A 144,179-nucleotide genomic window follows, 5' to 3' on the forward strand; every position below is an offset into this window, starting at 1 on the left:
TAACCCCAGGGAGCCCTGGGGCCAAAATGACCTGTGGGCCCCTCTAAACCTCCATAGCCCTCTCACTCTCTGTACATTGTGTACGTATTAGTAAGTCATTTGTGATTAGTTTGTGGTAACTTCATTAAGCTTTACAGAAAAATACTTTGCACATCTGCAACGTGAGACGGGTGCGTCAGAGGGGGACATCAGGTCAAAAGTTGCGAAGTAAAACTCCCGCACGCCGTCTAACTTGCAAAAATATTTCACGTTTAATAGAAGGCAACGTTTTTCAAAGCTGGTCAAGTACCGAAACGTTGCCTACTATTAAACTTGACATATTTTCGCAAGTTAGACAGTGTGCGGGAGTTTGTCTTTATTAAACATAACATTGTTTAGGCAAATGCACCATGCAAGCGCATGATGACCTGAAATAATATAGGCTTTAAAACTAGAGTATAACATATAATATATATAAAGGGTTTTGTAGTCCCTTTAATAGTCCCAAACATCGGAGTAGTCCTGGCTGAAGCAGTAGCTGATATTCATAAATGTCTTTGTAGTGATATGAAATCGGTCAAGTTAAGTTCCCTCCACTCTCTTCCTCTTCTACCCCCTCCCCATCTCTCTTGGATGGCGTTCTCCTCTCCTCAGAGCTGGGGCCCTTTGAACTTTTCAGCCCAGTTCAAGGGAACAAAAGCAAACAAATCACATTGTCCTTTCGGGAATTTTGGCTTGTTCGCTGCCTTTCATGACCTCTTCTTTAGGCATCTCTCTGCCTCTCCGCATTCAGGGTCCCCCAAGAAAGTCAAAGGTTCCTTACATCCCAGTTTGACAAGTCAGGAGGATACACGCTAATCCCCTTAATCTGGCCTTTCTCCCGCGCGCAGTCACAGGGAGAGAGGGACCACAGAGAGTAATCCTGTCGGAGAAACAATAGGATTAAGGGCCCAACCCCGTGAGTGACAATCAGGTATCCACTGACTGATCTGCAAAGCAGGAGCCCCGGCCACTCTGTCTTCAATGTGACTTTATTTTTGTGTGGCGGGCCTAAGAGGAATGGGGGTGAGGTAGGGGAGGGACGGGTGGGTTGTTACGGGAGGGAGGATATTTCTTTGAGGGGCTGCTGGAGGTCTGACAGGCCTGTGGTCCCCTGAGCACCAGGGACCCAGGAATGACTGACAGGTGAGGGGTGAGAGCGTGAAGGGTTTGGTATGGGAGGATGGGGAATTTGTATCTGGGGGTGTGAGCTGGGGGGTGGCACAGATACAGTTGATTTCTCTTCATATTTCTCTAGAGTGTGTGTATTCTTGTTGTGACAGAAGGTGCAGGGACACACACCCGTGCGTGGCTACTACGTATTGTAGATAGTAGTTTGTTCATATTTCACTATGGAAGTTGTTGCATAGATAAATATATTTTCCCTGTAAAGGAATGGATGTGACATACATGGCAATCGGACAGGCAGAGCAACCCTTTTACCTTTCACATAGTCATTTGATCGTCTGTGTCACTGTAGTTTTTAGCAACTCAAACAGGATGAAATTTTCAGCAGTGGATTAATGCTCATTGAGTGCTCTTTCACATCATGAATCCTGAAGATCACATGTGATCACATCAACGTGTGCTTTCAAAATACATAGTGATATAAAGTGAAAATGACATATTCAAACATGTATTTTCAGACATGTCACACAAAAGAGAAATATGATATAAGCACATTTTCAGTTATTTCATGGGTTTCAACATGAATGGTGAAGGGTGCTCCCTTGTAAGGGTTTTCTCACATCAACAGTATTAGATGAAGATTCAAGTGACTCAATTATCCAAATGGCAACAATGGGTAAAATAACCCATAACCCACAATGTAATCTCAAGGTAAAGAGCTTGTTCATTTCTATCCCTTTTAACAGCTAAGCCTCGACTGGGATTAACATGTGAACTTCACCGTATGTACACCAGATGGCCCCATTGGTACATATATGTCTTCAGCAGGACTCTCACAGTTAAGAGGACCTGAAGCTCCTGAGGGTCACAGAAAAGACCGACTGCTTATTGAACCAACACTTTAAACCCAAATATCTGTCCAGAAACCGCACAAACCTCAGAGAGCGAGGTGCTTCTGATATCCGATCCTCTGTCGCTGCAGCCAGGAGCCAGCCCAGGCCTCACAGCCGAAGGAAACAAGCCTCGCATCCAGTGAAAAGAGAAGCCGTCCGCTCCATTCAGGTCCAGTGAACTTGGCCAAAGAAAACAGCAGTCGATTCTTCACATCTCCTCATGTTACGGTGATGGTCTTGTTAAGTGCTGGGGGTAAATTACAGGTTAGCCATTGTGTGAAAGGGAATGAGTCACAGGATGGTGGATTTCCATGTGTGACAGGTGCCTGCAGTGGTTACTCCGTGTTTGTTTAGGCTAGCTGATACTGTGGAAATTCCCACTGAAGGCTCACCCTCAGAGGTGACCAAAGTAAGGGTTGAGAGGGACTCGGGGGTCCTTGACAGTGACCCTCCTGAATGCATTTAACATAGAAAGAATGTCTTCCACTCATTACTTAAAAATCTGGTTAAAGGAATAGCTCCACATTTTTCGCCTTTTTTCAAGAATTAGATAAAAAGAAATATCAATCTCATGTTCTTGTGCTAAGACCAGAGGATCAGTCAGGATTTGGTTAGCCAAGTTTACGCGTCATCTAATTTAATCTGTTCACAAACAGAAATGTAAAAATCACAGTTTGTGGTTTTGATAGTAGTTACATAATGGAACCATTCTTTGGCCATTTTAGGCCTTTATTTTCAACAGGACAGCTGAAGACATGAAACGGGATAGAGAGGGGGGAATGACATGCAGCAAAGGTCGGAGTCGAACCTGCGGCCGCTGCATCGAGGACTAAGCCTCTTTATATGGGGCGCGCTCTACCCTGATGGAACTATTTCTTGATGAACAACAGTTCATCCGTCCCGCAGCACTTCTGTGCAGCATCTCCAGCAACAGTGAGGGTTGTCAGATATAGTTAGTGAGCAAAAGACTTGAATGAGGAATGAGGAACCCCTATATATATATATATATATATGTATTTTTTTTTTATTATAATTTGCAAGATTATCCCTATACACATACATTATATATTAATTGACCCTGTGTTAACTTCCTTTACAGACAAAAATGAAAAGAGCCTGTCAATCAAAGCTCAGCTTTGAGAAGGTAAGATATGGAGAAGGGGAAGATGAGGAGACTGAGAGAAAAATAAAGAGCAGGTGATGGAGATGAGAGAGGAAGAGCGGGTACTGCCTTCTGTGCCCGGGGTAGGATTAAGGTTATGTCCCTGTGCTGACCAGATCCATATCAAACTGCCATTAACACAGAAATATATAGGTTATTTGGTAATTACAGTGGAATTTAACAACAACAAACACCTAGCAGAATTATAGTGTCATAATATAGTATCATTGTTTAAATATATTATATTACAACCCATTTTGCTCACTTATGTGTACTGTTTGAGACACATTTATAATTCAAATCCAAAATGATATGAGCAATAAGGAAGGTGTATAAAGCAATCCAACCAAGAGCCCAACAGTGGAACAGGCAGAGGATGATGGCTGAGTTTCGGGGAGCATCAAAACGACTGGGAAGGCGGATGAAGGCTTCGACAGAAATGGGCCCCCAGTCGTCATAGACTCCATGCCGCTGGATCCTGACCCAGATCTGTCAAGGACCGTGTGGTGGCTGTCCGTGTACCAGTCTCCCCATTTTAAACCAAGTCACACACCCTCTTTAAAAAAACAATCCACCATAACATTGACATAACATGACTAAGTTCTCTGGCTCTTGGAACGAGGCCTTCAGCAGCTGCATTTATGACTGAGCAGTCCTCTTTAGCATCCGCTCTGGGGCCAATCACAAGGCTGGTGGTTCAATCAGCACCAGTGTGTGAATGTGTGTGTGATTGGTGAATGGTACTGTACTATGTAAAAGTGTTTTGAATGGTCAGTTAGATTAGAAAAGGTGCCCTAAAGCCTCAAACCTCTCGACTGGATTACCGTGTCCAGAGGGATCAGAATTCTACAAGAAACACAGATAAATGACTTTGCCTGGAATGTGCGCACACCGATGGATAGTTCAACCAGTGACAGTGCGGAGAGGAGAATCCCAATCATACTAGAGAACTAAGGAGAGGCCGGATTGACCTAGCTGCCCTTTCTGAAACACACAAAGCATGCAACCTGTTCACGTAATATTTGGGATTTTACTAAAAGTCCTTTATATTACTAAAGGGGTGGAAATTGTCACCAAACGTTCACTACGACTAACACCACTAACACTGCTCACGTGTGTAGTAGCATTAGTCAAGCTATTGCAGGGTCTCATGCCAGCTAGCATGACATGCACGGACAATAAGACAAAGTCGCAAACCAGATAGACAGAAACAAAGTGGTGTGACAAGTGAGGAAAACGGAGAAGGCCGGAGAGAGGACCAGGGCAGACAGCAGGTGGTCAGAGTGAGAAAAGAAAAATATGAGCCGTACAAGATGAGCATAGGAAATATGAAGAAAAATAAACAGACACATTTTTTATTTGTCCTCCAAGGATCCAACCCTTTGTGTTTAATAATCAACCAGAGAGAAAATAGCAGGTTAAGTGTGTATTTATAAAAATAGCAAATATTGTTAGTTATTTCCTCAGGAAATGCCCATATCATCTTGCTAGCATAGAGAGAAGTGCCCGCAAAATGGCTAAGCCTACAACATCAACTGACTCAATCTGCAATTTCAAACCCTTAAGCTTCCCAGGCAACAATCTGCCATGTGGCTCAACTCATTTCCTCCCCTCAGGCTGCCCCTTATTGGGGCGAGTTGAGCCAAGAGACTTTTTTTTGGAAAGTAATTGTATTTAACCCTTGTGTTGTCTTCCCGTCGAACATCAAGCAACTTTTTGTTTTTTTCTGGGTCAAAATTTTAAATTGAAACTTTTTTTTTGACATTTCGGTCGTCTTTGTTTCACGTTTTCAAAATGTCAAAATCAGAAATATGTTATAAAAATTACCGCAAAATGAGATGGATTCCATACAATGCTCTTCGCACGTACAATTCATGATCACTTCCTTTATTGATTTTTGGATGTTTTATTCAAGTTTTAGCATTTCAAATAAATTGAAATGGTTTCAAAACTGTATTCTGACTAAACTTTGACTCTTTGAAGTCTCTGATTATCCATCAACATATGTTCCTCTAATATTAGTCTAAATATTTCATAATTTCTGCTTTGTTAAACTCAGAAAATGAGGTTTAATTTTTTACAAATGAGGATTATTGTTCCAAAATAAGTGTAAACCTAGTGGTAATAACTTGGTGTTAGTGGTGTTTGGTGGTTGGGTAACAAAAGCATCAAAAATATTTAAAAAAGCGACAAAAACATAGAAAAAAAAGCATCAAAAGTGTTGAAGAAAGGGATATAAATGTCAGAAAAAGCGTCAAAAAGGTATTCATTCAACAAGTGTACGGTCGACGGGAAGACAGCACAAGGGTTCAATTTATTTCTTTTTGTTGTCATTTAGGCCTTTAGTGACAGGACAGCTTAGAAATGAAAGGGGAGAGAGAGGGGAATGACATGGAAGAAAGTGCCACAGGTCGGAAATGAACCCGCAACTTCTGCGTCAAGGACTGAGCTGCTTTATATGGGCGCTCCCTCTACCACTAGGCACCCAGGCACCCAGTTTTTGTCACTTTTTCCGATGTCTTTATCGATTTTTTTCAGCGCCTTTTTACGTTTTTTAGCTTTTTCCGAAATTTTTTAGCTTTTTCCGACATTTTTGTCACTTTGTTCAACGTCCTTTTATCAATTAATTTGCTATTAAATTGAATAAAACAACCACATTCAATGAAAGTAGGGAACGGATCATTTATTTTACTTGTGAAGAGTGTTGTAGAGAACCATCCATGTTACTTTTCTTTGAAAATCTGGTTGAAAGAAACCCAAATTTCTGATCTAGAAAACAGGAGGGTTAAAAATATGTAATATGTCAATATTTTAATTGGAGACATTACTATTATGCCCTCACTTTAAAGACGCCTCGAGTAAAAACTCACCACACTCTCTCCTAACCGAACCATACTGTATACTGTACATATGTTGTTCATATACCCGATGGTCATGTAGACCAAAATGATTTTGATGTATTTGTGCTTGTAAAAGTTGTTTTTTTAAGTAGTGTGCTCGACAATATTCCAGTGACCACAAAAGAATCAACTTGGTGCCTGGAAAAGAGAGCAATCAAAAGAGAGGCAGAGCAGATGCAGCTGCTTTTAAAACAAAGACTTGTTTGAAGTGTCTGGATGAACAGTGTGGCATGTTTCACAGGGCCGACGCTCGACAGCAGCTTTGTGCTTAATGATGTAGCAGCACCTTCTGGAATGGATGATGTCACCCAAGACACAGGAATCAGGGATGAGAGGGCAAGGCAGGAGCCTTTTTTTTTTTTCTCATGGTCTAAGCTCCCAAACCCTGAGTGACACTACAGAGGAAGGACATGTACAAACAAGAAAACCCATCGCTCACTACCGGGCCCATGTATCCGCCGGACCCAAACACCTACAGAGAGAGCATATTCATTTTAAAAGTTGTGATTATAAGGAAGTCAAACAGTGATTATTTTTCAGCATACAAAAAACTACATCCCACTAGCCATGGGAACTGAACAAATTTCTAACTTTTTCGCTGTAATCTTTGCTGTCCAAACACTTTTACAGTGTTCGCTCCCCTCTGTCCTGCTGTTATCATAGACATGTCTGAGCTGGCCGCAAACCCTTGACTCCTTCATGGACTCGCCTCTTCTGGGAACATCTAGAACTTAAAGGAAAAAATAATGAGGGAATAATCACTTGTTTTGAAACAAATAAGTTGTATTTGAAAGTGTTTTCATCGATATTTGGGGAGACCATTGATAAGCCTTTTATGAAATAAAAAAGGTATTTATTAAAGGCAGCTAAGACGAACAGATTCAATACATAACAATGTTTTTTATAAACAAGGCAAGCTGCGTTAGTTATTTGCGCTATTAAAAATATTAAAGTGCTCATATTATTCTCATTTTCAGGTTCATAATTGTATTTAGAGGTTATATCAGAATAGGTTTACATGGTTTAATTCTCAAAAAACACCATATTTTTGTTGTACTGCACATTGCTGCTGCTCCTCTTTTCACCCTGTGTGTTGAGCTCTCTGTTTTAGCTACAGAGTGAGACATCTCACCTCTGTTCCATCTTTGTTGAGTCGCACATGCTCAGTAAGTACTGCTAGCTAGTCAGAACCAGAGTATGAGGGCGTGCCCTGACAGTACCTAGGTAAGGACTACTAGCCAGTCAGAAGCAGAGTATGAGGGCGTGCCCTGACAGTACCTAGGTAAGGACTACTAGCCAGTCAGAAGCAGAGTATGAGGGCGTGTCCTGACAGTACCTAGGTAAGGACTACTAGCCAGTCAGAAGCAGAGTATGAGGGCGTGCCCTAACAGTACCTAGGTAAGGACTACTAGCCAGTCAGAAGCAGAGTATGAGGGCGTGCCCTGACAGTAGTTAGGTAAGGACTACTAGCCAGTCAGAAGCAGAGTATGAGGGCGTGCCCTGACAGTACCTAGGTAAGGACTACTAGCCAGTCAGAAGCAGAGTATGAGGGCGTGCCCTGACAGTACCTAGGTAAGGACTACTAGCCAGTCAGAAGCAGAGTATGAGGGCGTGCCCTGACAGTACCTAGGTAAGGACTACTAGCCAGTCAGAAGCAGAGTATGAGGGCGTGCCATGCTAGCAGCTAGGCGAGCATTATAACGTGTGTTCCAAAGTGACCACGTTTGTCTCTGAAGTAAAGGCTGGACTACAATAGAGCTGTTTGGAGCAGTTTGTGAACAGTGTTTTCTGTTGGAGATGGTAAGTCCCTTTGGGGGGGGGACTTTGGGCTTTTTCACTTTGTAAACATATAACATGCACAAAAAAAGATATATGACACAAGACAGGAAAGAGGAAAAGCCAAAAAGCATAATATGAGCACTTTAAAGGGATTTTGAATGATGGTTTCTTGCTTCCTGAACAGTTCTGGTTACACTTCAGCTCTATATTGCTTAAACTAGAAAATATTCACATTTAAAGGTTCTGAACACCAACACAGGTGTTTCCAGTTATTCTGGCTGGTTGGACCTCTTCCCAGGACTGTCTGGGTGTGTATAGACTGAGTGAGTCTGCTGTTAGCTTTGTTGCACCCATTAGGGGCAAACGACAGCTTTATCATTCTTATTGGTAGAAACTATTTGTGACCTATATATTCCCATCTAAGATCTGGGCCACTTTCAACCTGAGCAGAGGTCTAATCAGCCAGAATAACTGAAATCACCTGTGTGGGTGTTCAGTGGCTGGAATCAGAGAATTTTTACCTTTTTTCTTTGTCATTATAAATAACTCAAACTGATCAATTGATTGACAACTAATTGATTAATCTTTGCAGCTCTAAACTAATGTTTATGTTTTCAACAATCCTCCACCCAGATAATCTGGTGTGTAGCTTGTTGTTGTGGAGACTGCCCCCCTCCCCGCCTGCTATGATTAATTCAAGTATCAGGAGTCTCTGGGGGTCACATCTCCTGCATGGGTGTGCAATGTCTGTACGCACCCTGACCACTCCTCTTATGTGGCCCTGGCATATTAGCTAATGGACGACATATGATCTAATATATGCCATTAATCGCTGGCTGGGACGGTCACTGCCCAGACCTACAGTGGACGCCCCGCGACATGTGTGACTGTTAGAGCAACATACAAGGACAACCTCACAGTTAAAGCAAAAATGCTTGTTTATTACAACTTCAATCTAATTGTCATAGTTTTGTCCATCATTTATCAGTTATGACACCATTTTACTTTCAGAGATCTGGGAACATATGTTAGTCTAGTCTGCCTGACTCATTGACTGAGGTTTGTGCAAGTTAGAACCTGTGGCCCCGACCGTGGCTCTAAGATATTAGTAGCCTAAAGCAGGATTTACACTTTCCTAGTCTGAAAAGGGTCTGGTTCGGTTTGTGTGACATAATTGTTGTCATCCGCCTATGTCCTCGAGGATCCAGGCCAGAAAAGGTGACCGTGCCGACTGTATGCATAGCAGCGCTCCTACTGCGCATGGTCCAGTTGTTCCACACTCCGGTCCAATTGGTGGCGTATGCACCGGTATATAACGTATGTAACTCTTTTTGCCAAGAAGAAGAAGGAGACGGAGAAAAGAAAAAGGAGAAGATATAAAATCTGTGATTAAAAAATACAGAACCAAGAGAGTAGTTAATGGAGGCAATTTGTTATTTTTGGCTTAAGAAAATGTCTCCCGTTACAAAAATAAATAAAAAAATGTTGGACATATTTTGATGGAGAAAAACATCACTACTGTGATTCATGTCCAGGCAATATCAAAATATCCTGAGGACTGGATTCATTTTCTAACTTTCTCTTACTGTTTTATTTTTGTGTATAAACGAAGTTATTATTATTAAATTTGCAGACGACACAATGGTCACCAGCCTCATTCGGCACAGTGATGAGTCTGCACACGGACCAGAGGTTGAGCAGCGTCATCATCAACATCGACACCACAGGGAGAGCAGAGGATTTACTTCCTGCACTGCTGATCCAGTTCTACTCTGCTCATCATCCTGTCTGTTCTCTGCACGTCCATCACTGTTTTTTTTGTTTTTTTTACCTAAAAATGTAATGGGAAATGTGATTAAAACGATTGTCTTATCTCATATGGACTACTGTTTAGAGATTTGGTCAGGTGCTGCCATATCAAATATAAAGAAATGCAAATTGCTCACAATAAGGCGGCACGCTGTTTACCACGGTGCTCATACAGATCTAGTGTTGATGCAATGCATGGCTGCCTATCCTGTTTAGGCAGTGTAAGGAATAGATTAAATGCCTCATTGCTCAACTTTACTAGAAATATTTCAGTGACTAAATTGCCAAGGGTGTTCTGATGAACATGATTATAGCACCAGGCATGCCAGGGAAGGCAGATTCACACTACCTAAGGTAAGAACAAACACAGGGGAAACTACTGTAGTATACAGAGCCATGAGTAACAGGAACACTATGCCTGGTTATGTCATTAAAAAATCAATTCCAAATATTACTTAAAGAACATTTCCTAGCTGAGCATTCTCTGCATTTGCTAATATTTGATGAATGCTGTCAATCTTATTACGGGTTTTATGTATGCTTTCTTTTGGTCTGACCATCGGTGATGTCATGTTCTTTCCTCTACATTCTGTGAAAAATGTAAACTCCATGAAGAATAGCTGTGGCTATGGCCCCAGCTAATGGAGATCCCAATAAATCAAATCAAATCAAATACCAGTCCATAGTGTCAATAACCCTGTAACACCAAACATCCACTGTTCCCTTTATAGATTATAACTATACAGTTTGTAATGCACCAATTATGTACATATCATCTGTTTATCTGGCCAATAAAGCTGATTCTGATTAACAACACTACTGCTATCACAGGATTCAGTCCTTTGATTATTCATGCCTTTCCACTGACTCCTTCATCTGACCACACACATACATCATGAACTCCAGCTGTGCTGTTCCTGTGTGTGAAATACCAGGTGCACTGTATGTGTGGTTTGATAATCCAGATGTGGGATGATGTAGTTTCGATCTCTGTCCATCAAATGGATCCTCACATTGTATGGAGTGGATTTTGGGGGTCAAACACTCCAATCCCCTCCGGTGTGATCTCAGGTGCAGGGGTCAAATGTATGTAAACCCAAACAGTGTGTTTCCACAGTGATGAGATGGGTTTGTCAAGAGGCTAATGTGCCTTAATCCCTTCAAAAGCTTTGGGTTGATCCACGCAGCCACTCCAAAGTGTTGGGGAGGAAAGGCTGAGCTGTGTTTTCCTCACTGGGACTTATTCACTGGCTCAACAGACAGTGTGTGCACATGATTTTTTTATGTGTTGAACATTTGTGCTCACAGTGCCTCAAGCTAACGGATTAGCCCTTTCCCGGCAGGCACCAGCATGCTTCTCAACAAATGAGTCCAGCTCACTTTCAGTGTTTTGGTTTATCTTCACAGGGTGTTAGTTTTTCTCTGGCCACAGTCATCATCGTGCCAGATGAAAATGCTACACAAAATTACATTGATGTTTGTATGACGCAAAGGGGGGTTTCTGAATGCTGACAAATTAATTGTGTTGGTTAAAGGTCCAGTGTGTAACGTGTTTAGTTGTTCATTATCAAAATCTGTGTTGCCCGTTCACAAACTTGTCCTTTTTCATGAATATTTACCTCCACCATCAATTCCAAGTATTCCTTTTGGCTTGAAATTTAGCATTTGCGTTTTCATGAACTGGGGTAGACGCTCCATATTCATGCTCCATCTTGAAATACGTTAGCCGGTAAGGGACATACAGGACATACTGCTCCGCCTTTTCGCTGTCACATGATAAACTCAGCTAATGCTGCTAATGGTTATCGTAGCTTCCCGGCCCCGGCACCACGTATTCAAAATCCAAATTTCAGGAACAGGAGTCTTCTTCTTCGCCCAGAAAAAGAAAAAGGAGATTGAAAAGAGACCGGCGTCATCAGAAAAAAGAGTGAAGGCTACCGTAGCTGTAAAACGTACTTTGAACTGCGTGGTGCGAGAGAGTTGATTGCGATATGTGATCTCAACGCTAGATGAGAGAAATTCCCACACGTTGGACCTTTAAATTTGGTAAGACCGCAGAAGGTTCTAATTCTAATACAGGGTCTGTGGATATGTATTCACCTTGAATATGGATAGTAAATGTCAAGAACGTGTTTCACTTTTTCACGAAAATAGATGAATTCAACCGTTAATGAGAGACTGAAGTTACACACTGTGTTTGCATCGGTGATGCTTGGTGCTCAAACACAGTCAGAGTTGATGGACAATGTTTCCCATATTTTTATTGTTAACCATGGGATGGGAGAAGTTGGTGAAGGTTTGTGCGAACTGTGGAAAACACACCATGTAAAATAACATCCAAAGACCTGAAGGCTGACCTGGAGCAATCTGGAGTGACTGTTTCAACCAGCACCATACGCTGCACATTAAACCAAAGGGCTTCATGGGTTAAGGCAAAGGAGAACCCCACTGCTGAAAGGAAGACATAAAAAGGCACGACTGATATTTGCTACCTAGGCAATCCAAAATCCTTCTGGGCAAATCTTAAATTCGCGGCAGACAAAGCTAACTTCCGTTTTGTATATGTGTTATTTGTGTAGAAGCTGGAGCGGGCTGTTCATTAATAAGGACGTCCTGTTTGATTCACCAGAATAAACTTACATCATCAGTCAGAGATCCTGGTGTCACGGTGTGGTGAATATAATAAACGCAGAAATCTACCTTCATTGCGTTTCTCTGTTCCTCAGTCTACCTAAAGAAAAACTGCATCTGGACTGCTCACATGTCCCACCTGGTGGTTGTTGGTGCGCAGTGCAGCTACTGCAGCTACTACTGGATAAAATATTTCACCCCCCTTAACTGCCACGGCACCACTGCGGTATCACGTGAAACGGGCCACCGTCGCTGCTGTTTACACTGCTCACCCACGACTGTTCTGCCAAGTCCAAATCTAATCACATCATCAAGTTTGCAGATGTCAAGACAGAGCTGGGCCTCTCAGCACTAGTGATGAACCATCATACAGAGAGGAAGTAGAGCAACGGGTCAACCTATCTCTCAATGTAGAAAACACAAAAGAGATGGTTGGCACTGTAGAGGGCGTCCTGACCAGCTGCATCACTATGGCGTATGAAAACAGCAAAACATAAAGAATGCAAGATCATGCAACGCTTAGCGAGGACAGCCGAGAAGATCATAGGGGTCCCTCTCCCCTCCATCCAGGACATTTTCCAGAAGCACTGTGCACGCAGAGCCTCTTCCCTTCCTGCCCCTGCTGCCCCTCACACAGACCATTTGTCCCTCTTCCATCAAGCAGATTTTGCAGCATCAGGACCAGCGCTGCAAGCCTCTGCAACAGTTTCTTTCCCCAAGCTGTCAGACTTTTAAACACTGCTGCCACACGGATACATCCCCACATTACATACACACACAACTCACCTGAACTACACCTCTCTGCACATTTCATTTCAAAACTCCCCTGCACTGCACAGGGTCACTAGTTAGCCATTATTTATATTCTCTACAGCATAAGATTATTGTTTTAACCCGAACCAAGAGACATGATCACATTACTTCTGTTTTAGCATCTGGCTCCCAGTGTGTTTTAGAATAGATTTAAGATTTTACTGATCACTTTTAAGGCTTTTCATGGCCTCGCACCCTCATATATCTTTGACCTCCTGGTACCATACATGCAAAATACGTACCTTGAGATCCTCGGGCAAAGGTCTTTTGTCTGTTCCAGAGGTCTGGCTGAAAACTAAAAGAGACACAGCGTTTGCGGTCAGGGCCCTGATGCTCTGGAACAATCTGCCTGAGGATATCAGGTCAGCTGAGTCAGTGGTCTCCTTAAGTCCCTTCTTAAATCATACTTTTATCGCAGAACCTTTCCTGGTGAGCTTGAACCTCCTTTGAACTGTCTTTTATTTCTGGTTAAAAAAAAAAATGTATGTACTATTTTTACTACCTACACTGTATAGTTTTTTCTGTTTTGTTAAGCACTTAGTAACATGGATTTTTAAAAGTGCTCTATAAATAAAGATTTTTAGTATATCATTTATCTATAATTTCCTATACTGACCCATGCACTCAGAGACATTAGATCTCATGTGGGAATCTGAGTATGACCATGTCAGGCTCCCGTATATGTCACAACTTACGTCAAACTGTAGCCCTAATAAAACAGAAACGTGACTCTGCTTTTACCCAGTAGCAATTTTGAAGTCCAACACTCTACTTTTTGCAAAAACTGCAAAATGTCTTAAACCTAACTCCTCCAACATTTTTGTTTCAATTTACACCAAACTTGAGGAACTTCATCTCCTGACTGTCCTCCACAAATGTACCATTCAGATTTTTGATCAAATTTAAAAAATGTTGCCCACCGTGCATTACATTTTACTGCATAAATAAATACTGTTTAGGAGTTCAAATCCCCTACGCACCACTCACCAACCTTCACTTGCTTGTTTCTTGGGCATACTCAACGGATGAGCAGGAATGTCTCTGTTTGGCACTTCTGCTGACAGAATCTTCGTTTATTTGCCATTTTTCTCCTCTTCTCTATCTACTTTCTTTTTCTTTTCCTGCTCAAAATGTTCGGTCCTGACCATTTCTGGGGAGCAGCTATAATTCATATTTATATTCACAAAAACTGTTACACTGCTCATTGTGCTGCTACATTGGGAGATAATCTAATTGTTTTACTCCTTATTTGCCTATTTTTGTGTCCATATTGCATTTTGTATATTTGTGTATATTTGTGTTAGCACCACTATGTGCTGTGTGAAACACTGTATGTGGAAATGACAACTAAAAAACTTCAATTCCAATTGTGTATCAAAACGGGCTTATTAAAATTATTAAAATTAGGCCCTATGTTCCCACATTTCTAGGACAATTTCAAAATTAGGTCTTGTGTTCCTACATTTCCTTTCAATTTAAGCCCTATCCTCCCACAACATTTTTTAGGGTTAGGGTTAATGGTTAAAATCTGATACAAATTTATGAAAAAGGAAATGTGGGAACATAGGGCCTAATTTTGGAAAAAATTCTTAGAAAGGTGGGAACTGTGGGAACATAGGGCTGTGGGACCATAAAAACTACTGTGCTTACCTTACTATCATGAAAATGTTTTAAAGTGCCACTTTCTAAAGTCTGATTAAATAACCCTGAAGATGTCATGCTGATGCCATTAGGGTTTGAAAGACTTGGGCATTTACCAATGAAAAATGCTATTCAGTTGCATTATGGGAAACATAGGATTCAGTGTTTTTGGAGCTAAAAGTTTGGACGTCTCTGCCTCTCCTGCTTTGCACATTCTTCTCTCTTATGAACCCCCGACTTTATGGACTATTATATTACTGTGACATATATAAATGCTGAGTTCTTCCAAAACCAAAAGCAGTGCAAAAAATTGACAAAGCGAGTCATGGTAAATCAGTTGCTGGATCAGAATAACAGTTCCTTTCAAAACGTTTTTTGTGTGAAAATAGACAGCTTTATTTAGATGTGTGTGTTTGAGAGAGTGTTTGTGTTGTGTGTCATCTGATGCAGATGTGGTTCTGTCTAAAGTCCAGTGAGTGCAGCGAGGTGGCCAGGGCTGCGTACAGGTGAGAGCTGTTGAACCTCAGGCAGTACACCGGGCTGCTCACTGGGTGTGAGCTCAACTGGAAGAACTGCACAAAAAATAAAACAGCATTAACTTTATTAACATCAGACATTCAATCCATGAAATGGTGTTTTAAACTGCCCTTTAAAGCATGTGAGGTACTATACTGAATTCACACATTTTATTTCATCCCCAGGATATAATGTACACACCTGCAGGCATTTAGTCTGCCGTTTGTCCCAGAGTCGTACGACACCGTAGTACGAGGAGCCGCTAGCTATCATGTGGTTTCCGTCTGTCTGGATGCAGTACAGAGCGCTGTCATGAGGCTCCTCCCACGCCATCACACACTTCCTGTTGGGAAGGATGGGAGACTTTACACACGTGTTGAGATAAAGCACCACATGTCAAAAAGGCAACTGTAGTTCTTAAAGACGTACTGGAGAGATGGTTCATTGAGGCTTTTTTGAAGACTGAAGATGTGTTGTCTGTCGTGTACATGTATCAGGTCTTTTCAGAAGCATAGGAATGTATTTCTATACTTTGTAATTTGTGTACAGTACAGACAATAGTTATTAAAACCCCTGCACGTTGGATTTCAAATGAAGCACTTTGATGTTAAAGTGTTGACTGTCAGCTTCATTTTGAAGCTGTTTGCATCCACATCAGATACATAGTGAAAGAATTGTAGCACTTATATAATCAAAAATAAAAATCTTGTCTTTTTGCCTATTTTATTAACAGTAACAGAAGATACAGACAGGAAGAGAGAGAGGGAAGGGGATGACATGCAACTATGGTACCCAACTGGAAAAAAACTAGGAAGGTTGTGATTCATCCATTCATTAAACATAACATAACATTTTGACTACTATGTCCACATATAAATATATATATAATGGGATGGGCGGATTGGAGGTTGTCAGTGTTGGAGCATAGATTGTAAAAAATAATGGACGAAGCTTCCAGGTCTGAAAAGTAAATCCATTATCTCAAACCTTCATTCTATCTCATTTCCAGCAGGGGGCGACTCCATGGTTGCAAAAAGAAGTCAGTTTCTATAGAAGTCTATGGGAAAATGAGCCTACTTCTCACTTGATTTATTACCTCAATAAACATTTTCATGAGTTTATGGTCTCAATCACTAGTTTCAAGTCTTCAATAGAGCATGATGTTCATTTAATAAATGATTATGCATGCATTGGGTGTGGCTTCATGCCGACCTGTCAACCATGATAGAGACTAAGCAATGCTAGCCATGGCACTGTGTACATTCAAATAGCTGTGAACTTGTTTTGGGGTGTTGTTCCTGTTTTTGTCTTAAACTTTGACCCTCTCACTGTGTGTTTTCACTTCATAAAAAGTTGTTTGGAACATGTTGGTCGCCTAAAAATGTCTTGTTCAGTGTTCGGTAGTACTTTGTCAACCAAAGCTAGCTAGCGCTAGTGTTAGCTGGTAACTTAGGGGGAAGTCTGCCCATCTTCTGGACTGCTGTACATGCCAATGAATGCCGCCAATATCAGGAGTTCCGGAAAAAACTGGATCATGGATCAACTATGGTCTGTCACACCACTACTGTATATTCAACGCCACTAACAATTTATTGATCAACAGAAAAATGCATTCAAAAATAAAAAAATTACACTTAATAAGGTATTGTATTCATAACACGAGGTATGGGCTGTGTCTGGATAGACTTGCCGTTCGGTCTGGATGAAGACCTTGGTCCGGACTTTGAGAAACCCTGCAATACCTTATGAGGGAAACGTTTTCCATTTTAAAATAAACAAAAAAATTCTATTGATTGGTACCGGTACCGAATTCCAGGTACCAGTATTGGTAAAAAAAATTGACCAGGAAAACTGAGTTTTCAACTTGTTATCGCCAATCGTTCTGGACCTCTGACCTCAAATCAAAATCAGATGCAGACTTTTAGTATTACTCATAGTAATAATAAGCCGTTCGGTCCGGATGCGGAGCTAGCTCTGGACTTTGAGAAGTCTGCCTTAATGCCTAAATATGTGAAGATTTATTCCAGTTAATAAGGTAGTCCCTACTAGTCAGAGATATTGGACTATGAATCATTAAGTTGAATTGTTTCTTGCAGTGATGAGTGAGGGGTATGTAGAAAAGCGATATATCATCTGCAGACACTAAAGACGTCTTTAGTTTGGAATCCTTTTATGTAGTTGTTCTGGTAAACGGCTGCTGCTTAGAGAGGTTTGTCCATTGGTGATAATAGTGCCTAAAGGAGAAGTGTACAGAATCTTGACCCAGTTAAAGGTCCAATGTGTGGGAATTTCTCCCATCTAGCGTTGAGATCATACAGTGGGGCAAAAAAGTATTTAGTCAGCCACCAATTGTGCAAGTTCTCCCACTTAAAAAGATGAGAGAGGCCTGTAATTTTCATCATAGGTACACTTCAACTATGAGAGACAAAATGAGAAAAAAAAAATCCAGAAAATCACATTGTAGGATTTTTAATGAATTTATTTGCAAATTATGGTGGAAAATAAGTATTTGGTCAATAACAAAAGTTCATCTCAATACTTTGTTATATACCCTATCTTCACAAGGTTTTCACACACTGTTGCTGGTATTTTGGCCCATTCCTCCACGCAGATCTCCTCTAGAGAAGTGATGTTTTGGGGCTGTCGCTGGGCAACACAGACTTTCAACTCCCTCCAAGGATTTTCTATGGGGTTGAGATTTGGAGACTGGCTAGGCCACTCCAGGACCTTGAAATGCTTCTTACGAAGCCACTCCTTCGTTGCCCGGGCGGCGTGTTTGGGATCATTGTCATGCTGAAAGACCCAGTCACGTTTCATCTTCAATGCCCTTGCTGATGGAAGGAGGTTTTCACTCAAAATCTCACGATACATGGCCCCATTCATTCTTTCCTTTACACGGATCAGTCGTCCTGGTCCCTTTGCAGAAAAACAGCCACAAAGCATGATGTTTCCAACCCCATGCTTCACAGTAGGTATGGTGTTCTTTGGATGCAACTCAGCATTCTTTCCCCTCCAAACACGACGAGTTGAGTTTTTACCAAAAAGTTCTATTTTGGTTTCATCTGACCATAGGACATTCTCCCAATCATCTTCTGGATCATCCAATTGCTCTCTAGCAAACTCCAGACGGGCCTGGACATGCACTGGCTTAAGCAGGGGGACACGTCTGGCACTGCAGGATTTGAGTCCCTGGCGGCGTAGTGTGTTACTGATAGTAGCCTTTGTTACTTTGGTCCCAGCTCTCTGCAGGTCATTCACTAGGTCCCCCCGTGTGGTTCTGGGATTTTTGCTCAACGTTCTTGTGATCATTTTGACCCCACGGGGTGAGATCTTGCGTGGAACCCCGGATCGAGGGAGATTATTAGTGGTCTTGTATGTCCATTTTCTTATAATTGTTCCCAGTTGATTTCTTCACACCAAGCTGCTTACCTATTGCAGATTCAGTCTTCCCAGCCTGGTGCAGGTCTACAATTTTGTTTCTGGTGTCCTTTGACAACTCTTTGGTCTTGGCCATAGTGGAGTTTGAAGTGTGACTGTTTGAGGTTGTGGACAGAAAACCTGCACAATTGGTGACTGACTAAATACTTTTTTGCCCCACTGTATGATCTCAACGCTAACTCTCTCGCGCCACGCAGTTCAAAGTACGTATTACAGCTACGGTAGCCTCAATAAGAAGTTGAAATTGGATTTTGAATACGTGTGGTCCTTCATGTTTCCTTCTTCAAACTTGCCGGGGCCGGGAAGCTACGATACCCATTAGGAGCATTAGCAGCACCTGTGAGTTTATCATGTGACAGCGAAAACATGAAAGGCGGAGCAGTATGTCCTGTATGTCCCTTACCGGCTAACGTATTTCAAGATGGCGCATGAATATGGAGCGTCTACCCCAATTCATGAAAATGCAAATGTAAAATTTCAAGCCAATAGGAATACCACTCTGGTGGTGGTAAATATTCATGAAAAAGGACAAGTTTGTGAACGGGCAACACAGATTTTGATAATGAACAACTAAACACGTTACACATTGGACCTTTAAAGGCATACTTTAAATACATACATGCAGTTTCCATTTTTGTCAAACAGCGACCCCTAGAGTCAGGCTTTCACTCGCCAACGAGTAAAAAAGCCTGACCGAGTGGGACTCTTGTCTGGTTCCTCACGCGGTCAGTTTCTCGTTTTCTTTTCCTTGACTTTTCCGACTGTGCTTTCTTTGTCGACTCTGCCATGATTCACGACTGAAATGTGTGCTAGTGTCTTCCATAGAGGCTGCTTCTTATATGTTGCTGATGTATGTGACGTAGTGCTGTAAGGCAAGTCATGATTCTCGCGTGATTTGGCGGGGCGCCACCTCTCAAACCTGCATTGCTGGTTTTGCAGCAATGCATATAGTGTGCCTTTAATACATGATTCCCCAAAGCCAAATCTTTCTAATTGTAAGTAATCTCCAGTTTACTCTGTTAAAGGCTTTTTCTGCATATGTGGTGGCTATAATAGATCATGCTTATTTGAATTATGAGTGCAATAAATTAAATAGTCTGCGTGTGTTGCTGCATGAATGTCTACCTTTGAACATTTAAGCCTGTATGATCTGGGTGAATTATTGATGGAGTAACATTTTCTATTCTATCAGCTAGTGCCTTACTAATGATTTTGACATCCACATTCAGGAGAGAAATGGGACGGTATCTTGATGGCAGTTTTGGGTCTTTGAAGGTTTAAGGAGGAGTGAAATCATGGTTGTGTTCATGTTTGCTGGAAATCTTTGAATTGCAGATGTCAGTTTGTTGAAGAGAAAAGCCAGAATGGACCAGCAGTGTTTATAGAACCCAGCAGGAAAGCCATCAGGTCCTGATGTTTTGTTATTGGGCATTCAATTTAGGGCAGTGCAAGTTCGTCCTGTGTAATTGGTGAATCAAGTATTTTGGTTTGTTCTTTACTAAGCTGTGGTAGCTCAATGCTGTAAAAAAGCCCTCTTCTCTTTAGCTAGCAAGTTTTCCATTCCATTTAATTATTAACTTATTTTTCTTTTGCTAAAACTCTTCCACCACTGTAACGGGTAAATAAGAACTGTCTGGGTCGTGCCCTGCCTTGTGCCTGGTAGCTGGGGCCGGTTCGGGGCACTTGGTTGGTTCTCTCGGGAGCGTGCAGCATTGGGGAAGGAAAGCTGGGGCACCCTTCCCAACAACAGCAAAACTGCATCTGACTGCGTAAATTCCAAATAAACAGCCCCCCCTCCTTATGGTCTGGGAGCAGTTTTTTGTTAGAGACAGAGCCCACAATTGGCCGGCTCCCTCCAATTTAGGTCTGGGGCTGCCCTAAAGTTGGACCAATTAGTCAAAAAAACTTTTTAAAAAAACAGACAAAATTCATACTAGTAGTGCTATGGTGCAGAGTCCAAATGGTTCTGCAATAAATATGGAATGATTAATGTAACAGGTTGCTTTATATAAATGACGTAGGTGGATATAATAGTATATAGTTACTGTGTAGATTACAAAGTATGTGCCTTAACCATAGACCTTTTTATAGATCGTCCCAAGGGACCAAAATGTATTGGCCAATGAAGATTTATACTATATAAATATTAAATGCAGATTTAATATTTTAAATCCTTTGTAGTCCGCGACTGTCTGAAGTCCTTGACCCCTCCACAGAAAAAATAGACATTTTCAGACGGTTATTTGAATTGTGTGGTTCATCTTTAGGCAGTTGTTGATTTCCAGAGGAATTTCCATCCATCCATCCATCCATCCATCTTCATCCGCTTATCCGAGGTCGGGTCGCGGGGGTAGCAGCTCCAGCAGGGGACCCCAAACTTCCCTTTCCCGGGCCACATTAACCAGCTCCGACTGGGGGATCCCGAGGCGTTCCCAGGCCAGGTTAGAGATATAATCCCTCCACCTAGTCCTGGGTCTCCCCCGAGGCCTCCTCCCAGCTGGACGTGCCTGGAACACCTCCCTAGGGAGGCGCCCAGGGGGCATCCTTACCAGATGCCCGAACCACCTCAACTGGCTCCTTTCGACGCAAAGGAGCAGCGGCTCTACTCCGAGCTCCTCACGGATAACTGAGCCTTTCACCCTATCTCTAAGGGAGACGCCAGCTACCCTCCTGAGGAAACCCATGTCGGCCGCTTGTACCCTGGATCTTGTTCATTCGGTCATGACCCAGCCTTCATGACCATAGGTGAGGGTAGGAACAAAAACTGACCGGTAGATTGAGAGCTTTGCCTTCTGGCTCAGCTCTCTTTTCGTCACAACGGTGCGATAAATTGAATGTAATACCGCACCTGCTGTGCCGATTCTCCGACCAATCTCCCGCTCCATTGTCCCCTCACTCGCGAACAAGACCCCAAGGTACTTGAACTCCTTCACTTGGGGTAAGGACTCATTCCCTACCTGGAGAAGGCACTCCATCGGTTTACTGCTGAGAACCATGGCCTCCGATTTAGAGGTGCTGATCCTCATCCCAGCCGCTTCACACTCGGCTGCGAACCGATCCAGTGAGTGCTGAAGGTCACAGGCCGATGATGCCATCAGGACCACATCATCTGCAAAAAGCAGCGATGAGAACCCCAGCCCACCGAACTGCAACCCCTCTCCACCCCGACTACGCCTCGATATCCTGTCCATAAATACTACAAACAGGATTGGTGACAAAGCGCAGCCCTGGCGGAGGCCAACTCTCACCTGAAACGAGTCCGACTTACTGCCGAGAACCCGGACACAGCTCTCGCTTTGGTCGTACAGAGATTGGATGGCCCTGAGAAGGGACCCCCTCACCCCGTACTCCCGCAGCACCTCCCACAGTATCTCCCGGGGCACCCGGTCATACGCCTTCTCCAGATCCACAAAACACACGTAGACTGGTTGGGCATACTCCCAGGCTCCCTCCAGGATCCTTGCGAGAGTAAAGATCTGGTCCGTTGTTCCACGACCAGGACGGAATCCGCATTGTTCCTCTTCAACCTGAGATTCGACTATCGACCGAACCCTCCTTTCCAGCACCTTGGAGTAGACTTTACCGGGGAGGCTGAGAAGTGTGATACCCCTGTAATTGGAACACACCCTCTGGTCCCCCTTTTTAAAAAGGGGAACCACCACCCCGGTCTGCCACTCCTTAGGCACCGTCCCAGACTTCCACGCAATGTTGAAGAGGCGTGTCAACCAAGACAACCCCTCCACACCCAGAGCTTTAAGTATTTCTGGACGGATCTCATCAATTCCTGGGGCTTTGCCACTGTGGAGTTGTTTAACTACCTCAGCAACCTCCACCAGGGAAATTGATGCCAATCCCCCCTCATCCTCCAGCTCTGCCTCTACCATAGAGGGCGTATTAGTCGGATTTAGGAGTTCCTCAAAGTGCTCCTTCCACCGCCCTATTACCTCCTCAGTTGAGGTCAACAGCGTCCCATCCTTACTGTACACGGCTTGGATGGTTCTCCGCTTCCCCCTCCTGAGGTGGCGAACGGTTTTCCAGAAGTACCTTGGTGCCGACCGAAAGTCCTTCTCCATGTCTTCTCCGAACTTCTCCCACACACGCTGCTTTGCCTCTTTCACGGCAGAGGCTGCAGCCCTTCGGGCCCTTCGGTACCTTGCAACTGCCTCTGGAGTCGTCTGGGATAACATATCCCAGAAAGACTCTTTCTTCAGTCGGACGGCTTCCCTGACCACCGGTGTCCACCACGATGTTCGTGGGTTACCGCCCCTTGAGGCACCTAAGACCCTAAGACCACAGCTCCTCACCGCAGCTTCAGCAATGGAAACTTTGAACATTGTCCACTCGGGTTCAATGCCCCCAGCCTCCACAGGGATGCACGAAAAGCTCCGCCGGAGGTGTGAGTTGAAAGTCTGTCGGACAGGGGCCTCCTCCAGACGTTCCCAATTTACCCGCACTACCCGTTTGGGCTTACCAGGTCTGTCCAGAGTCTTCCCCCACCCCCTGACCCAACTCACCACCAGATGGTGATCGGTTGACAGCTCTGCCCCTCTCTTCACCCGAGTGTCCAAAACATATGGGGTCAGATCAGATGAAACGATTATAAAATCGATCATTGACCTTTGGCCTAGGGTGCTCTGGTACCAAGTACACTTATGAGCATCCCTATGTTCGAACATGGTGTTCGTTATAGACAATCCATGACTAGCACAGAAGTCCAACAACAAACAACCACTCTGTTTTAGATCAGGGAGGCCGTTCCTCCCAATCACGCCTCTCCATGTGTCTCCATCATTACCCACGTGCGCGTTGAAGTCCCCCCAGCAGAACTATGGAGTCCCCGACTGGAGCCCCATGCAGGACTCCACTCAAGGTCTCCAAGAAGGTCGAATACTCTGAACTCTTGTTTGGTGCATATGCACAAACAACAGTCAGAGTTTTCCCCCCCCCCACAACCCGCAGGCGTAGGGAGGCGACCCTCTCGTCCACCGGGTTAAACTCCAACGTAGCGGCGCTCAGCCGGGGGCTTGTGAGTATCCCCACACCCGCCCGGCGCCTCACACCCTGGGCAACTCCGGAGAAGAAAAGAGTCCAACCCCTATCCAGGAGTATGGTTCCAGAACCGAGACTGTGCGTAGAGGTAAGCCCCACCAGATCTAACCGGTAGCGCTCCACCTCCCGCACAAGTTCCGGCTCCTTCCCCCACAGAGAGGTGACATTCCACGTCCCCAGAGCCAGCCTCTGCTGCCCGGGTCTGATCCGTCGAGGCCCCTGACCTTCACTGCCACCCATGTGGCAGCGCACCCGACCCCAGCGGCTCCTCCCACAGGTGGTGGGCCCATGGGATGGAATTGAATTTCCAATTAAACTGATTTTTACACACACACACATATGTATTTTTTGGAAACAAGTATACGTTGGTATATAGTTGGAATTAATTAATTGAAAGTGTTACAATTGAATACTGTCTCTATTTCCTCTATAATGAATACATTACATAGGTGTTTCAAGGAACTTCCCTATAATGGTTAAATAGCAGTTGGTACTAGTTAGTTAGTTTTAGCAGTAGCTTTTTTAAGGAATTATAGGGAAATATCGGATCCATGACATAAAGTGATGCCAGCTGACCTAACCTAAAGTGACATTATTCCATCAAAGGCCCTTAGTAGTTTGTCTGAATCTAGGTCGCTGGGGAGAAATTGTAAACTTGTACAAAATGTACAAATCAAAACTCTTCCAGCTGAGATCACCGAAAAGAAAAGAAAGTTTAAAACAATTAGAACTGCAACAGTACAGGTGGGATCACATCTCTGTATGGACGTTGTTTAGGATCAACGATATCTTTGTAGAGGTTCAAGGAGGTGAGAGTGTGTGTCTGTGTGTGTATGTGTGTGTGTGTGTGTGTGTGTGTGCATGATGCTGAGTGAGTGAGCAAGGTGGTAGTAGCTGTGGTTAAGAGAGGGGAAGTATTTTGGGGATAAGTATTTTCTGCCAATAGACATCGATCCTCCATTAGTGCAGCCTCATCAATAAGTGATGGAGAGACACTGGGGGCAGACAATGGGGCAGCAGAGACGTCTGGACAAAGACAAACACACACACACACACACACACACACACACACACACACACACGCACGCACGCACGCACGCACACGCACACACACACACGCACACACACACACACACACAACAAACATATGCACACTCTAATTCCAGCAAATGGGGAGGTCACTCATTGTCATTGCATTCTGAAGGTGAAACACACACACACACACACACACTCACTCTCTCACTCACACACACACACACACACACACACACACACACACACTTACTTCACATTTTGATTTAAATACTTATTATTATAGTATTAGAATAGGGCATTAACTCAAACTCTGTGATGATTATCTGATATATATATCACAATATGGCAACTATATGATCAATCACACATTAAATATTTACAATGATTTACACAGCAATGGACTGTTTTAATGTACTGGAATATATGAGTTAGAATTCTTTTTCAAAGCATGGCTGGAATCAATCATGTCTCTTCTTCATTGAGCAGTGTTCCACTAATATAAAGCTGATTTGTGAAAATGTAACTTAAATGCATTAATTACGTAACATTATATCTGATATTCATCACCAAATAGCCATCATGCTTTTTTTTTTTTATATACAAGTCAGGTTGGGCAATATGGTATATAAGGCGAAAAAATATTCATGTTTTAACTGTCAGATATATGTTTTCTTAACGCATCACTAATAGTTTATACCATGGACTGATTTTTGGCAATATTATGTTTCCATCAATGTAATGAGATACTGTTCAATTTGCAGGATTAACTAAAGACAGACATGTCTGGCTATCACAACATAGTAGAATACATTGATATCACAATATAAATTGTGAATTTTTGGTAAGGTTCTTCTGTAAGCCCCTGAGGGGTTTCTGACCCCTGAGGCACTGTGCTGGTGAAAGACATATGTTGTGATTTATGCTGTATTGTTTCCTATGAATGTGTGCAAACCAATAAAATCAAACCAAAACCATGATATAAAGACAATATAAATTGTGACAGAAGATTTTATCCAACTATTAGTGAATTGTTGCAGTGACGACAGCCGAGAGTTCACAATCAGACTGATCATTCATTAGATCTATTAAGCACCATGGGGACATTAAGAATCTGCATTTGTTTTTTTTTTTTGTCTGTCACAATGCATTTCTCTTTGGTGGTGGGCCCCAACTTCCAGACAACCTGAACCTCCTGGATGACCCTGGGAGCCTTTTGAGGCCAGTTAGGTTTGGGCGTATGAATTATTGATATCTAAAAAGGGACCCCCCTCTGCCAACCTTCACCCCAACCCAACCTCTTTCAAAGTCCCCAGAGAGATCTGCCAATCAGATCTAATTTGTCTTACTTGACTGATCACCCCGAAATACCTCTAACCCCCTGCTGTCCAAAATAAATGCTGCCCTCCCCAATCATAAAGGGAACCTGCCGGCATGTACTGAAGTGAGGGGCTGCTGCATTAATGAACCCCACAGAGGGCTGCAGGTTAGCTCCCTGTGCTCACACTGCTGGAAATAAAACAGTATAGGCTTGACATTATTTTTACACCATGCCTGTTATTTCAGAAGCTTTTCTTTCATCCTGACGAGAGGACAATACTGAGGGACCTAAGAAGGTTTTCTCATTTAAAGATAGAAGATATTTGCATGTAAGCAAGTGACCAAACTATGTCTGCAGGACTATGCTGTAATTACTGTATGTAATACTGTAATATTAGCCAGCTCACTCAAGATTTAACTCCACTGAAGACCCAAGATAGTGTGATGATGGACTTCAGATTAGAGTTAATTTTCATTTGGTATTGTGGGTTTCATTTATTATTATCATTCATACTTGTATTAGGGCTAGACTTTTAGGATATCCTTCCATTTGGTCAATTACTCAGAATAAGTGCAAGTTTTGGAGTTTAGGTAAACTGGTTTTAAAAATACTGCTTTCACCCTTGTATCTTTTGTAATTCAACTGTCATTCAGCTGACCCGTATTTCAGGGTTTACTCATCAACTTACATTTCAACCGCTTTCACGGCTTCTGCATTGAGTGACAGTTCACCTGCTTTCAGCTCCCACTCATCAACTATTATTTCAACTATTTTCACGTTTTAAATACAAACTGACTATTCAACTGCCTACTGGGCTTAAAGTAAAAACTTACATTTCATTTCAGTAATTACGCTTCATCTGACACTTCAGCTGCTTTAAGTGCTTCAACGTAAATTGCAATCCCAAACAACTAGGGGTGTCACGATTCTTCAAATCCATGATTTGAATACATTTTCGATTTTAAGGTCACGATTTGATTCATTTCCCCCCGCAGTGACAGCAATAACACAATAAGAGCCACTAGATGGCAGAAGAGTACTTTACAACAACAGTTTGAGATTTTTATTTTATTTTTAGAGTTAATGAGGTGCACCTGAATGCACCATGAGGTCACGTTGGAGCCCACACACTTTACTGTTGGTTGTTTGTTGTCATAACTCACTGGGAAGGCAAAATGTTGCATGTAATTTCCTTATTATGAAGCAATTTGTGCTGCATTTCTTGTATGAAAGGTGCTATACAAATAAAGTTATTATTATTATTATTATTATTATTAATAATAATGTTCGTAGCTGTAGGATGTAAACTACACCATGTGGTTAGTGCTAAGCACTCAAATTCCCAAAAGAAGACGGTGTCCTCAATGCTAGTTTTGGTATCAAGCATGTTGTAAAGATCTGTCACTATTTAACAAACAGATCGTACATGGTCTCAACAGAACATCCCAAATGAGCACTGACTGTTGCACTAACTGGGGGCATACCGTGGGCTGAGTCGGAGGTCCCACAGTCGAATGAAGGTATCATAGCTGCAGGTGAAGAGCTGGAACGGAGACTCAAACACCATGTCCAACACACCAGCCCCGCGACGAAACTCTGAGCCCAGACTGCACACACACTCAGACCTGGGGGAGGAGAGAGGGGTGGAGGGAGATGAAAAGAGAGGAGAAATCAACATTAGAAATTTGGGTTTTCACATGCGGAATATGATAATACCCATGGGACACGTCCGAAAACTACATATGCCTTCATGTGAATATGTAAATTCAAGAATGAAAGAAGAAATGTAAACGGGCAGGGAACAAAACGGATAAATATATATATAAAAAATGTTGGCTTTATTTAAAATGTATTTCATTGTTTCATTCTTTTGTTCCTTCCCAAGACTATTTTGCAGAGCCACTGTCTCTGCATCGCGACCTTAGCGCCGCCCAAAAGGCGATTGTGATTGGTTTAAAGAAATGCAAACAACCCAGAGCGTTTTTTTTCTCCTATCCCAGAATGTATCTGTGGTAGAGCCATACCTTACTTCACAGCGCTGTGGAGATAGGTCTGGCAATACGAGACTAACCTGGAATCAACACTGAAAGAGTGTTGCCTGTGTGTCACTGAGACTGGATTACTAATACTTTGAGTGTGGGACAGGAGAAACACACAAGCTGTGTGTATGTACAAGTGATAAATAAAGTTTGTGTGTCTGGGTTGATAGGGTGTGTCCTATGTGTGTGTGTGTGTGTGTGTGTGTGTGTGTGTGAGTCAAGCTCCTTGCAGCACCATGCTCTTGTGATCACAGCTCTGTCCCGCCTGCTCCTATAGCCTCTTGATTATTGAAGAATAACTTGCACTCAGCAGGGCGGATTATTGCAGAATAACTGTCTCTTTGTTGCCATTTAATACCCTCCATGACCGTGACTGTGTGCGACTCTCGCACGTTTGATACCTGCTCCGTAGCAACCATTTAAAGGAGGCCGCTGGCCCTGGCGACCGAGTAGCCCTGTGCTTCGACTCGTGCCCCCCTCCCTCGCCCTGAAGCTCAATCCACAGGCTCGGGCTGGTAATCCCCCAGCCTTACCCCAGGGGGCCTTCTTATTGGACCAGGGCTTTCCCCACAGGGCACCTTATTGGGTGAGAGCTTTCTCATTGCCAGGGTCTCATGACTAAGCCCGGGCCAATGGGGAGTCTGTTATGAGGCTGAGTTTGTGTCTGTGTGGGTAGTGACCCCTCATTTTCCCCTTACCACTAAAACCAAGGAGCTTAGCACATGTCACACAAAAAGAAACTCATTCAAGCCAAAGGGATACGAGGCTGTTCATTCATAACTAAATAATGATGTCTCCATCACAGCACGAGCACTCTAACTAAAAAGAGATCATCAATTCATAACCCTACCCTTTGAAATCCTTTAAACAAAAAATGATTACAAACTTACGCTGTTCTGAAGAGAAAAAAAAAACAGTCAAAAACTGCTACAAACACCCAAAATGTGAAAGAAAAATAAAAGCTAGGTTTCCATAAAATGGACCTGACATCTGTGCAGGGATCTTAAAGCCAGTAATAGCACCATGCAATGAGTCGGTGCACGGTGCAAAAACAGCAGGGATTCTCAAATTGGTAGGTCACTGGCTTTTATGGGCTGCGTGTGATTACAGGATGGAGGCATAAGCATATAATCTGTCAAAATGACTGTATCTGTTAGTGAGCAGCGGTGCAATGTTCTGATCTGACTATCCTTTCTATTGCTTGTTTGCAAACCATAATGTTGAATACCTGGGCCTAGCCTCGAGTCTGGGCTCTAAAACAACTGACTGGCTAAGTCATAACCAGACCCAAACAGTAGATTTTCTTTTGACATCACTAGAATATTACATATCTTGTAATATGCCAACCAATATCTCTTTATGTTATTATCAGTAGATTAACACTTGTATAGTTTTTCTTTGTCTTACATTGTTTAAGTTAAGTCACATTGATATTGGACCAATACTAACCAGACTACTTATATATATTATTGTATTTAATCTACTTCACAATTTTTTATTCAATTAACTAATACTGTTATTCACTTTATTTTTTAATTTCATTCATTGTCTTTCATAATTGTGCTTCGGCAACACATGTCAAATGTCATGCCAATAAAGCATATGGAACTGAACTGAATGGAGTTAAAATGTCCCTTACCATGCATACCCAAATCTACACATTCAATTCAATTTAAACAACTTTATTTATCAATTCAACTTGGCAGTAAACCAGTCCTATACAAAACAAACACCATCGCGATCATTCAATCAACCAACATGTCTGTAGCAGTAGGCCAACAAATGGGAAACCCAGGCAAGAGCAGCAAAGCACACAGGGGTTGCCGACATTAAGCTAAATTAAATAAATATACAATCAAAATCCTTTGATACTTACTTATCTTAAGTAAAGTAATAGATACATAAATCAAAGCATTACGACTCCCCAGAATTACAAGCTCTGAATGTTACAGGTCGCTGCCATCAGCAGCATTCAAGAGCCTAACGGCAGAAGGAATGAAGGAATTCAAATATCTATTGGTTTGACATTGGGGGGCAAGGTAGCGCTGCCCCCAAGAAAGAACATGGCCAGAATGACATTGCTTGTAGGCTAGTGTCTTGTGGAGCAGCTGCAGACGTTTGGTGGTTTAGTGGCAGGTACAGGGACTCTGGAGAGGAACCGGTTGCAGTAGTCCAGGGTGAGGACAAGGAAGGAGGGAGTGTCTACCCCCAAACTATTCATAAACATCCCTCACAGTTAAAAGACATACTGTAGCTGTGTGCACACAGTTTTCCTGCGCAATGAGGGAGTATTATTGACATTTCAGGTGCGCTCAATTTCAGTTTGGCCTCCAGAAAAAAAGTGGTTCAGACAATCTGGATAGGCTGTTGGTTTGTTGTACTGACTCCTGTGCTTCTTGACCCGTCAGACTTTGTTGTAGCAATGTTACCGTGTTCCCTGATCTTAATGACTTTAGGGAGTAGAAATCACGGGACTTCTAAATCACCATAAATACAAAACATTACAATGATAGATCACATGCCTAATTGATCGACAAAGTCAGATCCTCCCCTGATGAAGGCAGGATAGATCAAATTAAAGCATGGTGTACTGGAAAGAAATTGCAACTTTACAACGTCATCATAACAGCAACACCAGATGTCCCAAACTACAAAGAATAGGACCCAGGTTGTAAGCTCTGAGAATGATCCTTTAAGCCTCATGTAAAATGAGAGGAATCATTTTGCTTTTTGAGAACGAAGCAGTTTGAGCTGCAGTGTGGCATCTACTTTGCGAGATGGGTAGTCTGGTGGCCCCTGGGGGGCACCGACTTAGTGATTGTTATGAAGGGGCTACTGGCTGTGTGACATACAGGGTCTAAGTCCTGATTTAAGCCTGTCTGGTCTCACTGCAGGAGTCAGGTTGGCTTTAGGGGCCACACACACACACACACACACACACACACACACACACACACACACACACACACACACACACACACACACACACACACACACAAGTTGTGAAAGGAATCATTAATGAATTGACAATGTTGAAAAAAGAAGAAGCTAAGGAGGGCATTATCCTTTAGTGTGGGGACAGCTAAAGAAAAGCAGTGTGGGTGTGTGTGTGTGTGTGTGTGTGTGTGTGTGTGTGTGTGTGTGTGTTTGGCTGAGCTCTAAACAGGAGCCTGGGGACGCACTGGAAAACAGGCCCTCTTGTCAAAAGCCGTCAGACAGGTAGAGAAAAGAAGCCCTGCTGAGGTTTTTACTTGGCAAAACAAACAGAGGGGAGCCACGCAACCTGCTGCCCGTCCACTCAATTTACCCTGCACCTCTGAGCTGGCTGCAGCAGGAATGTGAGCTTTCCTGGCAGAGACAGTGGAGAGGAGGGGCACATCAACAATGGACACCTTCAAAATGCCACATACATGCGTGCACTGCAAAGACAAAACGGCTGCAATTTGTATAACAGAGCGTCCACCCCGACGCAGAAATTTCACTCCGCTCTTTTCAGCGCTAGGAATGTGAGGAATCCCAGCCTGGCCATTTGATTGTAAAAAAAGGAGGGCTCCCTTTCTGAGGGAACAGAGGGGAATCTTGGGAGTTGGGAGTGATGTTCAGGGTCTTTTTCTCTTTGATGCTTTTCCCCCCTCTGTGTTTAGCCATGAGCGAAGACAGTGTGAAAAGTTGGGGTGCTGCTCCAATGGCGCTACTTCTGTGGGATCCCCCTCTATATGGCTGATCATAAGACCTCTTTGTGCCGCCGAGATGAACAAAAAAAAAAAAAAAGACACTGAATTAATTGCAATGGATGAGAACAAGAGAAAGCGTTTAATTCAATTAAAATCAAGCCACTAGAGCTCAATAGGAGCCTGGGCTTTTCAACCTGCAGTTACTGCCAACCATGTGTAGAATAGTCACAGAAGGCAGCAACTACAACTGGACAATGTGAGACTAATTGCATTTATCTGACCACCACTGTGATTGTGATCTAAATTATGATTTAATACCCAAGGTCAATTTACTGAATTACTGTGGCTAAGCTAAAGGAGGTTGTAGGCTGTGGTGAACAGCTGGTGTTTGAGGAGTTTTTTTTAAAGATGTCCAGGGAGGTAGTATTTCAGATATCTGCAGGGAGGGGGTTCCAGGGGGGTGGGGCTGCATCACTAAAGGCTCTGTCTCTGAAGGTACAGAGTCTGGTGTGGGGAACGGAGAGCAGGCCAGCGTCTGAGGACTGCAGGTTTCGGGGTGGGGGTGTATGGATGGAGGAGGTCGGAGAGGTACTGTGGGGCCAGGGCACGGAGGGATTTGTAGGTGAGAAGGAGGATTTGATATGTGATGAGGGACTTAATTGCAGTCCTTCCAGAAAAATGCGGAGTTTTTTTGTGATTGTTGCGGGCAAAAATCCTTGATTATGTGGCACGTTTTCTTAAAAAATGGGATATTTATGCAATTTTATGCGACGAAATTGCGTGAACTTGCAAAAACTGCGGTTCCATCGTGGCTTCATCGCGGGGTTTGCAGCTTTTTCGATGACGTTCACGTCGCGTAATTACATCACTTCATAACGTTCCCATGGCAACAGGGGGAAATTATGAAATCATGCAAGCCCCGCATATTTTGCGCGGAAATCGAAAATTTATGCGGCGAAAGTGCGTCGTATTTGAAAAAATGCGGGCCCCCCCCCGCATAAATATGTGGACTTTGGCTGATTATTCATTGAATTATGCAATCGCATAAGAGGGACTGTAATTGGGAGCCAGTGAAGGTGGGCGAGGGTTGGGGTGATGTGCTGCCAGGTCTTGGTGTGGGTGAGGGCCCTGGCGGCAGAGTTTTGGACATACTGGAGCCTGTGTAGGGTTTTGCTGGAGACCCCAGACAGGACTCCATTGCAGTAGTCCAAACGGGAGGTTATGAAAGCATGAATGAGGGTTTCTACCACGGAGTCAGAGAGTGATGGCCGGAGTCAGGAGATGTTTTTGAGATGAAAAAAGGCTGATTTGGTGATGGATTTGATGCGAGTCTGAAAAGAGAGGGTGGGGTCCAGGATTACACCAAGGAGGTGGACCTCAGAGGATGGGCAGAAGGCGCACCCGTCAACATCCAGAATGAGCTCTCCAACCTTCTGGAGCAGCGCCTTGGGGGCCACAACCAAGAGCTCTGTTTTATTGCTGTTGGTTGTCTACGTGGTGTTTATACCAAGCATCATCAAACTTATTTCTACATGAAAAGAATACAAGTTGCATGTTGTTGAGGACCTCCACGGTGCTTTTTTCTCTCCAAATCAGCTGATTTAAAGAAAAGACAATCTACTGGTGAAGCCTACTAGAGTTCTTCTAACAGCTTGTAAAGACAGTAAAGTTAATAGTGTCTCTTCTGATTTAAACTCAACGTAAAAGCTATTTTTGTTCAGCATAGCACTGATCCCTGACTGCAACCTGTAAAACAGCATGGCAAAAATAACTTTTTTTCTTTGATCTGATTCGATTCAAAGGGAGAATTATGAGAAAACAGTGAAGACCTGACAGTCAGACAGCACCACCACTATTTTCCACAGAGACAGGAAGTGAGTGCTGGAATCCTTCCTGGAAGCTTGCGGTCTCTTTTCTGTGAAGTGGCTGTGGCAGCAGCTGTTTTGCTGGCCGTTGTTTGGTGCTGCAGGTGGAACAGTGTTTGGTTTATGATGTTTTGGCTCAGGTGGATGTTTAATCAAAGGGACACGCAGTTGTGCACAGGGTAAAGGCTGATGCTGGTGGGTGTGTAGGGGCTGACTCATGGGAGGAGACGGTATCTGCGGTGTCTGAAGGGATCTGCGGTGTCTGAAGGGATCACTGGAATTGACGGTGAGCCAGTGTGTCTACAAGTTATTATTCCTCACAACTGAAACATTAACAAAAGTAAAGGACATTAGCATCTCTCTTCAGATATATATCACATTTTTAACAATAAAATTATATTTCAAAAACATTTAGAAAAAATATTATTTTCATCAATCATTTATCCGTTCTACCGTCATCCTTGTGTTGTCCTCCCGTCGACCATGATCTTTCTCCTTCCGGGTCAGAAATTGGAAATTAACTTTTTTTTTCATGCTTTTGTCGCTTTTTTTTAAACGTCTATGTCCCTTTTTTTTAATTCATGGTCAATAAACCTAATTTATGTGACATTATACCTCATGTTTTAGTTTAAAGAAAGAAATTATGAATTATTTTGACTAAAACTAAAGTTAAATCAGAGGATGTTAAGTAAATAACAGACTGGTTTAGGTCAAAGTTTAGTCAGGATACTGTTTTAAAACTATTTAAACATGCTATGAAATTAAACACCCAAAATTCAATGGAAGTCATCATTCATTTTACACGTGGAGAACGCGGAGAACACCCATAGACCCAAGTTATTTTAGGGGGAAATATGGTTGTAAGAAACCCATATTTCTGATATAAAAAACCTCTGAAGACAACACAAGGGTTATATCAGCTCACAGTAGGGCTGGGTACCGCATTCAATAGTTTTTAGGCACCGACCGAATTGCCTCTAAAGTGAAAAAAAATGGAAAAAATGCCTCGTCATTCAATACCCAATGTCAATCTCTAAGGAGTAAATCTCATCAGCGTCAGTGAGCCAATAAGCATGCAGGATGCTTCTACCGAGATCGAATAATGTCTGTGATTGGCTGTCTAACGTTACACGTCGTAGTGACATGCAACAGAGTTACGCACAGAGATGGGGCTCAAGCAGTAGAAGCTGAAAAAATAAGTAAAAAGATTTGTGCCGTAATGTGTAATTTCTTTTTGTTGAAATGGATTTAAAAAAATTGGTATCGTAAAAAAAACGCGGGTAAACGCAGATCTAAGGGTATGGGCGGCATTCAACTGCGTATATGAGAACTTTTGTGAAGGTAAATACAAGCTGGAAAATTGTCTTATTAACTTACATTGTAGCTTGTTTCGCCGCTGCCAACTGCAGCGTTCTTGCCGTTTCCTATGCAGCTTTTGGCAATTTCTTGGCTGTTTTCTCGATTTTTGCTCGCAGGTTTCTCTATAAAGCTCCCCCAACAGCTTCGGAATAGATATTTGGCAACGCTGTCATAAAAACTCGTTGGCGACTCTCCCCCTCCCATCTTCTCCCTCTGGTCATGTGCATTTGTTTTCAAAGAAGCCGGCGAACGCACGGAGCCACGTCCGCTGAGGTTTTTCTCAAAATATTACCCTTCTCTCCCCGGATCCGTAACATTATTCTTTTTTCCTACAATGGCCTTAGAACGCTGTGGGAGCAGAAGCAACTTGCGTTTGCCAATATCAAGCTGACAAGAAACTCTGTGGCAGATAAAGTTTCTGATCAAAGATACTTACAAGTGCAACAGCAAAAACGCCAGGCCAGCATCGGATTTGCAGGCTTCTGTTTGTTTCAGATCTCGCCATTCTGAAAACGTTAGGTCCGATGTTTGAGTCCTCTCTCGGTCAGTCTGCTGTTTCCTCTTTCTCTGTTCCTCCGACAATGCTTTCCTAGCTTTCTGCTTCTTTCTTGCCGGCTCAGCCATGACGATAGTGTGAAAAAGTCCATTGCTACGGGCGGCCCGCCGGCCCAAAGTTAGGGGGGAGCGGGACGGCGACCATTCAACCCTAAAAGTCCTAACCATTCCAATGACTCCGAAGCTGTTCAGTTAAGGTAAATTAAGCTAAAAAAAGGTGTTGTTCCCATCAGTCACTTAGACACAAAAACATAGGAAAATAGGGTCCAGGTTGAAAAAAAAAAACGGTAGTTACCCTTTAATAGCTTGGGATGTTTTTTTTAAAAGATTTCACTGTTTTCTGAACATTTTGTAAAAATCTGTTTTTCACGAAAGACATCACTTGGGCTTTGGAGGACACATGCATTATGCAGGTCTGTTACACCTTTTAACCATGTCAATTTCCCTCACCACCTGCAACCTGCAGCATAACCAACCCACCCATCCCTTCCTTCACTCTCCCTGTGTCTTCTGTCTTCTCCTCTCCTCAGATTTCCAGACCATTTGGGAGCAGGAAGCAGCTTTTTGTGTTGTGTTGTGTCGGCCTGTTTTAATTGGCCCAGGTAAAGCTGGGAATTACAGCAGCCTTGGAGGGGATGTATCAGGTTTAAGCCTCGCTTTTCAGAGGGCCCCTTATTTTGAACTGCGCCTTGTTCAAGAATAGTATGTCCCCATGCTGCTTTGAAACCTGTGCTTCAGGGGGCCACACTGTTGCTGCGTCTATGCTCCAATGCAGTTATGTTGTACATGGGAAATTCACTGGCTCTGCAAAATGTTTTTCCATCAGTCTGTTGATTTGACTACACAACTCAAAAGTTTCCTACTTCATGACAAAAGCACTACTCTGGAAATCCAGAGTTCTCGCAAGAGCAAGAGCTGAATTTACTCAGCGAGTCACTCTGGCATTCCAGACTGATCTCATGAAGTGGCGTATATATGACACGCCAATTCATATTCCATGATTTGCGTGTTATGAAGAGGCTATTTCGCGTGTTTATCAACGCCGTTTGGCCTCCACTGACTTACATCACCTTGCGATTGCGTGTGAATTGCCGGAAATCCGTGCGAAGAGGTTGGTTGGCGTGGCAGGTGGGTAAAACACAGGACTTTCACCAAGGAGAGCCGGGATCGCATCCCATGTGTGGCGTTTCCTTTATGTCCCTCGTATGATGTGTCCTGTGACGTTTGTTATTTTCCTAAACCCAACCCTAAAACCGTTTTTTCTTTTCAACCTAAACCTAACCCCGTTCATCTTTTCCTAATCCAAACCGTTTTTTCTTTTCAACCCAACCCCCACACAAAGACGTTGCAGACTGCAGTCAGCTGTATACAACGTAAACATACACGCGGACAGCTGAAAATGTGTACAGATAACACGCCTCTTGGCTTTAGGAAAGTGGCGTGTATGTTTACGCAAAGTCATGATGTCATGTTGGGCATTCAGTAACGATGCTCATTAACTACGCCCTTGTAGCCGAGCTGCACCAATCACATCGGTGTATCTGATATAGGCGGGCCAGAGGCGAGCTAAACAGATGACGACAGCGCTGCGACGTCAAAGTTATTAGTTTAATCTACCAGTTAGCTCCACATTGCAAGATGGCTAAGAAATAAACACCAGTTGTTAGAAACGGATTTGGCCGCTACAATGAACGAATTAGACTTGGCTTTATATCTAAAAGAGGAACAGAAAATGGCGCTACCAGTTAGCTCCTCTGGTAGCTAAGAGTGTTTAATCTGCTAGTTTGCTCGACTCTGGGATACGGCAAGAGTACAATCTACCAGTTAGCTCCACTGGTAGCTAAGAGTTTAATCTACCAGTTAGCTCCTCTGGTAGCTAAGAGTTTAATCTACCAGTTAGCTCCACTGGTAGCTAAGAGTTTAATCTAACAGTTAGCTCCGCTGGTAGCTAAGAGTTTAATCTAACAGTTAGCTCCTCTGGTAGCTAAGAGTATAATCTACCAGTTAGCTCCGCTGGTAGCTAAGAGTTTAATCTACCAGTTAGCTCCTCTGGTAGCTAAGAGTATAATCTACCAGTTAGCTCCGCTGGTAGCTAAGAGTTTAATCTACCAGTTAGCTCCACTGGTAGCTAAGAGTTTAATCTAACAGCTCCTCTGGTAGCTAAGAGTTTAATCTACCAGTTAGCTCCTCTGGTAGCTAAGAGTTTAATCTACCAGTTAGCTCCTCTGGTAGCTAATAGTTTAATCTACCAGTTAGCTCCTCTGGTAGCTAAGAGTTTAATCTACCAGTTAGCTCCTCTGGTAGCTAAGAGTTTAATCTACCAGTTAGCTCCTCTGGTAGCTAAGAGTTTAATCTACCAGTTAGCTCCTCTGGTAGCTAAGAGTTTAATCTACCAGTTAGCTCCTCTGGTAGCTTCGAGTTTAATCTACCAGTTAGCTCCTCTGGTAGCTAAGAGTTTAATCTACCAGTTAGCTCCTCTGGTAGCTAAGAGTTTAATCTACCAGTTAGCTCCTCTGGTAGCTAAGAGTTTAATCTACCAGTTAGCTCCTCTGGTGGCTTACGAGTTTAATCTACCAGTTAGCTCCTCTGGTAGCTAAGAGTTTAATCTACCAGTTAGCTCCTCTGGTAGCTAAGAGTTTAATCTACCAGTTAGCTCCTCTGGTAGCTAAGAGTTTAATCTACCAGTTAGCTCCTCTGGTGGCTAAGAGTTTAATCTACCAGTTAGCTCCTCTGGTAGCTAAGAGTTTAATCTACCAGTTAGCTCCTCTGGTAGCTAAGAGTTTAATCTACCAGTTAGCTCCTGCTGGTAGCTAAGCGTATGGGGCTCTGGATACGTCACCCCGTGTATTGTTGTGATTAGTCGTAGTGTTATTCAATTGCGTGCAGTGAGATGTTCAAATGCATGCTTGGTGCCGCCCCTCGAGTTGGGCCATTTTCATTACTCATTGCCAGACCCTTAATCTTTTGGATTTGGGTCTGGATTTCCAGGCTAAAAAAGCACAGCAACGCTCCAACAATAATGACATTCATCAGAAACTTCACCTTATATTGAATCTTTAGTAGCTCATGAACCTACAGCCAGACATTTCACTGTGACATCAGAGCTCATCTGTCTGTGTCTCTGTGCTGCTCAGGCTTCTGCTACCAATTTGTTACTGATACAGTGATGGATGACATTTACAGACAAACTGTGGCTAACTTACTCCATATGTATATGTCCATTATAATGACCCATACAAAAATAGGTCAACTCATGAGTGTAGCAGACTCAGGACACACCACTCTCTTTGGATCCTTTTCTTTACTGATTGAGGCTGTAATAATACAACATGTGACAGGGACTGCGTCAGTTCACACCCTCTTCTCAGACTAACACCATTACATGAGTGCGCATGTTACTATCATATACATATATTTCGTGTGGAGTGTCACATGCTTAGAGTTTAAACTGGTCTCACAGCACGCATCCCCACATCACATCGCAATATTCTTGGACAATTATGTACAATAATTCCTGCAATAGTTACCAGCTACATGGACAAAAGTGTTATTTATTAATTCACTGCTGCTACATTCATACTGTAGGCCTACACTGCACTACAATTACATTTGTACAATACATTGAAACAATCTTTTTAACCTAATCTGACTTGTAACCTAATCTCATTTAACTCTACTTAACGTTACTTATTTACTGTATACACTTATTGACTCACTCTTATCTTACTCTTATTTTACCTTGAATGTGACTGTGAGCAACTGCAACTAAACAATTTATTCTGATTCTGTTTTTAATGCATACATTGTGAACTGACAGGATTACATTTCACATGGCAAATAAATTCATTGTTTGATTGATTGATTGATGAATTGATTGGAACTAATGTCAAAGATGATAAATGTTTAGACTGACACTTTGGTTTCTTTTTTTTTTTTTTCAAACAAACAGATATCCTTATTTATTTATATTTTTAATGTTTGCCAATTAAATTTGTTTGATAAAAAAGACATATCTGACCAATGATCAAACTAAGCAAACACCTTTACGCCTGAAATGGAGATATATTACCAGTTGACTGGTAGCACTAACCAGCAAAGAGCAAACATTTTGCAATCTTTGAAACAGTTTAAGAGTCCTGGTTATGCTTTTTGGGGTTTGCCAAAAAGTCTTTCATCTGCCAGGTTTTTAACATGACAAAACAAAAAAAAATTTTATCATCACTGAATCTTGGACTAATCCTGATGATTGTGCCACGCTCACTGAGTCATGCTCCTCACAATATGTTTTTTTCTCCATCATTTTAAAATGAACTGCCCATTTGATCTGTTTTAATCTACTGATCCCCTAAACTTACGTCTGGTTTTATTTAGGAATTTTCAGACCTGTTATCGAGTCACCATGTTACAATATGACATAGTGTTTATCCTTGTTGATTTTATTATCCATAATTTTTTCCGATCGACAGATTTAGCAAGTAAGTCCACAAACTTCACATGCAGGCTATTTTTAAGATAGCACGGTGTCACCGACTCACCGGCACTGAAGACACACCTTCAAGCGGGTAGCTCTGTTGTAATGGAAATGCAAATCCCTTCTTGCTGAACTGATGCGCCAAGCCAAGCCGAACCAAGCCAAGCCAAGCCAGCACATGTGGATGGAAAAACCCTATTATACACCAGCAAGTGCTGAACCAGAGCCTCTAGGATAGTGAAGGATTCTCACCTTGCCAGCGACAGACTACTCCAACTCAGACAATCTCCTGATCCAACACAGGTGGATGATGAACTCTCTGTCCAAAGCTTCTGTTTGTAAAAATGTGCAATTTATCTATTCTATAGCAGTTGTGCTAAAATTAAATATGAAAATATGCACATTCACCTTTTAATACTTTGATTACTTACAATGTATTATGATTTATACGTTTGGTCTTTTAAATGTTATCCTTTATGTAGATTTGTTTATTATTGTTGTCCATCTTGGTGCACACAATTAGTTTTTTTGGGGGCATTTCAGCCTTTAAAAGGTAACTACCGTTTTTTTTTTTTTAACCTGGACCCTATTTTCCTATATTTTTGTGCCTAAGTGACTGAACAACAATCTTTGACATTGGTCCAGTATTAAGCGAGATCGCTGCAGTCGGCAGTTAGCGAAACAAGCTACAATGTAAGTTAATAGGGCAATCATTGTCCAGCTTGTATTTACCTTCACAAAAGTGGTCATTTTGCCGCTGACAGACTCAAATTAATATTCTAAGTGTCTGACAACATTATGGAAAGGATTTCTACAGAGATAGACCTTTAAAACCTCTTTGAGACCTTTCTGTTTAACCAGAAACAGCTCTGAAGTCACTAGCGCTAAACCCACCAGACCCCATTAAAAAAAACAATACTTCTAGCGTGTATAGAGCCAACATATTTTCACAAGTAAGTCAGTAAACTGTGTTTATTTCAACCAAAACTAGAGTTGTGATGGTTGGAAAAGTGGAAAGATGACCCAAAACAGCTTTTCATAGTTTTATTTTGTTTCTGTCGACTTTGAATGAAGTGTGTTTTACGATGCTAAAACTACTGTTTATTTACATGGAGTCTGGTGGGTTAAGCAACGCAATTTCACAGATGTTTTTATGTTTAAAAAAAGGATCTTACTCTTTAACAGAAAGGTCGACCTCCTTAGAAATCCTTTCCATAATGTTGTCAGACACTTAGAATATTAATCTGAGCCTGTCAGCGGCAAAACGAGCACTTTTGTGAAGGTAAATACAAGCTGGACAATCCTCACACTATTTCTTACCTGCTGGCAATAGACTTGAGTCGGATTAAAGGTGGAGTCAGCGATTCTGGAGAAGGATTGTTGTACACAAATAGACCCCTCCCTTCAGTGCTCCTTCAAAACATTAGCATGCGCCAGATTTATCTCTCTCTCTGACCCTCTCGCTCCTACTGCCTTTCTCTTTATACATCCATGGCCTTTCCCCTGTCCTGTGTACGAGCACCAACAGAATAGTGTTATGTTACTTGTTCTGAGCCACTCTGTTTGCTTCCCAATTACTGACCCAGGGCTGTGTATGAACACACAGAATGGAGAGCTAGCGGACCGTGAGGAGATATTCGCTGAATTTGACCAAAAGTGTACCGATTTGAATCGCAGACTCCACCTTTAAATGTATAATTCTGCATAGAAGCTCCTGCAATATTGAATTCATTCCCTTTCGGATCATCGTCTGCCACCTCCTGTCATTTGGATTAAAAGGCCAATACTCAGGCAGCATCGCTGTTCACACGTTCACTGTATCATTCATGTATCACTCAGCAGGAGACTTGCAGAAATATGTGGGATGATAAAACATCCGATGTCTTACAATGTGCAGCAATGCTGTAGCATGTCAGAGCAGCTTCTTGACTTACCGCTCAACATCCCAGATGCGAAGAGGGGAGAAGTTCTCGCAGCATGCGGTGCCTGTTACAAAGGTTCTGTACAGAGAGAGAGAGCGAGAGAGAGAGAGAGAGAGAGAGAGAGAGAGAGAGAGACAGAGAGAGAGACAGAGAGAGAGACAGAGAGAGAGAAGAGGAGACAGACAGAGAGAATCAATAGTCTCACAGAAACTACGCAAACCAGCTGAGCTCAAACTCTGGAACAAGTGTTAATGACAATAACTTTTGTTTTGATTAACAGGTGTATCATTTGGTACAAAGCTTAAAAAAAAAAAAAAAAAGGGGAAATGCCCATTAGAAGTTTGTAAAGTCCAAGGCAACATTTTCAAATGCCTCGTTTGGACACAAAACACTCAATACATTCAATATGAAATCATTTTAAAAAATAAAATGGATTGCCACATAGATCTAAAATGAATGACACCGACAAACAAAAATTCCAAACATTCCTTGACCCTTGAACAGTTTCAGACTTAATATATTGGCCTATGTATTTATTCATGCTTATTGCCCACTAAGTGTTCAATGCATGGACTTTCATTTGCCAACAGTTAACATTATACAAAAAGGGACAAGGTGATTTTTATATCGTCATGTAGGAGGACACCAACATCTGTCGCCGTTGTCATTTTCATCCCATGAAAGTATGTGTACTTCATTGGTTAAGGATGCGTCTGCTGAGGAGACAGCACACACACCGCCATGTAGGGCTTGTCTACCACTCTGGATTTAACAAAGAACGATTCCCCTTGCTGTCACATAGCAGCACACACACACACACACACACACACACACACACACACACACACACACACACACACTTGTCCCTGCCTCCATCCACCAAACATTGTTTCCCAGCAGAAGAAAAGAGAATAAAACTACAACAGTCGTGATCCTTTGATTGGAGTGGCAGGTCCGAATTAGCAGCCTAGGTATGCACAGTGAATACCACGCATGTGGAGAGGTGGGGGAGCTGTGAAAGGAGAGGGGAGGAGTGCTGTGGGAGTGGGCTGATGGGGTGTGTTTGGGTGTTAGAAGCTATGTAGAGGGTGGGGCGGTGACCAGGGGTGCTGGTGGTAGGGGGGCTTCTGTTGGGCCGGGCCGAGTCTCAGGGCTTAGTGCCCTCCTACAGGGTTGACGGACAGGGGGGAGGGCCCACCTTCCACACACAGAGAAATAGTTACTGACGTGCTGTTGGCTGGATGAGAATACCGTAGACGTAGGAGACAGAAGCATAGAGAAATAATAAACATCATGAAGTGGATGAAGAAGGGAAATCACTACGAAATGTTATATCGGTTGAACTCTTGCAGGAGGTTGGGCAGCTCTGACTGCAGGCTTTAAACAGTCACACATCTGAAGCCAGTGAACATATGAGTTGTAACTTCCAGCAGGAACAATGCTTCCAGGCCGATATTCAGCCCCATGTTCTGGTTAGCCAAAAGTACCATGTCAGATGGTTCAGCAACACTGAAGCTACAAAGACATTTTACATATTGTAAAGACATGAAATTACAAACATGCTTCTCTTCTTATTCTTTACCAATGCAATTCACATTATATAAGAAACACACTGACACATTAGGGCTGCTACCCGGTTTATGATGAACTAGAAGGGCACTCTAAAAGTGCAGACCGCAGCCAAGGCATGGCCTACCTCACAATGTTGGCAAAGTGAAAAATAATGTGTGTATCCGCCTTGGATCGGAATTGGATTCTCCTTTGGCCCATGCTAAACCCTTCCACCTAGTTTCATTAAAATCGGGCTGGTAGTTGTTTCGTAATCCAAACACACCAACAAACCACACCAAAAACATAACCTCCTTGGCTAATGTATAAAGTTATTACCAATAAGTAGCTCCTAGAAACCAAAAAAAGGTTACGTTTTTCTAAAGAGCTGAATAAAACCCCAAACTATTCAACTGAATAGTTTGAATACTTGATAAATGACTTATGAAATAAATGTCATTGCACTAAACCATTAACTGACATCATTTCAGCGCTAATAAACAGAAAGTTGAATGGCAAAAGTAAGACCTCCCCCAGGTAGACACTAGGAATGCACCGAATCCAGATTTTTAGGGTTCAGCCAAATACCAAATCCACTGGTTGAGATTCTGCTGAATCCTCCTCCCATCCTCAGTCCATTAACACAGTAAACACATTAATGAAGTAAACAACGTCCACAGCCTCTAAAATAGTTACATGTGTAACCGAGGGTTTCTTATATCGTCTAGACTGAGGTTTGGCTTTAAAATAAAGACACAGGCTTCCAATGCTGGAACCAAGACGCCACTGCATGTCTCACTTTATTCCACCCCGACACAGTCAACCGTCAGAAAATACAACACTTTATTCACTTCCGTTTTTCCCGTCGCAATAAAAGCTCTATGTTTACTGTAACTTCCTCTTAACCTTCAACTGAGAGGTTACACAATAAAATACCTTACACGTGTAAGTATGTGGAATTCACGCGCTCTTTCCACATCGTAGGAAAGCACATCGCTATCGCCAGATGAGTGAACCAATTTTTCGCTAACCAATGTATGATGAAGGCATGTTGGGTGGGTGAAATTAGAAAGCTATCGTTAGCTAACGAGCAGCAGCAGTCGCTCCACTTTCTCACAGCCTACTGCATTGAACGGTCCACCTACATTACGTCAACCAGCGTAGTGTGCGAAGTGCAAGCGTAGGGTTCGGTGGAAAAAAATTCTAAGGTTCGGCAGAAACCGAACCCGAATCCTGGATTCGGTGCATCCCTGGTAGACGCCGAGACATATTTTAATCCAAATATATTTTAGGTATAGGGCATCCAAATTTAAGCATCAGTTTCATTATTTTATTGGCCTATCCCACCCTGCACAGGCAGCTGCTGCCGTGGTCCTGCTCGACGCCCTGCACTGCCACAACTATTATTATTTCTAGTCATAGTTCGATCATCTTTATTGTTACTATAAGTGCCACGGAGCATCATTCCAGCTGCTATAATTGTTATGAATCATATCATCATCAGTGTCCCTGTGTCCCAACCGCCAGCGGCAGATGGCCGCCCACCTAGAGCCAGGGTCTGTCTGAGAGTTCTGCCTAAAAAGGAAGTTTTTCCTCGCCACTGTTGCACTAAATGATTGCTGGTGGGAAATAGTTGGGTCTATGTAAATCGTAGAGTGTGGCCTAGACCTCTATCTGTAAAGTGTCCAGAGATAACTCCTGTTGTGATTTGAAACTATAAATAAAATTGAATTGAACATGACAACACTAAAGTATGCCTCCGTATCTCCTGCATAGGGACCATGAACTGTTAAGGATTAACATGTTGTTATTCTTGAGGATATTGCTAACAAGTCATTTGCAGCCTGTAGATAAGCCAGATGGCCTTATCTAGATATATACGGGTTAAAGAAAATCCCAGAAATTGTTTCAGGGACTGACTGTATGTATATTCAAAGCAGAAACCACAATTATGTTGACCCCAAGGTTGACTCCCTGCCTGCAAACCACAGTGAGAGGAAGGAAGCTATTAGCGCCAGCTGTGGTAGAGCATAGATCAGGAACACGGTCAGAACGTGACCCGAGTCTGTACCTTCATTTAAACAAGACAACCAGTGCTCCTGTCCTGTTGTCACATTTGTCTTATTCTAGTGCAATGTCTGTTCAAAGCATGCCTGTTGGGAAAGGGCTGATTCCTTTGGCCTGTGGAATTGCTGCTTGCAGCTTTCTCCAGAACTGCACTGCAAACAACTTTACACTCGACACTGTGCTTCCCTGTGTCCTGAGAAATACACCTGCCTAGGGCTGGCCGATATGGAGAATATCAGACAGCACGATATTCCTGACCAAATACAGCGATACCGATATTGCAACGATATTGTAGGGTTGACAATTGGTGCTTCCACAAAATGTTTTTTACAGTAAGATTTTAGATAATCATTAATAATGTGGTAACAGTTGTAAAAAAAGTGAAATTGTATACTGACTATGTTGACATACGGTACATGCACAAAAATAGTGTGGTGTTTAAACAAATCTGCTAATCTTCAAATGTTTCACGACAGATTTTCTGAGAAAATTGAGTTAGTACGTGCTTGTTATTATCAATTTAGACAATGTAATTGTATATCATGATATCTCGATATAGGATTTCATCACGATATGATTCCATCGAAAGACGATAAACGATCATATTGAATTATTGCCCAGCCCTACACCTGCCATGTCATAGTTGCCACGTCCTCTAGCGCTTCTAGAATATAGGCGTCATTTGCTAACAGCTAGCTATTTGGGACCAGGCTATTTCCAGGAACAAAAAACATCCATTTGAAAAAGTTCCATCGCTGGGGCCTCATCACACAAACTTCTTATCTCAGTTTACGATGACATTTAGCATTTTTGGTATTACAGAAACATGTTTCCTAACTGCATTTTGGGAAAAAGAATAGCTATTACGGAACCGTCCTTGAGGAGTCGTATTTACCGACATATACACACACACACACACACGGCTCCGCCAGTTATTCCTTAAAGGAGTTCGCTACTTGTATAACACATTTTAGTTAGTAAGGCAGGAAGTAATTAAGTAAAGTTTATTTCTAGAGTACAAAAAACAATAAAGTGCTGTATAAAATAACACTGAAATGTAAACATAAAAAGTAGAAAGAAACACACACAAAAAGAGCATTCCTATAACAACAAGACAACATGACGCATCTCCAGTCTCTCTTCCTTCATCTGTTCTTGGATGTACTGTAGTGGGTGACAAAGAGCGAGCCGTACCCACATACAGTGCATAATATAGCAATTTACATAGCATTTCTAATATCTGGTCTATTTACTGTCAGTGGCCAGTAGAGAGCTGAGAGGAAACAAGGAAAAAAAGAGAGAAGGGAAACGAAAGGCAACACAGGTCCCTGGCCAGACCCAAACCAGGGATGCTGCAGTTATTGGTCATCGCCTTAAACCCCCCCATGCCAACGAGGCGCCCAAACACAATAACCAATTATACTGGGTGTTATTTTCAAGAAGAACCACCATGCAAGAAGCACTTCCTTAAAGCGTAACTCCCGCCAAAATGTAACCTAGGGTCTTTTTGTGAATGTACCCGAGTCAAACTTTTGTTTAAAAGCATATTTAGAACGGAATCGCCACTTTTAAGATGTACCGTATTTTAGTTTTTCGGTCAAATGACCTTTTGAATGGGAGTAATAAGGGGCAGTTTTATGCTAGCCTCAAAATATCTATTTTTAAACCACTAAGAAGGCTCGACACAACATGAGACTTTGCTCCAAGTATCACCAGGGGCTCTACACCTTAACCAAAGCATTGACAACATTGGTTGTGTACCCAGAGTTCACTAAAAAGAAAGGTTTTAACAACTCACTGTAGCTGTTGTTCTTCCGGTCGCCGTCTATCGAGCCAGTCAGAAATAGTCGAGGGAGGAGAGTAAAGATGGAAAGCTCCAAAAGCTTAGTTCCATATAAATGCACGGATAATTCGTTGTTTTGTCGTTGGTGAAACACAATATTGACCTTGTAGTTGAAAAAGGAGCCTCATATAAGAATGACATTTCCTCCTATGGAGTCCGTTTATTCGCATTCGGAGATCGACTATTTTTGACTGGGAAAATGGCGGCTAGCGTAAACAACAACTGCTAACGTGAGTTGCTCAAAACCTTTTTTAGTAAACTCTGGGTACACAACCAATGTTGTCAATGCTTTGGTTAAGGTGTAGAGCCCCTGGTGATACTTGGAGCAAAGTCTCATGATGTATCGAGCCTTCTTAGTGGTTTAAAAATAGATATTTTGAGGCTAGCATAAAAGTGCCCCTAGCTCTCCCATTCAAAAGGCCATTTGACCGAAAAACTAAAATATGGTAAATCCTAAAAGTGGCGATTCCGTCCTAAATATGCTTATAATCGAAAGTTTGACTCGGGTACATTCACAAAAAGACCCTAGGTTGCATTTTGGCGAGAGTTACGCTTTAATTCTGTCTCACCAATCTGAAAGAAAACCTACACTGGTCTGGAGATGTCGACTGGGCCGTGTGCCACTCAGTACCCTGGAGCAAAAGTTGTATGCCATATTTTTTATTGAGCGTCCCTTCTGTAGATATTATTATACCACAATACCCCACCAATGCCCTTAATAAAACATTAATATTCAAATGGAATTCATCTGTAAAAAGGCTACGCAGCAGTCCATGCAGAAGCAAACAGAGCTGTGACTGAGGGATGCTGTTGGCATCAACACACACATGTACTGTCAAAGGAAGCTGCTGAGGAGTGGGATGTGTTGGGGGGGTTAAACGGTTGGAAGGATGGGGCTGGGGGGGGGGGGGCACGTCTAAGTGCGGCATACAGGCAGCTGTCAGTTCCATTAAGCAGTGCAGCCCATTGGCAGGCCCTCGGTAATTAGTGTTGGGTAAACTCATTTATGGCCCAAATGGGTCGGGTGGGGCCGGGACCAGTATGCTCGGTGGGTGACCTCTGACCCCGCTGACACAGGATACAATAGGGTTACGGTCACACTCACTGTCTGGACCCTATTACTCTCCATTACTCACATTACTCACCCCTCACTGGGCCGGGGCGCTGGCAGAGGCAGGACAGAGGACACCAGCCATACAATGAAAGAATGACTCCCCCCTCGTCTCCCACAGCTCTCTCACCCCGCTGAAGGGCCAACCAGGTCTGATCTGAGGTCAGAGCTTGCACTGATATTATAGCTGCTAAGGTCAGAGCCTCTCTCGCCTAATGTGGGGCAGGTGTCCCCCCTAAACACACACATATGCACACACACACACAGTCATATCTCTGACCAAAGTCCCGATATGTGCCTCCCCTGCCTCCCCCTCTCACTCCTCCTCTCATCATTAGCAGCATGCTGGGCCTTTGCTGCCGTTTGGGTAACCTCATCAGCTGGCTGTATTATCTAAGGGCCTGTGTGGCAGAGTCACACAAACTAACTCAGTCCTCAGTGGGAACCCAGCCCCACCACACACACACACACACACACACACACACACACACACAGAAGCACAGATTACAAATATGAAGAGACACATCTATACACATTCACAACACTCATTCATGCACGCTCAATCATACAGGCTGACAAACACACACACACACACACACACACACACACACACACACAGAGTACAAAGTGTGAGTACCCCTGCTGGGAGTTAAGTCTAACAGTACCAACATTGTTAGCTCCAAATTAACAAACTGACCGCGCAGTAGGGATGGGCATCGAGAACCTGTACTAAACTGGTCGGTTCTGGGTTGGTCGGTACCGAAGTATCGATAAGCTCCTGGACAAAAGATCCTTCTATCGATTTTTATGTAACGCTGCCGGGCACCCGCCGAGTCTGAGGGTCTGGGAATGATTTTTAAATTAAATGTGTTTACAGGCTATACAACAAGTAGTGAACTCCTTTGAGGAATAACTCAGCGCATATGTGCATATAATGTAAACCAGTGAGCAGTAAAGAGAGATAGTCCCCATAGTAATATACAGGCTTATATTGCAATCTCTTAGGTCTACATGGTGTACCTATATTTAAATAAACACACAGTAGCAGAGTTTATGTGGTGTCTTTTATTTTACTCGTGTTTTTTTCATGAGTCAGAACCAGGCAACAGCTGTGAGGGAGACCGCGTGTCCTCCGCCCCCCCCGTGCTGGACCACCACCCCGACCCTGTCTCCTGACAGCAGAGGGGCTGGAAAAACAAGCCGAAATAAGTCGGTCAATGGCAGAAATAAATCGTTCACTTGTGGCCATTAACGATACTTTAAAAGAGAAACGAAACCAGAAGAATAAATAAAAATGTTGTGCATCGTCATGTTTCCTTTATTGAGTATCATTGCCAAACATAACAATATACCTTTTAATAGCGAGGAATAATATCCTGTCTCATTCGTATAGCCCCCAGTTGGGGCTGTGCTGGACACTGCTCTCTGGGCATCGGGTCATCTGGCTCCAGAACCCCACAGGCTAAAACAATGTTGCAGAATGTTTCTGCCGTGTATAGTAGGGTCCCCCCCGCTGATGCAAGACCATGAGCCATCTGCCCTTAATCAATCCGATGGGGCGCTCCACCGTGGCCCGTGCGCGTACGTGTGCACTGTTGTACCGGCGAATAAAGGTCCTCTGAAAGAGCCAGATCTGCCATTGCTGATAAGTGATGAACTGATGACTTCTCCTTCTCCTGTTAAACTTTTTATATGCTGCACCGCAAGTCCACACTGACTCCAAAACTTGCGTACAAAAGTTCAGACCAGACGTGAGATGTTATCGCAGCCTACGCTCACGTTCAAATTGATAAATGCCTTGCTTTGCGTAGGAATCGGCGTATGCCCGTCCTACGCCTGTTTTTGGTCGTACGCACGTTTCATAAATGAGGGCCAGTGTGTGTGACGGTGAAGTTAGCAGTTAGCTGTGAATATAACATTAGCAGTGCAGTGTGAGTGTGCGTGTGTCTGTGTGAGAGAGACGGCAGTGAATATTAAGCAATAAGGTTATAGCTGTGAACATAGCCGAGCAGTGTCTGTACAGTTTAGGCTAACAACTAACAACTCCTTAAGACCCAAGCCAAGTTCCACCTGCTGCCTTAAAGTAACTATATGTAACTTTTGAATGTTTCTGAAACTGTCATTTTCCATCAAAAGTTGTATCGTATCGCTATTTTTACATGATTTACGGCAGGTAGACGGCGCTACAGTCACACATTCTGAAGGGTCACAGATTTCGGTGTAACAGCGGAAAACCCTGTGTTATTGTATCCAGCCAGGTAAAAGGTAGCAGGAGATTTTTTTAATATATATTTTATATATAATTGTTCCAACCACAATAAGCATTTTACAACATTTTTCGAAATGTTCAACGCACAATGTTTCAAATGCTTTTTGAATAAAAAATTTAAACCCAGGTCTCGCCAAGAAGTGCAGATGAAAAAACGAAATGCTGAAGTCTGATTCGATTTATTGGGATCTCCATTAGCCGGGGTCATAGCCACAGCTATTCTTCATGGAGTCCACCCAAAACTTGTGCATCTGTACATTGCCGTGCAGAATAACATTAAAAACAGGCACCAAACAAAACCACATTCAGTATATCACAGAAACAAAGTAATAACAGAGACCTAAAAACATTCAACTCAACACAACACAGGACCTAGTTTCAATTATTCACAGAATGTAGAGATGAGAACAAACAAAAGCATACATAAAACCCTTAATGAGACTGGCAGCAGTCATCGAATATTAGCAAATGCAGAGAACTGCTCAGCTATGTTCCTTAAATATATTTCTATTTTCTTGAATGACATAACTAGGCATGGGGCCCTATCTTGCACCCGGCGCAGCGCAAAGCCCGACGCAAGTGTCTTTGTTAGTTTAAGACCGATGCAGTCGTCAGTTTCCCATCCAGCGCCCGCGTCGTTTAAACAGCAAATTCACCTGCGCCCATCTGTGGCCCACAGGGAGGTGTGTTCAGGTGCATTCTGGGCGTGCTGGTCTTACAGGGAGGTGTGTTCAGGTGCATTCTGGGCGTGCTGGTCTTACAGGGAGGTGTGTTCAGGTGCATTCTGGGCGTGCTGGTCTTACAGGGAGGTGTGTTCAGGTGCATTCTGGGCGTATTGCTATCTTGAGGCAGCAGAAAGTGATGGCACCATTGACCAACAAAAACCTGGTCTACAGTCAATAACGCAGCATTTCATTGTTATTTTAACAGAGCATTAGTAAAATGCTCCTAGGCTCGTGCACAACGCTCGCATACTATGCTTGTTACACACACAGGGACGCACAGCAGCACACAGAAGATTACAAATAAAAATATTACGGTGCAAATCCTCCATCATAACAGCAATGCTCCAAGGTCCAAACGTGCCTGGCTTTTAAAGGGAATGGGAGATGATCTCTGATTGGTTGATTGCATGTTACGCCCAAAACGCACCTCTGATTAATGAAGACACTAAGTACAACCCTTTTGAACCATGCGCCCGGACCCTTTTTTCCGCCGTCAAACTAGCAAAAGTGGATGTGGACACGCCCTAAACGCACCTGCGCCAGGCGCTTCACGCCGTGACCTCAGAACGTTAAAATAGGGCCCATAGTGTTCCTGTTACTCATGGCTCTGTATACTACAGTATTTTACCTTACCTTAGGTAGTGTGAATCTGCCTTTCAGTAGCATGCCTGGTGCTATAATCATGTTCATCAGAACTGAAACAAAAATGCTGACACAACACCCTCGGTCTGATTGTCAACCGTCATAGGCAGGGTAAGGTATTGTTCCATAGCCTTGCTTGGTAGGTATAGTTTATGATTCTTGATTGCTGTTTTATATTGATGCAATAGAACATGAAAATATCAATGACACTGCCTGCATTGTGAGTTTGGCTCTATTGAAACAAATATGGAAAAAAATAAAATAAAATAATTTAAAAAATAAGTGATGGCAGAACAACCCAACAGCACATGTCAGGCTTGCCCGATGATGGCGGTACTGAGGCCTGTACTACGAATCCAGATCAACATGCCCTGGATTTCTTTCAGTTATCCGGCTTCACTAACCCTAACAACCGCGGTCCCGCATAACCTGTGTCACGACGCTGGATAACAACTAGTTCAGTCAACTCAGGGTTTCCCAATCCAGCAGCACGTGCGTTCACATAAAAGAGGCGGTGTTTGCGCACCACGACCAATCGCAAACATCTACCAGAGCCGCATATTTTAAACAAGAAGAGCAAACTATAATTCTACATAAATATGAAGAACACAAACACGTTTTACAGGCAAAATGCAGGAAGGAAAGCTGGCAGAAAAAGCTGACGCTGTTTTACGTAAATCACAACGCTTATCCTATCAATATCACTTCCAGTGGTGTCGTTTACGTGATAGTAAGCTCCAGGATTTCTATATAGGCTACCCACTTAAAAATGCCCAATGACATGTAACAACATAGGCTACTTTCCATTATATTTTTGATACATTTTGAATTGTCATCCGTGCTTTTTTCTTAACATCTATAGGCTGAATAAAGGTATTTTTACCGTAAATTGGTGCATTAAAGTGTCGGAATGCAGGAAATGAAGTCGTTGATGCTTAAAACTGTCCTGGGGGAGGACACCCAGGCCCCCCCACTATGATATGCCCCCCCCCTCCCCCAAAGGCAGATTCTGGCCAACATACAGTAGGCTACAGTACACCCACTATAATAGCCTACATTAGACTACACTGGTCACTTCCCCATCAGTCAGGCACAAGATCTGACCATGATTACACTTTTGCTTTCCATGAACTGTCGTTGCTTTAGCCTTTTATTTCAGTTGAAACCCTGGCAGTTGTAAGTGAGCATGAGAGAAAATAAAAAAAACACATAACAAAACATAATTCTAACCGATGTGCGTATTGGCAACACACAGCTGAAGAAGCCGACAAATAGCCTATATGTAATTCCCTCCGCTTAAAAATCTAAATCTTTCATACAGATACCCATCAGTGAATGTTAACGGGGTTGTTGGTCTCTAAATGTTTTAACTTTTATGAGCGCGCCCCTCTCCCCCCACTCTCTCTCTCTCTCTCTCTCTCTCTCTCTCTCTCTCTCTCTCTCCCTCTCTCTCTCTCTCTCTCTCTCTCTCTCTCTCTCTCCCTCTCTCTCCCTCCCTCCCTCCCTCTCTCTCTCTCTCTCTCTCTCTCTCTCTCTCTCTCTCTCTCTCTCCCTCTCTCTCTCTCTCTCTCCCCTCTCTCTCTCTCTCTCTCTCTCTCTCTCTCTCTCTCTCTCTCTCTCTCTCTCTCCCTCTCTCTCTCTCTCTCTCTCTCCGCGCGCCGAGCTCCACCTGATCTTCTAAGAACGGTGACGCCGTTATCAACCGAGTATTGATTGGTCAGTAGGCGGTGCTTTAACACCGGTTGATCTCTAATCTCCAACTTAACCTGCTCCCGACCAGGTTAGGTGTTCAGCATGAGTTACTGTTAGTTATTGAACCCGATCACAAGTGATCCACCGTCGTGGTACAGAAAACCCTGGGTTGAACCTGAAGTTAGCTCGTTAACGCCAAATCTTGCGTCGTAGTACAGGCCTCTGCACAATGTAGTTGTTTGCCAACTGAGGGGAGAGATACAAAACGTTTTAGAAAAGGATGTGAACTTACAGTGAAACTGCCCCTACGTGATTATTTTTTGGAATTGGTGGCTTAACTATTTAATATATAAAATGTTTGAAAATTGCAATAAATGTTCATCACAAAGTGTGTCATTGCTCGATGTGTGTGACCAACAGTTCAAAACCAAAACAGATTTACTTTACAATGATGTTAGAAGTATGAACCAGCAAATGTTTTGGCATTTTTACCTGACACATGATGAATGACAATTAATCCAATTGCATTTTTGGTTGACTGATGAATTACTCAATTAAACTGATGAACTAATTGCGTCAACATGAGATGGAACCATGTTAAAGAGAGGAAAAAAAAAGAAAGAAACCCATTCAAGCTGTCACAGATTTAACGTGAGGATGCGGCCCGAGCCGTGATGATGATGATTTCACTTTGAGCCTGTGTAGCTGTACGATTGTGCTTGTGTTCTTATTATGAGTAAATGCCATGTATTTGCAGAAAATGCAAAAGCTTACCTAAACAGCGCCACATTTTAAAAGTTAAGGATTTCAATGTGTGGAACCTGGCTGTGATAGCGCTTGTGACCCTGAGTGACAAATTATTTTAAATTCCTTCATAATGGCCGTCTTGACTTTTGTTGGAATTAGGGAATTCCAAACAAGTCTTCTATTAAGAGGACATAATACAAACACAAAAAGTAAGTCAGTATTAATCTCAGCCTCTGCCCCGAGGACCAATTACACATGAATGCAAGAGAACAGCCCACATCCCCGCTATGGGAATGTGGAGGCATTTGGCTATGGACTCCAGGGGCGGTTTAGCTCTGCCCTGTCACCCCCCCCCCCACCCCCCCCCCCCCGTCAGAAAAAGGGTTGTTAATTTGTTGCGCTTGACCCCGGGCTTTGTGTCTGACGTGTATCTAGTTTGTAAAAAGTGCTTTTATCTGCTTTCTAAATATGTCTGAGCTCAAAGGGTTATGATGCTTTTATGTCGGTCAGGGAGGGAGACAATGGCCAAAGGGTACAAGTACTGACCCCCGCTGACACACACACACACACACACACACACACACACACACACAAACTCTCTCTCTCTCTCGCTTTCTTTCACTCTCGGCCTCCACTCCCTTGCTCCCTCTAGCCCTTTCTTACACTCCGATATGCATGGGCAAACATATGCATGCACACAAACATGCACCTTCTTTCACAGATTCACACTGTTAGGCCTGGACACACACACACACACACACACACACACACACACACACACACACACACGCCTGGACCCTGTTGTCCCATCCCCACCCCCCTGTGGCCCTTTTGGCTTCTGTTTGTGTCTCCTGTGTGTAGGGTCACCAGGACATTCCTCAGCCGGCCCCTCGGCTCTGTTCACCCGACTGGAACACTCTGGGACCCGGCACAACCGTCCACACCGGACGGACACACACACACACACACACACACACACGCACACCAGACACAACAACACACAAATGTTAGCTAGCTGTCCCTGCGAGTGCTGTAAAAAATAAAAGCAATCTCTTAAAGCAAGAAAATGCCACGTTTGGTGAACAAAAGGTGAAGTTTACAGGACACGGTACTGTAAATGACTGAAGCAGAATGTTATTACACGTATCTTTAGATATCTGTAATAAAACGGCTCGACGATATTAGAGAGTTATTGTATGGACTGGTCACATCGTAGTCATCGTGACTTGTGCATTGTGGTAAATCAAAATATAATCATGGACAGTGAAACAGTTTATATGTTAAAAAGAAAAGAAGAGAAAAAAAGGCCTGCCCTAGCTATACATTTATTTAATCAGTTTTTACTTGTTTTTTAAAAACCTCATTCATTTTATACCGCTATAAAAGCCAAAAAAGCATGGCATTTGTTTAGCATTTTTTGAAAATGTAACCTAAAATGTACGATTATTTGTGTGTGTGTGTTATTGCTGCCCATGTATATGCTTTAGCCTGTATGAATGAGTGTTGTGAATGTGTATAGATGTGTCTCTTCATATCTGTGATTTGCGCTTGTGTGTGTGTGTGTGTGTGTGTGTGTGTGTGTGTGTGTAAGAAATGTATCAAACATAAACTTCTGAATCCTGACAAAACTGTCCCTATAAAGACCATGTGGAACATCCGAAGAAGAAATCATGCTTCTCTTTTGCCAGTCGGGAGACCATTGTGCAATCTACAATTCAGCATTTACTTTTTTTAATGTATGCAAGTACACAAGAAAATGAAAAACTAAATCTTCAATTGATTATGGTGATATTGTATATATGCATGCCTTACAGCCTCTTGCCTCTGTGTAGGGCTGCAGCTATCGATTATTTTAGTAATCGAGTATTCTACCGATTATTCCATTGATTAAATCGAGTAATCGGATAGGAAATACTTTTGTTTTATTGAAGAGCAATAATAAGCAATGGTTTGGTTACATTTTTCGGAAAAAGCAACATTTGTGTTGCCTACATTGCTTACAATATCATCTCTCCAAAAACTAAACATATGAAGTGCATTTAAGTGCCATATTACATTGTAAAATATTTAAAGAAAACATTTTCTGAAATGACATCAACCTCACACTAAGGCCTACGTCAAACATACATAAACATACATAAACATGACTCAGAACTACAAGTTCCATCCTGAGACTGATCTGTATATAGGCCTATATGTAAATATATGTATATGTAAATATGAATTATACTCAGTCTATTTTAATTTATATATAATATATGAATTAAAATAGATTGAGCTCTGTCACACTTATGCTAGTAGATCGTTGATCAGCTGTTTCTCCGTGACGAGAGAGAGTGGTGCGCAACAATCAGCTATCGTCTCTTTAGCTCAGATCGTGGTCACCGCTACGTATTTTCTTGTCTTAGTTTTGGCTAGTTGTTGTGTTTGGTGCAGTTTCATCGTCCATACGACTCGGATTTACTTTTGTCGGGTCCTCTTCGTGGAATGGATGAGAAATGTTTTCTGTTGAGATGCTGAAGCATTGACGTCGTGCTATTATTGTGCTAAGCTAATTCGGTTTTTCAGTGGACACGCTGTACAGAGTTCTCGTTTTAACTACGTTTGAACTGATTCCAAACTTTGGACACTTCCTGTGGTATCCTCCAGCCTGTCTCTTCTCTTAGCCCCGCACTATTTACGCTCTGGCGTGTGCCGCCAGCAGACTTAGCAGCGTCTGGTGTGCGACAGTAATAATGATCCGTGTGGAAACACCGTCCGTCAGCGATACAACGTTGGTAACATTGATTTAACGAAGCTTCGAGGCAAATCATTTTGCATCGAGGATGTTTTGTAATCGAGTTATTCGAGGAATGGTTTCAGCCCTAGTTCTGTGTATCACAGGTCTCTCTTGAAGTAGAGATCATTAACCCAATGATGAATACATGAATGATATATGGTATGCCCTTGACTATATAATGGATTCATGAGTATTTTGAGTGATTGATTAATTAATTAATGGATACCTCGAAATGACCTAAGGCCTTTATCAGGAGGAAACGCACGTCACTGCACGGAGCTGCACCCCTATAAAGACCAGAGCACAGTAGGGCTGCACGATATGAGGAAAATATGCGATACGCGATGACGTTGAATATCAGATATTAAAGTGGACGCAGTTCTGCTGCTTTCAATGCTTGCTGAATTTATTTTTATTTTTGTAAAGGAAATTATAATAGGTTTTTGCACTGGCCAGTTTTTATTATTGGGAGGGTTGTAAGACATAAGACATATTGTGCAGTCCTGGAGCACGGCAAAACTATTTGGACTTTTGAACAAGCAGCTTAATGAATGGATGCTGATGAGGAGAAAAACCCTAACCCTTTTTAGGGCAAAACAAGTTAAAGTCAAAATCATTTGGTGTGAGCCAGTGAAAGGAGGTCTCTTTGACAAGCGTTTGTATGGCTGGGGTCAGCAAGGAGCACGACTGACAACTTTTATACGAGGATCCACTAGAAGCAGAGCTTCAGTGATCACAGAGCTGTCTCCTGCTCAAAATGTGGTGGGAGTGACGCTCATTAGGATAATGTGCTGTATGAATAACACTGCCGCCAGTACACATCACACACTCCCACGCTGTTAGGGCTCCGTGGTGCCTGGATCACTACACACATGTAGACTTTAACACTTTGGGTAGGGGGAGTTTTCTAAAGAATTCAAAATGGGGCTCTGAGAAATAATAACACACATGCACACATACAAAAAAAAAATGTCTTTACAATCTAAATCAGTGTTACTCTTTCCTGCGGCTCGCCGAGCTTTAATTTGTGGCTCGCATGGCAATAAATAATACTGTGATATGGTCAAGCAGTCAATACAATTGCTGTAACCCTATTACTCCAAACGTCTAATATTGACTGTTGATTTGTGTTGTCCTACTGTCTACTTTATGCCCTTATATTGCCCATATTTAATGCTGTCTTTTTTTAAATGTATCCTGCACTGCTATAGTTTTTATATTACTATATTGTCCATATTTAATACTGGCCTCTAGACTTTATCCTTGCACTATTGGACCTATTTGACACCCCCTCTCATAGAGCACCTTATCCTTCATACTGAATCACAGGGTCAGTCCCTGCCCTGTCACTGCAAGCCTCTCATGCTTATACATCCCATTCATGTGGATTTTTTTGATTTCTTATTTAGTATTGTCAATATTATTCATGTGGATTTGTCATTTTATCATCCTGTTTATGATGTATGTGTATGTTGTGTGTGGTGTCTGGGACCTTGAATTTCCCCTTGGGGATCAATTAAGTAAGTAAGTAAGTAAGTAAGTAAGTAAGTAAGTAAGTAAGTAAGTAAGTAAGTATGTATGTATGTATCTATCTATCTATCGCTATTTCATAAAACATTAAAAACCAGCAAGGCTATAACATAACCCTGAGTCTGCTCTATTAACAAATCATTTATATATAAAAAAAAAAAAAAAACCAAGACAGCCACATTCTAAGATGGAAATATAGACTATAGACTGCAGAGTTGCCAGTTTGGGCGGTCTGTCCAGCTCTTAACGCTGAATGTGCTCTTGGATGGTTACAAACATGATGGGCTAATGTAGAAGAAAAAAAAATCATATTGTATGTTCAGGGATGACAGATATGCTATTCATGACTGGATGTAACGTTTGATATTTTGCGGTAAAAGTGGCTCTACTATTGACTTTGTCCCATCAGTGTGGCTCTGATGAAACAAATTAGTGAAGACCACTGACCTAAATCAATGACTCCAAGTAATCTGCAATGAAATATGCCGTTTGGCATTTATAAGCAGTGTATAAACATTCAATAATTGGTTTATAACACACTATATATAATGTAGTTATAAGCGCTTATGCAGTATTTGTTAACTATTATAAACTCTCAGACATGTTTTAATTACTACCACTGTGTTTTACTAAACTGCCATTATCTGGTAATACAGCAGCCTCCACTTATGTGTTATAGTTAGTATATTAATAAACACTTCTATCGCTTATGACTACGTTATAGTGTGTTACTGGACTAAACATTTACCAGATTGTTTTTTTTACACTGAGACTGGAAAAACATTCTTGTTAAAATGGTGATTAGGGTTGCAGCTAATGCTTTTTTTTTCATTCTCAGTTAATCTGTCCATTATTTGTATGATTAATCATTAGTCATGTGGTCCAAAATGTCTTTAAATGGCCTTTTAAATGTCAGGTTTTGAATGACTGAAATCATTGATTATTAAAATGTTTGACAGTTTGATCTATATCTATTTGATCTAGATCTATGTTATAGATATAAATCAATCGTTTCAGCCCTAATAGTGATATTGTTGAAATCTTCACCCAGTCCAATCTTAAGTAATTGATAACAAGGTAGTTACAGATCTATCAAAGTATAGTATTCCATTTTCTAAATAAGCACCACTGGAGAATATTATAACAGGGTTTCTGCAGGTTTTCACAAGTCTTAATTTAAGACCTTTTTAAGACCATTATGAATGGAATTTAAGACCTATATCACGACATAAAAGTACAACGAAATGCTGAGTCACAAAAGCACTTATATATTATATTATTATATATTTCTTCAAACTGAATAAAGCGACTCAGAGTAATAATAATCTGTACATATACAGCAAATTATATTGGGGTGACAGAGCTTTCACCATTGCAGCCCCCTCCCTCTGGAACTCCCTACCCATACACATCGTGACTGTGCTGACCTGGACACATTCAAAACACACCTCTTCAGATTAGCTTTCCACATACAACAGTATTACATTTCTCATCTGATAGTTACTGGTTTTATTGCTTTTAATTTCTTTTAATATGCTTGTTTTATGTTTTGTTTTATTGCTTATCTGTTTTTAATGTGCTATATGTGTTGGTTTTACTGTACAGTGTCTTTGAGTACCATGTAAAGAGCTATATAAATAAAATGTATTATTATTATTATTATTATTATTATATTTGGACTATCAAAAGAAAGAACTACAACCCCACGGCACAGCATTAGAGGTACAGTAGCGTAGGGCTGGCCAATATAGCGATATTATTTCGATATCGTGATATTAGACCAGATATCGTCAAAGATTGTGGATATCGTCATATGGCACGTGTTTTTTTTCCTGATTTTAAAAAGCTGCATTACAGTAAATAATAGTAAGTGATGTCATTCTCTGAACTTACCAGACTGTAACTGTTAATCTAAAATCTCAGAAAATATTTTGTTAATGCACCAACTGTCAACACTACAATATCGTCGCAACATCGACGTATTTGGTCATAAATATCGTGCTATTTGATTTTCTCCATATTGCCCAGCCCTACAGTAGCGCTACATGGACGTAATAAAATTAAAACCTGTTTGAAATACTTTCACACCTAGAACACAATACTTAAGGGAATTTAAGACTTTTTAAGGCCTAAAATTGTGATTTTAAAATTCTAGACTTTTTTAGACTTTTCTATGACCCTGTATAATAAGTGTAACTAATGTAACTTTAATAAACTATAACAGACAGAAGGCTTTAATTAATCTTTCCAGAAAGCTCAAGTTTAACAAGCAGAGAACTCCGCTGTTAGGCTTGTTATCTGTATAGTTTTTTATGGAATGCTGTATATCTAAGAAGAAAAAAAAATATATATATATATATATATCTTTGTCATATATTATTCTGCACGTATGAGATGTTTTGAACGTTTGGAAACAGACTTCACAGACAGGACAGTTGCTTGTCTTTTTATCATGTCCAACGTAAGGCAGAGTGTGTCTTTCATGAAAACACTCTACCCTGGTAAACCTGAGACCTGAGAACACCTGTATGAGGCCAGCATGTAATGAGAGGTCTTTATGTGCTGAGGTGTGTGTGTGTGTGTGTGTGTAAGTTTCTCCCAGTGTGTGTAGTAAGTAAGTGTGGGCTGTCTGCAAGGTGTGTCTCTCGTCAAGTGAATGTCTGCCTGTAATGCGTGTCTGCATGAAGCTATCTGTGTGTGTAAAGAATGTAAGGTGTGTGTGTGTGTGTGTGTGTGTGTGTGTGTGTGTGTGTTTGTAATGAGGGGGTTCACAGGGAGCTGTGATTATTCTCGCCTCCTGCGGTGCGGGTCCTCTGGCTCTGTGGGCCCCAGGGAAAGCGCCCTGTATTTAGCGTGTGGGAACGCACATTCTGCCCCCTTATCGCTGCATTGTTGCAGCCTCGCTCTTTTCTTCTCTTTTTTTAACTAATTGAATTCTTGACTCCTGAGCCACAGGGACGGCTCGGGAGAGACCAAAGAGAAAGACGTGAATTTCGGGCTTTTTCTTGCGGTTGAGTGGGGCAGAGCAGTGGGGGTGAAATTGGAGTGTGTGAGGTTGGCTGGTGGTGGCAGTGGTGGTGGGGGGTGCAGTCAGAGAGGGCCGGCTCTGGCTGGCTGGGTGGCTGCTGTGGCGTCACCCTGTACTTTGATACTGGAGGTCAAAGGTCCTCCTCCCCCGGCGGTGGTGAGAAAGTGGCGAATTGGGGACGGTTTATCCAACAATCATTTTCTCCTTTTGGAAACTTTCAAAAGCGCTTTTGGCCCCTGCAACATCTTTGTAGTTGTGCTTGAGGAATTCTAGACAAAACAATTGGAACCCCCCCCCTCCCTGTTCTCACCTCTCTTCAGGGTAGCTTCTCCCTTCACTGGCTTCTGCCCAGCCCCCCTTCTCTACACTAGTGGTCAGTGTAGCGTACCCCCCACGCTAAACCCCACCCCAGCTCCAAGTCAGGATACCCGCCTAGTCTGGCAGGAAATTGGCACAGGGTAATGTGGGACATTAGTGGCGCTATGCTCCTTGGCATGAGTGACCATCAAAGTCAAATGAACAGGCAAAGCCCTGCTTTCTTACTGTGAGATGGGTTTCAATGTTACTTATTTCACAGGACTGTAATTGTAAAAAATAAATGAAAAAACATCCACCCCTGATATGCTCTTTTAAAGACATGGAACCTGTAACATAGCTTTGTCTATCTGTTAAATCTGACCCAACTGTTCATTATGGCTTCATACAGAAATGACACAATGACACAATGCTCGCTATACTTGGCATCTGGTGTCTGAGAGGAGCTGTTGTCAAGAGTTCAGTATGCTTCAAAAGAACTACTTTGTAGTCTACACATGGGGATTTGCAGCCTATTTTTAAGCACCAAACCGCCAAATTGAGTTTCTCTTTATATACTAAAGGAGTTTAAGGGCCCTATTTTAACTATCTAAGCCCAGGTGTGTTTAGGGCGTGTCCAAATCCATTTTTGCTAGTTTGACGGCGGAAAAAAGGGTCCGTGCGCCGGGCGCATGGTTCAAAAGGGTTGTACCTTAGTGTCTTCATTAATCAGAGGTGTGTTTTGGGCGTAACATGCAATCAACCAATCAGAGATCATCTCCCATTCCCTTTAAAAGCCAGGCGCGTTTGGACCTTGGAGCATTGCTGTTATGATGGAGGATTTGCACCGTAATATTTTTATTTGTAATCTTCTGTGTGCTGCTGTGCGTCCCTGTGTGTGTAACAAGCATAGTATGCGAGCGTTGTGCACGAGCCTAGGAGCATTTTACTAATGCTCTGTTAAAATAACAATGAAATGCTGCGTTATTGACTGTAGACCAGGTTTTTGTTGGTCAATGGTGCCATCACTTTCCGCTGCCTCAAGATAGCAATATGCCCAGAATGCACCTGAACACACCTCCCTATAAGACCAGCACGCCCATGGGCCACAGATGAATTTGCTATTTAAACGACGCGGGCGCTGGACGGGACATTGACAACTGCGTCGCTCTTAAAATAGAAAAGACACTTGCAGCGGGCTTTGCGCTGTGCCGGGTGCAAGATAGGGCCCTAGGTGTTGTCACAGATATTTCAAAAACTCATTCAATCTCTGATCTTTTTATGGAGCTGACAACTTCAGGATATTTAACTAATCCAATTCCAATTCCTCCAATAAAGCCTTCCTCTTGAAAGATGAATACACACTTGCAGATCCAAAAGTGTCTCTTTAACTAGTGTTTACAGTGTTAGGTACGTTGCTCCATTACTTTCAACACACCTCATAGTTATTTAGTGGCACTTTCTGCAATACAGATGGGCTCATTTATATCTGTGGTTCTGCAGTGGTCTGACAAATGTTACCGGTCAGATTGTTTGGGAATGGTTGTGACTTTTAACATAAAAGTGACTCTGTCAATTATTCAGACATAACACCAACATGTCAATTTGTCAGAACATTTACCTCACAGGACACATATCTGAAGAGGCTTCATGTAGCAGTTATTGTCCAGGCTGTTCTCATGACCCATTCGTACATTTAGCTACAAAAAGTAATGCACTGTAATCTGTATGTTTCCCACGTATGTATTGCTGTACGCACCACATTGACTTCTGCTGTACAAAGACCGCTCAGATCCGCGTAGGGAGGAGGTCGGGGTGGATTGGTGGGTCCTAAAACACAGGGCTTTGAAGCAGAGTTTGTGTCCTGGAAGAAGGGGAAAACACAAGACTTTCACCCAGGAAAGAGTTTGTGTCCCGGGAGTACTACTTAAAGGGCAACTACCGTTTTTTCAACCTGGACCCTATTTTCCTCTGTTTTTGTGTCTAAGTGACTGATGGGAACAACAGTCTTTGACATTGGTTCAGTTAAGGGAGACGAAACAAGCTACAATGTAAGTTAATAGGACAATTGTCCAGCTTGTACTTACCTTCACAAAAGTGCTCGTTTTGCCGCTGACAGGCTCAGATTAATATTCTAAGTGTCTGCATACAATAAAATCTAGGGTAAGTCCCAAAAGTGGGATACTAATGTTCATGTAAACATACTCACACTTTGCTACTTGGCATGAGATACCATCAAAGCTGCATTACGATTCAAACACATGCCTTAATGTGGTGAGCAGGATTGCACAATACATCTCCACCACTGTTATACTTAGCAGCAGCATACGTAGCAGCAGCTACGTAGCAGCAGCTAGCGGCACCACGGACGCAGACTGACAATCCGGAAGAAAACGCTAATGAGAGATTGCCCAATTCAAACCCAAATATCATGTCCACAGAAGCAAAACTAGGAGCTGGGTTTGCACCCAGCCGAGTGCTGAGCTCAAAGTCAGCCATGTCCAAGAAACCTAATCAGCCATGATTCGGTGTGAGAGCTGACCTGCCGCTACACATCTGCAGCTGCCCAGCCCATACTTTAACCTGTTGGGTCTTGTTTGGATGACAGCAGGGTCTGCAGGAAGCACCTCAGTCAACTATTAGCTAACCACCTGCCCCACTTCTTATTGCCTGGACCCGCACACTCAATGTATACAGCAGGAGAGAGACGGCAGAGAGAGAGGGAGAGACAGACAGGGAGGACGTTGAGAGGGGTATACACAAGCTGGAGACTCATCAACCGGGTCACACATCTGCGGAAGCAGAATTCTGCAGAATTTTCTGCAGACTTGCTGCACATTTTTCTTCAGATTTTCCACAGATTAAAAGAAAAAAAATAATAATAAAAAATTAAACTCAGAATGTTAACACATCACCACAAGCAGAAAAACTAAATTTAGCAGATTTTCATTCCGGATCTACGCTAAAAACTATAAAAAAAAACAATAATAAAAATAACATTTACAAATTCTCTAATTAAAGCTAATACCCAAATGATGGTTGAGTCAAATAATAGCAAGCATACTATAATGGCATACATGGTAATTTCCTTTTAATGTCCATATCACAGTTCATGTTACACTCACCCTGCTCGTTTGACTCTCTCCTTTTATTTTTATTTGTTTTTAAGCATACAGTACCTCTGAGGTTATTCTGGAGAATATTCTAAAAGGGGATCTGTCATTGTTTTGGACTGTTGCAATCATAATAAACATCTGCATAAAGCAAGCATATTTATACTCTCCCATGCTGATAAGAGCATTATTTAAAAAATTGAAAAATATTCCTTTAAATAAAAAAATGTGTGATTATTGGTGAGTTAACTATGGACAATCATGCGATTAATCACGATTAAATATTTAAATGTTATTAAATGTCTAATTAATGTGTATTTGTGTTATTCTGATGTCTGTACATTTTCTTGTGAGCTGTAGCACAGGAATTTCCCCAGTGTGGGATTAATAAAGTCTATCTTATCTTAATAACCATTTGCATATAGGCTGGTTGGGTGTGTGTGTATACATTTAAGTTGTTACTCTCACATAGACCATACATTAAAAATGTGCGATGACTAATGACAAAAGCACTGTCTGTGTGTGGAAAGGCGTCGTGTTAAATGTGCTGATCAAGACCCAACAGTTCCTGATTTTGCTGCTTCATAATAAAACCTTTTAAATGACAAAATGATGGGGGACTTTTATTGTGAAGAATTTATAGAAAACGAAAACTATTATCCACTTCTTTTTTTTTTGCACTGTTTGCACTGACCACTCAGGCTCACTGGCTTCTAAATAGCAAGAGCAGATGTCGCGACTTAAGAACAGGAGTGTCGGCAGTAATAGCATACATATGTGTGAATTCTTAAAGTAAAAAAAAACTAAAAATATAGGTATTGTATACTGACGGTCCCCTGGGACCTCACTGCCGCCGACACGGTGCCTTTTCCAGGCAACCCAAGGTACAGAGCTCCAGAGAGCCGGGGATAAAAGAGCAGGCAGCACAGGGACAAAAACACTGACATCACTGATTGTATTATAATAGCATCCAAAACACACAATTCACTCTGAGTTTAAAATACTTTAAAAAGAGTACGTAGTTCCACTTACAGTACAGTGGTGGTCCTTCATGTGGCCCTGGGACACATGCCCGTACACACTGCTATAAGAATGTGGCCATATGTGGCCACGTGTGGCTAAGACCACCTCTGAATGTGGTCTGAGTGATCTGATCTCAATGCGTCCTAGGTTCATTCACACCTGTACTCAGAGCTATCCACTTGTGTCATTCTCTGGGCAAATTAGAAATGAACTAATTACCATTGACTATAGGAGATGAAAAATGAAAGCGAACTCAGACTACACTCTTTCAGTGTTTTGGTAAGCCTTCCCCTGAAGCTACTGCTGCTTCGAGTGACATTGCAGAAACGACAGAAAATGAGCCAGATGAGGCTGATGCTATATGCTGTAACCTTACAAACTACGCATGGGGTGCGCTGCTCTGGGATGGGCGAGTATGAAGATGGGAGGAAAAAAAACACTTACCACTGCACCACTGACGTCTGAGTCAGGATTTCAATACTAGGTCTGGGAGGTTCGCGCGCAACGGCCTTTGCGTCCAGCGTGTAGGCTCAAAAAGTCATGCACATCTTAATTCTTTTAACTAGGCGCGGGCTGCATTTTCCTTTTTAAAATGGACAGCTGGGAAGACTGGCTGAGCAGGCACGCCTTTAGAAACATCTGTATGATTCTTCATGTTCATATACGTGTTCCTGTACTTCCACTCGCATGCCATCTACAAAAGCTATCACCAAAGTGTTTTGCTTGAGTATAAGCAATCTTAAGAGGGAGGTGACTACAGCAATAGAGTCTTGCAGGAGGGTGGCAATGGGACAACAGGGCATCTGGACAAGGTGGGACAAAGTGCTGGAGAGGAAGGTGACGTGGGCCGAGCTGTGGAAAGCTGAGCCCCTCAGGATCAAGTTCCTTGTCCCTTGTTCCTTGTGTGCGACATGCTTTCCAGCCTGTCAAATCTCCAGAAGGACTATCCAATGCGCCCAGAGGCATTTGAGCGGCGTCCGTTGGCGACGCCCCTTTGGAAATGAGCTGCGAATGAACCTTGCCCAGACCCACTCTCAGTTACAACTGAGAATGGTCTGTTGTCAACCAGGCTAACGTGAGCCCTGTCTCCGTGCGTAACGTAACAAGTTTTTCCTGGTGTCTCTACGACGTCTAACATTTTCAGATACTCGATACAAACGGAGGAAATTTGGTCGGTACCCAGCCCTAATCAAACCACCTTCACTAGAGATGTTTGCAGCCAGGACCCTCAGCTACAGCATCTACAGGAATCTTGGCCTCTGCAAAGGACTCACCATAATAAGACCTGATATTGTTCTCTTGTCTGAATCCTCCAGACCTGCTGGAGCTAACAGTTCCCTAAGAAGATCACTTGGACAAGGCCTTCAAGAAAGAATTCCCCTCTGGTTGGTGACTGCAGGCAAGGTGGCTGCTTCCAGGTTGAAGTTGGGGGCTTTGCAGTGGGGCTATTGGGCTTTGAGGGAGAAAGGAGTGCAAAAGCCAACACCATAGATGCGGCAGAGAGAGCCTCGAGATGGCTGTAGCCCAAGACGAGAACCACAAGTAGCTAGTATCTAGTCATCTGGAAACAAGCTGAGGTCTGGGTCACCTGGAGGAGGGTGTTGGAAGACCTGAAAACAATAGAGGATTGCAGGAACTTCACTGAAGATGTAAAAATGTGGAAACATGGAAGTGACTGGAATTAATTAACGAATAAAAGTAGTATTTGTGTTAAAAAGAGAACGTGAGAGGTGTGGTTAGCATGATGTGACTGTTGTACTGATGGAATTGGTGCTGTGGAACTCAATGTAACGACAATGGGTAAAGACAGATGATGTTTTCAGTTTGCATTATTTATGGAAAAAGGGAAATAAAAGATATGTCACTAAAATAAGCTGGTTCCAAACTAAGGCCCGGTTCTCTGTGCAGTTGAGAGTGTGAACTTCATTCACGTCACACAGTTAATTTTAGATTTCTTTATTAGACCCCACTGAGCTTTTTTTTGTCTTCTACATACTGATCAAGACGTGGCACACTAACTATTTCAGCTATTTCCATTTTGGCAAACTAAAAAAAAAAATATATGAAGAATAATTTGTTGATTTTATAAAAAAAAACAACTAAAAGTTACACAATTGGACTGAGGCTAAGTATTTTTGATGCAAAGTATATATTGACTGTATAAAGTTAAATGATATCAGAATTATACATCAAATTATTACTTGTCGTGTTTTCTGAAATGGTCAGAGTCTCTCAACACACGGTCAAGGGAACCACTAAAAACCATGTACAGTAGAGATTTACCCACACAGGGACAAACACACAGACTCACTCAAACTCAGATACCAGTGGAAGAAAAACGTATCGGACCCCTGCAACCTAAAAAAAGCCACGGTCCAGGGCCACTGTTGAGATCGATATCTTTTCCGAAGCTGTATGACGGGGGCGACGGTGCTGCACTAGCCTTGGCATTTCACTGCAGTTGCAATAATCTTCACTAACAGACCTTGAGATGATATCCAGTGGAACAAGAGAAACACAGGGATGGAAACAGAGGTGGGCTGAGAGGTGTGTGTGTGTGTGTGTGTGTGTGTGTGTGTGTGTGTGTGTGTGTGTGTGAGAGAGATGATTGATTCCAGCCATGCTTTGAAAAAGATTATCTCATATATTGCAGTACATTAAAACAGTCTATTGCTGTGTACATCAATGTAAATATTTAATGTGTGATTGATCATATAGTTGCCATATTGTGATATATATATATATATATATATATCAGATAATCAGTCAATGCCCTATTCGTATTTAAATCAAAACTTGGTGTGTGTGTGTGTGTGTGTGTGTGTGTGTGTGTGTGTGTGTGTGTGTGTGTGTGGAGTAGTGTTAAGTCTATAGATCCTATTCTAAACAAATTGATTTCTCTCCAGTTGCTTGACAGTATACTGCGGGTAATCAACGTTATTTGACAATTGATGCCTGCAGCTCACACTGTACAGGTAGAACGAGCAGGGACAGTGCCAATTCATTTTAGTCACTTTTGAATACAACCATTCTTTTAAAACATAGCCGGCATATCACAAAGTACTAAGGGCAGACAAGGAGCCCTGAAGCCCAAATTAAGAAGAGCAGTGTATCTTGCTGGTTCAGCACAAGCAGCTAATGGAACCACTGATCTGCTCAAGATTGGTTATACAAAAAATATATTTTAGATTCACATTCAAGTACATAGCAACTAATGTAGTTAGTGTCTAACCAGAAGTGCTTTAAGCTGTAATTAAATTATATATTAAATAACGTGTGCTACATTATGATTATATAACATATGCTACAGTATATACAGAGTGCAATGTATGAATGATATATAAGTGTATAGATATGTGTCTATATGAGTGTCTATTACTACAGGTATGTACAGGCTATAAACAGGCTATATGGTAATATAGAATAAATAACTATACAGTATGTACAGTGGTGCAAATTGTGAGTATTGGAGGGCGTATACAATATATACAGCGATTATACAATACAAGGGAACCTTATGATTTTGATATGGCTCTTTTTTTAATCATTGTTTTTACTTAATTACACTTTTTTGGGGGGGAATTTCAGCACACATATAGAGGGCTATAACTTGCTTGGTTAAACTTAGACTGAATAGGAGGCATTTGGAATAATGCTGTTTCTGTGGAATATTCAGCCCCTGTAAGTGATCAAAAGGAAAGGATGAGTGTGAAGCAGGGACAGTGACATTTCTAACACAGGGAAGGCATGCTGTGGAGGCAGCCATCATTCACCTCATTCCCTCTGAACTAGCCTTTAAACATCCAACAAAAGCTGTCAAAGTGGCACATGGCACAAACAAATGCCACAAACTGTTAAGACAGAGTGAATTACGACACCTGCCTCAAGCCGTACATCTGCTTAGACAATCAGCCTCCTTAATGGAAACCACGTAGGCTGCTGGAGACCAGGGTTCAACAGTCAACACTACATCTATATTCAGCAGATGTTGAAAAACAGCATTTTAGAAAATAACATAAGATAATTAAATAACAATTTCCCAAACAATCTCCCCAACATGGCATTATTGTACTTGCACACTGGTTACTTCATATTAAATATTATACATATTTTATTTTGTATGTAAATTTTAGTCTACACTTGTATATACATTTTTTTTCATCCCTATAAGTATATTATAAAATATATATATATTTTTTTTATGTTATCTTATTTATTTCTAGTATATTTCCTGTATTTTCTGTAACTTGCTCCATCCATCCATCCATCCATCCATCCATCCATCCATCCATCCATCCATCCATCCATCCATCCATCCATCCATCCATCCATCCATCCATCCATCCATCCATCCATCCATCCATCCATCCATCCGTCCGTCCATCCGTCCGTCCGTCCGTCCGTCCGATCCGTCCGTCCATCCATCCGTCCGTCCGTCCATCCATCCATCCATCCGTCCGTCCATCCATCCATCCGTCCGTCCGTCCATCCATCCATCCATCCATCCATCCATCCATCCATCCATCCATCCATCCATCCATCCATCCATCCATCCATCCATCCATCCATCCATCCATCCATCCATCCATCCATCCATCGCACATGAAACTATTAAAACGCCATTACACTCTGCTCATTAAAATGAGCATATCTCACAAACAACAAAAATTACATAGTTCAAATAAGTTGTGGAGTGTTAATACACATTTTGTTCATGTTTCTACATTTAAAGATCTTCTGGATCAATATGTTTTGTGTGTTTATTTAGTAAAATTTGATTAAAACACGTCAGATTTTTTATTTATGACAATTAAAAAAGTATTATTATTTTTATAATGGTTTATTGACTTACATAATCTTTTAGCTTATGTTGTGCTGATTTTAGGGATATAAAGTATTTGAATATACTCATGGAGCACATCACATTAAGCAAAGATTTCAATGTAGGCACTGGCGGACTATTTCTATTGCAGAGTTCAAAGGGTTAAAGGGTGTCCAGCACTCATACCCTAGTCTCGCATAGCCAGACCTTCCTCCACGGCGCTGTGGAGGAGGGTCTGGCTAGTTCACACAGCATTCTGGGATGGGAGAAAAACATGCTCTGGTTTATTGGTATTTCTTTAAACCAATCACAATCGTCTTGGGTGGCGCTAAGCACCGTATGGAGCAACAGCGCCTCTGCTAAATAGTCTCAGGAAGGAACTTGTTTTGGTGGAACGTGTACGTTCAGAAGTTGTTTTAGTCGTGCAACAGAAAACTCAGATTGGACAGATAGTCTAGCTAGCTGTCTGGATTTACCCTGCAGAGATCTGAGGAGCAGTTAACCATAGTCCTCACAAATTCACCAGAGTTTAAAATGCCAACACAAAGAAAAAACCAAGGCAACGGATATGCCAAAATGATGGCCAAAATGAGTAAAATCCGGCGGAATTTTCGTCTGCAACGGAGCAATCCCGGAAGTGAAACGTCGTGGATACAGACTACTCTTTCCCTAACCTTAACCAAGTCTTTTAGTCACCCAATCATGAGTACAGTAACAGTCCAGTAGTAGTCATGGATGGATATTGTAGAACTAAATCATGTAAAAACCACTGCACTGAATGCATTCTGGGGTTTTGCAGAATCGGCTAGTATAAACGTTCTGACTGGCAATAGGGTTGGCATAATGCTATAGTCATGTATAATGCCACTTTGGGTGTGTATACTGCGGTTCTGCCTGTGCATTATGTTGCTGTAGGGGCACTACAAGAACAGTACACGTCGTTAGTAAGCACAAGTACACAGAGTAAGTTTGCATCTTGAAAAAAAACTATGTACATGGTGATCATGTTGTTCATACCCCTTTTGTTTGAATGTTTTATGATAGTGTATATACAGTGCCAAGAAAAAGAGAGTGAACCCTGTTGAATTACCTGGTTTTCTGCTTTAATTGGTCATAAAATTACAGGTATAGACAAACACAATAGGCTTAAAGGAGACCTATAATGCTAATTTTCAAGTTCATACTTGTATTTTGTGTTTCTACTAGAACATGTTTAAATTATTTAATGTTCCAAAAACACTTCCTTTTTTTTCATACTGCCCATGGCTGCTGCCCCTGTATTCACCCTCTGTCTGAGACGCTCCGTTGGAGTGCCTGTCTCTTTAAGCCCCGCAAACCAGCGTGGTATGACATCATACCAAGCCGAGAATAGAAGAAAAAAAAACTGTTGAAACCATAGCGTTTAGGACAGCGTGAAATCTGAGGTTTTGGCTCAGGGATTTCTTTTACGTTCGTTTATGTCATTATTTGACGCTTCGGCCACGTTTAATACGAACATCCGACATTGTAACATTATAGATATGACAGGAAAAGCATTATAGGTCTCCTTTAAGCTAATAAAACAGAAACCATGTATTTATTGAACACACCCAATACACATGCACAGTGCTTGTTGAAAAGGTAAGTGAATCCTTGGATTTGATCTGTTGAACCTCAAGCAAACGCTTCTGGTAGCTGCAGACCTGCACACCGCTCTAACCCTAACCCTCCTTACAAAAATGTTCTGCTGTGAATGGCTCGTTTGAGGTCTGTCCACAGCATTTCTACACTCCTATCTCTATTTCAAAGCAAACAACTCCACCTTAGTCCGCAAAACATTCACCCAGTAGTGTTGTAGAGTGTCCAGATGCTTCAGGCGTGCAGCAATCTTTTTTTGGAGAGCAATGGCTTCCTCTGTGGTGTCCTGCGATAGACACTATCAAGCTATACGTATGGTGGACTCATGAACAGAGATGTTAACCTGTTCCAATGATTCCTTTAGGCCTTCTGTGGACCGAGGGTTCTTTTTTTTTTACCTCGTATAGCATTCTTTGAAGTGCCCTTGCGGCTACTTCTAGGGAGATTTGTAACAGTTCTCAGTTGCCTAAATTTGCAGACAACCTGTCTAAATGTGGATGGATGAATATCTAAAGTCTTGGAAATGGTTGTAACCTTTTTTACACTTTTAAATGAATCAATAATTATTGATCTATACAAATGATTGATCTTCTGAGAGCGCTTGCCTTCAAGCCATGTTCACATCAAACTCAAAAACTCAAACTTTTTTTAATTTTTTTATTAAAGTAGTTCTAATCCACATCTCCAAACTGCTTACTTTGATTCCAGGGGCCAGATGCATACAACTCTGTGTAGACTCAAAAACAGAAATGGGCATATGCATTTTTTTTCGTCAGAATTATACGGCCGCACGTACGCCTGATTCTGTTTAAAGGCCCTGACACACCAACCCGATTATCAGCCGTCGGACAGTCTGGTGAGGTCAATTTTAGGAAGGTGCAGAGACATCTTAGCCTGGTTGACACCAGACCCACTCTCAGTTGTAACTGAGAGTGGGTCTGGGGAAGGTTCATTCACAGCCCATTCCCAAAGGGGCGTCACCAACGGACGCTGCTCAAATGCCTCTGGGCGCAATTGGATAGTCCTTCAACCAATCAGACCAACGATCCGGGTGACGTAACAGCGACAGTGGCATCAACGGGTTGCTGCGCCTCGGTGGCCGTCATGTTGAATGTAAACAAAAAGCTGCTTGCCGTCGCTGCGCTATCGTCATCGTGTAAAGGCCGCCTCAACGGTTGTGATCGGTGCCTCGATTTGGAAAAATTGGAAATGGGCTTGAACTGGCCAGACTGACTTCTCAAATTTGCCGGAAGTTCGTCAGGGTTTTCCCAGGCTAGAGACATCTCCCACTTCAGCACAAAGATGTGAAAACACCTCTCTAGTGACAAACTTAGCATGGCTACAAGTCAGTATAGCAAGGTCAGACATTTTAGGGAACATAAACATAAAACACACATTATTGAGTGGAGGGGGACTTTAAAGAACAGTTAAAACAGAATATAAATGAATAAGACAGGTATGAAATACAACTGTTTACTTCAGACCTCGTCTGTTGAAGCCCATTGGGTGGGGGCTTTCACCCCTGGCTATACAGCACTTTCTCAACTGTTTGATTTGGGATGGTTTTGTGACTTTTAGCTAGGCTTGTGCTTAAACAGCTGGGGTGAAAACCAGGAGGGGTAACTTGGTGTGTGGGGCAGAAGTTTATCAGTGAGTTGACACCTGTTTTCCAGAAGATTTTTAATTAACCAGGCCGTTGGTCAGTGAGTGATAGTTTCCATTATGAGGGGGCGGAGGCCTGAGGCATGGTCTGCTATTTCAGCCAGCAAATTGGAGAATTAATGATGTGGATAATCTGCCTGTTCCTCTCAGATCTGAGAGACGCTGCATGGCCTGGGTCAGACAGACAAGGCCACCAAGCTTGTGTGTTGATATACTGGATATCTTATTACCGTGTGTGCAAAGGTTATAATTTTAGACTGAAAAGGAGGACATGTTATCTGCTCCTCACTTATTTAAAGGGCTTAAGGACCAAGCTGGACTATTACATCAGATTCAGGGTTAGAAGTCATTAATATATTAAGGGTTTTGTACTAAATGCTGTTTAGGGTTAGACCTGCTCCACAGCCCAGAACTGTAGAAATTCTGTCCATATTGGATGACTCTGCAATGCAAAGGAGTGTTTTAGTTACTTTAAAAGGTGCAATATGTCAATATGTAATACTAACAGCTAGCGTTTAAAATAGTTACTGCAGTCCAAATTCAAACTACTGGAGAGAGTCGTCTTCCCGGCCCCTCCTCAACAGACTCAAAGTTCACGGAGGTTGCCAGGTTGCAAACACAGCATCCAACAATGTTGCTAGATGCTAGTCTGACAAAACCAGACATTACTCCACAGCACAGCGGAGTAGCTGACGTAAAACGCTGGCTATGTTGACAGTCATAAAAGCCCGTGCTCACGCAAAGCTCTGTACCCGACTGACAGACACACTTTCTCGGCTTAAAATTAGGGCAAGAACCACTAAACATACCACTACCTAGCCGTCCTCTACCACTGACTGACTGAAATGACTCACCGTTAGTCGGCTACGGCCGCTGAACAGGCTACACGGTTGTTTTGCCAAAGTTAAATTACATGTTTCTTATAAGGAAGTCAAGCTTGCGGTTTCTGTCATAGGTCTGTCAAGGTGGTTGTAAACAGCCGTGGCCCGCTTGACTGGTCCTTCAGAAACGTTAGCCGTTATCGCGTGTTAGCATGGCAGCGTTAGCCAGGACCAGTCGGGATCTGCCTCTGGCTGTGTCTCAATTGTTTTTGCGACCAACTCGAGTACTCTATATAATTAAATGGGAGTACACGAATGTTGAAATGACATAAAATGTATTAAAAAAAAAATCATCTTTTGGAAATTGATCTTAATGCCTTAATTAAAAAAATGAGGAAAAATCCAACCTTTAAGGACACCAATGATTCTTTATGAATGAATAATAAATTGTAAATAAATAAATTTTCTTCCTTAAAATACAGGGAGCATAAGTCAGTACACCCCTATGTTAAATTCCCATAGAGGCAGGCAGATTTTTATTTTGAAAGGCCAGTTATTTCATGGATCCAGGATACTATGATCCTGATAAAGTTCCCTTGGCCTTTGGAATTAAAATAGCCCCCCCCCCACATCATCACATACCCTTCACCATACCTAGAGATTGGCATGGGGTTCTTTCAGTTAGCCTAATAGCTGGTTTGATTTGCATTGAGAGATGATTTTATGGAAAGTACCCCATGCCAATCTCTAGGTATGGTGAAGGGTATGTGATGATGTGGGGGGGGGCTATTTTAATTCCAAAGGCCAAGGGAACTTTATCAGGATGCATAGTATCCTGGATCCATGAAATAACTGGCCTTTCAAAATAAAAGTCTGCCTGCCTCTATGGGAATTTAACATAGGGGTGTACTGACTTATGCCCCCTGTATTTTAAGAAAGAACATTTATTTATTTACGATATATTATTCATTCACAAAGAAAAATTGGTGTCCTTAAAGGTTGGATTTTTCCTAATGTTTTTAATTAAGGCATTAAGCCAGTTGATACCAACACAGAGGCCAAAACACAGACAGACATTCCGTCAAGGAACGGAAATTTCAAAGGAGAAAATACTGGCATTAGCATTGTTGTCAGAAAAGATAGTATTTCAACTTACAATGTTTCCTTAATATCTGATGATATATTGTGGTCATTTTTGGATTTAATACAGTAAATATATTACATATTTCACCTTTAATTTTCCATAACCACCATCTTTCCCTAACCTTAACCAAACATTAGGTGGCATACATTAGGTGACATGCACACATATTAATAACATAATTTTTTTAAGTGTTCACATTGGATTTTATAAAACGTCATTGAATGTAATCTGGGTTTTTTGCAAAAGCACCCAATTCAAAGTTCTATGGTTGAGTTGTTAAAAAACCTATGCTCATATTTTCAGACCATGTTTTCATAATAACAAAGTATTTTTAATATGCCTCTAAAACACATAAAATGTTGGCAAAACAACTCTAAACAATAGTGGAAATGATCTGCTGAAGAACAGAGAGCGGTGACAGAGAGTAACACAGAAAGTCATTTTGTTGACATGAGCAGGTATGCCAAAGATTAGGTTTGTTAGGACCCAAGAGACAACATAGGTACTTGCTGCAAAAGTAGGTTCCTGACACCTGAGTTATGTTGAACATGTTTTAACCCCATAAGAACACAGCTGTTTAAGAGGGAGGGAATGTGTTGGTTTCAAAGTACTGTAGCAGTATAAAGCAGATAATGATAAGAGTAAAAGAGCAACCTGCTTCTCCAGACAGGTAGATCACCCAAAGTTGTGATTTACTTCAACGCATTCTCATGAACGGGTTCGTACGATATCGTACGGGAATTTATTCACACCAATTTGTGTGATATCCTACGAAATTAGGCGACCGGAGGCTGGTCACGTGAAGCCAGCTACAGAGCTCCGTCAGCTGTTGGTCGTATCAGCGGCCGTTGCTAGACAAAAGGTTCCTGGTAGCCGGCTACAGGGCACCGTGAGATGGCGGTCCTTTCAGGGGCCGTGGGAAATTAACGTTGTGCGGTGAAGACAGTTAAGTTTAGGCACCAAAACGAATAGTTAAGTTTAGGATAAAGATCGTGGTTTGGATTAAGACACACCCAAGTCACAAACACGCGTTTCCTGGGTGAAAGTCTTTTGTTTTCCCCAGGAAGCAAACTCCAAAGCGCTGGGTTTTATGACCCACCCATCCACCCTGACCTGCTCCCTAAACTGTCCACAGTGTTTTTATATAGTAGGAGTCAATGTGCTGCATACGGCAAAAAATATGTTCAATACATAGGAATTACAGCGCATTACTTATCGTAGCTATATGTACGAATGGTTCATGACAACAGCCGGTTTACTTTATTTAGTCAACCAGGCAGTCCCTGCTACAAAAAAAAAAAAAAAGAAATATATAACAAAGGCAGTGTCCTGCTCTGCAGAAACTGCTCTCAGGAGCTAACATGAACTACTGTACTTTGTTTTAAATGAATCCTGAAGCTCTGTACAGAGCAGTCAATTATTTAGTGTGACCTGTGATGCAGCCAGATGGGCAATCAACCGCCTCACTGCTGGTGGTGAAGTCAGGGTACCGTTGCAGCGCTCTGCATCTGTCTGCCTGCATGCAATCAATGGTGTGTGTGTGTCAAGTGTGTTATTGAGTGTCTGGGTGGGGTGTAAACATGGCTGAGAAATCAAAGGCACCTCTAAACCACACCACAAAGAATTTGGTTCTGCTCTCTCAAGCCAATTTCAGTCAGTACCTTTTAATATCTCACACTGGTTACATGCTGACACTGCGCTGGGAACCTTTACTATTTTCTATAAATGTGTATTCTATTGCTCTGATTTGGACAAGACAGAGGCTTAGCAATAGACTGGGTAAACCCAGCCCGATCTGCCGGCAATTTGATTTCGCCTTGAAGCTCAGGCTGGAAACCTGTACATTTTTCTATCCTGCTTCCGTTAGAAATCTGCGGGGACCAATCACAAACTGGCTTATCCACCTGGCGCGCTATTGGCGGGTTTAACACGATGACGTCAATCCAATTCCTTTTTAACCTCTCGACGATGCTCAATGGCTTCTTTAGTTTAGCAAACAAATCGCTCGAGTGGGTGTAAATACCACTCACTTTCATGTTTTCTTTTTCGGTTGGTCTGATTGGTTGAAGGACTATCCGATTGCGTACAGAGTCATTTGAGCTATGCCCGTTGATCACGCCTCTTGTGCAGTAGAAAAGACAGAGCAGACTCCCCAAACTAATGTTCAATCTGAAAAGATTGAGCTTGGTCTGCTGATAGCCAAACTAGCTTAGCAATGCTTAACCATTACACTGTCTACATTAAAATAGCTCTGAACGTTTCTGGGTTATGTCCATGTTTTCATCCTAAACTTTGACTTAAACACTTTGAAAACCTTGGTCGACCTAGAAATGTCTTGTTCAACATTCTACCAACCAAGTTAGCTAGCTAGCACTAGCGTTAGCTGTTAACTCAAGAGAAAGTCTGGCGATTTTCAGCCAGTTCTGTGTACTGCCATACATGCTGAGGAACGGCACCAGTAGCCGGAGGTTCGCATTTACCCGCCAGCTAGTCTATATCCACGACCTTCCACTTCTGGGATTGCTCCGTTGCGGCCGGAAACTCTGCCGCATGTCCTTCTTTTCGTCTGTATGTAGTTACCTTCCGCTTTCTTTATGTTGGCATTTTAGACTCCGGTCGAGGACTATGGCTAACTGCTCCTCAGATCTCTGAAGGGTAAATCCAGGCTAGGCCTCCACAATATTGGAAATACTGACATTGCGATATTTTTTTTCCTGTGATATATATGCGATATGACATAAAAAGCTCTATTTGGAAATAATAAATCATTCTCAACTACTGCGGTGATTTTGTAGGGGAGTGCATCTACATAGAAACTAAAAATGTGTCTACTCCTCTGAAGAGATTTTGGAGAGGGACATTAGGTAGTTAAATACACCGGTTGACTGACATGACACCATTGTATTCATATAATACTATCAATCCAGGCTAAAGTGAATGATAGTAATAATGCATGCACGTTGCTTCCTCTAAATTCCAGGTTGTGGTCGACTAGCGGGGCCAGCTTGTTCGTTTGATAAATTGATCAACATTGATTGTGATTGGTGGTTCTGTGTGCATGCAGAGCCTGGATGTCACACACTAGCAACAAACTGTGTATCCAAGAACGCTTAAATCAGTGTAAATTACGTTATATCAGACACAGACTGCTGTTATAGATTAGCGTTACGTTTCCAGCTTCGCGGCTCCGAACCGTAACATTAGTTGGGACAGACGCCTTGTTTCTTAAGGCTAACTATATTAGCTTTAGCCTGGCTGGTAGCAGCTTTCTGCGGTGAAAAATGGCCGGGAGACGTCGTGATAACGTCGCATTAATCAGGTGATTTAGTTCGTCTTTGCAGCTTCACTACCCATGGAAAAGCATGTGCACCAATGTGCACTCAGCGGCAGCTTACGGGACTTTAATACACACGGGAGAGCCCATAACAAACCCTGTCGTTACTTTACACACACACGTTGCCCACATGGCTAACTGTCTTTCTCTGCCTGGTAACGATCATGTAAAAGGACAACGGTGAAAGTTTATTTTTCTATCAAGCAGCAAAAAAGTGAGCGCCAAAATCGCACGTCCTGCGATGTGACTACTGCATGCGCACATCGCGATTCAGCCCAAATCCAGACTGCTAGCTAGACTAAAACTACTTTTGAACGTACATGTTTCAGGCTATTTTGCAGCGCTTAGCGACCAATGACGATTGTGATTGGCTTAAAGAAATGCCAATAAACCAGAGCCCGTTTCTTTCCCATCCTGGAATGCTGTGTGGACTAGCCAGACCCTCCTCTACAGCGCTGTGGAGGAAGGTCTGGCAATGCGAGACTACCCACCAGTAAAATTCAGCCAGCTGCTGGCTTCCAAACAGCAGCCCAAAAACCACTGGGTGACTTCACCGATGCTATATCAATTATTTTTTACAGACTATGATCACAGCAGCATGATGCAACAATCTGAGTTTGTACAATTTGGTAAAAGTAGGAGCAAACAGTACAGTCAGTATTCCGCAGGAGATGTGTGTTTGCCCAGCCACAGAGGTTAGCTCCACCACAAACATTATTCAAGACTTTGATACAGCCCAAAATCAGCCACAAGTTTGTGTGATAATCACCATCTGGACACGCGTTTAACCCAATAAGGTCCGTATGGTTAGATAATGACGTGCTGGACTATGAGCTGGGGTCATGTTTACTGTCGGTAGTCTATGTCAATAACATCAATGAGGGATTCTCTTTCCGCTCCTCTTCGGAGTAGGGCTGGGCAATGTATCGATATTATATCGATATTGTGATTTGAGACTAGATATCGTCTTAGATTTTGGATATCGTAATATGACCCACTTTGGCATTATATCCACATTAATGACGATTATTTATCACAAATCTCATTGTGTAAATATTTTGTGAAAGCACCAATTGTCAACCCCACAATATCGTTATCGAGGTATTTTCTTCAAAAAATATTGTGATATTTGACTTTCTCCATATCGTACCACCTCCACTGACATTTCCCTAACAGCCACCTCTCTGTGGCTCCTGTTAACTATACTTTTGTGAGTAATTCTGAGCAAATGCTTACCTCAATGTAGGACTAATAGCAACAGACCACACTCTGTCATACATGGGGATGGTGTCTCTGGGGCAGCCGGAAGTCAAAGTCCAAATCTAGAGACACAAAAGTCCCCAGTGAGTACATTTAATAATGTATGCATAAACAGATATACTATGCTATCCATCTATCCTTCCATCATCTGTAACCGCTTATCCTTAGAGGGGGGGGTTGACAGGTTGCCAATGTTGGCATACTATGTTATGCACATGATATATACTGCTGAATTATCCAAAATAAAATGAAAATCTGAAGTGAAATGTTAATAATTTTCTTGTTCTTAAGTAAATGTTTCAAAGGCTAATGCCCTTCAGTCTAGGGACCGACCGACACTGGTTTTTTAAGGCCAAATACAGATTATTATTAGTTAATAAAACCGATATTTGGATACGATATGTATTTACAGTGAAAATATAAATCTTGAAATCAAAACTAAGATTTTGGAATGTTACATACTCCAACACAAAACTTTGTTTAAACGCTTTAAGCAACTATTTAATGAAATAGAAACTTTGAACATAATCCCCAGTAACAGAGAGTCAGATAGTGTTGTGGGGGGGGGGGAGTCAGACTCAGTGGTGAGTGAACCTGAAGCAGAGGGACAGACACAGAGCTGTAGCCGAGCCGAAGAAGCACACTTTTTAATTCAATAACTTTATTGGTTATCAGGCAAATAAAACGCTGATACAGATAATCTGCCAACTGCCAAAAAACGGCCTGATAATCGGCCGGGGCCGATAATCCCCACTTCAGTCTCCCTCTTTGTGAAAGAAAATGTGGATTGTAAGCATCACGGCACTGTGCGTCACAATAATCAATGTAAATTGTAAAGGGTGTTCTGACCCGGGCAGTTCGGTCTCTGGATCCACTGATGACGAGTCCATCTTTAGAGTCCAGGCAGTTGACTTCCTGGTTATGACCTGATAACTCGACCAACATGTCCCCCCTCCTGCTGTGAACCAGGATCCTGCCATCGCTGACACAGACAAAGAGGAGTTCATTTCAGTTGGGCTGCAACTAACCATTATTTTCACTCTCCATTAATCTGTAGATTATTTTCTCGATTAATTGATTAGTTGTTTGGGCTATAAAATGTCAGAAAACGGTGACAAATGTCTATCAGTGTTTCCCAAAGCCCAAGACGACCTCCTCAAATTTCACATTTAAGAAGCTGGAATCAAACGGCTTAATCGATTATCAAAATAGTTGCCGATCAATTTAATAGTTGACAACGAATTGGTTAATCGATTCATCTTTGCAGCGCTACAATTTACCCTGATCTTCTGTTTACACCAAACTAATTGTTGTTGCTGCACATACTTGTCGTGTGCCACATGATTTCCCCAATAAACAGATACCTGTGTACACGTGTTAAAAACAGAAAGTGTAAAATCTTTATTTAAATCTCTACAGAAGATGCTAATTGTTACTTTATTACCTGACGGTAACAAAATGGCTATTCCACGTTGCCTATGTCAAATAAAGTCACCGCGAAAAATAAAGAGCATGAGGTACCTTCCACCACTGACCAGGTGAGAGTCCGTCACAACAAAGCGACAGACATCACCCTTGTGGCCCGAGTAGATTTCAAATGGGTTACGCTGGAGCTTCCCGGAGTCTTGGCGCAGATGGTGCGCTCCAATATCAGCAGCCTGAGATAGAAACAGTGTGTCCCCATCCAGCTGCAACCATGGCAACAGTCTGAAGACAACATAGAGACAGAGCACATTTAAGTCCCTCCACCCCCATCGGAGGGGAAAACAAATCTCCGCTCTCCATTGGCTTGTATTGCGTAAAGGTGCCTCCTAGACAATTCCGTAAGCTAGCAAACAACAACAACAAAAATGCCTAAAAGCTGCTGTGTGGTGGGATGCACTACTAACAGGGTAAAGAACCCAAAACTAAGTTTTTTATAAGCTTTCAAACTGAAAAACTGAGCTTTTATGAAGACAAAAGTGAATACAGATGTGAGGAAATCAGCAGGAAGAATGGGAAGCCTGTGGGATCCTGACACTAAGCCTACGATATGCCCAACGTTAGTGTGCAGCAAGCAATTAGTTGCCAGAACGAATATCCAAATGACAGTTTTAGGCTAACTATATATCTGTAAGTTCAGCTAAAACATTTTGACAGTATGCAACTTGTGTTATAGTGGCATGTGGAGAAGTCAGAAAGCTATAGTATTATGTTTGCAAGTACCTTGGCTTGCTAACACATAGCTAACATTAGCGTACTAACAGCTAACATGATCTCTCTGGTAGACATAGGTTGCTAAAATAATCCTTTGAAATGCTTAAAGCTATAGTGTGTAGTTTGTGTTGCCCCCATGAGGAATTCTAAGTAATGACAACAAAACTGTCACCGCGTCCACATGATACAAGCCCCCCGCAGTTGCTAGTAGCCAAGGAGGACACGGAGGAGTAAAAAAACATGATGGACTCTTCAGAAGAGGTCATTATCTTCACTGGAGTTTCTGTGCGGGAAAGTCGCCGGACGCCACAGTCTTCTGAACATAGTCACACTGAGAAATCCAGAGAGAGCTGTGTGGAGCTGATAGTCTTCATTAGCTTTGTAGCAACAGTGTGACGTGATTCGTTCTCTCTCTATAGAGAGGCGAAGTCCCTCCCCTTCCGGTGGACCGCAATGGGACCTTGACTCAAAAAAAAAAAAAAACGGTAGTGAAGGGGGGAAAGACACAATATTTTTTGATCCCGTTTGAATTGAGCCGTGGATTACACATATGATGTTCAACAATTTAATAGATAATTTCAAGAAAGTCAAGAAAGTCTCAGTTTATTGTTCAACTGTTGAAGTATAAGACTGTGAAAATACGTAATTAGAAAGACTACACCCTTCAAAGTCGCATGGATGACGTCTCGCTGAAGCTACGATGTCTGTGTGTATCGTACCGGGGATGTAACCTTTCACCGGATAAAACACATCAGGTAAGATAACGTTACATGTGTTGTGGAACAGAGCTAAGCTAGCTAGCTAGCGAGCAAGTTGAGCATCAAGCTAGGTGACGTAAATTGCGCGAGACGAGAGATGTAGTTCACTGAGACGAGAGATGTAGTTCACTGAGACGAGAGATGTAGTTCACTGAGACGAGAGATGTAGTTCACTGAGCGGTTTCACACTAAACTAAGTGGTCATACGACAAACTTACGGCTAACTGAGACATTCTTCAGTTGAAAAATTATCTTTTAAATTGATGAACATCATATTTGTAATCCATGGCTCAATTCAAACGGGAGCAAAAAATAATTTGCCTCTCCCCGTTCACTACCGTTCATATTTTTTTTCGAAAGATAGGTCCCATGGACCGGACGTAGAAGGGCGTGACTTCGGGTATCTATTCGTGATTTATAGGAGATATCAGAGACGGTTTAGAACTGAGACGCCCCAACTCGGAGTGGTTTCCTGTATCTGTGTAACATGGGCTCCGCCACTGCCCCGCCTCTTTAGGAGACTAGCGGCAGGTCCTGAGTGTGTTGATTCCAACAGGAGAAGTTAACGTGAACACAGATTATGAGCGATTCTTTCGCCCCATAGTCACCAAAATAAATGTTGGAGCCATTTTTCAACAAGCCACATATCTCCAGAACATTCTGACACCAAAATGGCATTTTTCAGACGGACGCATCAGGAGAAAATTAACTTTGTTTGAGACCTGTTTCTGTCTCAGGACCAAACCCTCGCGAGATCTGGCAACACAGAGAAGCTAACGTCAGCTAACGTTCGCGAACGCCCTAACAAAACTAATCTCTGTGATGCTAAATATGTCCTTTTAGCTGTGTAAATATCTAACGGTAGCAAAAAATAAAATAGTAATAAATTATAAAAAATATAACTTTTCATCCATCCACACAACGTTCACTACATATTCAGACGAGGTCACGGCCCGTTAGGAGACAGGACGTGTGTACCGTTTTATACATAGTATAAACAGAGACAGTATATAAAATGGACCACCAGGTCCCGTGTCTCTGGACGGAGACCAGTGAAGGCCATTAGAAACACTTTTCCGGTGATGGCTGAGCGTTACTGAGCAGCCTCCAACTGAGAGAGACGAAGTAAATGTGACGTGAGCAACCTGTCTGAAAGTTGGAAGTCTTCTGGTAGCTGTGCCAAGAGAAATCTCAATCATTCCCAATCTAGCAGAGACGGAGAGCGTAGGTATATGTAAGGAGATAACATAGACACAGGCTCATTATTGATCACTAAAATGATAGTTAACATTAGTAATTACACTTAAACAGCTAATGGAAGTCCAAACTGCCTGAGAGCTTCTCCTGTACTATACGGTAATCCCTCTACAATGCGACAGTAAGTCCCGTGGTTATGACACACTCGTTAGCCTATTTTTACAAAAACATCTGCTACGGAGCCATAACGTGAGGTACAAGGTAATGGAGCCTTTTATACATTGTCGTGTTTCTTTAGAAATAAACAATGGACAAATAGAGTCTTTAAATGCTTCAGATGTAAAGTTATTCTCTGTCAAAGTGACGTCAGAATGAATGGCAGTCAATGGGATGCTAACGGCGGGTGAGTGCTTGTTAGCATCAAAATGGCGCCATAGGATCTACGGGTTGTTGACAGACCCTTACCCCCTTGGTTTTATACCATTGGTATCTTCACTATAGTATAGCATAGTATAGAGGATCTTTGGAGATATGTAAGTGATGTTAGTGAAATCATGAGAGTAAAGCTAACATGAATGAAAAGTCACCATGATAGAATCCAGTTCAAGATAATGAATACATTATGTTTGTCAGAGGAATAGTGTAACATTTTAGGACACAGTTAAGAAGATAGATATCAATCTCATATTTGTGTGTCAAGTATATTGGTATATTTGTAATACTCACTTTGTTTTCCATTTGAGAGGAATTGCCCTTTTGCAGACCCCATCATACCAGTTTTGAGCTGCCTTTACTCTTTCCTTCAGTGGGATGGAAGGATATCTGCAATGACAGTTTCTACGCTTTCACCACTGTGGATCACATCTGTTTTATAGTAGAGGACATACTAGAACACTGCTTTTAAATGACGAATTCATTCAAGTTTTATAAGTAAGTATTACATTAAAAATTACACATCCATGGCAGCATTTTTTAGAGAGTTACAATCTGAAGTCTAGAGATATTCGGTCTGTGAGATTTCTGTCTCAGATACATCTTATGAAATCTGGTCTATATGAAGTAACGTAAAGTAAAATGAGGTACAGATACTGTGCACTGTGTGTACAACATATTCAGACTGCCTGCAGCCAAAATTCAGGGAGGTTTTAGCACACTCTTGTAAAAACCCTTGCTGCTTTGCGGTCATGTGCGCCCTGCCTAACACAGGAAGGTAAACTGCGCAGAACGTAAACATCAGCTCTGTCATCAGTGTGCGACTGGTTTCTTACATGTCCGTCCCATTCCGAGTGATTCCAGTGTTTAAAAACTCTTTGGCAATCTTCCTCCACACAGCGTCCCGGTTTACAAAGTGGTAAATAGTTTTACAAACTTGAGAGAGGCGACTGAGAGATGTGTAGTCCAAATAAGACAAGATATGATAGAGAACGTCTTCTGGCAGCTGGGACAGCAGCATGCTGACAGCACTCTATGTCCGCCACACACACGACACGGTGCTACTTAGTAAAAACAGCTGCTGAACACAGCAAACTAACTGTCTCATCTTTAGAGAGCAGCAGGACAGAGGAAACCTCTTATAATACATCCGTGGAGGAAACAGGATGCCATTCTAGCAGTGAACTGACAGCTGATGACGACTACCCTACGTAACTGGACGTGATGACGTGAGGTGCTGGGTTCTCTCAGTAGTGCGTCTCTCTTCTGTGCGTCTCATGCGTATTATACATCCAATATGTCACGGACTTTTGCCTGTCAAAATCATGGATGTATGGTCAAAATACCCTTGGAAAAATCATAATCATCACCTTCTTCTTCTTCTTCTTCTTCTTCTTCTTCTTCTTCTTCTTCTTCTTCTTCTTCTTCAGTTGTATTGGCGGGCTACAAACCAACGTTCACGGTGCATGGCGCCACCTACTGTACCGGAGTGTGTAACATCATGACTTAAAGTGCTCATATTATGCTCATTATCAGGTTCATAACTGTATTTAGAGGTTATATCAGAATAGGGTTACATGGTTTAATTAACACCATATCTTTGTTGTACTGCACATTGCTGCAGCTCCTCTTTTCACCCTGTGTGTTGAGCTCTCTGTTTTAGCTACAGAGTGAGACATCTCACTTCTGTTCATCTTTGTTGGGAGTCACACATGCTCAGTAGCTAGGTAAGGACTACTAGCCAGTCAGAAGTAGAGTATGAAGGCGTGCCCTGACAGTACCTAGGTAAGGACTACTAGCCAGTCAGAAGCAGAGTATGAGGGCGTGCCCTGACAGTACCTAGGTAAGGACTACTAGCCAGTCAGAAGCAGAGTATGAGGGCGTGCCCTGACAGTACCTAGGTAAGGACTACTAGCCAGTCAGAAGCAGAGTATGAGGGCGTGCCCTGACAGTACCTAGGTAAGGACTACTAGCCAGTCAGAAGCATAGTATGAGGGCGTGTCCTGACAGTACCTAGGTAAGGACTACTAGCCAGTCAGAAGCAGAGTATGAGGGCGTGCCCTGACAGTACCTAGGTAAGGACTACTAGCCAGTCAGAAGCAGAGTATGAGGGCGTGCCCTGACAGTACCTAGGTAAGGACTACTAGCCAGTCAGAAGCAGAGTATGAGGGCGTGCCATGCTAGCAGCTAGGTGAGCATTATAACGTGTGTTCCAAAGTGACCACGTTTGTCTCTGAAGTAAAGGCTGGACTACAATAGAGCTGTTTGGAGCAGTTTGTGAACAGTGTTTTCTGTTGGAGATGGTAAGTCCCTTTGGGGGTGGACTTTGGGCTTTTTCACTTTGTAAACCTATAACATGCACAAAAAAAAGGTATATAAGACAATAAAGGAAAAGGAAAAAGCCAAAAAGCATAATATGAGCACTTTAACCCTTGTGTTGTCTTCGACCATGAAACTTTTTGTTTTTCTGGGTAAAAATTTTAAATCTTTTATTTTTTTACTTTTTCGACACTTGTCGCTGTCCCGCTACAACCTATCAGCACGTGTTCAACAGTTTCCTCGCAGTTACAAGTCTCACATTTAAACAGACGCTGTCTTTTTCATCATGTATAATATATAAAGTAGCATGGTCCTAATCCTGACCTAAAAAACTGCATCTTTTTTCATACATGTAGGCTACCTCTATTACTTCTCACTCAGACAGGCTTTTGAATTGTATGACAATCTCTACTAGGGCGGGGTATCGCCACTGATTTCCCAAATCGATTCAGTTCCGATTCACAAGGTCCTGATCTGATTACATTTCCAATTTGGTTTGATATCAATTAGGTGCTGGGATACAAAAGTGATACTCAGAGAACGTATGCTGTAAATTGTACAAGCAAAAGCAACCCTCCAATATTTTATATATGTTTACATCACCACATTTATGGTGAAATGACATAAAAATAAGAAATTGATTTCAGATCACTCAAACAATCGATCATTTTAACCCAGACCTAATCTCTACCCTCGTTACCCTCGTTATTCCAGATAACCTGCCGATTAAGATGTCCTTATTTCATGATGAATTAGTGATTTTGCGTCTGACCTTACAAACAAATTTCTAAAATGTCCTTATCATTTCTGTTTAATGCACTTTTAGACTTTTTAATCGGCAACCTCATTTCCCCCTATTCCCAATGCTGGTATCCAACAGAAATGAACATCTATTCCTAGTTGCTGTAGATTCGGTGCGTCCACATGATACAAGCCTTCCGTGATCATGATAAACACTGCTCTTACCCCATCCTCAGAAGCATCCGTCTCAACCGCAAATTGCCATTTGGGATCTGGGAGGATCAGGATGGAAGCTAAGGGAAAGCGAGGCTTGAGAATCTGGAAAGCCTCCACAGGTTGGGGAGACGGTGACCACTGAAAAGAGGAGCCATAACAGATACAGGTATGTAAAGGGGCAGCAGCACAACTATAGTTAGAAATTAAAAAGCTGATGCTTGCAGTTAGTTTGGTATAGGCTGTAGTAAATGGCACATTCATGGGGTCTGTGTGGTGCAAAGGAGTAGCTCAAGACCTCTTTTAAATCCAGATATCAGGGGGCACCCCAGATAGGTCTGGGAACTCAGGAAATGAGGTATCAAATGACACAGGAGACAGGGCAGAATTCAGACAGACAGAAATTACTCAAAACCCAGAATAATCCCAGTGGACTAGTCTTTGTGAGGGTTGTGTTTAACGAGCCATGTGTCACCAAGAATGACAGTATACTGTCTGGAGCTTATCAGGTGAAAACTTAAATGTTCAAGGTGGTTACCTGACATTTCTAGTTCTCTAGGGGGTGGTGTAATGTGTCACCCTACTGAGGAGCTCACTGTTCACCACGCTGGCTTCCTTGTAGGTGCAACATACCTAACCCCAAGTGCTCGGCCAACACTGTCCATGAACTCCTCGTCCTTACCAGAGTCATGAACATCTTGAACATCTCTCTGAGGCGGTGCAAGAGTTCTTTGGTTGTCAACTTGGTTTAGCTCAGCGGCATGGGTTTCTTCACGCCACCAGGGGTACTGGAGGTAGGTATTGATGAGGTTCACGAAGACAAACTGGAGTGTCTAAAAAGAAAACTGGGTGATGGTTGCCCTCTGCCGCTCGAGCAAATATCGCTTTCTTGGGCTTTGAGCACTTCCTGAACCGGGAGCTGAGTCTATTCTGGCCAGATCCAACAGTTACCGTTCTGCACACAGAGACATTTACTTGGTAAGAAGTCGGTAAGAGCTTGGCAACAGATAATCAACTTAAGCAGGTAAAGGGCAGGTAGACGGAACCAGGAACAGGCTGTAGTCAGGAACAGGCAGGCAAGAAACAGGAACAAAGACTGGAATGCTAAGACTTGGTTGTACATTAGATGATTTAGCAAAAAACTGGGGAAAGATGGCTGGTAATCTATGCAATGAGGGAATGGGGAACAGGTGTGCTGGTGAATGAGGGGATCACTGGACTGGAAATGGTGGGAACACACTGAGGGCAGCTACAGGGCAGGTGGGGAATAGCATGTATCTGAACAGGAGACGTTAATGACTGGAGTACCAGTAAAACAATCAAAAATGACTAAACAGAGGTAGGTATTGTGACATAGATAGCATTGTTTTTTTTATATAATTATCAGAAACAACCATGACTTCACTTTTTTACTTTTTAGAAGAAAAAAGATGGCTTCCAGGAGAGTTTTAACCTCCATACAAATGATAAAATGAGTACAGTGAGCGCTCAGCCGGACAATAATTGAACTCACCATTTCAAGTTCTAACATGGGCCTGCAGAAGTCCTAAAGGGTCAGTTCAGCCAAATTATAAGATTGTTTTGTTATTATTGAGTGTGCGAAACAAAAATATCTTAACTCAAGATCCAATTATTAGCTTTTTACAGGGCTTTTAACTGCACTCACGGTCTTCCTCTTGTTCTGTAACAATAGCCCCTTTCACACAGCCTGTTCAAGATGGGACTGTTGCGCCTTTAATCCACCTTGCCGTCTACTTGAACGTTAGGAAGACGGAATTGGGGGACAGAATTGTTGCACCTTTAAACCGGCAGTGGAAGTAGTCACAGAACTGTAACAGCGCCCAACCGACGTCTTAACGTAAGAGACGGCCGACATGGCGGGACTACACGCACCAGCTGTGGCGCTGCAGTCGTCTCTGTCCTCTCTCTCTCTTGTCCTACTTTAATTTTGCTACTAGCCTATAATGCATAAGTTTGTGGGTCGGGTCGGGTACGCTTGGTTTGATTCACGGTGTGGATCGGCTCACACACACTAGACACGGATGCTGTTGTGTTACATGTCACGCCTCTTCTACTCCCAGAATGCCTCATGCTATGTGAAATCACACACTGGGGTGGCATTAATTCGCCTTTGCTTGGATCTGTGTGAATAAACAAAGCCGGCATATAATCGCTGCCCTTCATTACGGCACTATTGTGAAATCTCTGTGACAAAGGGGCTTATAATTAGTCATGTTCTTTATTTCACTAAATTCCAGTATGATGTTTTTCAGTGTATGATGAACCAGTGAATCATTTCAGCGGACAATGCATGGACACTAGATTTTGTTTGATCATATGTCTTTTCTGGCACAGCGTTCCCTCCACACCTCATATTGTGATTTATACTGACATTGTGCAATAGAATGAAAGTGGAATCCAGCCCAGCCCATCCCCGAGGGCTGTTTAGCCACTAAAACTGCCACGGTCAAATGACTACCAAAAGTTGATTGACCTTATGACATTTTGTGAGGCGCTTAACCGTTTAGCATCAGTAGCATCAATTTGTGCTCATTCACATCATGAGGGTCCTCAAGCCTTCAGTTACGAGTGGCATCCCTGCAGCTCTTTGATCAGCTGAGCACAACCGCACATAATTGAAATATGCAGATCGTTTTTTCTTTCTTTCTTCCTTTTTCTTTTTCTTAAAGACATGTCCCCTTGTTGAAAGCTGTGCTTTCTAAAAGGCCATGTCCCAAACACTGGGCCGTCGAAGAAAATCATTTATGGTTGGCTTTCCAGCTGAACTGTCATGGCTAAAAGGAAATGAAGAGGTTGGGAGGAGGGTTATGGGAGTGGAAGGGACGTTTGGGGGATGTGGTGGGGGTGTTTTAAGGGGGCTATGGAAGGGAGGGGAGGGTCTTCCCTTTTGATCTTTTTAGGGCAGCAAAAAAGGGAGGGGGCTCTGCCTGAGCTGGCAAACACATTTAGCTGGTAATTGTTCAGATCAGACTGACAATCAGTCTTGGAAATGCATGGACAAACAAAAGTTTACAGCTCCAATTGGAAAAGTCAACAGGTCTCGCATAAGGCCCGTACACAAACAATGAAACTGTCGAGCTAGAGCTTCACTTTGATCAGTTGTTTGCGTTTCAATTATCCAGCCTGGTTGGACTGGTGGCTTTTGTTAGCACTGATGAATGGGGGCTTGGGTTTAATGGGCTGGCTGTCATTTTTGATAGAGAATCCATCCACCTTACTGCTTCTGTACTCTGCCGTGCTAACAAGCAGCTCAGTACAGTACAGTATGAAATCACTGCTCACTAATCAGATACATTGTGTTTTGACACATTTCCAAAGTAAAGCAGTGTTAAGTTGCTTTCTTATAACAGTTATATATTATTATTATTATTATTATCATTAAATCATTTGTACATTGAATTTATTCTTTCCGTTTTCTAATTTTACTGTAGTAGTGTAAATTTGTTTTGGCACTGCTAGTCATATAATGTAGTTCCACACAATTAAATATGGGTCATGGGACTTAAACACAGACGAACCATATCGGACTAGCATTTATGAGCAACATGATTCCTACAACTGTCAAAACACTTCAATATTAAGTGAGTACTGGCTGTAATGGGTCAGACCTATTCACAGGTGTAGCCAGGATTTTAGAAATACTGGGGTCAGGACAAGACTCCAAATTCTCCCAGCTGAATCGCAACCAACAAAGGAAAAATCTGTGGCCAGTGGGGAACTGTCAGGGCCCTCTAGGTCCTCAAAGAGGGCCTAAGATATTCTAAAAAACAATCATCAGTTGTAATTTTATTTTATTAAGTCATCATTTGACAGTCAATGTTTGAACAAACATTTTTGAGGAAATAAACCCTACACAGCTACCTATTCAGTTGATGTTGGAATGTAAGTGTGTGTGTAAATGAATTGTCGTCCTATCAGAATGTTGCTGCCTCAGCAGTTGCTGGAAAGAAGCTATGCTTGCTTTAAGTTCTGTGATTGGTGGTCCAGCTATAAAATGACAGAGGGCCGAACAATAGTTTTCAACGAGAGGCTAATTTCAAATGACAGTCAAACTGACCAATCATATCTTTACCCTGAAAGGACAGCTTTGTTATGCTAACTTTATAACAAGTTCCGCCTGCTGTGGGGAACACGAATCACAAAATAGCACCTCCTCTACACCCATGAGCAACGCCAATAAACTAGCTAGCTAGCTTGTGGTTTCACGTTGGTGGTTAGGACCATAGCTATGAGGAGGACATTATTGCGAATTTATTATCCATGCCGTGAGGATGTTTTCAAGATGAACTTTTAATGAAAAGTTGATCGCCAAATAAAAAGACCTACACCAGAGCTTAATGTGCGTCTTCATTTGTTTTTGTTTTTTTAATTTAAAGCAATAGTGCATAGTTTCTGTCACCCCCATGAGGAATTCTAAGTAATGACAACAAAACTGTTGGCACGTCCACATGATACAAGCCTTCTGTGATCCCGTCGCTGCTATGTTAAGATTACACGACCACTTTGATGCATGAGTAAACCTTTCAACACACCAGAGTATATAAAGATTTCATTTTTTGTTACAATCAAGGAATTTATTTGTAAATTAAGCATTACCAACAATGCATACACACATACGTCATGTATAAATTGTATAAGAGAAGTAGTTGTACCGTAAAACTGTCAGTACAAGAATTCTAAGTGGATCCCAGGCGTAAAAAGCAATCAAACAATGAAACTGTAACAATAGGACTGTTGCTCCTAGTTTATGTGACAAAACACATAACAACAGGTAGAAAGATAAGAAAAAAACAAACATTAAATCAATAATAGGGAGAGAAAAGTGAGCAATGGAACAAACTAATATACGTCATTTTGAAACTGACCAAAATGACGTGCACCAAATGTCATTTAAGTGACTCAGATTTGTTATCTGTAAATGTCCCATTCACTTCTGAAGCAGTCGATAGACTTTAATGGACTCGTTTACTTAAAGAAAAAATTATATCTTCATAAGTCAATATATTCCTGACAAAGGTCCTTAAGAAGTTCAGATTACTCTTGTTAGGCTATATGACTCTCCCACTGTCTACAGCTTAAGTCAGCCCAGAGCGGTTTGCTCCTTGGGAAAAACCCTCAACTCATTGAATGTTTCCGAGCACATACAAGTGGCTGGAGGTTGTAAGTGCTTTTTGATGGGGGCTGCTTCTGTGTTGGCTTGTGGCATTCAGGGTGCTTAGGGAGGCAGGGTTGTGTTCTCTGGTCACCCCTGCTATTCTACGGCCTCCACGGGGGTGTTAGGTGGTGGGGTCGAGGCAGGGGTTAAATTGCTCCCTAAGCAAATGAAGAAGGTAGCTCTGTTTGTTTATCCGGGGTTAAGAATGATGGTTGCGACTCAATAAAATGGATGAAAGCGATGTTACCCCCGTTTTTCGGCACTGGAATTGCTCCACATTTGCATGGCAGCATTGGCGACACAGAAGGTGTGATTTTTCCCACAAGCCAGTTCCCTAAGGTTCGCTGAGGTTCACTCTGACTTTACAGACACTGGAGGCAGTGGTGGGGGCTGTAATGGAGAGGGCAGACTAGGGCCCTAATTGAATCAATTTACACAATGTCTACTGGTCTTTCAGAGGCTCCAGAGAAGCAACATTATAAACTATCAAAATTGTATATTATCAGTATTTTTCAATTGCTATCAGGTTACATCATTGAGTTATCCCAAAGCACTGGCTTTAATTGATTGATTTGGTGTCTGTGAGCTTCTGTGGGAAGTCCTAAGGGACAGATCCCTCCCTTAATCCAATGTGGAAGGAGTTAAGCAGATTAATGTCAAGTATTGTCTAATCCATTTAATTCAGTGTGCTTTGGGTTCAACAGCCTTTCATAGATCAGGATTAAGTAGTGAAGGAACTCGTCCAGAAGTGCAGGGTCACAATAGGGTTTTCATCATGACAAAGATATTTTTTGAAAATGGGATGAAATTGGATTTCCATGACAACAAATGAGCTGTAAAGATGAGCATGCAGCATGCAGCATGCAGCATGCAGCGATGTTTTGAATATCTCAGACAAATGGTCAGACAAAAAAAAAGACATTTAAAGATGTCACCTTGGCTTGGAGTAATTGTGATGGCCTTTTCTCTTTTTACATCATTTCCATCTGACATTTTTATAGACCAAATAATTAGTCAATGACTCGATTAATGATCAACTGATTAATTTATAATGAAAATAATCGTCATTTGCAGCCCCAATCAATTGTACATGCTAACATCAAAAACATTCTATGAGTCAATCAGTGTGTTTACATGCAGTTTAAAAAAACGATTATATTCGGGTTAAGGCAATACCCCGATTTCTCAAACGCCATGTAAACACCTTACCCCGGTTAAAATCGGAGTTCTCATAACCCGGTTAACCCTCCTACTGTCCCCGGGTCAAATTTGTTCCATTTTCAAAGTTTCTATATCAGAAATTTGAGTTTCTTTCAACCAAACTGTCAAAATAAAGAATGTGGATGGTTCCCTGCAACGCTCTTTACAAGTGAAATAAATGATCAGTTCACTGCTTTCATTGAATTTGGATGATTTATTAAACTCTATAGCATTTGAAAAATAAAATGGTAAAAGAACACTGAAGAAGCTTAAAAAAACTTTTAAAAAAGTGTTAAAAACTGAAAAAGGTTACAAAAACATGTAAAAAGTGACAAAAACTTTTTTATTATAAATTTCGACCCCCAAAAAGTAAGACAAGAAGGGAAGACAACACAAGGGTTAACAGAGGTAGAGAACTCCTTCAGTAAGAAGTAACTGCCCCTCCCCACACCGCTGGAGTGGTTGTTTAACCGGAAATAATCCGTCGGCACTGGGAGTCATAGCCGTTGCTATGATACCATACAACTAAACAGCGTTGTCCGAATTAGCGGGCCATCTGCAGAAAGAGGGCGATGGCTAAACAGGTTGTCCATCTCTGGAGCTGTCAACCCTGTCTCGGCAAAAAAATGGAGGGACTGAGCAACACGAGCAGCGGCTGCTGGCTAACGTTAATGTTAGTTAACGCTAGCTAACTCCACCCAACACTGGTTAACGTTACTGATATAATGAGCCGAACAAGTTGTCAGTCATCTGGCGACTTTTAAAATGTTTTTGGTGGGTTTTTTTTAAATGTTTTTGCTTTTTCAACGTTTTTGGCCCACATTGAGTCTAAAGACGTACCAGGACGTTTTTGATGCTTTGGTTTAGTTGGAAAAAAAACAAATTTTCGGCTATAGAAACTTAAAAAAAAAAAAAAAAACGGGTCAAATTTGACCCAAGGACAACAGAAGGGTCAATAAGTTAACCGGGGTAAAACCCACACCCTGGTTACATCTGTGTATGTAAATGCACTGTATGACTCATAGAGTTCGAAAACGTTTTGAACTTTTAGCCTTTGTGTTCCATCTGCCTGGATCAGCTCTGACTGTCCTGTAGGTCTCTCATTGCATCACCAGCTTTATTATCTGGTAATAGGCTGAGAACTCATCATTCAGTTTCACTTTCTTACTTTATTGACAACATTTATTAGCCTGGAAATCCAGATGCAAATCTGAAAGATTAAGGGTCTGGCAATGAGTAATGAAAATGATGACCCAACTCGAGGGGCGGCACCAAGCATGCATTTGAAAATCTCACTGCACGCAATTGGATAACACTACGACCAATCACAACAATACACGGGGTTACGTATCCAGAGCCCCATACGCTTAGCCACCAGAGGAGCTAACTGGTAGATTAAACTCTTAGCTACCAGAGGAGCTAACTGGTAGATTAAACTCTTAGCTACCAGAGGAGCTAACTGGTAGATTAAACTCTTAGCTACCAGAGGAGCTAACTGGTAGATTAGACTCTTAGCCACCAGAGGAGCTAACTGGTAGATTAGACTCTTAGCCACCAGAGGAGCTAACTGGTAGATTAAACTCTTAGCTACCAGCGGAGCTAACTGGTAGATTATACTCTTAGCTACCAGAGGAGCTAACTGGTAGATTAAACTCTTAGCTACCAGCTGAGCTAACTGGTAGATTAAACTCTTAGCTACCAGCGGCGCTAACTGGTAGATTAAACTCTTAGCTACCAGAGGAGCTAACTGGTAGATTAAACTCTTAGCTACCAGAGGAGCTAACTGGTAGATTAGACTCTTAGCCACCAGAGGAGCTAACTGGTAGATTAAACTCTTAGCTACCAGAGGAGCTAACTGGTAGATTAAACTCTTAGCTACCAGAGGAGCTAACTGGTAGATTAAACTCTTAGCTACCAGAGGAGCTAACTGGTAGATTAAACTCTTAGCTACCAGAGGAGCTAACTGGTAGATTAGACTCTTAGCCACCAGAGGAGCTAACTGGTAGATTAAACTATTAGCTACCAGAGGAGCTAACTGGTAGATTAAACTCTTAGCTACCAGAGGAGCTAACTGGTAGATTAAACTCTTAGCTACCAGCAGAGCTAACTGGTAGATTAAACTCTTGCATTATCCGGTCGGCAAAACAGCAAAAGCGTCCTTCTTGCAAGGGAACGATTGGAGCGCCGTCTGCTGTTCCTCTTTTAGATAAAAAGTCAAGTCTAACTCATTCATTGTAGCGGCCAAATCCGTTTTAAACAACATCATGTTCATTCGTAGCCAACTTGAAATGTTTACTAATGACTTGGACGTCATCATCTGTTTAGCTCGCCTCTGGCCCGCCTATATCAGATACACCGATGTGATTGGTGCAGCTCGGCTACAAGGGCGTAGTTAATGAGCACCGTTACTGAATGCCAGAGGGGCTCGCTGAGCAAATTCAAATTGTGCTCTCGCGAGAACTCTGGATTTCCAGGGTAAACATTTGTATGTCCAAGGATATAAAACCCTTTTGACAGTACTGATGATTCCATAGCTTTTTCTTGTGCCACCCTCAGGCCCTCGGGCTGCTGGGAGATGTGTTCACACTGGGGAACATAGGTGGGAAGAGTTGAAGTGGTGTCACATTCACAAACCTTTGGGCTCATCTCATCAACATTCAACATCTTAATGAATGTACGAAGTCAAGATTTACTGTAAAGGAAAATAGGAGTTCCCAGTAAGTTTTTAAAACCAGTGCTGCTCTGTTGCATGCACACACTTTAACTCACACACTCTCCGATGGAGTGTCATCGATTGGCTGGATAACAATCACAAACACTCCAACAGCTAAATTTGTGTGAACAAAGGAAGAAGGAAATGTAAAGTCTGAGTGCATCGTAAGAACAGTAACATTGTCACTGCATTGCCAGTTCCATCTAAAACCGCTTATAAACTAATACATACGTAGGTAACATAGTAGAAAAATATTTCAGGAATTGGATTCATTTTGGATGATTCTGCAGATCACAAATTGAAAAGGAGCCCAGAAAAGTGTCCTTCGTTTTCTTTCAATCAAATTGCCCTGGGCTCTGTCTCCCTCATGCTCTTACTTACCTCTCTTATCTCCTCTCTTCTTTCCTTTCTTCTTTATTTGTCTCTTCTCTTTTGCCCTTTTTCAACCCTGGAGAACCCAGAAGAATACCATCCTCTTGGACTCTGGAAGAAGACCTTCATTTTGGACCCTGAATGAACATCCTGTCTTACACCTATCTCTACAACCCGTTCTCACTCTGAACTCGTAAAATACGGACGTTTGGACAGTGGCTGTCAGTGTCTGAAGTGACGAAAAAAATTCCGCATAGGGAGGTTGGCTGGGGTGGTGGATGGGTCAAACACAGGACTTTCACCCAGGTGACCGGAGTTCGTGTCCTGCGTGTTTCCTAAAGTTGCTTTCTTCTTTAACCGTCCCGTTCTTCCCGTGTGTCACGGAAACGTAAGCCCACCCACGACCTTTTCCTAAACTCAACCGTATGTTGAGAGAGGTCTGCAACAAATGTCCTCTTGAAGGAAATGTATGGCCAACTTTCAATCAGCAGTGCTGGAACTATTTGCTCTCCTGCTGGCAAACAAACACACAGACACACACACACACACAGACACACACACACACACACACACACACACACACACACACACACACACACACACAGGGATTCAACATTGGTTTTCTTGGACTGTTGTGGAGTTCACGTTAAAGTATAATAACCTAATTTGATTGATCACAAAACGCGTCATATCAGAAGTAGATGACACTAACTGGACCAATACGAGGCAAAATATCAAACACGTTCACTGGCAAATCCATGTAGTTATCCATCTCTCTTTCACACAAACATACCTTGTCCAATCAGATTAAACGCTGGGGTGTTAAAAGGCGGGAGATGAAAGAATAACAGTGGAGATACTGAGAGTTACAGAACCTGATGGAAGCTAAAGCCTAAAAACAAACACAGCAGTATCATCCCCACAACAGCAAAGTGCTCTGACACTGACATGCTGCTATCTGCTAAAAAAAAAGAAAGGGAGGGGGGGGGGTGACCTTGTTATCCCTGTTGGGATCAGACTAAGAATACCTACCCTGTTAGCTTTCCCTGGTCAGGTTTCATATGGGGAGAAACCAAAGGCCGCAGCGTTTTCTTTCTGTTCAGTTAAGAGGTGCTGGTGTAGGAAGGTTAACACCAACAGTAGATAAGAAGCACACATTTTTTTTCTTTTGTTTTTTGACAAATGTGCCAAAAATAATATCAAACTCAAAAAAATCCCATCAATAATGTTCTCAGTAAAAGTAAATAAACAGATGAGGTATACAATGGGTTGAGAAACCCTGCAATTAAAATATGTATGCTATGAAAAATGAGGAAATGGTACTGAAGACAAGTTACATGACCAGAGTCATGTAAACGTATTTCAGCTAGACTGCGTAAACCCAGCCTGATCCGCCGGCAATTAGATTTCTTCCTGCAGCTCAGGGTGGAAACCTGTACGTTTATCTATCCTGCTTCCATTACAAATTTGCGGCTTATCCACCTGGCGCGCTATTGGTGGGTTTAACACGATGACGATAGAGAAGCGACCAAGCAGCTTTTTGTTTACGTCACCCGGATCGTTGGTCTGATTGGTTGAAGTACTATCCAATTGCGTACAGAGTCATTTGAACTATACCCGTTGAGAGCAGACTCCCCAGACTAATGTTCAATCTGAAAAGATTGAGCTTGGTCTGCTGATAGCCAGACTATAAAAACCCCAGAAAGTTCAGCACTACAAGTGTGCCATTAGACGCAATTAGGCCTTTGTCTAATCAGTGTTTCGAGACCTGCTTCATTAACCCGTCTGTTGTCCTTGGGTCAAATTTGACCCATTTTCAAAGTTTCTATTTCAGACATTTGGGTTTCCATCAACCAAATCGTCCCAATAACATAGATGTATAACATGGATGGTTCCACTCAACGCTCTTCACAAGTAAAATTAATGGTCCGAATTTCAATTTTATAGCATTTGAAATTTTTTTTAAATGGTTTCTAAACCGCATTCTGACTAAACTTTCACTAATACCAGTCTGTGATCACCCATTTATTATCCTCTGATCTTAACTATTAGTCAAAATAATTAAGAATTTCTGCTTTTTTAACTGACATCATTTAATTTACAGTAAAAACGTTTATTGACCATGAATTCCAAGAGTAAATAGTAATGGTAGTGGGGTAAATAAAGAGACAAAAACGTTAAATTTTGGTCATTTTCAATTTTGACCCGGGAGGACAAGTTGATAGTCGACGGGAAGACAACACAAGGGTAGTGTAAGACGTACAACCTGGTCTGTAATGAACAGGGCCACATGGAATCTGCGGATGGCACATGGAAAATTCCACAAAATTCCAGGGGTCACCGCTGCAAACTTAAAAAAATAAAAATAATTTAAAAAATATGCAGATTCCGTTTGGGTCTGTTAATGAAATAGGCTCAGAGCTTGGTGCTGGAATAGACTGTAGGCCTGTGTTACCGGGGGCGCAGGGCAGCCTCAGTAATAAATGTTCAGTTTATGAGACACCAAATAAAATGATTTTTTATGATTTGGAGGACTCAGACTCTGCACACTGATCCAGCATTACAGGAGTGGTAACTTAACTTAAATGTCATAAATGTAATAAATAAACTTCAATATAGTGAGCACTACGACTTGAATTCCATTCACCTCCATTGTATTGACAGATATCTCAAAACCTGAACAAATAAAAGTGAACTATCTACATGGAGAGATACTACTGGAGGAAGAGAGAAAAGCAAACATTGGGGTCTTGTGTCACTGTTTGGCTCCTGGTTCCTCATTGGTCCACTTGTTGTTGGTCTGTCCAAGTTGGGTTTGTATTTTTTATAATGGCTATTTTAGTTTCAGGTATAGTACTTGCTTGAGCCCCCCCCCTATAAAGGGTATAAAATCGCTCATGGCACCGCCCAAGACAATTGTGATTGGTTTAAAGAAATGCCAATGAACCAGAGCACGTTTTTCTCCCATCCCAGAATGCTGCGTGGACTAGCCAGACCCTCCTCCGCAGCGCTGTGGAGGAAGGTCTGGCAATGCGAGACTACGCTAAAGGACACTTTGACATGAGGGCGGAGGAGCTGGGGATCCAACCGCCAATCTTGTTGATGGACAGTTGAAGATTGAAGATGTGAGCCCCAGCCAGAAGAAGAAGACAGTGATGGATAGCTGACCCCATACAGCTAACTAACAAACAAGCTGACATTATGCAAACACTAATTGAATTATCAGTGGTGTAGATTTGGCAAAATGACAACCAGAGCGCTGTCAGAATTGAAGGGGTTGCCTGCATACTGCCAGATTTAGCAGCTGAGGCTAACATACTTAGGATTACTAATAGCTCACCTGCTATCGGCTTGTACATGAATCTCATGGCATCACTTTTAGGAGGCAAAAATGGTTATGCTTATGTGTGGATGGATGTTGTTCGTCAAGAAAAAGTCAAGACATAGTCAAGAAATGGTGTTGTAATTGGACAGTACATATTTATAGTATATACTTCACAATGACAACACCACCACCATTTCTGACTTCCCCTCTTTTAGATTTTCTAAACCGTTTTAGCCTCTGCCCATTGAAACCTTTTTATCATTAAAACAGGATATCCTGAAAAAGACGCATCTAGAAAACATCTAGAGCGGCAAGTGCACCAAGGAGCCCACACACACACACACACACACACACACACATTGTATAAAATCTACAGTTTTATTAAAAAGATAGTTTAGAAAGACAGTAGCTCCCAAGATGGCGGCCGCCTGTATATGAGAATGCGACTGTCTTTCTAATCTATCTTTTTAATAAAACTGTCTGTACACTTACAAAGTTCTCAATGCTTCGGTTAACATTTAGGGACCCTCATTATGCTACCGTTGAAGTGTGGTGATATTTTGAGCCTTTTTAGTGGTATAAATAGCGATTTGTTTTTACGTTCCCTGTGCCCCGAATACTAGCGTTGGAAGCTAATCAGCGGTCCGCGCTAGCTTCTTTCAAGCTACAAACACATTCTATTAGCATGAAAACATGTCCCAGAGAACAATCGTGTGGGTACACATCTGTTATTAACCCCTAGGTTGGTTTTGCGCCGGAATTGTCCTTTAATGTATTTACACACAGCTCAGTGTGTGTGTATAGAGGATTAGGCTGCTCAGCAAACTGGTGTGACTCTTTTCATTGTGTTAAAAATAGGGCCCAAAGCAGACATGTACCAAACAAGAGTTTAATATCAGTATTTTAATGTACATTTATTACACATTTTAAATAAATATTCCATCCTTAAAATTATTGTACACATCCTCAAATAAAAAATATATTTATATATGTATAAAAACAGACATTCAGGGGGCAAGAAGAACACAGGAGGGTGAGGGGTTCCTTACAAACTGCATTTTGTACACATCAACATTACAGTCAGAAACGGAAACCTGTGATTATCAAATGTAGCTGCCACATTGTTCCATCACTCTGTGAGAAAGATACAGAATGATCCCAGTCAACACTGCAGTGTTACGGCCACACAGTGTGTGACAGTTTGTGTTCCTGGCAGTGCGGCCAATCAGGGCCCTTCAAGTCTCCTTGAGCAGCAGGCGAGAATCCCAAAAAAAAGACTCTACTGATCAAAAAAAACAAAAAAAAAACATAACGCACTGTACTAAGATGTCCCGATAAGTCAGACAATTAGTTATGTGCATCTAAAAACAAACTTCTTTTTTTCTTTTTCTTTTTTACACAGGTCTAAGTCTAGAGTACAAAAATAGATTTCTCATATTTTTGTTTATGTACAGCTTTCTTTTGACTTTGAGGAAAAATAGAAAAACAACCTACGTATTAAGATATAGTAATGCTCAGTATAAAAATGTCTTTAGAGGTTGTTGTTTTTTTTGGAGAGAGGAGGAGTGTGCCGGCTGCTTGTAATTCCGGTCAGTCTGTCAGTTTCTCCACTTTCTCTCTGTCCCTTCTCTCTCTCCCTCCTCCTCAGCGCTCGGACGAGTAGCGCGTGCGTTTAGTCCTTTGACTGAAAGGGTAGTGGATGAAGTCGAAAGGGCGGTGGTGGCTCGAGTGGACGGGCTGCTGCCCCTTCGGCAGCCTCTTCATGAAATGGACCTCGCGCTGGTGCTGGCGCGTCCGCGAGCCTTTCCGTGGCCGCCCACGCCGGGTGAACGCCATGTACCAGCTCTCGTAGCGGGCGTTCCTCAGCGCCGTGTAGTTGTTCTCCAAGACGATCTCGGTGAAGATACAGTCGCGGCCTTGTCCGTTTTTCTGCAGAAATGCACACACGCAGAGAAACACAGTTAGTGGGTGTGTTCAGAGACGATTTACAGATGGGAAATATCAGAAATATCAGATGTAAAAAAGGCTTCCCTGTGCTGCCTGGCACACACACACACACACACACACACACACACAGCCCTCCCCTCATACATGCGGCATATGCTACAGTCATTACAGATCAGAGAGAGGGGGAATGACAGTAAGCGATGACTCTTCTCCCCTCCAGCAAACATCCAGCAACTCTTGTGGGTCAGTAGCTGCAGGACGGATCCTCCGGCCATAAAGCCTTAATCAGCCCTCACGTGTCACTTTCACTGCTGGTTTGATCTCCTGTTGCATTTGTGGTGAAATTTAAGCGAGCATGCTCTGCTTGAATTGAATAACAACCAATCGATTTAAATACCCCTCCCCAGTCCTCTGCTGAGTTTGGTTACAGTAAAGCCCCGCGGGACAAAAGTGCAGCTCAAGGATGAGACGGTGAATAAACAGCTGGGTGAAGTGTGGCCCTTTAGTTGTAAAGAAAACATGACACACTTTCCATCAGCGAAAAAATGTACAGTAAGGTCAGCTGAAACGGCATTAACTGGACTTGGACACAGTATAGCCTACTGTAACACGCGGCGTGTTAAAAATAGTCATGATACACCCATGTGCACACATCACCCAAAAGACACACTCTCTGTTCATTCTTCCTCTCTCTCAACGGACACACGGGGCAGGCTGTGACTGGGCCGGTAGCTCGGGGCAGATGGTGTGCGAGGCAGGGTGCTGGGTGGGTGGAGGGGAGTGTGTGTGTGTGTGTGTGTGTATGTGTGTGGGGGGGCTGCAGAGAGGCTGGCAGCTCTGTTTATTAGCCATCACAGTGAGAGAGGGGCACTGAGATAGCCTCAGCCTGAAACACACGCCTAAACACTCACATAACAGCAAGGAATAAATCCTAACCTGGAGCACTGTATTAACTATTAATTATAATATAGCCTCTAAACACGCTGCTGTACTGATTTTAGAAGCATAAAATGATTATCTAGCAGGTCGTCCTCCTTAAGTCACGAGTCTCCAAGCTCATTGGTTCCTACTGAAGAGGTTCATCTTTCAAAACGCTGCGCAAGTATATAGTTTTGAAAGAGCTCAGTAATTTCCTACAAACAGCTGGTCACTGTAGTTTTTTTTATCAAATAAACAGGAGGAAATGGTGCATGTGTTGGGGACTATTTTCAGCCGTGGACTGATACACATTTGGTAAGAGGAATGAGCTATAAGTAAGAGGTATGATGGAATTATTGCTAGTTTTGGTCTTGTAATGAGATGTTTTGAGATTAGATGAACAGTATTACCAATGTTATTGTTTAAATAATTGTAATTGTTATTGTCTTTGGAACTATTTTTGGTGAGGAATAATGTATTTATCTGCTGTGCAGTGATATCTAACTGTACACAGTGGGAAAGCAACCCAGCTGGTTCAAAAAGGATGCTATTATGCTCTATTTACTGTACATGTGACCTGTCTTCAACACAAACCTCCTAGACCTAGCTGCACATCATTCCACATCACTTTTAAGAGCTTCTACAACATCTTGTGTTCACTTTTCACAACATGTAGTCTCAGATGTCAGCCTGGAGCACCACAGCTACTGACATACCAAAAACTAATGGATGATTTGGCCTTTATAAAACAGAAGACACACAAGACACACTCTAACTCCTCTCGCTGCCTCTGCTTCGGCTGCTTGAGGTCAACGTTTCTCCTCACCTTCCCGATGAGCTTCCCCTTTTTGTTCATGCAGATGTAGAAGCCCGTCTCGGCTCCCTTGATGCGCACTCGGCTCCCGAACGTGTCCGTTTCCACAACGAGTTTAGCTAAAGGAATCAAACAAAAAGAGTCTTGTTAGGAAATACAGCTGAGAACAGGGTGGCTGGTAGAAGGTTAAAGTGTGTTCTGAAATATGCCTAAAACATTAAAAACCTGAATAAATGACAGCCCACGCGCATGTATGGACAAAAAAAGCATCGACAACACACACAAATGCTTGAGTGTGTTTCCAAGCAAGCATACTCTTTCTCCCCTCTCTCTTTCACACACGCACGACGCACGCACGCACACACACACGCACACATACCTGTGGGACCATTCCTGGGGATTTATGCAAGCTGAAATTCTTGCACAATGATAAAAGCATGTGTCTCTTGATTCTTTGAAAGCTAAAGAGGCGACCCTGGCAGGCCCATCAAGAATTCTTTTTCAAATAGATCTGCATTGATCTCACGCGTAAAGCTTCACATTTACCTCTAGACCTCGAGACGAACTGAAAGACACAGGGCCATACGGACAGCGTGACTTTAGGGAGGTTTGTGCTTTTTTTTTTTGGAGTTGCTGTGCAACAAGATCCAACAGACTGTAGCGTATATCTTCAGTTCACGCTGCAATCATTTCACATTCTCATATCTATTTCTCCAGAACATTAGAAGCCAACAGGAGATGAGCTATTTATTCATAAATATCATCACTAATCCACATTGTCTCATAAAAATGGTTCAATGGCGTCGAACCCAGGGTCACCGGGGTCACCCACCCACTGTATCACCATTACACGTCTGAGTTACAGTGGTGGTCTGAATGAAGGGCAGAGTCAAAGACAGACATGGGAGACACACACACACACATACTGCGTTTCACTAGCTTTGTGGGGACCCGTCATTGACATAATGCATTCCCTAGCCCCTTACCCTAACCTTAACCATCACAACTAAATGCCTAACCTTAACCCTTACCCTCACCCTAACCAGAACCTCATTCTAACCCTAATCCTAAAACCAGGTCTTAACCCTCAAACAGACCTTTAAAGTTGTGGGGTCCAGCATTTTGGCCCCACAAAGCTGTCCGGACCCCACAAGTATACTGTATTCCTGTTTTTTGGACCCCACGAATATAGTTAAACAAGAACACACACACACACACACACACACACACACACACACACACACACACACGTAAAATTGCTTCAGATGACCTGAATAGCTTGCACACTCATTTGAGGCCACACACGTGCACAACTACATTGGACCTCCCTGTACCCCATTATCAGTAGATGTTTTAGTGGAATTCAGTTTACTCTGAATATAACAAAAACTGTAGGCCAGAGCGGCATAGGGAACTATGCAGGAAATGTTCGGAAGGTAGAAGTAAGATGACTTCTAATGGCTCTTCCAGACCTGCGGGATCTCTGGAGAACCGCCTCCAGCACAGTGTACAATCCAGCGGACAGTTTCCCCTCCACCTCCACCTCCACCAGTAGAGACTGAGATCATAAACCACCTCCAGCACCAGCTAACTGTTCTGGTTAAAGGGGAAGGTTTTAGGAAAATGCTGACGATAAGGGGGGGGTTCCACTTTTGCCTTTGATATTTTCAGTATCATGAAACAAGACCACAAATAGACAAATCTTTGAAGAACTGAATGCACGAGGACATATTCTGCAGATATCCCGATTTGCATTAGAAATTCCTGATTCACACACTCATTCAAAAGGTTACGAGTTAGCCTATTTCATATCTCAGACATGTTGCTCTTTAATTCTCCAGGCCTTCTTCTTATAGTTAACCCTTGTGTTGTCACCTGTTTATAAAGCAGAAAGTAGCCTGTAAAGTCTCCCCCAGGTCTGGCTTATATCCTCTTAGCCAACTTGATTCCAACTTATTACCACTCGTTTTACACTTCTCTGGAATTTATGGTCACTGCACCTCATTTACATGAAATTATGCCTAATTTTCTATTTGGAGTAATAATTCAAAGGAACATATGTTTATGTATTGTCACATAAAGAAATAAAGAAACCCATATTTCTGATATAAAAGGGGTCAGATTTGACCAGAGGACAACATGAGGGTTAAATGACATTATAATATTGGCTTTAAGCCCCGTTTAAACAAAATAAAAAAATAAAACATGCTGGGAATCATTTCAATCACAAAGCAAAAAAAGATATGTTATGTAGATTTATACAGGTAAAAAACCGAATCCTTAAAAACGAATAATAAGCACAGTTTTTGATTTAAAAATGGAATTGTAAAATAGTATAAATGTGCAGGCCAACAGAGATACAGGCATGAAGTTACTTTGTGTTATGAAATGCATGGCGAAATGTAATCAAACCTGAATCTGAAATGTCCGCGCTGAACACACAATGAAGGTTTTGTTCTTCAGGTCATAGAGCATTTCATAGAAAATGAACATAACATGAAATAAATCTCGATTATCCTTTGCATTGGTTTCGAAATTTCAAAAAACAAAGTAGGCCTATTACTGTACAGTAAACACCGAATGCGAATGATGTCAATTATTTGAAAAACTATATCTACAAAAATGGAGAAAGAAAAAGTGATCGACTTTAACCTTTTGTCTGTTTTATTAAGTAGAAATGATCACCCAATTCTGTGTTGGGTCTTCTAGCCAACTTAATTCCTCACTGCTAAATAAGAAATGATGAATTATTTTAGTTAATAGTTAAGATCAGAGGAACGTATGTATGCATTATTACAGCATGTTTGACACAACGGGTTAACATTTCGGCGACCACGGAGGATCGAGCACAGACGTGAGTTATTGCGGGGGGGGGGGGGCTTTTTTCTTTTCTTACCGTGCACATCCCCATCGTCGGCCATGGCGTTGATCTTCTTGTTGGGCAGGACCTGCACGTGCTTGCCGCTGGTCCGGCTGTACAGCTGGTAGATCCGGATCAACCTGCGGCTCACGCGGTCCGTCACTTCGCTCTGCTCGCTTACATGCTGCGTGAAATTAGGCGGGGACTGATTGGTTACCTGTCAGAAATTAGACGTCATCACAATCATCAATGTGTACAATTTGTCTTATTTATGAATTTCTTTCATTTTACTGACTGGCAACTGCGCAAAAAATAATAATAATAATAATAATAATAATATCTGGACTAAGAGTGAAGCCAAATTGTGTCTTGTTACTGTAGGAAATGATTGAGGCACTTAAACACAGAAAGGGGGGGGGACGATATCCTAACGCAACAACAGCATGTTGTTGTTTTCCCCCGAGTGACAAGTGTAACAAGTTCCAGGCGCGCTGCTGCCAAGGCAAATTAACAGCTTCCAAAACAGACGCACGGCGTGATTACAGGTTGTGCGTACAGGAGAATGCATGCGCGCCACAGCGCAAAACACACACACACACACACACACACACACACACACACACACACACACACACACACACACACACACACACACACACACACACACACACACGCACACACTTTATGAACGGGATAAATGAACTTCTACAGAACATCACTTAAAAGTCTCTTTATCCGCCGCGCTCCACTGTGATGGAATGACTGCTGCTGACGGGGAGAGAGAGAGAGAGAGAGAGAGAGAGAAAAAAGGGCCCTGGTTACTTTGAACCCCACGACTCGCAAGCATTTCCCTCCGCCCCGATGCCCCGTCTGTGCCCGCGCGTCCTGTGCCAGGGCCGGTATGTTCATTAGCAACCTGCCAGCAGGCCGCGCGCCCCGCTGCCCGTCGCGCACCGTGGGAGCCATCCGATATTGTTGTATCTCATAATGTGACGATGATCCCTCACCTTTCCTCCTCTCGCTGTCATTGCGCCCGTGCATCACGCGCTTTGATTGCCATTGTGTTTTAGAGGTTTCCGAAGATTCATTTTTTTAACGCTCGAAATAATAATAATAAAAAACCGGAACATTGTAAAACATGTATATGGCAATAAATGAATGCAGTGACATACCTGAGCATAATAGCAAAATGCGAATAAGTGTAGACACCTGCAAGGAAGAAGAATAACATGCATGGAGTTAGTTCAGAGCTGCGTGAGGGATGCATTTACAGTGCGTAAAGAGTGGAAGAGAGGGAGGAAAGACACTCACAGATAGCTGAGTCTGGACGGGATGGGTCGCATGTTGGATGGAGGTGAAAAGCTCTCCCAGGACCCTCTCAGAGCGGCAAAGTCCAGCTGATCTCGTTACAAATCAAACACTCCCGTCCAAAAACAAAATCACCGAAATCCACAAAAAAAAAAGGTCAGAGGTGCTGACAGAGAGGCTCAGGCATGCACATTGGGCACTTTCCTCATTAAATAAATGTCCATTATCAGGCTCCCCTTAAACAGCCGAATAGCAGTGATGACAAATGATAATTTCTCATTCAAATAAAAACCTGTTTCTGTCAGAAGGCTACAGCAAAGTCTAAGTGCACTTGCAGAAGCGGAGCTGCACGTTGAAGTTTCGTGGATGAAAAAAAAAAAAAACAGAAAAAAACGCAGCAGGGTTTTCTTCTTCTATTTGTCTTAATAATTTATTTTACAAACAATTTGGTCCACGCTGTCAGACTATTTCCTGGTGCTTTGTAATCCCCGTGGTCCTCCGCGGCCTTCAGGTGTGTGTCTCTGTGTGTGTGTGTGTGTGTGTGTGTGTGTGTGTGTGTGTGTGTGCGTGTGATCCCGCTGTAGAGGAGACTCGATGCTGCTGCTGCTGCTGCTCCGCTCGGCTGTGTCAGGACTGCAGACTGGACGTTCCGTCTCTCCTCTCTCTCTGTTCCCATCCCACACTGCTCCCGTGTCAAGCCTCTCGATCGGCGCTCACACACCCCCTCGGTTAAAATGGCAGGCTGATCTCCTAAGAACAAGCCCCCTCTTTCCTGCAGAACAAAAGCGGACAGCCCCAGCCCCAGCCCCACTCTCCCTCCCTCCCCCCTTGATTTAAAACATCTCTACCTGAGCAGCGGTCCACACTTTGGAAAGGGGGCAAGAAAAGAGGCGAGGAAGAGCCTGGTCTGCCCCTGCGCGCACTCCAAGTCTGTCAAAAAAAACCCACTAAAAATACAAAATGACCGCATCTCATCATCACCATACTACACAGTTGCATCTTCAGCAGTAACCTGATGACCCTTGCCCCCCCCCCATGTCCATTAATACTCTGCTCTTCCAGTTTGGGGACGCACTGAGCTTGCTCAGCTTTGTGTATTGCCAGAGCAAAGTGTGAGACATATTAAAAGGATTACAGGCGATTAGCGTTTTTTAACCCCCCCCCCTCCCTCCCTTCATTTGACAGAGAGAAAGGTTTAACTGAGCTGCAGAGACAAACAGGCTTTTAAGACTCATCCATGGAAAGGAATACGTGAATATCTGGAAGGCAACGCTGCGGAAGATGACAGAGTGAAACATGAATTCATTAAGACGAAGCAGACAGCAGTGTGGACTAGAGGGGCATTCACACCTCCCAGCCTGGTTAATGACATGAAATAGGCCCATTTTCTTTTTTGACATAAGAGATGCGCCACATTAATTATCCGCAAACCGCGCCCTTCTAGTGTAGAATAGCCGCATTGAACGCGTTCATTATCAGTTAGACTTTATTGATTGTTTGACCATTAATTAGACTGTTCAGTATCGGCCACAACAAGGGCACAGAAACTCAGCACGGCGTGATTAATAAACATCATTTAAGGTGTCATTAAATTAGCTGGAAAGGCTTGAAGTGGTCCATTGACAACATGTGTAATGTAAAAGAACAGTCTGCAGAGTTAAGATTAACCTACTCAAGGACCTAGAAGATGGAGGTCAGAAGATCTGGAGCCAGACAAAAAAGTTTTTATTTAGGGTAATTTGATAGGCTGCAGAATTATGAATCCATAATGTGCATATTAGCTCTCTTGATAGGCCTTATTAGAGGCGAATATCCCAACTGTCTAACTGACATCTGAAACAGCCCATGAGAGAAGACGGTTTGACTGTCAGCCTGTCATACAGGAAACAGCCACCAGTGGGTGCTCCAGAGGAGATGGTTAAGTGGAGCCTGAGTAAGTTGCCCCCCCCAGAGTCCTTGATGGTGTAATATGACAGAATTTAAGACTGTGGAGATCTGTCTGCTGTATTACACGCCGGAGTCACTTCATGTGTTGTGTGCTCCACTGACAGGCTTCATGTCATCACATGGTTTGTTTCTCTGTTTCCTCCTTCCTCCCATTAGCATCTGCTGCTCTGTGTGTGTGTGTGTATGTGTGTGAGATGATACAAGTTAAAAATGTAACCTCCATGTGAGACATGAAGTAGATCCGTGTAATGTGATGGTGCATAAGAGTGTTGATTTTTGACTAAAAATTGTATCGAAAGCTTGGAGTGAGTGTGTGTGTGTGTGTGTGTGTGTGTGTGTGTGTGTGTGTGTGTGTGCGTGTGATGAGCGGCAGGTAGCTGCCACTCTGTACCCTGGCTCAGGGCCTGGCTGCCCTCCCCTTAACCCCAGGAGCCCTGCATCCATCAGCAGCTCTGCAGGGGGCCAACACCCTTCCCCCTCTGCTCCTACTCTCCCTCTCTCTTTTCTGTTCCTACACTCAGGACCAGAGATCCACCAGTGTGGGGTTATGAAAAACATATTTTAATTGAAAATAAAACAAATAAATTATATTTGTTGTGTAACAAGCATTTGGACCATCATGCGACACTACTCCAAATACCTGTAAGCTTCCAGTATTTTGCATGTTTCGGACTGTTACTACCAACTATTTATGCTTTACATTATCGAACATATTTCGATTTTAGATTGTTGGCATCCATTGGTTTCCATTCATTTTGTTATGCTCTAAAATCATCTTGCCGCAAATTGAAACTGTAAACATCTTATGTTTTCAAAGTTCCATGCTGGTTGTGTGGTAATGCAGCGCAGCGTGGAGACTGATTTGAAAAGTCTGTACTGCAGTACTACGTAACAATAATATAAGTGATAGAAATAAAAGCTGACATAATGCTGACTGTGACTGCTGACTGTTGTAGTGAAATGAAGTGAAACTGCCGGCTGCTCTGGGACACGACCGCATCCTTTGACATTTCTGCCTCCACCTCAGTACAAAAGGTGACTGGGATTTATTTTGTGGTGCTCACAGTATTGGAAAATAACATTTAAAAAAATCAACAGCAGCATCTCTGTCTCTCTTGCTCTGGATATTCCAGGTTTCATTGGAACTATTTCTTCGTTAGCAATGTGTTCACTTTGAAGTTTCACATTTCTCTCCTTTTATTAAATATCATCCTCCTTTTCCTATCCAACCCCCCTGTCTTCAATTTACTACCTTGGTTACACTTCTCTCTCCCCTCCATCATTCCCGCTCTGCATTCCAATGTGCAGCCATCTGCCATCTTCCCTCCTCCCTCTGCTCTTCCTCCTCCCTCCATCATTTCTCTCTCTTCCCTTCACCTCATCGAGCTGAGGTGTGCTTTAGTGTCTCAGGCTACCACCACAAAAATATGTCTGTGTTTAAAAACGTGTATCCCTTTGCTGCGTTCGTTTACGCCTTGCGTCCACCCCACTCTGGCGTTTCCGAGCCCCTAAAACAGAGGTAGTGCATTTGGAAACACTGCTGGCCCCATTTTGGTTTAAAAACTCTGGGATTGCTTTGTATTCTGGACGGGCAGAAAGAGAGACCTTTGGAAATGACAAAACAGACACCCACATCTTATCGGTTAGGTAGGCTTACATACCTTTTCAGTATAGTTCCAACTCGTTGTTGGTCCAAGTAAAAACATACCTGGTCTCAGATGTTTTGGGCGGCAGTTGCTCAGGTGATAAAAGAAGTACTGTCAAACAATTAAAATATTTAATCGTGATTAATCGCATTACTGTCATAGTTAACTCGCAATTAATCGCAATTAATCGCACATTTTTATCTATTCTAAATGTCCCTAGATTTCTTTTTGTCCAATTATTTTTTTCTCATTTTAATGCTCTTATCAAGATGGAAAAGTGGATCGGCTTGGCCATCAGCTGTGTGCTGGGCCATCAGCTGTGTGCTGGGCCATCAGCTGTGTGCTTGGCCATCAGCTGTGTGCTGGGCCATCAGCTGTGTGCTTGGCCATCAGCTGTGTGCTTGGCCATCAGCTGTGTGTTTGGCCATCAGCTGTGTGCTTGGCCATCAAGTGGAATTTCAGACTGGACGTGCTGCGACAACTGAACGACAAAACACACAGATCACTTTGGTCTTGTCAATGGAACCATTTGGCAACATTTTAAAAGTAAACTTTCCAATCTTATTGGCATCCATTTCGGCGTCTCGCGCTCGCCATCCACTCAAAACGTAACGTCAGCCTACTACTCTTTGGCCGGCTCGCAAGCCCAAACAAGTGTATGCGGCGAGCCTGTTGTTTTGTTTCCGGTCTAGCTAGATCCGGTGTGGTGTTGTAGTTTTTCTAACATTACTAGTTGTTGCAACAGCATGTGAAAAAAACGACAAAGTTTGCTCTGCCAAAAAGAACGTTAATCTCGTGATAAAAAAATTGACGCCGTTAAAATGGGTTTGCGTTAACGCCGTTAATAACGCATTTAACTGACAGCACTTTTAAGACCTTTTTAATATCACATTGAATGAAATGTAATACCCATTTCACAGTCATATCGGTCAAAGAATGACAGAACACCAGTAGGGACAATAAGGCCTACAATTATTTATTTAGTAGCTGCATTATTTGCCAGACCTTCCTCCACAGCGCTGCGGATGAGGGTTTGGCAAGTCCACACAGCATTCTGGGATGGGAGAAAAATGTGCTCTGGTTTATTGGCATTTCTTTAAACCAATCACAATTGGCACTAAGCTCCGCACGGAGCCGCTGTAAAATAGCCTCGGGAAGGAAATTGTTTTGGTGAAAAGTGTACGTTCAAAAGTAGTTTTAGTCGTGCAACAGAAAACTCAGATTGGACAGATAGTCTAGCTAGCTGTCTGGATTTACCCTGCAGAGATCTGAGGAGCAGTTAACCATAGTCCTCACAAATCCACCAGAGGTTAGAACGCCAACACAAAGGAAGAGGAAGCAAAAGGACATCGGTGAAAAGACATGCATCCGGCGGAATTTCCTGCGGCACCAGAGCAATCCTGGAAGTAATATATATAATAATCTCTGAGCTATAAGTCACAGTAATAACGACCAGTTTGACACAGTGTTCTAACATTCAGCATTTTTAGTTGCTTTAGTTTCAATTTGGGTTCTAATCTGCACCATGAAATGACTAACTTCTTCTCTGGGGACTACCAACGTTAAACTACACAACCGTCTCCTGCTCTCCCTCTGACAGATCAGATAGAGACTCAGCCAAAGGTGAGTCTGGCACAACCTCCTCTGATCCTTACGTTTCTGTTAACCCTTTCCTTGACGGGGTTACAGGTGCATAGCATTGGCGACAGCAACACAGGATATTAAACCTGTTTCAAGCCCTTTGAACCTGTAATTGTTTGTCCTCTGTCACCAACAGACAAGTTCAAAATTCTAAGAAATTTTAAGAAATTTAGGGGAGCTTGAGCCCCCCTAAAATGGGTCTAAAATTGCCCATGATATAGACTACTCTTTTATCCACCCTCGTGCGAGGTGGCACTTCATACTAAGCTACTAAATAATCATTATTATGATTCCGAGTTCTGAGGTAAATGGAACTCGTACTCATGATTTTCTGAGAGGACATTATCCGATTTTTCTACAGATTCATTTCTTGTACTACAGGTCAGTGCTTCAGAGAAACAGCAACAACAGGATGGAGATGCTCTGCAGAATCATCTCCTGCAAACATGGCTTCACTGTCAGACTCAGGGCTGAATAGATCCAGGTGTTAGAGCAGAGGGAAACAGGAGTTGCTGCTGTAGCCTCTGTGCTGGGTTTAAGTGGTCATATGGAATGAGTTTTACTAGCATGTGTTCCATGAAGGAGGGTATATTTGGTCAAACCCAGCAGGGCAATCAAAGACGTCCTGGATTTGAGACTGGGAATGTCTGTATGTTCATAAATGCCAGTGTGTCTCTCTCTCTCTCTCTCTCTCTCTCTCTCTCTCCAGATGGATAAACAGTTGAAGGCACACGCACACACACACCTAATGACTGGACTGGGGCCTGAGAAAGTGACTAGAGGACCACAGAGTTACTTGAGACTTCAGGCTGAGCTGTGTCTATTATTTGGATGGTTGTAATCGTTTTTGAGGCAAAGCAGAACAACAGCACTTCACTGAGTGAAGTGGGCTGACAGCAGCTCAGTGTAGTGTATTACTAATGAGACATAGTCTCCCACAGAAAAGTACACAAAGTTAGACTGCATCAGTGTCGGTTTGAGACTAGTCTCGCATTGCGCTAGTCCACACAGCATTCCGGGATGGGAGAAAAACGTGCTCTGGTTTATTGGCATTTCTTTAAATTGATCACAATCGGCTTGGGCGGTGCTAAGCGCCATACAGAGCCACGGAGCCGCTGCAAAATAGCCTTGTGAAGGAACTTGTTTTGGTGGAACGTTTCATTCAAAAGTTGTTTTAGTCATGCAACAGAAAACTCAGATTGGACAGATAGGACCGTAGTCCTCAGAAATCCACCAGAGTTTAAAATGCCAACACAAAGGAAGCCCAAGGCAACGGATATCCGGCCAAAATGAGTGAATGTCGGCAACGGAGCAATCCCGGAAGTGGAACGTCGTGGATATAGACTAGACGAACAGAAGCTTGTGAGAGACATGATAATACTGCTATCGCACCGGTTGTTATTTTACCATGTTGTATGTACCAAGTTTGCTGTCTTTCCATGCGGTGAGCTGCTGGCTGGATGGCATGGTCTGGTCCCGAGGAGGTCAGCCATGTTTTCGTAAGGCAGAGGATGGTACAGTCCTGAATGTCTCTCTGGTACTTTATTCTGGCTCTAAGGTCATCCAGCTTGTTCTTTAGAAGCTGGACATGGGCTAGTAGGATACTGGGCAAGGGTGGAAGATGTCCCCTTGGTCAAGTCAAGTCAATTTTATGTATATAGCTCAATATCACATATTTTCCTCAAGGGGCTGTACAATCCGGTCAGAAACGAAGCATTCTTAACACATTGAACATTTTAAATTAAACAGCTTATTAACGTGTGCTTGTTGCCCCGTGTGAGATTTTTAACTGTGTCGGGCTCGGGTCAGGCTCGGACATAAATATCTTAATGCCTGTCGGGCTCGGGTCGGGATCGGTTACTGCTCTGTCGGACGCGGCCCGGGCTCGGACAGAAAAATGCGGCACTCTAACTCAGGATATCATACATTTTTGTAACCCCACCCACGATCTTTTACTAAACCTAACTGTCCCGTTCTTGTGCCGCATGTCAGTTAAATGTAGATTTTAAATGACGATCAAATCGGTCCCGATCCAGAGCGTCTGTGTGATGCCTAGAGTCCCTGCCAAGCGCGTCAGATATTGCAGCGGGTGGGATTACATTGGAATGAGTTGACAGCCCCACTAAAAAAATTATTTATAGTGTCCAATCATAAAATAAGTTATCTGAAGACACTGTAGGTTTAGACAACACTCTGTTAGACTGTGCTCAGAATTCTTCTGACTATCCTGACTGTGACATCGGGAGAGCGCAGCTTTTCAAAGTTGAAAGAAATCAAGAAATATTTGCATACATCGGTGTCTCAGGACAGCCTGTGTGGAATGGCTCTGGGTGAGAGTGGCTCTGCTTCAGGCTTTGCCACGTTCTCTGCCTTCACTTCGGTCCTCTGGGTGTAGCTGGATTGATTTTCACATCCTCCACACACACACACACACACACACACACACACACACACACACACACAGAGGTGAGGCAGTAAAATACCTGGCAACCTGTTACTGCTAAGAATTAGCTGAGCTTAGAGAACTCCTGAGAGCGCTGCAGCAACCAGACTGTGGGCACACTGCATGCATACATGCTCACTAACACACACGTACGTACATGAATGCCACATATAGAAGCACATGTGTGGAACAAATGAACATGCATTTATCAAAGACAACTAAACATACATAACCATGTGCAAAGACACGTTTAAACTATTACGTCATAATTATATAATATTCTACTATGCTTCCCTTATATACATGAGTTAATAATTTTTACATAAGTTGTACATATTAACATACGATTAAGACATAATCAAACATTTTATATGCACGTTGGTATTCAATAATTAATTAAAACACACACACACACACATACTCAATATATATAGAACTAAAAAACACAAATACACACATAGTACTACTCACCAGCCCACCCACACACACATGTGCAGGCGTGGGCGGGGCGGTGAGGTCGACGAGTCTAAACCAGCGTGGGAAACTATTCCCACAGGTGGTGAGTAAAGGCGGAAGCTGCTTGGTTCACACTGATGTGTGTGTGTGTGTGTGTGTGTGTGTGTGTGAGGTGGGGTCTATCCAATTGATTTGAATCCCAAATGGTCCTAAATTTTCCCGCCATAGCTCTATGCATGTGTGTGTATGTGTTGTAGAGAGAGAAAGATGTTTCTGATCAACCAAACCTCTGTGAGTGGAATCAATTCAGTGAGTCTGTGTATGAGCAGAAGGCTGATAATTGGGTTACAGATGAATTTTGTCAGCTGCAACTAAACACATCACTACCTGTCCTCTGTGTATAAAATGAGATTACAGCGTGTCCAGGAGAGAGTACACCTCATATGTATGTGTGTGTGTATGACATCATACTCTAAGATCATAAAATATCAGTGGGGAGGAGCCACAACAACCTATCAGTGAGGAGGAGGGGGATAGAGAGGGAGGTTCAGTGCTTAATAGTTACAGGTTAAAGGTGCAATATGTAATATATTTACTGTATTAAATCCAAAAATGACCACAATATATCATCAGATATTAAGGTAACATGCTAAGTTGAAATACTATCTTTTCTGACAACAATGCTAAAGCCAGTATTTTCTCCTTTGAAATTTCCATTCTGTGGCAAAATGTCAGTTTGTGTTTTGGCCTGTGTGTTGGTATCAACTGCCCATTTTGACAGCCGAGCTGGGTTGCCAGATATACCTGTAAACACGTAAACCCAACGCGCTACAGCTACAGCCATGGAAGCAGCAAACAAACGAACAGGATCAACCTAAAAAACCTCAGTGTTTCAAACAGTTGCATGACCAGAGACATAACAAAACCTGGGTCAATTTTGGAGATGTATTTGGTGATGAGACAGGCCTTGGGGGCAGACAGCTCCACCTGTAGGTGGTTTAGGTCTTACCTATCAGGAAGGGAACAATTGGTGGTCTTAGGGGGAGTGCTGTCTGACCCTAGTGTAGTTGAATGTGGCGTTCCACAAGGAAGCATTCTCGGGCCGTCCTTATTTTTAACATACATTAATGATATGGCAGACTCCTGTTCATGTGAACTGTTTTCGTACGCTGATGACTCTGCACTTTTAATGTCTCATAAACAACAATCAACACTAGAGAGTACCCTGAGCTCTGAGCTTTCGTCTGTAAACAACTGGCTGATTGACAATATGCTGTCTCTACATTTTGGTAAGACAGAGGCTATCTTGTTTGGTTCAAAATACAGATTGAGTAGATGCTCGGAATTTAGGGTCACTTTGAATAATATTGAGGTCAGTACAAAAACGTCAGTAAAATACCTGGGTTGCATCCTAGAAAACAACTTTGATGGCAGGAATATGGCCAACAAGATTTTGAGTAAAGTCACGGGGCTCACAAAGTTTTTAGTCAGAAACTCTAAATTTTTAGAAAGGTCAACAAAGATCATCTTAACAAACGCCTTAATTTTAACCCACTTTGAATTTGCATGTGCCTCCTGGTTTGAAGGCCTAACAAACCGACTTAAAGGGAGGCTGCAAACAGCACAGAATAAATTAATAAGAGTAATTCTGAACTTGGGCCATAGATGGCATATAGGTTGGTCACAATTTGTTGAGCTCAACTGGCTCCCTGTGGAGTCTCGGGTTACTATGTTAAGACTGACCATGATCCATAAAATATTGTTTAGTAGTGTCCCAATTTTTTTGTCGTGTCTTATAACTAAGGTAAAGGACACACACAATATTTTTACTCGTGGCAGCATATCTGACCTGTGTCCTTATAAATTTAAGACAGTTTAGGGAAAGGAACCTTTACCTATATAGGGGCAGTTCAGTGGAACAAGTTAGATCGTTATATTAAAGTCATTTCCAGCCTGAACTCTTTTAAAAAGAGTATCAAGGTCTGGTTATTAGAGAGGGTTGCAGAATAGGTCAAAGGGCAAGTTACCATTTTTATTTTTATTTATTTAAGAAAAATGTTTTTTATGTTATGTCATTGATTAATATACACTCTGTGAATTTCTTGTCTTGTCATGATGTTATGTGTTGAGGACTACAATGGAAATAAGTCCTGGACTTTATTATGTTTTTATCCTTGATTGTATTTGATAGTAGTCTTTTTTTTCATGTGTAAGGCATTCTTGATACAATTAAATAAATCAAATCAAATCAAATCAAAAGCTTAGAGCGCAAAAGGTTGCAGAGTTGGCAAATTTTCTGCTGAACAGGTAAGCATTAAGTTTCAGGCTAATTTAGGGACAAGGGACGGGCATTTTCAGTCATTTCAATATTTGTGTACTCACATTGAATGAGCCAGTAAAGTGATCCTGACTGGTCCTGGCTAACGCCGCCATGCTAACCCTGCTAACCAGTCAAGCGGGCCACGGCTGTTTACAACCACCTTGACAGACCTATGACAGAAACCGCAAGTTTGACTTCGTCATAATGAAAAATGCAATTTAACTTTGGCAAAACAACCGTAGCCTGTTCAGCGGCGGTAGCCGACCAACGGTGAGTAGTTTTAAGCCAAGAAAGTGCTTCTGTTAGTCGGGTAGAGAGGACCGGGAGTTTGTGGTGTTTTTATCGGTTCTTGCCGTAATTTTTAGCCGAGAAAGTGTGTCTGTCAGTTGGGTAGTGAGGACGGTGAGGTAGTGGTGTTTCAGTGGTTGTTGCAGTCATTTTTGTCAGTCGGGTACAGAGCTCCACCTGAGCATGGGCTTTTATGACAGTCAACGTAGCCTGCATCTAACGTTAGCTACTCCGATTCGCTGAGGAGTAATGTAAATGGCCTGTATTTGTATAGCGCTTTTCTAGTCTTAGAAAAGACTAGCACTTTTGCATAGCACAGGAACCATTCACACACATTCATACACTGTGCCCGAGGATGCCATACAAGGTGCCACCTGCTCATCAGATAACCATTCACACTCCGATGGTGCAGCATCGGGAGCAATTCCAGGTTCAGTGTCTCGCCCAAAGACACTTCTACGTGGGACTGCAGGGCCAGGGATCGAACCACCGACCTTCCGATTGGTAGGCGACCGCGCTACCACCTGAGCCACAGCCGCCGCAATGTCAGGCTATGTGAGACTAGCGTCTAGCAACATCGTTGGATACTACTTTCCCAACCTGGCAACCTCCGTGAACTTCGAGTCTGGGGAGGAGGGACCGGGGGAGACGACTCTCTCCAGTATTTTGAATTTGGACTGCAGTAACTATTTTAAACGCTAGCTGTCAGTATTACCGTTTGCACCTTTAAACTCGGGAGTCCTCTGCCTCCAATGTGACACGGGATGGTCCATGGGCGTAGGAAGCATTAAAAATATGGGTGGGATGAAATGAAGCACAGCGTAAGTTCTGGCAGGTCACGGAGTCAAGCTCGGTTATTATCTCAGCTCATAGTTGACAGTTCCTAAGCCAGCACACCAGCTGATGGCTCAGCTGATTCCCTCCTGAGCATATGATTGAATTTGTCAAATAGAGTGCTCTTTTTAACTGCTTTTCCCAGCGTACCTCGCTGCATCTCTGCTAGCGCTTGCAACGCACCTCCACCCCAGCTCTTCCTTTTAAATTTATATTGTCTGACTTAATCAATGTCATGTCTGTTCTGTACCCTAGGGGGATCCTGCACTGCTGCTCTCCCCGCTTAAGGCTTTCCATGTGTGCACATGGCAACATGACATCATGACTTCGCGTAAACATACATGGCCACTTTCTTAAGCCAAACAGCGTCTTATCTGTACGCATTTTCAGCTATCTGCGTGTATGTCTACGCTGTATACAGCGGACGTAAACATACACGCCACTTTCTAAAGCCAAGTGGCGTGTTATCTGTACACATTTTGAGCGCTGTATATGGCCGACGGGTTGGGTTTGGGAAAAGAAGAACCCGTTGGGTTTAGGAAAGAAAGCTGCGGTTGGGTTTAGGAAAAGAACAATGGGATTGGATTTAGTAAAAGAAGAAAGCGACGGTTAAGTTTAGGAAACGTGACATGCAGGTTGGGTTTAAGAAAAGAAGAACCAGTTGGGTTTAGGAAAAGAAGAAAGCGACGGTTGAGTTTAGGAAACATGACACGCGGGACACGATCCCCGGTCTCCTGGGTGAAAGTCCTGTGTTTGACCCATCCACCACCCCAACCAACCTCCGCGGATTTTCGCGATCACATCACTCGCTACGGTGTAAATTCACACGCAATCGCAAGGTATGAAAGTCAATGGAGGTCAAACGGCGTTGATAAACCGCGCTAAAAAGCGAGTATGCGTCTTGATAACACGCCAATAATGGCGTACGAATTGCCGTGTCATACATACGCCACTTCATGAGATCAGTCTGCACATGGAAGGGCAGGGAGGTGTGCTCTCCTCATGCTTTCCACGTATACGTGGAAGTGTGGGGAGGCCCGAGAGCAGAGCCATATCGTCAAATACAAATTGCAGATGAATGAATCTATTTATTGACAAAGTGGTCCTGACTTAACTAATTCTGCTAAAATTAGGCTACAGAAGATTTGAAAACTAATTCAGAGCCATTGTTAAAGGTAGAATACGTAATGGGTATGACTTTACCGTTTGTAAACACACCATTCAAACTTGGCCCCGCCGTCTCCCCGGCTCAACGACCAGAGAGAAAGCGAGAGAGAATGAGCGCTGGTCGAGCAAGATAGACTCCAGAGAGAAAACATTGAGTGCAATAGTGCACCTTCCACCTTCTCTTCCCCTCTCTCTGTCACTCTCTCTCAAACCCATAGACCTTGGGGAGCGCCACGGTGCTCTGTCTTCTCTGTCCTCAGTCCTGACAATTGTGCTAAATAATGCATTGTTGTGCAAGTTGGTGGTTTGCTGGTTGGGTCGGGTTCAGGTGGTTGATTAACGCATATTTTTGTTGGTTGGCTGGCTCTCAAAACGGGTCAGGTGGGTACGGAAAATAAAAAAAACCTGACCATCACTACACTCCACATACTATTTCATGACAAAACACCTTAATATAACATCCATCTGCAACATTTGATGAAAAGCAATAGTCTTGAACTCATAAGTGGCATAGGTTTGAGTAGTGTGTGTGAGTAAATCCATTAGCAGCGTGCTTGGGTGTATGTGTGTGTGTGTGTGTGCATGCCATGTGAGAATCTGCCTGGGTGCTAGGTAGAGCTGGAAACATGTCGTGGAATTTCATTGATTTGGGCATTCTTGCAATTAGCAAGCTGATTGGATTTGATAATAAAGCACTGACACGGGTGAATAGACCGAAGCACTGATTTTCGACATTGTTAAAACATGGTAAAAGTGTGTGTGTCTGTGTGTGTATGTGTGTGTGTGTGTGTGTGTGGTGTGGGGGGGGTTTTGACCATCATAAAATAGCTGCGACACCCATGGAATGGTCAATCTTTGCAAGCTCCATTTTTGACTGTTTATATTCACTCAAACACCCTGGCCTGCAACATTAAGACCAAAAAGACCATGTAATCTCCAACTGAGCCCATGTGTGAATAGAGAAGCTCATTGTGCGAGCAAGCTATTGGGTGTCTTGATGACGTTTTGCAAAACCGGCTCGCAAAACCAGATCAGAGGGTGGAGACGGGTGATATACACAAAGACGGGAATGGTAATGTCTAACTGGAGCGATGACGAGATTCGGGAACTTCTGTTGGTAAGGGCAGATGCCGAAATCGTCAGACAAATTTAAGGAACAGCAAGAGACACCTTTGTTTATGACCTAATTATGAACTGGCTACATGATTGTGGTGTATACTTATATATACAATCCAAAAATATACAATTATACAATCCATTACATTACATGTCATTTAGCTAATATTTGCAATGCCCACTCTATTTTTTTGCATAGAATACTAAGCTATTAAAATAGCCTAATAATTGTTGGCATGATTTTATAAATCATAGTTTGATGGTAAACATAAATGTAGCACAGTGAATCCTTAGCATGAGCTGTGTATGTGGATGGCCTTAGTGCCTACCTTACCTATGGGCCAGTTAGCAGTGGGGATTTATGTTTGCTAAAATGATATTGGATTCATGTTAAGACTTTTACATTTTTGAAAACCTTTCAAAAATTAACAATAATTTGGAGGCCCCCCTGCGATGACTCTGAGGACCCCCTAGGGGCCCCGGACCCCTTGTTGAAGATCCCTGGTGTAAGTAAACATGAGTGTGCAATTTGTGCTTAGTGCAATAGTGTAATCAGTGACGTAAGACAGTGTTATCCCACACTCAGCGGGGAAATGTTAAAGAGTTTTATGGCTTATGGTATGAATGATTTTCTGTGGCGGTCCTGTGACTGAGAACTATGATAATTGACCTTAGAAGTCTTTATAAGATGCTTTATAATTAGGGCTGTCAAACGATTACATTTTCTTAATCGTTGAAGTTCTATAGTTAATCGCGATTAATCACATGTTTTATCACATGATTAAAATTCTATTATTTTGCATTTCAGAACTGTTTTTAAGTACATATTAACAATGGAAAGCAATTCTTACCAGCATCAGAGAGACGTGCAGGCATATCAGTGGCACCGGAATGAGGCACCGAAATCCGCGTTGCTATTCCTGCAGCAGCAGCATGTGTTACGAGGAAGTACGGCAAAATAGTATCCTGTTAGGCACGACGCAAAGCCAAGTGAAAATAAATTAATAAATGGTGGCATGCGATTAATACGATAAAAAAAAATTAACGCATTATGCTCGGCCCTTAATCGCATCGCGATTAACGCGTTAATGCTGACAGCCCTAGTTATAATGTTTTATGATTATTGTTATAAAGCATTATGATTATTCACGAGTGCTTGTATCTATACTTATACTATACTTATACTATAATGCATTATAAACACAAAGTGACCAGCAATTATAGAGTATTATGATACTAGACCTTATAAGTCATTATAAAAATGATTCATAATGTGTTATGATTCAAGTTATAAAGCATTATCATTATTCATGAGTGCTTGTAACTATACTTATAGAACATTATAAGCAGATTATAACACATTGGAACTGTGTTTATAATGCATTATAGAGACAGGCTCCATAGAAAGTGTCAATACTTACATTTTTTAATGAATAATGATTGAATAATGTTACTTAGCATGAAAATGTGTAAATTCCAACACAGTAAACATCAACACAAAAACATGCACATTTTGTGCACTGATACAGACTTATCCTTATATTCGACACATATGTGTAACCTAATATTTTCATGACAATATCGCCATGACAGTGACATTAGTGAGCATGCAGGACAACATCAGTTGACTGGAGTCTTCGCATTCCTGAGAGGATGACCACCAAATTGGTCTGATGCTGAGTGGAGCAGCATGTGTGACATCTCTGACACTCCGTGTACAACCCACACACACACACACACACACACACACACACACACACACACACACACACACACAAACACTGGAAATACTTAACATGACAAACAATAATCACTGGAAATGTGTTTGTATTCGGAATGAAAGTAGCTCTAAAGAAATAATCTTGATTGTGGCAGTGACTTAGCCGCTTCAGTCCAGTTCCAGCTTCTGTTCCAGTGCATCTGTAGGCACATATGTAAAGTGTTCCATAGTGAAGCTGTGAAGTGATTTTGTAGCACATGCAGTAAAAAAATGTGACTCAGTGCAGCTTTTGCTATCAGAAAACAAATAATATGTGTGACCGGTGAGGCAAAACTATGAGTGTCAGTGTTAATAGTGTTAATATAGAAAGATACTGAGACTGAAAGTGAGCGCAGACTCAAAAGGCAGGTAATGAGGGCTAAGTTTAATGAGTGAGAGACTGAGTGGTAGGGAGAGATCAGGCAGCGAGCAAGAGGGAAAATAAATTGAAAAAGCAGAGAGTTATACAGGGTCTTGCAGGAATTTATTCGAAGAGGAAAAAAAAAAAAAGGGCTGGTGGAAAGGGGAGACGCGGCATCATGTTCAGAGCTGTTGTGTTTCTTTCGGTCCCCCTCTTCAAAGGGACGCTGGCCCTGATGGCTTTACCATACACTGTTCTGGGGGTTAGAGCTGAAGCACAGCACTGCACAGTACCTGCAGGACTGGAGCTGCAGGGAGTGGGGCTCATGACGGCCCAGACAGGGTTTAGCAGGCAGCTTCGGCTTGGCACTCCAGGTGAACCTGCAGACATACAGCACGCTGATGGGTTGCCTGCTGATGACAGAGAGACTGAAAGACTGCCACTGCACTGGATCGTGTTTAAAAATGATTTAACATATTAGGAATGTCTTCAAATTTAAAAAAAAGGGTTCAAAGACATGACACTAGATAAGTATAGACATTGAGTAGTATTATTCTGTGAGAATGTTGATAATGGTGATGATGATGATAATGAACATCATTATTATCATTATGGTTATCATCATTATTTAGGATATTATTCATCTTATGGTGGCAATGTACTGTATATACTGTAAGTACTGACCCTTATGGGTATATGTAGGCGTGTATGTGTGTATGTATTTATGTAGGTAAGTGTATGCAAACACACTGTATGTATGCATGTATGTAGAGAGTTATCTGGGTAAGTGTATATGTTCTTTATGATTTATTTTTATCTTTCTTGTGTTTTTTTCCTTGACAATTTGTTTGTTACTCTTAAAAATGTGAGAAGGGGGGGGAGGGGGGGGGGCGTGTTATAAGCTGAAGCTTCTGACCCTACCCTTTGGTTACGACCAATAAATTCATTCATTCATTCATTCATTTGAGCGAAAAGGTGACAAGGTTTGACGCAATTCTGAAAATCTGCAGCCATAGGAGTTTGTGAGGGCTTGACATTTCGGATGATCATATTAAATGTGGCCAAATCTTTAAATAATGAGGTAAACGTATTTAAAAGAAAATTTCTGTGAGCCAAAACCTCAGATTTCCCACTGTTCTGAACACTCTGGGTTCAGCAGTTTGTTCTACTCTCGGCTCAGCGTGACGTCATTGTGAGAAGGCTGCCTTGCTCCCTTTTCACTAGCCTCTGATCCTTAATTTAAGTGTAACGTTTTAGATTATTTGCTACTTTATCATTTGACATAGCCCTGTTTAGTGGGTTTTTGGTGCATAGTGTTTTTGCTATGGTTCTGTGATGTCAGCTGCTCACCAGCTTAATCAAGGAGAGTACATACAGGTTTGCCTGAATAGGTCCTTTCAGCAGGGAGGGGCTGGGCATTCCTAAGGTGTAGAACAATAGGTAAGGTAGTTCTGCACTGAATGACAGTTTTATATTTGGGGTGCCTTTTGTTGTGTGTGCACATATATGCACCAATAGTAATGTCAGCAGTAAGTGATCTATCTACTTGTAATGGTATTTTCAGATACAGTGTTAATGTTGTTCTTTCAGTTTAGCTCACCCTACACTCCCCTGTGCAGGTGGTAGGGTCCAGTTATGTGAGGCTGATACCCTGTTTACACGTACATGGTTACTTTGAAAAACAGAGACATTTCCCTTCGTTTGTGCCCTTCGTTTACCCGCAAATGGAGAATTCACCTCTGAAAACGATTCTTTCTAAAAACTCCGGCCAGAGGGGAGATTTTGGAAAAGTCGTTTGCACGTTTGCATGTAAACTGAGATAAACGGAGTGATTCGTTGCTGTTGTTGCTATTTTCGGGATTCTGATTGGCTAACGTGGGCTTGAGCTTCTCGTTACACTGCCACCTACAGGTTTGTGTGCTCTTGGCGGCATTGATGGAATATATACACGGGTAAACGAACACTTTTCTGAAAACTGACAGCTGTGCACGATGTTATTTTTGAAAACGGAGAGGTTGAAATGTCCGTTTATGAAAATAGTGGTGAGGCTGAAGAACCTGAAGAAGCCAAGTCGCCCCAACACCAGGAGCAGGAAGAAGGCCATGCAGAGTGACCAGGGGGTCTTGGAGGACCAGACCCTGGCTGGAGACGATGGTGTTCAAAGGGGTCCTGACCAAGGAGGCTTCGACCAGCTGTACGCCTTGATTCTGACAGATGCAAGTGCAGGAAAGAGAGGCCTACAACCAGGAGCAGGGATGGAGAAGTGTCCAGAGACCTGTACTACGAAGCAAGATGAACATGCCCTGGATTTCTTTCAGTTACCGGGCCTCACCTAACCTAACAACCACGGTCCCACATTAGCTGTGTCACGACGGTGGTTAACAACTAGTTTAATCAACCCAGGGTTTCCCAATCCAGCGACGCGCGCGTTCACATAAAAGAGGCGGTGTTTGCACAGCATGACCAATCACAAACATCTACCAGAGCCTCATATTTTACATTAAAAAAAGCAAACTATAATTCTACATAAATATGAAGAACACAAACACGGTTTTACAGGCAAAACACAGTACAGTCGCTGCTTCCTAAAACAGGAAGGAAAGCTGGCAAAAATATAGCCTACGCTGTAAATGCGTAAATCACAACGCTTAAATCAGTATCACTTCCCCATCAGTCTGGCACAAGATCTGAGCATAATTACACTTGTGCTCTCCATAAACTGTCATTGCTTTAGCCTATTGCATCAGTTGCAGCCTTGGCAGTGGGAAGTGATCGTGAGAGCAAATAAAAAATATAAGGTAACACTTTACTTGAAGGTATCTACATAAGAGTGACATGACACTGTCATGACAGTCATGACACATGAACCCTAATCCTAACCCTAACCCATAACTTGTCATGACAAAAACCGAATGACACTTACTAAAAGAAGCATTATGTCATAAATGTTTATGACTTGTTTATAATGTTTATGACACGTTGATGACAGTGTCATGTCACTCTTATGTAGATACCTTCATGTGAAGTGTAACCAAATATAAACATAATTCAAACCGCTTAATCAAGGAGAGTACATACAGGTGTGCCTGATTAGGCCACTCCTAAGATGTAGAACAATAGGTAAGATAGTTCTGCAGTGAATGATATTTTTATAATATTTGGGGTGCCTATTGTTGTGGGTGCCCATATATACCATATATGTATAGATGGTAATGTCAGCAGTAACTGATCTATCTACTTGTAATGGTATTTTCAGATACAGAGTGTAAATGTTGTTCTTTCAGTTTAGCTCACCCCATACTCACCTGTGCAGGTGGTAGGGTCCAGTTATGTGAGGCTGAGAGGTTCTGAAGAAGGGGAAGATAGAAAGGTCCTGTCAGCTTGCTGGGAGGTTGCTGTTTTATCTGTTTGTTATTTTGCCTCGTTTTGTGCTCTTTGTCTAGTATGTTTTTTTTTTAATAAACACCACCATTTTTGCACTTCTCAAGCTTCGTGTTCGGCTCCTTCAAAATCCCTATGTAAAGGTTTTGGGTGCTTCACCACTTCATCGGGCTCACAGTCACCTATTCTCGGGTAACTGAACCACCAACTACTACTGACCTGACCATCACCATATAAACAAACATTATAAACATTTTCATAAAGCATGCATATTTATCTGCTCCCATGTTGATAAGAGCGTCAACAACTTGAAAAATATCCCTTTAAAGTACATTTAGAACAGATAAAAAATGTATGATTCATTTGCGATTAATCATGTGATTAGGGTTGACAGCCCTAATATATATATAGTACAGGCATATTTAAAATAATTTTCCTCTTGCCTCTGATGCCCTCACAGCCTGGTCTCACAGAATTCTGTGAAATGATCACGAAACAGCGTTAACACGTTAACAGCGCATTACGTGGTGGTGGTGGTACGGAATGTGTGAAAATTCCGTGTGGCCACCACGGAAAACAATGCCAATGTAAAGTCAATGAGAAGATGACGTAACATTAGGAGCGACTACGGTAGCGAGTAGTATGAAAGCCCGAAAATCCGCGTAAGGAGGTTGGTTGGGGTGGTGGATGGGTCAAACAACACAGGACTTTCACCCAGAAGACCGGGGATCGTGTCCCGTGTGTCACGCCAGCTGGGAGGAGGCCTCGGGGAAGACCCAGGACTACGTGGAGGGATTATATCTCCAACCTGGCCTGGGAACGCCTCGGGATCCCCCAGTCGGAGCTGGTTAATGTGGCTCGGGAAAGGGAAGTTTGGGGTCCCCTGCTGAAGCTGCTCCCCCCGCGACCTGATACCGGATTACCGGACGAAGATGGATGGATGGATTTCGTGGGCCCATCACGGAATTTTCGGCGATCATTGTTCATTTCATGGAATTCTTCCGTGGGCCCATCATGGAATTTTTTGCGATTCCGTGAAACTGCCACAGATTTTGAGTTAAGGGGCCGTGTTCATTTCACGGAATTCTGTGAGACCAGGTTGGCCCTCTTCAGTCACCAGTCCGTATTTAGGCAGCACTAGAGCCACAGTGGAATGTCCTGTGGTTGGACTGGGTAGCTGGAGGGTGTGGAAGGTTCACGGGGCAGGAGGGCTAGAGTTGAGCGGGGGAAGACGAGGCTGTCAATCGCGTGCATTATCTCCGCTCCGCCCTGTCAGCGGGCCTATCACCCCTGGGTGGCGACGGAGAAGGTCGCTCATATCTCAGAAAGGCTGATAACCCCCGAGGACCCACAGAGCAGAGACCATCACTGTCCAGCTAGACGGACTGACAGCACATTCACTCCACACACACCTTCTCGTCTTTCTCTTCTTTTCAATGTGAGAGTACTCTAACTGAATGGAAGTCTATGCCGATACTAACTATATTGTTTTGAAAGATTCATAGAGATATGTCATATTTTGACTTTCATTCTGAAACTCCAAGCACTCTACACATAATTGTATTAATGCCAGATACAAGGTAGATATTGGATGATTCTGAAAAACTGTGGATTATGTTGAATGGCAATATTACTTGTTACGTCCACTGTTAGCGCTTTCAAAATAGTTTATATATATATATATAATATATTTGCATCATGCACATGTTAGAAGGTTGGTATTGCCAGGCTGTGGTTGACACCAGGCAATTCAAATACAAATATTTAAATAGGATATACAACCACATGGGCCTTGGATAACGGATCTGTAATATATTTTATAAATATGGGTTTGAAGGAGTTGCAGATCATTTATATAGTATCCATAAAGGAGAGAAGGTGTTTAATGGATGTAAATATGACTGGGCAAACAAGATTTGGATTAAATCAAAGTTGTGTACTTATTGTGAAATTATTATTCATTTTACTGAAAATTATGTACTTTTTAGTTTATCAAAGAAAAACAACATCCATTTGTGTCCAAATGAGAGCTTCTTTTTGAAGCGAGTAGGTATGCTTTGGAAGAAAAAAGTCAAATTTGTCCAGTTGGGGGGAGTCTGGGGTCGGACCTGCTGGGCTTTCGGAAGTTTGTGTGCATGTTAGGTTAATTAGGGTTAATTGGTGACTCTAAATAGCCCGTCGGTGTGAATAAGGTGTCAGCGCTGTGATTGACTGTCGACCTGTCCAGGGTATACCCCGCCTCTTGCCCAATGTCAGCTGGCATTGGTTCAAGCCCTCCGCGGCCCTCCAAAAGTAAAAGCGGGTACAGCTAATGGATGGGTGAAAATGGATGATTAGGATTTTGGCATTATTATCCTTTGTACGGAAACCTTGGCATTCTTTTTGTTTAATGATAATATAAAGGATGTGACTGAATGTTTCACAATGACTAAAATGGTTGTTTGAACCAGAGACATTTAAATTGGTATCTTTTGTAAGGAATGCAATGGAGCTCAGGGAGAGAGCCTTGTATCAGTAATGAGTGGGTGGCGATGATGATGATGATTTATACATAGATATATTTACTTTCTTATAAATGTTATGATTATTTTGAATGCATATGTGATCCCCCTGCTGGAAACTAAGTTTGATGCAAAGGTGTTTTATAATCCCATTAAGGATTGGCCATGAAATGGCATGATTTAACATTATCTTGGTAGCTTTGTCTTTACCCCTTTTAGCACAGGATTAGTATTACCTGGTGACCTCTAGTCATTTGTAATCATTACGGAGGTTGTCTGTAATCTTAATCCTGTGCTAAATGGCCATGTCTGTGATTTGTAAAGTAAAAATTCCACTCCAAATGACCTAGTCTGGACCACTGCTCGACCGGAGACCCCGACCGGAGACCCCCGACCTCAACGCTTCGTAAAAACATGTTCCACTTATCCTGTACTAATGCGCCCCATGAAACTCAGATGTGTGGGGGTAATTTGTAAATCACACAAGGTCCCCAGATGACACTAATCCCGTGCGAATAGGGCTATAGTGAGCATTTTAGCACGTTTTGCTCAAAGCACCACTGTGCTTAAGTCCAGCCTCATAGAGACGATAGTATGACCGGGCCTGTGCTAAGCTACAACCATGCTGGTTCTATTTGTCCAAACTGATCGTGATCATAATAATGCAAAGAGATTTGGAATGTAAAAATGAGTGGGACTGAGTCTGTCTTCACCCAGCCTGTTCTAATTTGAACAGTGAACTCTCTTCACCTTCCAAGAACACGTTGCAGGAACCTCTGCCTGTGTTTGGTGCCTATCAGCAGACTGATATAGCTACCGGGGTTAACAAGAAGCTCAGTCTGACACCAGTCACCACTCTCTGACCTCAAAACTGAGAGACTGGTGTGCTGGATGTTTTTGAACATATACAGTATATCATCAACCTCTATTGACTGAGCACACCCACTGATCTAAAATCATCTAGAAAACATGGCAAACACTTCATTTGCTGCACATTTGAATCACAAATTCATTGCTCAAAAATATTATTGATCAAAATGCAGCAATGTGTAACAGAGTTCTCTTCAGCATGATGGGTCACCTGCTGTAAAGTAGCGAACAGCTCTAATGCAGTCACAATAGTCTTTGTTTTTAATTGACAGTTCACAATGGTCTAAATGCCTGTCATTGTACTCGGATTAGTTGGGGGGGAAAACACTGAATACTTTAAGCACATTTTTAAAGATAATGAGTATAAAACAAACAAGTTGCAGGTTTCTAATACAAAAATGTGTATATTGACACTTGAACCCCAATTCTTCTAAGTTATTCAGACATTTTCACATGTGGATATCCAATGAACACATTATTTGTATGTAAGTGTACGACAAAGTAAAACATTACAGTACTGATGACCATGGGTGCATTTGTTTATTGAAGAGATGAGAATTCTCAAATTGGTGTCATTCTCCTTTTAGAAAATGGTGAGACAGACAGCAGAGGTGGGTTGGTAAGCTAAATGTTTTTGCCTTTCTCTCAGTGTGTGTGTGTGTGTGTGTGTGTGTGTGTGTGTGTGTGTGTCTTGGGGGTGGGAGTGGGCTGTACCAGTTGATACATCTGATGTGAGACGAGCTGGCTCTCTGACAGGAGCTGTCACTGGAATAGCAGGGGGGTCCTTATCAATCAACCCCCCCAGCCGCCAATCAAATTCCCTCACCATAGCAACCAGGCCCCTGTTATCTACACAGCTGTCAGCTCTCGGCTGTCCAGTTGGGACTATAATCAAGCCCGTTTAAAGCATAGTTTAAGCTAGTTATAGTCCTGTTAGTCCTGCCGACAAGAATAATAACGTTCTAAAAAGCCACTGCTTCTCAATAACCCTCTGTTGTTGTGCCAGAGAGAGAGAGAGAGAGAGAAGAGCTTCAGAAACAAAATGTAGAACATGATGGGACAGCCTTCCTCTGGGCCTGCCCTAACAAATGTGCAGTGGCGAGAAACAGTATATCATTTCACCACTTATCAAATCTGATGAGAGACTCCTGAGATACCAGACATGAAGAATGACTAATGAGGGACTCATGCAACATAGCTGATTGGTCCCTAGTCACTCTGATTATATTGTGTACTAATTGAGAATCCCAATAAAATTCCTTCAACTTGTATGCCTCAATAATCGATAAAACGTCATCATATCAGAGTTGACACCAATTGTATCAGAGCTTGTGACAACAAATATATTCAAATCCTGTGTATGGACACTACAAAATACAAATAAAAACGGAACAGAAAAAAACTCCATCCACTGATGAAGACCATAAGTTGTGGCCGAAAGCTCCAAAAAAGCACGTAAGTGGAGGTTGAGTTAAGATTTTCAAATGTGGCATTCAAAAAGTGTGTCACCTGAAACTCGCAAGCACGAGCTGCAGTTTAGTGTTGCAGTCAGCGCGTTTCCATTCAACTGTTTTTGTGCACATATATATTTGCACGATAATAAACTGAGTGGAAACACCGTAAATAGAAAGTAGAAGTGTCACAAAAAAGTTATTACGCTCAGCTGAGGTGGAAACATCGGTGTATCGATATCAACAAAATACAACATGTGGTCGCCGTTGCAAATGAGAGCCTGTTCTCAACGGCCTACCTGGTTAAATAAAACATAAAAATAAACAACATTACATTGATGGTATATGAATCATATAACTTTAACGTACTGAAGCTTCGGCTCTACTGAAGAGTAAATGAAACAAAAAAGATCATCTTTTAAGCTTTCACAGGAGCTCTTCTAATGTTGTGTCGTCTTCTGCAGTGACTGGCTCCATCAGCTGTTTATTTCTATCAACCAATGAACTCATATTCACAATACTTAACAGTAGTGGATGTTTTATTTTGCAGATTTTCTGGAAGTCTGGTTAAAAATTTGCACTACATTTAGATAGATAATTTAGATAGATAGATATTTATTGTCATTGTATGCAGTACAACAAAATTCTGTTGGAGCTATCCTCTCCACATAGCAGCATAGAGTAAAAAAGATATATATATAGGAATACACATACACCAGCACATTATCACCCAAACATACACATTCATCTTGCACATACACATTCATTCCATGTTCTCAATAAATAGCTAGAGAACAGTAAACACAGCAGTTATTGCACAGAATCCAATTGCACTGAGGGGTGCAAGGGATGTGTGTATGTTTTTATGTTGGTATGTGTAGATGTGTGTATGATTTCTGGAACATGTTCACAGCTCTGGGGAAGAAGCTATTCTGGAGTCTATTTGTGTGTGTGCTGGGGGTTCTCAGTCTGCCTGAGGGGAGGGCGGTGAACAGGGAGTGTCCAGGGTGTGAGGTGTCCTGCCTGATGTTTGTGGCCCGTGTGAGAAGACGGCTTGAATATATTTCACTCAGGTTTGGTAGGGGGTTTGGATAGATACTTGACTAGCGTGGCAATAACAGGATGACGCTATCTTCTATGAATTATGCTACTGTTCTACTTTACCCGGCATCGGCACTGGCGGCCCTGTCTAACTTTATTGTTCTCTTGAGGTTATCCACAGGGATGGAAGATTGCCTGTTGAGTATACGCTTCATGCCCTGCTTTTGCAAAGTAAATGTGCTCAACATCAATACATGCATAAATCAGTATGTCAATGACAGTTGACTTTTGGTTTCACATGGGACCTAAACCTTAGTCTCCTGAGTGAATGTCCCATCCACCACCATAACCTGCCTCATTACTTGGAATTTAGCGCTCTTATACTTTGTCCCCTCACTTCCTGGTTTGCTCTTGGGATAAGCACTACAGCCACGAGAGTTTGCCGCCTAACAAGAAATGTATTTGCTGGACGTCATGAGCTGCTTGCATAATCGACTCATATGATCGTCTTCTGGGTGAGGCTATTGTTGTTTTTCGGCCTTGCCAAATAAAACTGCTTCACATGACAAAACCTACAGTGAACCCACCTTAAAAGTCGTACTATTAACTGCATGCTGGCTCAGATGCTTTTCCACCCTGCCAGGAATACATCAGGAGGACATAACAAAGAATTGATATTAAGTATCCAAAACATCATCCATGATGAACATGAATCCACAAACATCAGGATCAAACCTGGACTGTGGAATGATGGAAGGAAAGACAAAAAGTTAGAGCAATATGGGCTCCTGTTTCCCTTTCCTCTTTTCTCTCATTCTTTTCTGTTATCAACACTGACACACTGCTCTACAGTCACGGAGGGAGAAAGGCAATCTGTGGCCTTTGTTCAACAGTAGCAGAATGAATATGTAAAGAAGAGCTCATAAATAGAGAGCTGAAAGACACCCAGCTGAGGCTGCTCTGGGCCGGCCTCCAGCCACACATACACACACACACACACACACACACACACACACACACACACACACACACACACACACACACACACACACACACACACACACACACACACAGGTCCTTTAAGGCACAGACAAGCAGCACTCAATCAAAGGTCTGTAAGGGAAATAGTTGTTAACAGATCAATCACCTGTAGGATGAGAGCAACAGAAGAACAATCCATCCATCGCTGAGGCTGTATGCTGTATGCTAATGAGAGGAGTCACTGCGTCACTGCTAACACAAACTTCAGCTGTTGCTGTGAGAAAAAAACTGTTTTGGATTGATCAATGAATGAGAAAATGAACACGTGTCATGATTTCTGAAGTAATCTCACAACAATATCTAATACAGATTTGTTGTTAAGTAGCACGTATGAGCAATTTCAGATCATTTGTGGAATGCACCAATTTTCTCATACTCCCAAGTTTTTCTTCAGTCCGAAAATTGGTCTGATTTCCTCAAATGGGAAATTAGAATGTCTTTATTTGAATGCATTAGGAGTTTCAATATGATACTTACTAAAAAATGACTAAAATATGCAAGACAAACTTACTGCAAAACTAAATATTCTGTTCATTGTATCATCATCATTCCAGCCTTTTATTATTTTTATGATTTTACTGGCATACTTATCATTCCAATATGCATCTTGCACAGTACTTTGCACTATTACTTTTTGCACTTTACATCCCACTCCATGTGTACTTGTCTTGATATTATGTCTTATTTGTATATTTGTATTTTTGTATATTATGTTGATATGTGCCTATATGTATATTATTGTCTCTATTGTACAGTATGTGTCTATATTACTATTTGTCTGTTTACTACTACATGTCTATTTGTTGAACGTATAGAGAGTTAACGCCTACCAAAGTCAAATTCCTTGTGTATGTAAGTATACTTGGCCAATAAATCTGATTCTGAGTCTGATTCTGATTCTGATTCTGATATTTCCACACTCTGCCTCAGGGTCGCTGTCCAGAAGCATCGACTGCATCCGGTGTAACATCATCCACTGTAGGCTGTAACATTGTCCCACTAATAGCATCTAAGCTTCATGTTACTGTAAATAATTAGCTCTTTATTTGTGTCACTACTACTACTTCTACATTTGTTTGCTGATTTCTGGCAGTGGGACGTGAAGCTGCTCGCCTTTTTATTCTTGGGTCACATTTTTGTGAATGAGACCTGCTCACACAGAGCAGAGCAAATGATCAACTCTCAGGAACACTCACCTCCCGATGAACAGGTGGCATTCACCAGCCTGAAACGAGCAATTTACAAAATGTTTGTGTGGTTAAGAGGGTTCGGTGAATCCAACTACGAGCACTTTGAGTAAACCGCACAGAAAAAAAGTGTTGGGTGTGTCAGAGGTTCAACCGACTCGTGCTTTTGAACCCATAGAGGCTAGTGTGGACATATCAATGAGGATAGACAAGTGAATGAAGAAAAGATGAATTATAACAGAATATATGTGATAATTAAGTCTTGGCAGAAGTCCTAGGCGCTTAAGCCCCTGACACACCAACCCGACGGCTGACCGTCGGCAGAAAAGGCAGTCGGACTGATCAGTCGGCACCTCGAGGTACGTAAGTGCCTCAGAACACACCGAAGCGACGCCGATTTGAGCGTACATTCTGCGTGTGCGTGAGACGTAATATGTCTTCATAACAGCAAGCGGCGCTAATCTGTATTGTCGCCCAAAAACTGCCCCCCGAAAAACTGCCCTGAGCAGCAGCTAGATAAATCCCCCATTGAGTCCAGACACTGTTGGTGGTGGTGGCTAAGGATTCTGCTGAAGCTGATGGAGATCATAAATCTGCGAAGGCTGGCGGTAATGGGGAGGTGGGGGGACGCTTTGCCATTAACGGCGATTTGCACTGAAATGACTGCAACAGAGAGGACAGATTTAAATAGCATAACAGCCGCAAACGTACTGTGCGCATAACAGCAGCATGAATGTACTAAAGTCAGATAGAGAATCATATTCAAACAGAGGCAGCAGCAGGATAACAGGCTAACGATGTAGGTGTGTCACTGATATCATGACTGAGAGCCCCAGACAGGACAGCAAAGAAATAATACGTAAGCATGCGTGAGAGGTGTGAATGGCAGGATGCATGAGAAATAAAACTACAGGCTTCCTGACTGAACTATGGCTGTATGTGTTTCTGGGGTGGACTTTATGCATATATAATCTAAAGTGGTTTCTCTTGGATTCCGTCCTGGTCGTGGAACAACGGACCAGATCTTTACTCTCGCAAGGATCCTGGAGGGAGCCTGGGAGTATGCCCAACCAGTCTACATGTGTTTTGTGGATCTGGAGAAGGCGTAGGAGGCCGGGTGCCCCGGGAGATACTGTGGGAGGTGCTGCGGGAGTACGGGGTGAGGGGGTCCCTTCTCAGGGCCATCCAATCTCTGTACGACCAAAGCGAGAGCTGTGTCCGGGTTCTCGGCAGTAAGTCGGACTCGTTTCAGGTGAGAGTTGGCCTCTGCCAGGGCTGCGCTTTGTCACCAATCCTGTTTGTAGTATTTATGGACAGGATATCAAGGCGTAGTCGGGGTGGAGAGGGGTTGCAGTTCGGTGGGCTGGGGATCTCATCGCTGCTTTTTGCAGATGATGTGGTCCTGATGGCATCATCGGCCTGTGACCTTCAGCACTCACTGGATCGGTTCGCAGCCGAGTGTGAAGCGGCTGGGATGAGGATCAGCACCTCTAAATCGGAGGCCATGGTTCTCAGCAGGAAACCGATGGAGTGCCTTCTCCAGGTAGGGAATGAGTCCTTACCCCAAGTGAAGGAGTTCAAGTACCTTGGGGTCTTGTTCGCGAGTGAGGGGACAATGGAGCGGGAGATTGGTCGGAGAATCGGTACAGCAGGTGCGGTATTACATTCAATTTATCGCACCGTTGTGACGAAAAGAGAGCTGAGCCAGAAGGCAAAGCTCTCAATCTACCGGTCAGTTTTTGTTCCTACCCTCACCTATGGTCATGAAGGCTGGGTCATGACCGAAAGAACAAGATCCAGGGTACAAGCGGCCGAAATGGGTTTCCTCAGGAGGGTAGCTGGCGTCTCCCTTAGAGATAGGGTGAGAAGCTCAGTTATCCGTGAGGAGCTCGGAGTAGAGCCGCTGCTCCTTTGCGTCGAAAGGAGCCAGTTGAGGTGGTTCGGGCATCTGGTAAGGATGCCCCCTGGGCGCCTCCCTAGGGAGGTGTTCCAGGCACGTCCAGCTGGGAGGAGGCCTTGGGGGAGACCCAGGACTAGGTGGAGGGATTATATCTCTAACCTGGCCTGGGAATGCCTCGGGATCCCCCAGTCGGAGCTGGTTAATGTGGCCCGGGAAAGGGAAGTTTGGGGTCCCCTGCTGGAGCTGCTCCCCCCGCGACCCGACCCCGGATAAGCGGATGAAGATGGATGGATGGATGGATGGTTTCTCTTTTCCATTTCTGCTTCTTTTTCTTGCTACTGAACCTATGACAACAGGGCAAACTTAATTTGCTAAGGAAGGCCATGAGATGGCGAGGTGGCTGAGAGCTCCATAAGAAATCTAGTGAGTGGACCTTGAGTAAAGGCAAGGAAAAACCAGCCATACATCATCATTTATTCAATTTACTACTAAATAACATTCCTGTTCCATTGTGACTTTTTTAATTCTTGAGTTTACTTTGTGCCAGGGGCGATTCTAGGATCAGACCTGTAGGGGGGCTCAGCCCCTAATGAGGATGTGACACGGATACAGTGCCTTGTAAAAGTGGTACCCCCCCCCCCCCACCATTATCTGATCATCTCTGAGCTAGCTACTGAACAACGTCAGCTACCGTTTTTTAACACTATGATGGAACAGTAATAACGACCAATTGAATTGAATGTTCTAACATTCAGCATTTTTAGTTGCTTACGTTTCAATTTGGGTTCTAATCTGCACCATGAAATGACTAACTTCTTCTCTGGGGACTACCAACGTTAAACTACACAACCGTCTGCTGCTCTCCCTCTGTCAGATCAGATAGAGACTCAGCCAAAGGTGAGTCTGACACAACCTCCTCTGATTGGCCAACACTAGGTTTCTGTTAATTATTTGTCCTCTGTCACTACCAGACAAGTTCACAAACTCTCACTTGAAGCACTAAAATTAATTAAAAAAAATAAAAGAAATAAAAGTTTTTTACTATTATAATTTTTAGGGGGGCTGAGATGAAATTTAGGGGGGGGCTTGAGCCCCCTTAAAAAGGATCTAAAATCGCCCATGCTTTGTGCAGCATGGCTCCAGTGTGTCAGCACAGTCAAACTGTGAATGAGTATCTGTGAGTGCTAATGCCAGAGAGTCAGAGAGAGAGAGAGAGAATGAAATAGCAGTGTGTTTGTGTTTGTGTGTGTGTGTGTGTGTGTGTGTGTGTGTGTGTGTGTGTGTGTGTGTGTGTGTGTGTGTATATGTGTGTGTGCGTGCGTACGTGTGCGTGTGTGTGTGATGAACGGGAGTGACACGGAGCATAGCATACATTGCTGAAATAGCTGATGTTGACTTGATTGTGTAGTCAAAAAACACTGGGTAGCATGTGTGTGTGTGGTCATGTGTTTGTGTTGAGGTTACAGCCACTCTCTGCTGTTTGTCTCCAGTCTGTGGAGCCCTTCCAGCCTCTGTCCATTTCCCTTCTGTGTCCGGGTTGACTCTATACCTCCATCCCTCTTCTCTCCTCTTTCACTAACTCTTCATCCTCCCTGTGTCACTTCTAGCTTGTGTTTTCGTGACAAAACATAGTTTGGCGATCAAACATACTAATCGGGGAATCCATCTGGTGAAAGATCTTGTAGTGTGTGACCCCCTGTCATGCAGTTTGAAAGCACAACTTGAATTTTTCTCAGACTTGACAAAGCTCCTCCAGAGCCACAACACTAAGAAGTACTCCTTATGAAAGTTCACTTTATATGTAAAATCGGCCCCTATTACATTATAAATATAATACAATTGACAACATAATAGTAATCTCTCATTTTCACACGTAGCAACACAGATATACAGTAGCCTGTTCACACTGACACCGCTTCCTTTTCAGCAAATATCTTCATTATAATTCTGGGGGTAAAAAGAAACATCTCAGAACACGTTGGATTTTTTAAACTATTATAACAATAAATACAGCAACAAGCAGAGCACCTCCTACAGCATATTTATCTCCTTTATCTTCCATTCATACTATCTTCCTACCCATCCTGCCGGCTCCCACCAGTTATTATTGTGGCCTGCTAGCCACTGTCGACACTGTAATCATCATAGCTGTGGTGGCCCGCTCATTACATGAGGGCTGTGCTGTGATTTGGACAAATTGCAATGAGATGTCTTTGCTTCTCCAAGGGTAACAAAACACTGGTTGGGACACATGGATCTGGATTAGGAAAAAAAGAACATGGACTCGTTAGGGAAGGGAAATATTCTCTGTGTCAGTGAAAGATAGAGAGTGTGATGTACTTTTAAACGTCTTGTGGTTGTTGTTAAGAAGGCATGCTGGTTGTTGGGGTTTGTGCATGTGTGTGTGTGTGTGTGTGTGTGTGTGTGTGTGTGTGTGTGTGTGTGTGTGTATTTCGGGCCTGTGTGTAATGTGTAATAACAACAGAGTAACAGAGTGAAAAAATGTAATTTCCCCCCAGGGGATCAGTGAAGTATGTCTTCTTCAATTGTATGTTAGACATTTCTTGGAGCTAAACATGCTAAACCTCTGCCAAACAATCACAATGTTAACATAGAACTTAGCTAGCTGTAAGTTGGACTGAAAATTAAACTGAAAAATTGTATTGTGGTTAAAAATTATTTAGGCTTATATGTCCTTTACTTTCAGTAGGCTGGCAAACTAGCTTACCTGGATAACTAGTGTCACTAGGTTAGCTAGGCTAATGTGCTAATCCTACATAGACCAAAGTTTGACAAAAAAGAATTCATGTCAGCTTCAAATCGCTGGTAAAATGGATGCAAAGTCATCATTGTTGGTAGTTACAACCCCACATGAATCTGCTTTCACTTGTTGTTGAGGAAATAGCTACCAGACTAATGCTTGAACGTTCCCACGTAAGAATAATGAGAGCTTTTCCCATTCTTACCATTGTGCCACCATAGCTTAAATGCTACATTAGCATGGACAGTTGGTTTTTTGTTTGATACACTTTGATACAATTGCCAGTTTTCATAATATTAACTAGATTATTTCCCCCACTTGCCATTTTCACTGGGCTCCAGCTAATTTGAGACAGGGAACATTGTTGATTATTTAGGCCACCAAAGAAGCTCTCCTTTTGAGAAATATGTAATATCCAAGTCCTGCTCCAGTATCTTACAATGAAACCTTACACTTATTTAGATTCATTTGAAGGAGCATAGTTTCTCCCTGTATTAACATGAAAAAAGACCATAGGTATATTGATGAAATATTTGCATGTATGCTCTCAACACCTCTACAGTTTTGTTAATTGCTGACAAGACTTGCAAGTCTTTGATTGAGACTTCATATCAGTTGTGAATACACAAGATGTCTGCAGGTACATACTGACTCAGTCAGTGTGCTTGATGACCCTGAGATTGATTACAGATACTACTCTGTTCATAAGAATATTGCTACATGAATCAGTTTGGAAAGATGTGCTTCTCTTATGTAGGCTTATGTATGTTTTGTCACTTGGCTACACACTTTGTCTTCATTTACTGGTCTTTCTTCTGTACCTTAATTGAGAACTTTGCTATACTGTTATCATTTGCGATTTACAAATTAATTAGCCGACATTGTTGGCTACCTATGTTGTGGCCTTCAAAAGAATATTACATAGTAGTCAACAAGGCTGTCTAAAGCTATGGCCATGTCTGATGTGCAGCACTGTATGCCACTTATTTGTATTCTGAAAGCTTGGCCTGGTGTTTGCTTTTCACACCTGATGTGACACATTTTTCACAGGCTACATAATGCAGTTGGATTTGCACTCTGTTACACTTTGTTTCAATCTTCAGTCTGACATTGTCTCCACTCTAACCGATTTTCATGGGGTAGGCGGATTCGATTTTCCCTAACCAATCATTAGAGACCAATGTATCTGCCTGAAGCTAACATCATTTTTAGTCAACACCGATGCTTAGTCATGCCAACATACAGGTTAAACAAAGGGGCCTATTATATCGGTCGCCATTGCTGTTATTACTAACTACTCGTCAAATACTGACGTTTGGTCAGGAGCCCTCGGCGTCATTTTTCAATGTGCAGGATAAACCCACTTAGTTAGGGTTAGGGAAAGACTGTGGGCGGCTTTATAAAATGTACCTTTAAGTGGCACACGGGACATAAACGGGACAGTTAGGGTTAGGAAAAGATGATGGGTGGGGTTATAAAATGTACATTTAGGTGACACGTGGGACAAGAAGAGGACACAAACCCTGCTCTCCTGGGTCAGGGGTGTCAGGGACAGTCCTGTGTTGTTTGGCCTGTGCACCACCCCAACCTGCCTCAGCCTTTGATACTACTCGCTACCGTTGCTCTTTATACTAAGTCATCATACAGCGGCGCGGTCTAGCTGCTGCTATAGGGTGCCTTGCCAGTATCTGCCACTAAGGGCCACCGACCAAGCGTCAGAATGTGACGACTTGGGAGTGAAAATGGGTTGTGACAAAGCCTGACAACATCGTTAGCCCCCCCACAGCACTCATTGGATCAGTTGTTTTACAGCCGAGAAACCACTGTTTCATGTCATGATGATAGACGAATCAGTCAACTCGGTAAAGTGGGCAGATTCAAAGGTCTGGACCCAGGCAACAGTTGGATGGGAGTGCAACACAAGTGTTCAGTAAAAGGTTTAAGACAGACAGCTAAAAGTTGACCTAGGTCAACCTCACAGATCAGAGACATATCTTCCGGGCCAGGTCCACAATGTGGCCGCTGCTGAAATCACAGGTTACAGATGGTCAGTTTGTGCAAGGCTCTACGTGGACCGTGCTCCACCCAGCAAGGTTGGACACACCTCTGACCACAGCTCCCCTGGCCAAGCACAGTCACACCTAGGCATTATCACCTTGGCTGTGCTCCCCGTGCAGAACTGTAAAACATCATTAATGCACAAGCTCCAAGAGTTCATTTTTGACTCCTGTAAACCTCAAATCTTTTTTGGAAACTTGTTGTATCAATGTTGCCAATTGAATAGATACTAAAGATAGTTTGTTTCAGGAGTTACTCATGTCCTGAAGTGCTGCAGAAAATTGCTTTGGTGTATCCATTTTTCCTTAACTTTATTGGTCAACATTTATTTTACTTAGTTGTTTCCAGTGGTGGCATGTAACCAAGTACATTACTCAAGTACTGCACTGCCAAGTACCAACTTCAAGTAAGTACATTCTACTTACATACTTCTAC

At 42.4% G+C, this 144,179-nt stretch overlaps 2 protein-coding genes across 3 annotated transcripts; both read right to left on the reverse strand.

Moving 5' to 3' along the window:
- Nucleotides 1-15,151: 15,151 nt before the first annotated feature.
- On the reverse strand, nucleotides 15,152-87,039 carry fbxw4 (F-box and WD repeat domain containing 4). The gene is made up of 9 exons (XM_078273316.1): nucleotides 86,506-87,039; nucleotides 85,964-86,059; nucleotides 82,608-82,793; nucleotides 81,936-82,068; nucleotides 81,063-81,148; nucleotides 42,028-42,093; nucleotides 27,615-27,755; nucleotides 15,492-15,633; nucleotides 15,152-15,346 (listed from the first exon to the last, which is right to left on the reverse strand). Exons 1-9 carry the CDS (start codon nucleotides 86,688-86,690, stop codon nucleotides 15,212-15,214), a joined length of 1,170 nt encoding a protein of 389 aa, XP_078129442.1. The 5' UTR covers nucleotides 86,691-87,039; the 3' UTR covers nucleotides 15,152-15,211.
- A 16,283-nt stretch (nucleotides 87,040-103,322) lies between these two features.
- On the reverse strand, nucleotides 103,323-109,610 carry fgf8a (fibroblast growth factor 8a). Of its 2 annotated transcripts, none has more exons than XM_078273109.1 (5): nucleotides 109,579-109,610; nucleotides 109,440-109,476; nucleotides 108,304-108,451; nucleotides 105,420-105,526; nucleotides 103,323-103,657 (listed from the first exon to the last, which is right to left on the reverse strand). In XM_078273109.1, exons 1-5 carry the CDS (start codon nucleotides 109,608-109,610, stop codon nucleotides 103,373-103,375), a joined length of 609 nt encoding a protein of 202 aa, XP_078129235.1. In that variant the 3' UTR covers nucleotides 103,323-103,372. The 2 variants fall into 2 exon arrangements, with proteins under 2 accessions (XP_078129235.1, XP_078129234.1); XM_078273108.1 differs by having other exon boundaries at nucleotides 108,304-108,484.
- Nucleotides 109,611-144,179: the final 34,569 nt, after the last annotated feature.

This window comes from Sander vitreus, chromosome 17, assembly GCF_031162955.1.
Source record: "Sander vitreus isolate 19-12246 chromosome 17, sanVit1, whole genome shotgun sequence".
NCBI lineage: Eukaryota > Metazoa > Chordata > Actinopteri > Perciformes > Percidae > Sander > Sander vitreus.

Coding starts and splice junctions, on each gene's coding strand:
- fbxw4 (XM_078273316.1), bottom strand. CDS start 86,690: ATGCTGCTGTCCCAGCTGCCAGAAGACGTTCTCTATCATATCTTGTCT. Junction 86,060..86,505: donor ACTCGGAATGGGACGGACAT/GTAAGAAACCAG, acceptor CTGTCATTGCAG/ATATCCTTCCATCCCACTGA. Junction 15,634..27,614: donor GACCTCCGACTCAGCCCACG/GTATGCCCCCAG, acceptor CCTTCCCAACAG/GAAGTGTGTGATGGCGTGGG.
- fgf8a (XM_078273108.1), bottom strand. CDS start 109,610: ATGCGACCCATCCCGTCCAGACTCAGCTATCT. Junction 105,527..108,303: donor CGACGATGGGGATGTGCACG/GTAAGAAAAGAA, acceptor TGATTCCTTTAG/CTAAACTCGTTGTGGAAACG. Junction 103,658..105,419: donor AGGGGAAGCTCATCGGGAAG/GTGAGGAGAAAC, acceptor GCATTTCTGCAG/AAAAACGGACAAGGCCGCGA.